The 144179-nt window shown below is 37.6% G+C and overlaps 2 protein-coding genes and 5 long non-coding RNA genes across 8 annotated transcripts; 5 read left to right on the forward strand and 2 right to left on the reverse strand.

Moving 5' to 3' along the window:
• Positions 1–5584: 5584 nt before the first annotated feature.
• Positions 5585–6974, forward strand: LOC311087729. The gene is made up of 3 exons (XR_014607357.1): positions 5585–5651; positions 5978–6034; positions 6399–6974. It is a non-coding gene; the product is annotated as an uncharacterized lncRNA (long non-coding RNA).
• Positions 6975–19348: 12374 nt separating this feature from the next.
• Positions 19349–35251, forward strand: LOC311086765. Of its 2 annotated transcripts, none has more exons than XR_014607113.1 (5): positions 19349–19690; positions 24752–25370; positions 25448–25509; positions 25675–31223; positions 33963–35251. It is a non-coding gene; the product is annotated as an uncharacterized lncRNA (long non-coding RNA). The 2 variants fall into 2 exon arrangements; XR_014607114.1 differs by having other exon boundaries at positions 25675–25957; positions 30985–35251.
• A 2318-nt stretch (positions 35252–37569) lies between these two features.
• LOC311086737 (uncharacterized protein) lies at positions 37570–74142 on the forward strand. Its single transcript, XM_084119766.1, has 4 exons — positions 37570–37953; positions 64825–64878; positions 69146–69243; positions 69558–74142. Exons 3-4 carry the CDS (start codon positions 69150–69152, stop codon positions 73310–73312), a joined length of 3849 nt encoding a protein of 1282 aa, XP_083975892.1. The 5' UTR covers positions 37570–37953; positions 64825–64878; positions 69146–69149; the 3' UTR covers positions 73313–74142.
• LOC311086767 lies at positions 40848–67961 on the reverse strand. The gene is made up of 3 exons (XR_014607116.1): positions 66307–67961; positions 65997–66030; positions 40848–41226 (listed from the first exon to the last, which is right to left on the reverse strand). It is a non-coding gene; the product is annotated as an uncharacterized lncRNA (long non-coding RNA).
• Positions 74143–89394: 15252 nt separating the features above from the next.
• Positions 89395–90951, forward strand: LOC311087265. The gene is made up of 2 exons (XR_014607198.1): positions 89395–89468; positions 90152–90951. It is a non-coding gene; the product is annotated as an uncharacterized lncRNA (long non-coding RNA).
• A 14317-nt stretch (positions 90952–105268) lies between these two features.
• Positions 105269–109701, reverse strand: LOC311087426. The gene is made up of 3 exons (XR_014607274.1): positions 109409–109701; positions 108508–108540; positions 105269–105376 (listed from the first exon to the last, which is right to left on the reverse strand). It is a non-coding gene; the product is annotated as an uncharacterized lncRNA (long non-coding RNA).
• Positions 109702–115670: 5969 nt separating this feature from the next.
• LOC311086295 (uncharacterized protein) lies at positions 115671–122858 on the forward strand. The gene is made up of 3 exons (XM_084119104.1): positions 115671–115955; positions 118055–118152; positions 118276–122858. Exons 2-3 carry the CDS (start codon positions 118059–118061, stop codon positions 122037–122039), a joined length of 3858 nt encoding a protein of 1285 aa, XP_083975230.1. The 5' UTR covers positions 115671–115955; positions 118055–118058; the 3' UTR covers positions 122040–122858.
• The last annotated feature ends 21321 nt before the right edge of the window (positions 122859–144179 follow it).

Here is a 144179-nt window from a genome sequence, read left to right on the forward strand (position 1 = left end):
GAAGAAAAGATTTATCTTGAACTCTGTCATGGAAATTATGTATAAACCATAACTTATTAATCAATTAAAAAGGAATTTATACCTGTATTACACTGTACCCACACTGGACCAGCAGTATGGAAAATGGATGATTTAGCTGGTCAGACGTGGGAAAACATTTGGCACGCGACTCACACAGTGCATTATGGGTATTCTCTAGAGTTGAGCGTACATCGGTTGTACACTCGTTAATGCGTTACATGTTGGGATTGAATGAGTGCACTGGATAACGTCCACTATGGTTTCGGACACCACTACAAATGGCTGTCCCCTCAAATTGTGCCCTATTTAAGGTTATAGGGGGCGATTTCGGACACAACCTAAGCCTACTTTTGTTTCGCTGTTTATGTTTATTTTATGAATAAAGTTATGTTTAACGTTTGCCGGTTCGCACCTCCTCCTTCCCTGAACTTGAACTTTTAACAGTAAAGAACTTTTCGTGGGTTGTGCCTCGGCACGGCATAGCACGGATGAATCCAAAGTTTTGAGGAGAGTTTGCAGCTGTCAGTCACTGTGCCGGTGTGGATACTGTCATTCGCAATCACAGATTCTACTTTTTGGAAGTATGACCAATATAAGAATTTCCACCGGAAAATGTCATCTGAACAAGTTAGTAACATCTACTTTTGTTCTGACCAACTAAGGGAAAAAAGCATTGCAGTAAATCGTGCTGATTAAATTTAACGATTGCTTATCATATCACGTCAAACCACTTTGTTCTCATATTGTTAACATTAACAACATCAGCATTGCGTGACTACATTTAACACCTTCTTTATGTGTACAGATGTGATGTAATGACGCAAAGACATGCTTGAATTTCCCGCGGAAATCCACCAGTACCACTGGAATTAAAAACATTATTACAAGCTAACTGTTATGAATCGAGCTACGGCAAGCAGATAGTTTTGAACACTGTATGGTTATGTACTTGCGCAAAAATTTATTTTGGATAATTTTTAACCCAAAAAAGTTACGGACTGCAGCTTTAAATTCACTTTAAAAGTGCTGAATTATACAGGTCTCTTTATTTGACAAATTAAAATAATGGGGAAACGCAGCGCAATTTTACTTGGTCAAAACAATCATACTAAATTACATTTGAGTGTTGAAAGTTATGTTGTAACATAATATATAATATATAACAATAATATATATATATATATATATATATATATATTATATAACAATTATTCATTTTCTGTTGATAAAGGTATCCAAACAGTTGCTCACCTGTCTAATAAAACACATTATATATTAAAGCATCTGTGGTGTTTCCATGGATTCTACAGAAATCGAGGGTACCGCAGATATGATGTCATTGACAGGCGACGCAATGACACGGGCCGTTACACTGGTTAAAATTACTGATTTTTCTGGATTAAAACATTACTGGAAACATTTGGGATAATGTAGGTAGCCTAAATAAGTCGACAAAATATATAACTCTTCTAGTGGTTTTTCGATATTTTAATGCAAAAATCTTACATATTGTGTCTTTAACAAGAAGTCTCCTCAGAAACTTTGGGAAATGTAGTTTTATTGTGTTCGTGTGCTAATTTCCCATGATCCCTCATACCAAGCCTGACAAAACACATGGCTAATAAGATGGAATTTAATGGAATAAAAAAACCAAAACATACAAGACTACACAAGTTTGAATGCTCAGCCAAGGTGTGTGTGTGTGCCTGAACGTGAGAGCACATTGTTCTGTTATGAGACTGTCATACGTGATTGGGAAATGTTCTTTATAAGGGATTGACATTGTAAAATTGATGACATGAATTTTGCAACTTTATTGTATCTTGATGTATTGAGCTGGTATTATATTTCTTCTGTACTTTTGTAGTTCTGTTCCTATAAGGTGGGGTTCAGCAGATTGGGGATGTGTTTCTGTGTAGTCATAGGGATTACTAAAATACCATGAATGTGTGTATGTACATGTATGAGTGTGTGTGTCAGCTCTGTTCCAGCTTGCTAATGTAATACTATTTTTACATGCATAAACCAGGACACATACACAGGACACTAAGAAGGCTCGACACAACATGAAACTTTGATCGAAGTATCACCAGGGGCTCTACACATGAACTTGAGCATTGAAAACATTGTTTGTGTACACAGAGTTTACTGAAAAGAAAGATTTTGAACAAGAGTCAGAGTCAGTTCATTCACATTCGGAATAGGCGAGCAGACATATAAATAGAGTGATCGACAGACTGAACAATAGATTGACCAATAGAATGATAGAGATTGAAAGATAGACGGAACGATAGATAGACAGAAAGCCAATAGTCTTTCAATGAGTCTAACAGAAGTGTGAGAATCCCTCCAGGTTTGTACATCCATTATGGACACTGAGCGCAATTCTGCACAATCTTCAGATAATTGTGTTTAAGCAATAACCTTCTTGAGTGTTTGGATACATCCTTGAATCCGTTATACACACACATACAGCCACACACACTTGATCAGACTTGTTTAAAGGGGCGTTTTTGTTCTTAGAAACATTCCTTTTTTGTAGAAACTGCTTTGTTTTGTTGGTAATTTGGCTGTTCCTAGAAGTAGATTTAAGCAAGCATACTGTACATACCTAAAGCTTGAGACATTCTCTTGTTCTGTTATTATTCTAGACGTCTTTAGAACATCCACTGTGATAATAAATGTGGTTCCAGTCTGGGCTCGCCATCATACAAAACACCATGTTTGTTTTTTTTATGAGATCATTTATGATATGCTTGGTGCTTTGATGTTCTGTCATTCAATTCAAACGTTCTGCCTTTATGAACGAGACTTGTTTTATTTTCTCAGGAAAGCTAAACCATTACCAAGAATCACTTTGAACGACAACGACATGCTGTTGTGACAATGACAATGTTCTCCGTTAACGTCCTAAAATTCCTAGAATATAGGCCATATCTGCATCACTTTGTACAATTAACCTGCGCTGACTCGTTCACAGGCACGGGATACACATAAAAGTGCTGATGGGTGCACAACAGATTTAACAGGACTCACAATCCCACTTACACTGTGTTTCTCAGATGTGTCTGACTGTCTGTCTGTCTGTCTATCTATCTATCTATCTGTAGACCATAGTTTGTGTTATATTGTATACAAACTATTCTCTAAAATGATTTATAGAATTGGCCCTGCAGTCACTCTGCAACTCAGAAACATTAGGCCAGAACACTATCATGTTGATATGTCTGCCCTCACATCCATTTCATATTTCATCAGTGTTTGTTGAGTAAGCAGAAAGCTCAGTAACAAAGAGAGGACAGCATGTTCTTGCTCAGACGCATCACACATTACCCTAATGGAAGCAATATGGGCTATAATGCAGCCTGTGAGTGTGTGTGTTTGAGAGGGAGAGGGAGAACGAATCACAAGGGTGTATCCTCACTATAATCCATAAGACACACACAGGGCTTTCTGTCTGACAGAGATATATGTAATATTTATATTTGTAAATCTGCTACTGACAGCATGGAGACACACCCTGTAAACATACTGTACACACACACACACACACACACACACACACACACAATTTCAAAACACAAAATACTATTTAATTTTTTACTCCTATTTCCTTATACTTAATTCAATGTCACTTGCTGTTTCTTTCTGAAATTTCTGAGTGAAAATTGAGGTTTTTTTTCAGTGCACGAGTCATCAACAAAATGAGAAACTAAAGCTCTAACATAACTATGTAACTATAGCTATGTAAACTAATGTCTTTACTTAATATTAATATTTTTCACTTTAAATATGTTAATAAATGTATTTAATTAATAATGTAATTGAATTATATAAAAATATAAATTAGCTTATTTTTATTTATTATTTTGATTAATGTTTTCCCCCCAGCATTTCCAAGTCTGACTGGTGGCTTTTCAGGACTCTAGCGTTTGGGGCTTGCTTTTTATTGTTCATATATTTATTATTTAATATACAAGGTATTAATTTATAATTGTTATTACTGTCGCTCCACTAATAATAATCTGTCATAAACTTATGATTCTATACCTTGTTGTTTATCAATTGTAATTTTGATTGTTTTTTTCTCTCTCAGTCATTTATATTTACAGATCAATGTTTGAGTATCAGTGTTTTACAATGGATTAATTGCATGCATTTCATTTGTAGCTTTAAGGTCTATTTTAGTGGAACTGGCGCCCTCTAGTGGGCCAAAGTCTATCAACGCTTCAACCTTTTTTTTTACCCTACAGTGGATGGAGAATGAGCACTACTAATTATTAGCCCAAATGAACTATGTGCAAAATACCGCAAATGTACATTATTTGCTAATACTAACTTTTAACATTAAGATCAGAGGTACCTTATCTTCTCAAAAAAACGACCCCCTTTATTCAATGTATCTTCGAAAAATGCATGGTTTCTCTCAAGGTGTTTTTTTTTCAGCCTAGGCTCATTTGAAAAACGTATCTGTGGCAACATTCTCAAAACGCAAAATAAGTTGCGTCGTGCACGTTTCGCTACAGTTTCAGTGACATGTCCAGTGAGTGGCGCTAAAAGCGTGTTAAGTTCTTTTCCGGAACAGATGAACGTGAATATGGCAACGTTAATTACCCATGAGTGGCGCTAAAAGATTATGCTCCATCACGTTTTAAAATAACGTACACCTACACTATACCCTAAACCTACCCGACAGTGTTAATATAAGCCAATGCGACAAAAAAAGTAATCGTAACCACAGCATTTTAGCTTGTCTTTGACCTCTTTTACCTTGACTCGTCTTTCACGGGGTTTGGCTACCAGAGATCTCCTCATAGGCCTGCAATTCTGAACCAGCTGAGCAACTGAGCAAGTAGTAGTTTACTTGGTCAGTGGACCGCAGGTCACTTTAAGGAGGAATCATCGTCATCTTGTGCCCATGTCGGAAGGTAACTAACACAGGAGCACGCTGCAGGGGACAGGGGTTGACCTGTAGGCAGGGGCGTAGCACCAAATGTTGGGCCCCGGTCACAGAACCAAGGGATGGGCCCCTCACAACACCAATATATATCAATATATCTTTGTGGGCCCCCTCTTCGCCAAGGGCCCCTGTGGCATAACTTTGTTTTGAGGGGTGGGTGGGGCAGGTGGGCGCGGGGGGGGGGGAGGGGGGGAGGGGTTGTAACACAATGCTATTATGATTTAGCATTGTGTTACAATGAATGCTCTGCTAGTTAACTGGAGATGTTTTATTTATTTGTATTAGTAGCCTACATTCGTGCCGCAAGATGTTTCAAAAGTGGTGGGGACAATATCGACCTTAGAAAATAGTGGTGACATGTTCCACCCGTCCCACCCGCAAATTACGCCTATGCCTGTTACTCAGTTCCACTATTACCCCCTGTCTGACGCCCCTGCCTGTAGGATACTGCGACAGACACTGGTCAGGTGTCTCCAGAGGGGCATCAGTGAGCGCTGAGGAACACTGAGGTCTCATTGGCTGATCTGTGACAGATCTGTCCAATCACAGCATTGCCACACCCACCTCAGCTCTCTATAAAAGTGTATTACTCTAGTACAGCTTGCACACAGCAGCTGTACCTGAGAACTGGACGGGCTACAAAAACTACTGAAGAATCTAGAAGAAATAGGTATGTTTTTTTACAGAGTTCTGCAAAATTGTTGTTTTTTTCACACAATTTTTTCAAATTTCTATTGCAACTTCCACAGAATGTGGTAACAGTGTAATATAATCAGTAAGTCATCAACAACAATCTTACCTTACAGGACAGTAATCCAAATATGAAAATATATGACAGGTTATGAAAATACATGAAAGTTGACATTTCCATTTAAATATAAATTAATCGTGTGTGTGCCTGTGAATTATACACACGTTTTCATTGTCAGATACTAAAGAATATTAAGCCTATAACCAGTTTATTTTGCGTAACACATGCATTAATGTCTCATAAAGGATACAGAAGACAGAAACTGAGAAAAACCTGAGTAAAGAAACGCTCATCAGTAAACGGTACACTTTATTTTTCTCCATTATGATAAATGCTTAGCAATAAGTGGTTTGATTATGGTGTGATTACAGATATAAATGACCAGATCTTTTAAAAAATTCTAGGTTTCCATGACCAAATTTCATAATCGTTACGGAATTGTCATCATAGTAAATATTTTACTCTCTCTCTCTCTCTCTCTCTCTCTCTCTCTCTCTCTCTCTCTCTCTCTCTCTCTCTCTCTCTCTCTCTCTCTCTCTCTCTCTCTCTCTCTCTCTCTCTCTCTCTCTCTCTCTCTCTCTCTCTCTCTCTCTCTCTCTCTCTCTCTCTCTCTCTCTCTCTCTCTCTCTCTCTCTCTCTCTCTCTCTCTCTCTCTCTCTCTAACAGATTTCCATCTTCAAAACTTTGAAAATGGGAAATGATAACTCTGGTGAAGATAGGGAACGTAGAAGAGCTGAAGAAGCAGAGCAGCAACGCATCAGAGCTGAAGAGGAAAAATCGAGAATGGAGGCAGAACTTCACAGACTAAAACAAGAAAGTAAATTAGAGAGATTGAGAGAGGAGAGAAAATCAGCAGAGCAGCGCAACAGAAGTGAAGAAGAAAAACGAAAACTCCAGGAACAATATGATAAAATAGAAAATGAGAGAAACATGCAGAGATTGAGAGAAGAAGAGAAGAAGAAAATCGACAAGGAGAACAGATCTAAAGAAGAAGAAGAAAGGAAAAGAATTCACATAGAGAAGCAAAATGCATAAAAAGGCAATACTAAAAAGGTGTGACTGTTAAACGGTTTTATTAATGGAAACTGTAAATCTATTCATACAGAAAGATCATCTAGATGCACATCACCTAACACAATTTGTGAAGATTTTATTTTTCTTCTTCCTTACGTCTACTGTAAAGCACTTTGTAAACATTTTGTTTTAAAAGATGCTATATAAATAAAGTTTTACATCTCTAAACATGAGTATGCATAACTTTTAAAAACAATGCTTATCCTTCTTATCTTTTGAATTGTGCAAGACCAGCATAAAACTATTAGTTTTCCATATATAGACTTTAGGGATTGATCCTAATACATACACATAGATCATAAAAAACTGTATGTTTTATTCTGCATTTGGTGAATGCAATTTATTTGCTGCTATTTAATGGCCGAATGACAATACAATCCATTCACTGTAAAAAATTTCTAACCCTCCCAAATCAAAAATTCCAAGTGACCGATAACATCTAAATTTTTCAATTGGCCCAAGTGAAATTCTTGTTGCAATAGTCTGTTAACATTGGCTCAATGAGAAATAATACGTCAAACTAATTGAAAAATTTAGATGTTATCGGTCACTTGAAATTTTTGACTTGGGGATGTAATTTTTTTTACAGTGTTTATGATTTTCTTTTCCCCAACCTCTTCCCTTATTTCACTGGAGAACACTAGAAGTATAGTATGCATTTCTTCATTTACTAGTCTTTAGCATTGAACATGATTATTGTAGTGAAGCAAGTAAAGTCTGCATTAGAAGCTTAGTAACTAGCCTGTAACTAATTCTGTACTTTATTTGTTTGCACCATAGTAGGTTGTAAGCTCTCCGTAAAGTAATGCATATTGGCATAATGGGATGTTTACCCTCAATGATCCAATAGCAGCCTTTAAATATGTGAGCAGAAGTTCTGTTGAATGTTGTGCATTTCAGTTTATCCTTCATTGTAACTTGTTTTACCTCATGCAACTATAGTAAAAACAAGTCTCTGTAAAAAGATAATACTACATAACAATGAATAAAATAATATGACTTTTATAAGTAATTAACATCCGGAAACTGTATTTGAAGATAATAATGTTCAATAAATAAATACTGATAAAAAAAAAGAAGAAAAAAAGAAAAAACATAAGAAATGATAGGCCTATTTATTTGTTATTACGGGTGGTTGCTGGCAGACAGATGAGGAAGACGTGTACAATCCAATACAAAGGTTTATTTACTAGAGATCCAACAGAAAGGCAAACAGAGAGCAAACTTTGGGACAAAAGTAGAAATAAAACGAGGATCAATATCAGTGTGGCGTTTTCAAGATGCCGAGAGCTCCACATCCGCGACAAACTTGGACTTGACAGAGTTTCACGAGTCACCACTTGACGAGACGCCGCTCTTGCATGTATGCCTACTTTATTTGACAGCTATTACATAGCTCAATGTTATAATATGATCAGAATGTTATTCTAATGTTGGTCTAGCTTACTGTCTCATACAGCCAACAAACGAACACATAGAATAAACTTTCAACACACTCAAATGCAATTTAGTATGATTGTGTAGACCAAGAGAAACAGCGCTGGGTTACCTCACAATTTTAATTTGTTACATAAACTGACCAGTATTAATTTAGCACTTGTGGTAACACAGTGAAATGTCCTCATTCCATTATATCTGCAGGACTTGCGTGTGGCGCTGATATCTGTCTCTCATTAGCAATCACGACCTGCTTCATACAGTCCAGGCACGTGCAGATGGGGCGTTGGGTGCTTGAGCACCTGCCCCTTTGCCCCTTGGTGCCCAAAGTGCCCTTTTGTCAAGGCAAAATTTCCTCTCCTTTTTTGTAATTAAAGGCCCTTTTGTGGATGTCTGCCCAATCTAACTATTAGAAAAATGAATGAATAATAATTTAGCCGTAAATAAAAATTACCCACATGATGACCTTTCACCTGACGAACTCATTCCGGACGATTCCTCACGCTGTGCATGCGCATTTTTTAATTTCGCGCGGCTGCGCGCACTACCAGAGGATATCTTTAACTCTGCGGCTGATGGTAAGTGGTGTTTCATTCTCAGCGAAGTGATTTTGATGTTTGTTTACTTATTATCATTATTATTTTACAAGAACGACGTGAAGAGAGCATGCAGATATGTTGTTAAATTGCTGTGTGTAAGAAGTAACGTTAGCTGAGGGAGAAAAGTTTCACGGGCGTCGAGGGGTCTGGTCTTTTTATATTAGAATAGAAGAATAGAATGAGGCATTTAGCGCTTTCATATGTGCTACTGTACACCCAAAGCGCTTTACAATCATATCAAGGGATCTCTCCTCAACCACCACCAGTGTGCAGCATCCACTTGGATGATGCGACGGTAGCCACAGTACAACGGCGCCAGTGCGCTCACCACACACCGGATATAGGAGAGAGGAGAGAGAGTGATAGAGCCAATTCAATGTAAGGGGATTATTAGGAGGCCATGATTGATAAGGGCCAATGGGTGGAATGTGGCCAGGACACCGGGGTTACACCCCTACTCTTTGCGAGAAATGCCATGGGATTTTTGACCACAGAGAGTCAGGACCTCGGTTTTACGTCTCATCATCCGAAGGACGGAAATATGTTATTTGACTAAAAACTATTATTCATACTTTAAACTATTATTATTATTACTACAGTATTTATTTAAAAAACGTAGAGTGCCTTAAAAATTATTATCACAACACTGGTAAGGCTTACCAGTTTCTTATGTTCTGTGTGCAGCCGCCTCTGTGAACATCTCCGCAGTCAGCCACCGCGCCATCTACGCTTAAAAACATTGCGCGTCTACACGAGGTTGCGTGGTAGGCTCAATGTGTATGCACTTGGTGTCGGCAGACTTTTTAAAAAATATTCATAATAAAATCAAATTGTTTTCTACAAACTCCACCAGATTCTTGTTTTACATCTCACATACTACCACTGTGGTGATTCTCATGTTGTTTTACTGTTTTATTTAATAATTAACTGCCAAAGTCCTATACTGTATACCTGGCATAGGCATAATTAATAAATTCATAAAGAATGCAAATCAAATTGTTTTCAACAAACTCCACCCGCTTCTTGTTCTACATCTCACAGACTACCACTGTGGTGATTCTCATGTTGTTTTACTGTTTTATTATTTAATAATTAACTGCCAAAGTCCTATACTGTATACCTGGCTATATAGCAATATTTAATAAATTCATACATTTTTTTAATCAAATTGTTTTCTACAAACTCCACCTGATTATTGTTCTACATCTCACAGACTACCACTGTGGTGATTCTCATGTTGTTTTACTGTTTTATTATTTAATAATTAACTGCCAAAGTCCTATACTGTATACCTGGCATATAGGCATAATTAATAAATTCATAAAAAATGCAAATCAAATTGTTTTCTACAAACTCCACCCGATTCTTGTTCTACATCTCACAGACTACCACTGTGGTGATTTTCATGTTGTTTTACTGTTTTATTATTTAATAATTAACTGCCAAATTCCTATACTGTATACCTGGCTATATAGCAATATTTAATAAATGCATAATTTTTTTAATCAAATTGTTTTCTACAAACTCCACCCGATTATTGTTCTACATCTCACAGACTACCACTGTGGTGATTTTCATGTTGTTTTACTGTTTTATTATTTAATAATTAACTGCCAAAGTCCTATACTGTATACCTGGCATATAGGCATAATTAATAAATTCATAAAAAATGCAAATCAAATTGTTTTCTACAAACTCCACCCGATTCTTGTTCTACATCTCACAGACTACCACTGTGGTGATTTTCATGTTGTTTTACCGTTTTATTATTTAATAATTAACTGCCAAAGTCCTATACTGTATACCTGGGTATATAGCAATATTTAACAAATTCATAAAAAATTGAAATCAAATTGTTTTCTACAAACTCCACCAGATTCTTGCGCTACATCTCACAGACTACCACTGTGGTGATTTTCATGTTGTTTTACTGTTTTATTATTTAATAATTAACTGCCAAAGTCCTATACTGTATACCTGGCTATATAGCAATATTTAATAAATTCATACATTTTTTTAATCAAATTGTTTTCTACAAACTCCACCCGATTCTTGTTCTACATCTCACAGACTACCACTGTGGTGATTCTCATGTTGATTTACTGTTTTATTATTTAATAATTAACTGCCAAAGTCCTATACTGTATACCTGGGTATATAACAATATTTAATAAATTCATAAAAAATTGAAATCAAACTGTTTTCTACAAACTCCACCAAATTCTTGTTCTACATCTCACAGACTACCACTGTGGTGATTCTCATGTTGTTTTACTGTTTTATTAGTTAATAATTAACTGCCAAAGTCCTATACTGTATACCTGGCATATAGGCATAATTAATAAATTCATAAAAAATGCAAATCAAATTGTTTTCTACAAACTCCACCAGATTCTTGTTCTACATCTCACAGACTACCACTGTGGTGATTCTCATGTTGTTTTACTGTTTTATTATTTAATAATTAACTGCTAAAGTCCTATACTGTATACCTGGCTATATAGCAATATTTAATAAATGCATAATTTTTTTAATCAAATTGTTTTCTACAAACTCCACCCGATTATTGTTCTACATCTCACAGACTACCACTGTGGTGATTCTCATGTTGTTTTACTGTTTTATTATTTAATAATTAACTGCCAAAGTCCTATACTGTATACCTGGCTATATAGCAATATTTAATAAATTCATAAAAAGTGCAAATCAAATTGTTTTCTACAAACTCCACCAGATTCTTGCGCTACATCTCACAGACTACCACTGTGGTGATTTTCATGTTGTTTTACTGTTTTATTATTTAATAATTAACTGCTAAAGTCCTATACTGTATACCTGGCTATATAGCAATATTTAATAAATTCATACATTTTTTTAATCAAATTGTTTTCTACAAACTCCACCCGATTATTGTTCTACATCTCACAGACTACCACTGTGGTGATTCTCATGTTGTTTTACTGTTTTATTATTTAATAATTAACTGCCAAAGTCCTATACTGTATACCTGGCTATATAGGCATAATTAATAAATTCATAAAAAATTGAAATCAAATTGTTTTCTACAAACTCCACCAGATTCTTGCGCTACATCTCACAGACTACCACTGTGGTGATTCTCATGTTGTTTTACTGTTTTATTATTTAATAATTAACTGCCAAAGTCCTATACTGTATACCTGGCTATATAGCAATATTTAATAAATTCATAAAAAGTGCAAATCAAATTGTTTTCTACAAACTCCACCAGATTCTTGCGCTACATCTCACAGACTACCACTGTGGTGATTCTCATGTTGTTTTACTGTTTTATTATTTAATAATTAACTGCCAAAGTCCTATACTGTATACCTGGCTATATAGCAATATTTAATAAATTCATAAAAAGTGCAAATCAAATTGTTTTCTACAAACTCCACCAGATTCTTGCGCTACATCTCACAGACTACCACTGTGGTGATTTTCATGTTGTTTTACTGTTTTATTATTTAATAATTAACTGCCAAAGTCCTATACTGTATACCTGGCTATATAGCAATATTTAATAAATTCATACATTTTTTTAATCAAATTGTTTTCTACAAACTCCACCCGATTCTTGTTCTACATCTCACAGACTACCACTGTGGTGATTCTCATGTTGATTTACTGTTTTATTATTTAATAATTAACTGCCAAAGTCCTATACTGTATACCTGGGTATATAACAATATTTAATAAATTCATAAAAAATTGAAATCAAACTGTTTTCTACAAACTCCACCAAATTCTTGTTCTACATCTCACAGACTACCACTGTGGTGATTCTCATGTTGTTTTACTGTTTTATTAGTTAATAATTAACTGCCAAAGTCCTATACTGTATACCTGGCATATAGGCATAATTAATAAATTCATAAAAAATGCAAATCAAATTGTTTTCTACAAACTCCACCAGATTCTTGTTCTACATCTCACAGACTACCACTGTGGTGATTCTCATGTTGTTTTACTGTTTTATTATTTAATAATTAACTGCTAAAGTCCTATACTGTATACCTGGCTATATAGCAATATTTAATAAATGCATAATTTTTTTAATCAAATTGTTTTCTACAAACTCCACCCGATTATTGTTCTACATCTCACAGACTACCACTGTGGTGATTCTCATGTTGTTTTACTGTTTTATTATTTAATAATTAACTGCCAAAGTCCTATACTGTATACCTGGCTATATAGCAATATTTAATAAATTCATAAAAAGTGCAAATCAAATTGTTTTCTACAAACTCCACCAGATTCTTGCGCTACATCTCACAGACTACCACTGTGGTGATTTTCATGTTGTTTTACTGTTTTATTATTTAATAATTAACTGCTAAAGTCCTATACTGTATACCTGGCTATATAGCAATATTTAATAAATTCATACATTTTTTTAATCAAATTGTTTTCTACAAACTCCACCCGATTATTGTTCTACATCTCACAGACTACCACTGTGGTGATTCTCATGTTGTTTTACTGTTTTATTATTTAATAATTAACTGCCAAAGTCCTATACTGTATACCTGGCTATATAGGCATAATTAATAAATTCATAAAAAATTGAAATCAAATTGTTTTCTACAAACTCCACCAGATTCTTGCGCTACATCTCACAGACTACCACTGTGGTGATTCTCATGTTGTTTTACTGTTTTATTATTTAATAATTAACTGCCAAAGTCCTATACTGTATACCTGGCTATATAGCAATATTTAATAAATTCATAAAAAGTGCAAATCAAATTGTTTTCTACAAACTCCACCAGATTCTTGCGCTACATCTCACAGACTACCACTGTGGTGATTTTCATGTTGTTTTACTGTTTTATTATTTAATAATTAACTGCTAAAGTCCTATACTGTATACCTGGCTATATAGCAATATTTAATAAATTCATACATTTTTTTAATCAAATTGTTTTCTACAAACTCCACCCGATTATTGTTCTACATCTCACAGACTACCACTGTGGTGATTCTCATGTTGTTTTACTGTTTTATTATTTAATAATTAACTGCCAAAGTCCTATACTGTATACCTGGCATATAGGCATAATTAATAAATTCATAAAAAATGCAAATCAAATTGTTTTCTACAAACTCCACCAGATTCTTGTTCTACATCTCACAGACTACCACTGTGGTGATTTTCATGTTGTTTTACCGTTTTATTATTTAATAATTAACTGCCAAATTCCTATACTGTATACCTGGCTATATAGCAATATTTAATAAATGCATAATTTTTTTTTATCAAATTGTTTTCTACAAACTCCACCAGATTCTTGTTCTACATCTCACAGACTACCACTGTGGTGATTCTCATGTTGTTTTACTGTTTTATTATTTAATAATTAACTGCCAAAGTCCTATACTGTATACCTGGCTATATAGCAATATTTAATAAATGCATCATTTTTTTAATCAAATTGTTTTCTACAAACTCCACCCGATTATTGTTCTACATCTCACAGACTACCACTGTGGTGATTCTCATGTTGTTTTACTGTTTTATTAGTTAATAATTAATTGCCAAAGTCCTATACTGTATACCTGGCATATAGCAATATTTAATAAATTCAATATTTAATAAATTCATAATTTTTTTTAATCTAATTGTTTTCTACAAACTCCACCAGATTCGTGTTCTACATCTCACAGACTACCACTGTGGTGATTCTCATGTTGTTTTACTGTTTTATTATTTAATAATTAACTGCCAAAGTCCTATACTGTATACCTGGCTATATAGCAATATTTAATAAATGCATCATTTTTTTAATCAAATTGTTTTCTACAAACTCCACCCGATTATTGTTCTACATCTCACAGACTACCACTGTGGTGATTCTCATGTTGTTTTACTGTTTTATTATTTAATAATTAACTGCCAAAGTCCTATACTGTATACCTGGCATATAGCAATATTTAATAAATTCATAATTTTTTTTAATCAAATTGTTTTCTACAAACTCCACCAGATTCGTGTTCTACATCTCACAGACTACCACTGTGGTGATTCTCATGTTGTTTTACTGTTTTATTATTTAATAATTAACTGCCAAAGTCCTATACTGTATACCTGGCATATAGGCATAATTAATAAATTCATAAAAAATGCAAATCAAATTGTTTTCTACAAACTCCACCCGATTCTTGTTCTACATCTCACAGACTACCACTGTGGTGATTCTCATGTTGTTTTACTGACAAATAGACAAATTTGTCGATTCTAATCCGTATTCTAACACTCAAAAGCCATCTCACACCCGTAGTTTAGATTCTTCTGGATCAAATGAGACATTCCACTTCTCTCTCCTTCAATCACAGGCTTTGTTTTCGACTAAAACAGTAAGAGAGCGCCTGACAGGCTGCGCGCGCTGTCAATCTCGCACCTGGGTTTTCGACTGGATAAAAGCCTGGATAAAGGCAACCACCTAAAGGCAGTGTCTAGTCAGGAAAGTTTTGATTGATGGGAGTATTAGCTTAGCCAACTAAAATCGATTGCAGTGATAGATAATTTATGCAAGCATATTCGTCAAATTCAAGTGCGCAATGTTTTCATTCAAATGTGCGCTTTCGCCACTCGCACGCGACTGTAAACACAAACATACACGCAATGTTTTGACACATGGAGCTTGCATAAATGCACAGATTTACTCCAAAGCATAGATCTGAGCATCACTATCATGGATCGTCGACTACAGAAGAGATTTTGAGGTGTTTTTGCAGAAGATGAAGAGCAGCAGCGACGAAGAGCAGCAGAAAGTAATAGGATAACGTTATTCATTATAATTGTCAGTATATTGCAATTTATTTGAGTAAAAACCACGTTTGTAATTACAAATGTTCTAAAACATTTATTTTTTTCTTTTTATATATTTTATACATTAGTTGGAAAACGATCACTTCTGGAATGTCTATACATGTAGTGAGAAATCACTGTTTTTACTATTAGAATTGTTCAAAATAAAGAGAATTTTGTTCAAATGTTGTGCTGAAATCGTTTTTTTCTTGTGTGGTTTGAAGGGCAGAACAGTTATGAATTGATATACATGTATGTAGTAGGCCTATGTAGTGTTTACTCCTTATGTCAAGTGGTTGGGTGCCAGGTGTCCATTTGGAGTCTCCAAATTACATTTTGGAAAGGACGCCTATACTTTCATGTAAATTTTACCTAGTTTCAAGTGTCTAGTTTAAAAAAAGATCAGAGTTATGAATGTGGACCATAGGGTTTAAGAGCTACAGACATTTGTATTTGGGTATATCATTTTCAGAAAATTCTCAAAAATAGGGGAGCTGGTTAAGAGGTTAATGTCTACAGTCCCTATTCGCACGGTATTAGTATACGGACTTTACATCGCGCGCCCATCCAACACTTCACTAGCTGAACGTGCTGAAAAGAAGATCGCGCTGCAGTATTTGCAATTTGCAATTCAAAAAATAACTTATTTAAAACCAATTTATTAGAGAAATATGTCATATATATATTATAGAATATTATATTATTGTATAAATAATATATATATATATATATATATATATATATATATATATATATATATATATATATATATATATATATATATATATATATATATATATATATATCTTCTTTTTCTTTTATTCTTTGTCCAGAGTGCGAATTACCCCACCATAATTGGGGGGGTACTGCTCCTTCACTTCTATGGCCATCATGGTCCACTACCCTATCAATCCCCACCGTGATCGGCAAGTGCAACATGTGTTGTGTGCAACACACAAGGTCTAAACATGCGACAAACTGATAATCAGTAGGCTACAGAATATCTCATTGTTATTATATATCCAAAAGGGAACTGTTTTGATCAACTCCCAAAAGTTAGAAGTTAAGTGCACTGAAATACCATTCTAATTACTAGTAAAAGTAATACTTTTTAATACTGTAATTCTGCCTATTTCATGAAATATTGATTTGGTTTATTTTTAGATTTCATAAGACCTGGAGGCAAGACCCAACCCTCTCATATACTGTATAAACAGAAACCAATTTTTCATTATAGTCTATGGTAGTCAGTGTCAAATCAACAGAATTACTTGGAGATATGTGAAACCTGAGCACTCTTTAATGTGATTAAGGAGCATACTATGAAAAACCATACTACCACAGAAGAACTACATTGCGGTAACACACAAGGATCCAATAACCTGTTAATGTCAGAACAAGCTGGGTATCATCAACACTACAGTATCCTACCAATGAGTCACATATACACACATGCACAAACACAGATACACTACTTCCAGACATTGTATTTACATTATATAGCACTATATTTCTAGACCTGTCCAAATCTGACATAAGTATGTTATGTATGGATGAGTATGTGTAAAAGGTGTATATTGTATTGTATATGTATTATGCTTGAAGTGCACTGAAAACTGAAATAGTAAACAGCTATGTATTCCAACAAACACTGTTGTAAAATATGCAGCAACGCGGGCTTGTTTTAAAATACTGACCACAGAGGTCGGGGTTTTGCCACAATGTAAAGCTTGATTTAAAGCTGCAGTAGGGAGCTTTTATAAAACGTTGACTTAGCCTGAAAATTCAAACAAGCACAGCTTACAGGTCACTCCCCCTCGCTCTCTGCTGCGCTACAGCCCTCCCTCCACAGCTCCTCCCCCACAACGGAGCCTGCCGTGAACGTGCAGGCTAGTAAACATGCAGGGCCGCCACCGATGACGGTGGATAAACAGTTATCGCACATTCACTGGTAGGGATGAAACATCAACAATATGCTTTACATTGACTATGGCCTGCCCATACTTTGACTACAAACTTGGTCCTCAAATCATTACGTATTTTGCAATGCATGTAATGTAACTTCATAACGTTGCATAAGTTATAAATAGCTAGGAAGATAATAATGGGAACGTTACAGTATCTAAGTAATTATTCTAGCGATGTGTAATGCTATTACATTATTTCAGCAATATGACAAGCCAGTGAATTAGCAGGTTTCTATTGTTGCTTTGCAGAGCGTGACATTTTATCTGTATGCTATGCGGCTAGAGTTTTGACAATGAGTCAACGGGCTCCGACGGGCTTCTTTATCATCATCGGTCTTTTTCCGTTTACCTGTCTTTGTTGTATGAGCAGGTGCCACTCGAGAAATTGGCAGTTTTGGTTGTTTGTCCGCCATTAACACAGCTGCGCGGCACACCGGCTATCTTGATTTTGAACGACGGTGTGTGCTGTGCGAGAGATGGGGGTGATCAGCGCGTACACAAGCATGATTGACACTGCTAAGACACTCCTCCTGGCTCTGATTGGTTGTTTCTTACCGGGAGCGGTGTATTTCTGCAAATGGCAATAGGACCACTGGGAGGAGCCTGGGGAGCTTGATTTTTTCACAGATTATCTGTCTCATATTCTACTGTCAGGACATAATGACAGTTTTAACAAATATGTAAAAAATACATTTTTACAGAAGTTACCAACTGCAGCTTTAAATAGAGAATTATCTTGCTACCTAACCTTGCTAACTAACCTTGGTAACCAACCAAGGTCCACTTTACTAGCCTCAGTGGGTAAGCAGGTAAGTAGCCGGTAATTCAATGTATGAAGACGTGACATGAGCTATGAAAGAACAAAACACGTTAATAAATTAAGGTTGTAAAATCAACGAGCTAGACGTCAGCTAGCAACTTACATTTAGTACATTTAGTATAGTACCCGCCAGTATCCCCTGTAATTCAAACTATGTCTTTGTCCATATCTACAACAAGCCTGCATGAAGAAGGTATTATAAATACCGAAACGTCGCGATAGGCTTGTTTTTCTATTCATTTTATTTGGTTTATTTCTTTTTATATCATTTTTACTCTTTCACATTTTGATTTCTTGAGATACTTGGGTCATTCTGTCCCTAGCCTTTACAGAAATATTACACTTAAAAACACTTTAGGGTTACAATTTCTTTACATTTTAAAATAAAACAATATGTTATTTGAACAATTACTCCTTCTTGAGCCATCAATGTGGAAATATTGGATTTGTATTAATTATATATTTTTCCAAGCACCACAGAAGTGCTCGTCCACACAGTCATGTACAGAGGGAAAATGCTTTATTTTGAGGTAAATAACAGGTTTTTACACCATTTAAAATACAATAATGTATACATAACTATCACATATATTATGTAAATGATATAAAAACAAAACAAAATGCAGAATAAAATTTATAAAATTTATAATGAAAGAAGTGGTCCCTTGGAGTTGTGTCACTGGTGTTACCGTTAAACAAAAATCTTATTTTGAAATAAAAATCACACTGATGACATCACTTGACTTCCTTCTTCCTCTTTCCTGAATATCTATGAAGAAAAGCCCATGCCATGGTAGTGTCACGGATCACAGAGGATGCAGACAAGGTTGGTAAGTTAAAGGTTTTATTTGCAGATAACGGAGATGCAGACAGATGGTGAGTAATAGTAACACAGAACAATGGTGATTGCTTATCTGGATTGGTAAAGTCTTTAGGTGGATGCAGGATGGACTGAAGGCTGAACAGGATGAACAGAAGGCTGACAACAATTGCAACAGGTAGTTATCCAGGTGAGTGATCGGGAGTCTGTGAGTCATGTATTGACAAGACCAGACACTGAGTGAAGGGAGACTGTGGGTTTTGTAGGGAGTGCTGGTAATGGGACACAGGTGACGGTGCTCAGTAATCAGGGGAGAGTGAACGGGTGACGTGATGACTGGGCGGAGAGAGAGAACGAGTGGGCGGAGGTGAAGGAGAGCGTGGTGGTGAAGATGGAATCCTGACAGGTAGATCCACTGTCTCTTTTCAGTTATCAGAAATCTTCTAATTTATCTCATGATTTCATATGAAGCTTTTAGTTGAAGTCACTGGTATGACCTACTTTATTGTTAGGAAATTGTAAAAAAAAAAACTAGAATACAAATGGATTAAACTACTTAATTTAGTTAGTATACCATGATTGACAACATGTGGTTTGATATCTTCTGATATCAAGTAAAATAAATTTATCATGAAAATTGTCACTGGTGACAATTGACTCCCATTTATAGATAAACTTTATTCAAAGCTATTCATTTAGATTATATGCCAAATGTAAAAATTTAGTCTCATCTACTTAATTATAGTTGAAGAATAATGATTTTTGGTATTATGCATGTCATTGGGGATTCATTGTGTCACTGGTGTTACTGTATTTTTTTTCTGTCACATTAAATACAATGTCACATGTTGACATCATAATTTTACATCCATTTAATTCTGCTACACTCAAAAGTTAAGATTTAAAGGATTGCATCATTACTTGATTTTAACTGGTTTTCAAATATTTTCATTGTCATAGCAAACACATGGTTGCGCAAACGAACTAACCTCATTCAAGCACACTTTTAACAAACCTGATTAAAATAAATAAAACATAATCTCCTTCTTTGTTGAATTATTATTATTTTACGGTAACTCTGACTACATGTGCTGAAAAACGTTGGAAATAATATTTCATAAAAACCTTTAATATTGCCAAAGAAGTAAGGTAACACCAGTGACAAAAAAATGGTACATGCCATCTTTAAAGGAGTCATAACCTCGTATTACCTTGGATACCCACGCTCTATTATAGTCTTTCAGGCCCTTCTAAAAAAGAAAAGTGGAAAAAAAATAAACACAGAGCTCCTCAGACCCTTATTTCTGAAGGCATTATTGTCTCGCGAGATCTGATGCGATATTTTGGCTGTCGTGGACAGTCATTTTAATAATGCAAATGAGGGGCGCGTTGATTGGTGGCAGGAAGGAGGGGGGTTGACACCGCAGGTAACGCTTTAGCATATCATTCCAAAATGACATCATGGCGCAAGTTGTGAATGAACCCGACCTGGCCGCGACCGGCTTCCCGGCCAGTGTATAAGTATGAGGCGCCGTTTAGGGCTTAAATCAAACTTCATTCACGCACACATATATGAAACACGCTTGCATACATATATACTAAGTAGTCACACATACATGTATATGAACTCTCCACGCACATACTCATATGAGACGCGAGCACACACACACAAACTCGCGCACATACTCATATAAGACGCGAGCACACACACACACACAAACTAGACGGCGCCTCATATATAAGCGTTAGGCAAATTAATATACAATAGCCGAATTCATGATGATCTCAGTCATTTGTTGTTTGCAAAGTAACGTTAGCAGCCATTCCCCATGTTTACCTCAAAGCTAATACTCCCGCTAGCATACAATAGCCGCATTAGCAGTTAGCTGCTGTTTGTTACACACAGTAGAGCAATAAAAACACATTCTTACCGTTTCAATTGCAGGCAAGTGTCTGATTGTTGAAAATGGCCCCTTTTTCCCGAGCTTCGATGCCAACTTCGCCTGATATTGCCTCAAATTTGTGAAGGATTCCGGCGTAAAATGTTTAGTTAGCACATACACCTAACGTTAAGCCAGTGGGAAGGGTTGTAGGAACCGCGTCATTAAAAATGAATTTAATCCACTGGTCCCTGACAGCTAGGTCCGTTCTTGGGAGAGAAAACACATTTACATTTTGATTCTGGCAGTCAACAACAGAGCAACTCAGTGTGCACTACGTTTCTGCATCTCTCTCGACTGAACTGAAAATGAGGGGGAGACGGGCGCCAGGGCGCACGTCCTGCGGCATACTCTGCGGTGTCCATATATGGTATATCCTGCCCCGTCATGACGTCAAGTCGGGGCTGAAATTAAAATCTCGTATTTGAGTGTGCGTGCACGCGCGCTGGTTTAAGAACCCTGGGGTAAACAAACGCTTCACTTTTAAATATCGGCTTCCCGGCCAGTGTATAATCGTTAGGTAATCATAACATACATTGATTCTCGTGGAAAAGTGAAAATTGCAGGTCATGACTCCTTTAAATAAATGCACAAAAAATACACAAAAATCATTAAGCTGTCATTTATGTGTATTCATAAAGTCAAAGGGTAATCTAATAATGTGGTGTAAGTTTAAATGTTAGAAAAAGAAATACATTTTAAGACATCTTGCCATACCAAAAGTGGGTGTTTCTGTAGAATGACCCATACAGGATGGACGTCTCTAGAGGCCGTGTGAGACAAAGAAATGCTCCACGATACAGACTACTATACTACCACAAAAAGCGTCCAAACTTTCCAAAAGAGCTTCCATGTTGCGCCAAAATGCTAAATTTGACGTTTCCATGACAACGGACTGAGTTGAGCTTCCGGGTCACGTCTTTACTGTAGTTTGTTTTCTCTTTTGCAGCACTTCATAGTTTTTATTGGAGAAAAACTATAATCGGATTGGAATAGGGCATATCGAGAGATTTTATTGTTAATATAGTTTTAATACAGACGTAAAATGGACTGTTAAAGGAGAACTCCGGTCAATTTTAACATTGAGCTCATTTTTTTGGTTGTTAAAAAAACCTGCATACCTGCATTTTCTTCCTGTTTTCGGTCGAAGTCCACAGTAGTTGATTGTCGAGTTCACGCGCATAGGTTATCACGCGCGTGAACTTGACAATCGACTACTGTGGACTTTACCCAATCATGGCTTATTGTCTTTAGCCCCTCCGAAACTAGTAGACAAAACTCACAAAATTTGGAGTTATCAAATCTGAGTACCTCATCCCAAGTGCGTAATCTGGGTGTGATGATCGATAACAGTCTGAAATTTGACAGGCAAATTGCCTCTGTAGTGGGCTCTAGCTTTTTCTATCTACGCTCTCTCTCTAAAATTAAATATTTTCTCTCTAACACCTCTTTAGAGGTCGCTGTCCATGCCTTCACAACATCGAGGCTGGACTACTGCAACTCTCTATATTATGGTGTTGCTAAGACTCAAATTTCACGCCTACAAGTCGTTCAAAACGCAGCAGCGAGATTCCTGAAGGGATGTAAAAAGTTTGAGCATGTTACACCCCTTCTGAGATCCCTACATTGGTTACCTGTTTTCAGCATAGAATTGAATATAAAATTCTATTACTGGTCTACAAATCACTAAATAATCTTGCACCATTATACCTGTCGGACCTACTTCACCTATATACCCCTAAGTGAGGGCTTAGATCGGAAAACAAATTCCTCCTTCAGATTCCCAGAACCCGCTTGAAAAACAGGGATAATAGAGCGTTTGAAGTGGCTGGCCCCACGCTGTGGAACAAACTCCCAATCCAAATCAAAATGGCTTCCACTTTATCTGAGTTTAAATCTGCTCTGAAAACTCATCTGTTTGATTCAGCTTTTAATATGTAATTGTCTTTTTGTATTTATTGATTACAAGTGATCATTGATTGTTTCATTGTGTATTTGATTGTAATTATTGTACAGCACTTTGGTCGGTTGTCAGCCAGTAGTAAATGTGCTCTATAAATAAACGGAACTTGAACTTGACTTCAACTGAAAACAGGAAGAAAATACAGGTATGTGCAGGGGGTAATCGAGCGCTCAATTTCCGTACCACCCCCGGCGGCCGACATCTGAGGCGTTTAAAGACTCCATTTGTCCATTGTTTATTTCTAAAGAAACACGACAATGTATAAAAGGCTCCATTACCTTGTATCTTACGTTATGGCCCCATAGAAGCAGTTTTTGTAAAAGTAGGCTAACAATTGTGTCATAACCACGCGACTCTCTGGAAATTACCGTAGAGACAGGAAGAGAAGCTCGCAGTCAATCGGGGGGACGTGGAGGCATAAAGTCAGATAAAGTCAAGGGAGAAGCCCATAGAGAGTCATGACGTTGCTCCTGCTCCTAGCTCATGGACAGCTCCTACTCACACTCTCCGTCTCTGCGAGATTCGGAAGGGAATGGTTCAGATTTCGCTTGGCACAGCTACTAGAAAACTTACCACTGTCAGGCAGGCTGCTCACGTCACATCCACGTTGTCAAGCTCAGTTTGAGTCTGCGCAGTACACTCAGCCATCAGGAAGTGAGTGCTTCTAATTTGCTTCACTTTCCTCCGTTGAAACCTATGGGGTCGCTGTGTCCAGTTTATATACTGTCTATGGGTATGTGCGCTGGCTGAATTAACAATTTTTATTCATATGTTTCACATCTACTGCAGTCAGATTCACCCGTGTTAACTATAAAGGAATCACTCACATTGACTGTGCACTTGTAATGACACATCAAGGATGTTAAGAGGCTAAAAGCAGGTTTAAATCTTGCCCCATTGAAGTCAACAGGGTGCAAATTTTAAAAAGAGGACAACACGGTGTAGGCAACACTGATTTTTGTCATTGTTCTCTGTACTGACAGCACTCCAAATTTACAAAAAATGAGCTCAATGTTAAAATTTACCGGAGTTCTCCTTTAAACGGCCCATAATGGTTATTACGTTCTTTAGGAAACGATAGGGTGACAAAAAAACAGCCCAAATCACAGACATCGGGATTCGCACGGGACTGGTATTATCAGAGGACCCCTGTGTTGGCCGAAATACAGTAACGTTAGCCTAGGTAATTTTCGGGGGAATTTTTACAGACATGGCAGATTCGCACAGGATAAAAATCACAGACGACCTCTGCGATTATTACAAATTACCGGAGGTCCCTATAGGTAATTCTAATCCTGTGTGTGCATGTGCGCACATTTTCAATGTGTCTTAGTGTTACCAATTTATTTTTGTGGTGGTTCTGCATTTTAGATTATTTTACAAATGATAAGAGAACAGTTTTTATAGTCTGTATGTATTCCTGTATATTGTATTCCTCTATGTGTGTGAGCATGATAATTTTGGATTGTGGATGTTTTTTTGCATTGTTGAAAGTGTGCCACTTTATTTCTGTCATGTGTTCAGCGTTGTTTCTGATTTTGATGATGAATTTTGTCACCACTAGGGCCGAGAACAACCACCACTCCGGAGGAGCTACACCAACGAGGCCAGACAACAACGTGATATAAAAGCTTAATTCTTTTTATTGAATGTAAAAAAAACTTTAAGGAAATGTCACTGACACATGACTCCTCATAGGGGCCGCTAGTTGAAATAGGTCAAAGGAGTCTTCAATGGAGGAAGACTCGGGCCAGCCGGCAGTTGGTCATCTTTTACAGAACAGCAGTGTGGGGGGGCAAAGGGCGTTAGCTTTCAGGTAAGTAGCAGCGGATGACTGGGTATCTCCGCTTGTAGGACCACAGTGGGGGGGATTGGACAGAGGACCAGGACCTTCCAATGAAGAGCAGCAGACAACAGTACGGGGTGGGCAGAGAACAATGACCGTCAGATAAGGCACAGCAGACAACAGTAGGTGGTGGGCAGGACACAAGGGACTACAGGTAGGTAGGGGCAGACAGTGGGCTCTCTTTTCACAGGACAGCATCAGATAACTGAGTGTCACCTTTCTTTCACAGGGCAGCGGGGATTGGACAGAGGACCAGGACCTTCCAATGAAGAGCAGCAGACGACAGTATGTGGTGGGCAGAGAACAATGACCGTCAGATAAGGCACAGCAGACAACAGTAGGTAGCGGCAAACAGTGGGCTTTCTCTTTTCACAGGACAACATCAGATAACGGAGTGTCACCTTTCTTTCACAGGGCAGCAGCAGGCGGAATGCAGGGGTAGATAGCGGGATCTCTCCATTCACAGAACAACATTGGTGAGTAGAGAATCCAGCAGTTAATAATTGAGTCTCCTCTTACCACAGAACAGTAATGGCAAAATGCAGCGGCGGATGACGGGATCTCTCTGTTCACAGAACAGCAATGGTGAGTACAGAATCCAGCAGTTAATTGTCAGTTAACTGAGTCTTCTCTTACCACAGGACAGCAATGGCAGAATACAGCGGCGGATAATAGGATCTCTCTGTTCACAGAACAGCAATGGTGAGTACAGAATCCAGCAGTTAATAACTTAAAGAGTCTTCTCTTACCGCAGGACAGCAATGGCAGATTGCAGATCTTCACGATGACACACAGAGCTGAACCTTTCTTTACCACAGCGGCATGAACTGGGCCACCTGTACAAAGCTTTACCCACAGCAGTTCAAATTATTTCCTGACACCCCACCGGGCTAGACGATCCCCGACAAAGATTTCAGAGTGCTGGTAGCGTTTAATTTTCCCATACTCGTGCATGCATCAAACCACTGTAAATCTTCACACGTGCTCACTTCAATCTTCAGACACTGCAATGACACACCACTTCACAGTGAAAAGCATACCTTCGCTCCATCTGGTCGGGGCTGGCCAATCCACCGTCATGATCTTCAAAAGGGGGACATCAGGTTTGACGAACGATCCGAAGATCGGGGCCCACTCGTTTCTCTCACGATAACAACCTGTATATCCAACAATGCTTTCACTCGTTCCGCTCTCCCAGTCCTACTGGCCAGTCTCTTATCCATTCTCGATCTCAATCGTGCCCCACGCCTCAACCGCACTTTATCCTTCCCGTCTCTGCTTCCGCTGCTGCCCCACCGCTTTTGCCTCTCTTGCTCTCGTGACTCACACTTTGATCGCGACCCCGTGCCTCTTCAAGCCGCCGCTTTTAAATCCCCCGTTGGAGACACACGCTCCAATGGCTGCTTGATTAGCCGCTGCAGCTGCCGCTTGTCAACGCGAACCGGCCTGGTGTCGCACCGGAAGTCTCCCCCCAGGGCAACTCGTTCCGCTCCCAAAGTTCCTTCTATGTCACCCGGTGACAATTTTGTCTATTTTGAGTCCAATGATAAATAAATATTTATTTATTTATAGAAATTTAAAAGATATCATAAATCCTCCAAAAACTGCACAAATGTTGAATAAAAACATTTATAAACAGAGTAAAATTATATTTGTAAAAAAAAAAAACTACTGTTCTGTTACAAAATTAAATGTTATTGTCTGGGGTCCAATAGACCCCAAAGACCACGAGTGTCACTATTTTTGTCACGCCTACATAAAAACAGATAACATTCCATTTTAATTTTAATTTTTTCTGTAGATGATTTTCTACATGATTACAGGAAAACATGTAATTACTGTTCTGCTGCACTGGAGTAGCTCTTAATGTGCTCTCTGCCATTAAATGAAATATAAATTGTGATAAAACAATAAAATAGTAAAATTAACAGAATAAGCTCACATAACATATTTTAAAAATACAAAATTAAGCAATTAAGCATTACTAAACAAAGTCAATTATTATGATTCTTTTAGTTCATACTTTTAGTTTCTCTACCTAATATTTTTTATAAAAATTATGAATGCAATAAAATAATTAGTATCATTAACACCAAAAATTAAAGTATTGGTATAATAATGTCATAATGTCGGAAATATCTAAAACATCTAAAATGTAGCTCACAGAGCAAGAGGTTGTGAATACAAATAATTAGTGAAATTAAATACAAGAAGCAAGGAAGCAAAAGTCACAAATAATGGACTGGAGCATAAGAGCAATACATTTTCTTTTTTTGCTGTAGACAAACGGATATAAAAGGAATGTCTAAAATTTGGCCCACAGGGACAGAACAAGATGATCTGAATGCAGTTTGGGAATGCAAAGAATTAGTGAAATGAAATTCAAGAAGCAAGGAAGCAAAAAAAACAAAACACAAATGACATACTGCAGGGGTGTTCAAACCCGGTCCTGGGGGTCCACTGTCCTGCAGAGTTTAGCTCCAACTTGCCTCAACACACCTGCCTGGAAGTTTCTAGTATGCCTTGTAAGAGCTTGATTAGCTGGTTCAGGTGTGTTTAATTGAGGTTGAAGCTGAACTCTGTAGGAAAGTGGTCCGCCAGGAGCAGGATTAGACACCCCTGACCTACTGGAACATAACAGCAATTCATTTTACAATCTAGGGCCAGTTGTTCAAATGTAAGCTGATCGGATTTTGGTTATCGGATTGGATCAAATCTTGAAAATGGGTTGTTCAAAAGGGAAAGAAGGAATCTGAAATCAGATTAGATCACGGAATCCAATCCTGGTTTTAATCTGGATCAAACCTTCAGTTTGTGTTGTTCACTGGCGGAGCTAGGGGGAGGCCAGGGGTGGCCGTGGCCACCCTTGGTCTAAGCTTGGCCACCCCTTTGGCCACCCCTCTCACAACTGCTGTTTCTGTCTCTTTTTTTATTGACAAAAATTGCGTTTTTTAAAACGCTGAACCGTCTCTTTAAGACCACAAAAAACATGAGACTTTTCAGACGCACACTCCGTGCCAGGCGCAAGTCAAACGAGTGCGAAAATGAACAAGTGCCGAATGAGCTTCAGCAGAACATCAGACAGTGATATGCACATAGTAAATATAGAGTCAATCTTTCTCAACTGGTGGGTTGCAAAACCGTTTTGAGGAAGTCGAATAGTGTGCAGTCAACAACAAACGTAATTCTCTTTTTTTCTGATGCTACTTTTATTTTAGAAGATGTGTGTGAAAGCTTGTGACACTTATGTCAGATGCTGAGAAAAGGATGTTGTCCTTATTCAGTTGGCTATCTTAGGTAAGATGAGATGTTGTCAGGCCAAATATCAGCAAAACTAACTTTTCTGTCATACGGCTGACAGCAGTTGTACTGTGCTTGCGGTACGCACATCACGCGCAAATGCGGTGTGCTGTAGCTGTAGTTGTCGTCAATTAACTCATGTAAGAATCAAAAAGGCGATTAAAGCTGTCAAAACTGCATGCATGTATTATGCGTCACGTGTCTGGATTAAAATATTCTGCTATGTGAGATCACAATATAAGGCACAAACTGATATGTAATGTTTTAATGTCCAAATAAATGTGAGCACTGTGCATTTGTACTAGACGATAGGAATTCATTTTGCGTGAATTTGTAAAGGACAAACAAAAATGGATAATTTTTAAATCCATAAAATAACTAATTTTACATTTTGGCAACATTACATTATGAAAAACATAACATTTTACATTATGTGCTGTTGACTTCCGCCTTGTTCACATTCTTGCACATGGGGATTCAAAAGAGAACTTTTGTTTTCCTTTTTAAATTCGGTATGATAGAACTGTTGCAATTATTTATTTTGACAACTAATATAGAAAGTTAAACTTTTTTATGACAAACTCAGAATTGGTTGAATAGTTCATTGATTATATCAAACGCATTGAAGGTTGAATAATCTTTGGACTACAGTATTTATCTGCATGTTATCTCATCCATGAAGATGCAACAATGTAGAACAAGCTATTGGAGATTTTGAGAACCTGAACCAAGCTAACTGAGCAAGTTTAACTTTAGCTATAGTGTGTGCCCTTTTATTACTATTTAATTCATTTATGAGGTGGTGGGTAGCCTAATAATAAAAAAATATAAAATTCACTCAGTATTCCATGATTCCTAATTCACTATCTCAATTACAATTAAGTACAAATTAACTTTATTCAGTTGTGTAGACACTAAAAACGTCCAATACATAAATAATTTATGATAAAATAATTAACATTTCTGTGCCACCCCAGACTGGTTGCTGGCCCTTGCCTGGCCACCCCTATGAAAAAATCCTGGCTCCGCCACTGGTGTTGTTCAAAAATTGTCAGTAGGATTTGGATAACTTTGATCCAAAAGAACAGGATTATCCTGATCCCAACAGGGGCTAGGATTTCAAGGTGGATTCCAGGAAGAAAATGTAGTAAAACTAAAATTGGTCAAAAATACAACATTTGTATCATGTAATATACACACACACACTTATATTTTTATTTTGCTTTTGATTAGCTTAACTGTTAAAGGTATAGCGGAGGATTTTCTTTTTCCGGGTGGGTAGTCTATACTATTGGTCCACCTAAGTGTCAATCATTCTGGTGATATGTTTACGTAAGGCCGTCGTACGTGCTCGTCCCTTAGTTTTCGCTTTCTGCGCATGCGCACTTTCAGGTGTTTATGTGTGGTGGTGAGCTATTTATTGGAGTTTAAGCCATTCATTGAAGCTCGCCGTTTCACCGGGTCCTTTGAAAATGTCTGAGGGTCGCAAGAGAAAAAGTTTGTACGAACTGTATGAGAAGAAGAGAAAGGCCTCAGAAGAGAGAAACAAGATCAGAGTGTTTTTGGGAGATTGTTTCACACGATGGCGTGCGCTGAAAACACAGGTTGGGCTTCCCACTGATGCTTCAGTTTCTACTCGACAGGTAAAGTTTGGCATGCTATTTGGAGAAAAAGTGCAAATCTTCTTTTGGAAAGTAATCTTGTATGAGCGATGCCGACAGCAACTTGTAAACAGAGCGTGCACGAGGAGAACCTCGCACACGTTTAACAGGCGTTCCCTCTCGGGAGCAGGTAGAGTGTTGCGCATGTGCATTTTTTCAAAAAGTGGAGAGGGCGGTTCTTATCTAAAATTCGGAAAGATCCTCCGCTATACCTTTAAAGTAATACATTAGAAGTAGACATTAGGCTACATTCTGTATTAAGCCTTTCGGTAGCCTACTGTAAAGTAAAAAAGAGATTCTGAATCCCCAAACAGCTGTAAAAATCAAACAAAAATATTGTATTTAATTCAAAGTGTTTTATCACTGTTTCTAAACTACATTGGCACAATCATAAGATATTAACCAGTCAATAGATCTTTGCAAGCGAACACAAAGTTTTTTTGGTGAACGCTATACAAACTTTTCTGAGAAAACGCAAAAGCATTGAAATATTTTATTTCCCTCTCTCATATTTTTTACATTACCATGTCCCTTTGGGGGCTCCGTAGAGCACCAGTAATCCAGATTTGGTAATCGGAAAAAGTTTACATCCAGATCAGGGTGATCCAATCCAATTTTGCTTTGAAAAACCGGCACAAAAGTAAGATGGATTACCTGATCCTGGATAGCAAAACATGGGATTTCCAAATCATTCTGATCCAGATTAAACTTTTTGAACAACTAGCCCCTAATGAAAATTAGATGTCTTCCGTACATTGTTCAAGAAGTAGACACACTGTCAGTTTAAATCTAGACTAAAAACACAACTCTTTAACCTGGCATACACATAGAACCTTATATATTTATTTTATTCAAATCAGTTAAATGATTGTTAGGTTGCATAAACTAGGCAGTTGGAACCAGGAACATTTCCTTTAAAACCTGATGTACTCATTACATCATAAGAAGAATGACATCTACGCTAATGTTAGTCTTTCTGTTTATTCCGAGGTTTACTGTAGTCAGCCAGATCTGGTCCGTATCCAAATCAGATGGTGGACCTGTGCCTAGACACGACCACAACGCATGATGCATGATGACTCCAACCTTCAACTAGATGGAACTGGATAAATATTCGGAATGTTCCGATCCACTTCTGACCTGTAATTCTGCCTGAATCATAATCATATACTGTTCGTTCGTTGGCCAGAGGAGAACTGGCCCCCCACCTGAGCATGCTTTCTCCGAAGGTTTTTTTTTTCTCCATTCTGTCACCTGATGGAATTTTGGTTCCTTGTCACTGTCGCCTTTGGTTTTTGGCTTGCTTAGTTGGGGACACTTAAAGGGGTCATGACATTGGTTTTTTCTTTTCTTTTATTATGTTCCCTTAGGTGCAATTATAGTATTACTATAGTTTTTTGGACAAAAAACGTTTAAAATTGAGTGATATATGACCTTTTCCCACCCTGTTTCTCATGCTCTGATTCAAACAGTCTGTTTTGGGGGTGTTTCCCCTTTAAGAGTTCAGTGTTAACACCCACTGTTATGATTGGATAACGTCAGTGCCTATGCATCAATTGTTAACGCCCCCTTTTCAAAACGTGCAGATTTTGCAGAGCTGTGTTTACCGTTACCATAGTAACAAGTGATGTGTGCGAGGCGATTGCAATGATGTTTGAGTCGAATCAGAGGAAACGAACCATCAACACAACTAAGAATGCATCAGCCCGTCCACATAGAAAGTGTGAAACTATTCAGTTTGACAGCCTACATCTTTTAATAGCCTACGGGGCATGAACACGACGGTCATGAAAACAATAAGTAGGCTAAACTAAGTAAAAACACGGTGATTATTCATAATGAATTAAACTGCAATTAACGTTTTTAAACCGTTTTAAAATGTATAAGTTTTAAGTTTTAAATAGCCTACATTACTTACAGTTTGCGTCGTCGTTGTTGAGCCCAGAATAGTCTACACGGCCTTATCTTATACAAAAGTTTTCTGGCAAAGCCAGCATCATACTGCGATTGTTCTCAACTGTCACTCATCCTTGAAATGTGGAGAACACGCTTAAATGAACACTGCCGTGACTGGGACGTCTGCAAAAAATAAACTGCATCCATCTTCCCCTGACGTCTGGATCTTTCAGCAGCGTATATTATTCAAACATGTTGTTTGTCCACAGCCAGGAACAGCACATCTGCGTGACATCGCAATCTTCTTGTAAACAGACGCACTCGCTGCACGTCGACTGAACACATGTGAAGCGCCTGACAGATGCGATGATGAAATGAGGCGTAGTTATCTTGCGCTTGAAGCGTAGTTGTCTACGCTGGAGGCGGTCATATGCAAACGACTGCTACGTCACTTCATACCATGGATCCAGAACGAGCTGTATTTAGAGCTTGATTAAATAAATTATTCGTTTATAATGGGGAGGACGTCTTAAGCTATGAAACTTGCAGGACGTTTTAATGGTACTAAGACCTCTTATATACCAAAAGATCAAGGCAAATTTGGTTTCTCATGTCACGACCCCTTTAATATTCAACAATATTATTGATCTAACTGCATTGACATCATTATATGAGAACTTAACTGAGCTGGACGATGATGGCATCACTGTTTTCTTCAGAGCAGCTATATACACTCACCTAAAGGATTATTAGGAACACCATACTAATACTGTGTTTGACCCCCTTTCGCCTTCAGAACTGCCTTAATTCTACGTGGCATTGATTCAACAAGGTGCTGAAAGCATTCTTTAGAAATGTTGGCCCATATTGATAGGATAGCATCTTGCAGTTGATGGAGATTTGTGGGATGCACATCCAGGGCACGAAGCTCCCATTCCACCACATCCCAAAGATGCTCTATTGGGTTGAGATCTGGTGACTGTGGGGGCCATTCTAGTACAGTGAACTCATTGTCATGTTCAAGAAACCAATTTGAAATGATTCAAGCTTTGTGACATGGTGCATTATCCTGCTGGAAGTAGCCATCAAAGGATGGGTACATGGTGGTCATAAAGGGATGGACATGGTCAAAAACAATGCTCAGGTAGGCCGTGGCATTTAAACGATGCCCAATTGGCGCTAAGTAAGGGGCCTAAAGTGTGCCAAAAAAACATCCCCCACACCATTACACCAGCACCACCAGCCTGCACAGTGGTAACAAGGCATGATGGATCCATGTTCTCATTCTGTTTACGCCAAATTCTGACTCTACCATCTGAATGTCTCAACAGAAATCGAGACTCATCAGACCAGGCAACATTTTTCCAGTCTTCAACTGTCCAATTTTGGTGAGCTTGTGCAAATTGTAGCCTCTTTTTCCTATTTGTAGTGGAGATGAGTGGTACCCGGTGCGGTCTTCTGCTGTTGTAGTCCATCTGCCTCAAGGTTGTGCATGTTGTGGCTTCACAAATGCTTTGCTGCATACCTCGGTTGTAACGAGTGGTTATTTCAGTGAAAGTTGCTCTTCTATCAGCTTGAATCAGTCGGCCCATTCTCCTCTGACCTCTAGCATCAACAAGGCATTTTCGGCCACAGGACTGCCGCATACTGGATGTTTTTCCCTTTTCACACCATTCTTTGTAAACCCTAGAAATGGTTGTGCGTGAAAATCCTAGTAACTGAGCAGATTATGAAATACTCAGACTGGCCCGTCTGGCCATGCCACGCTCAAAATGGCTTAAATCACCTTTCTTTCCCATTCTGACATTCAGTTTGGAGTTCAGGAGATTGTCTTGACCAGGACCACACCCCTAAATGCATTGAAGCAACTGCTATATGATTGGTTGATTAGATAATTGCATTAATGAGAAATTGAACAGGTGTTCCTAATAATCCTTTAGGTGAGTGTATTATTATTTTGGATGTTAATATGAAATCTTCTGCTAAATCCCTCAAATTGGAACCTCTTCTAAATAATTTACATGTCTCAAAGGTAACTGACAAAATTGAAATATCTATGGACGATCTTTTAGTTGCACGACTCCAGAACGACCACGCCAGAGAACTTCATAAAGCTAAGAAAACGGAGAAGAGGAAGAAGAAGGACCCATCTCCCACGGAACGAGCTGACCAATCAAAGCAAACAAATGCTGAGGATTCTCAGGCAGATGGAGAGATTGCATAAAAGATTACTTAGTATTGTTAGGGGAGTTATGTAAGAGAATCAGTTTAAATGTCCTAATTGTTAAATATCCTGTTTACAGGAGAGGCTCGAATCACTTGATGCGAGCTTGCCCTGTTTGTAGTTTAAATATCATTGCTTGCAAAAGAAGCTTGCAGTGCTAGAGGCATGTTGCAAGCTTGCTTTGCAACCACAGTGTTTGTGTTTTCCTTTGATCTCTCTGAATAGCCCTGTGAAACAAAAGGTGTTAAGGCTATGTCTGCTTTGTTGACCTTTTAACATGATTTAAGAAGAAAGAAAGAGGCCTCCTTACCACTGGCGGAGCTAGGGGGTGGCCGTGGTCTAAGCTTGGCCACCTCTCTCACCAGGGGCGTCGGACTGAGGGTAAAACCAGTACCGATTACCAGGGCTCCAAGGGGAGAGAGGGCCCTTGAAAAGTCTGGAATATATTTTATTTAGAACATGGGGGCCCATCAGGACTGCCTATACATAGGGCCCGGGATCTTGTGCCACGCCCCTGCCTCTCTCAACTGCTGTTTCTGTCTCTTTTTTATTGACAAAAATTGCGTTTTTTAAAACGCTGAACCATCTCTTAAAGACCACAAAAAACATGAGACTTTTCAGACGCACACTCCAACTTCACCTCAGTGCCAGGCGCAAGTCAAACGAGTGCGAAAATGAGCAAGTGCCGAATGAGCTTCAGCAGAACATCAGACAGTGATATGCACATAGTAAATATAGAGTCAATCTTTCTCAACTGGTGGGTTGCAAGACCGTTTTGAGGAAGTCGAATAGTGTGCAGTCAACAACAAACATTCTCTTTTTTTCTGATGCTACTTTTATTTTAGAAGATGTGTGTGAAAGCTTGTGACACTTATGTCAGATGCTGAGAAAGGGGTTGTACTGTGCTTGGGGTACGCACATCATGCGCAAATGCGGTGTGCTGTAGCTGTAGTTGTCGTCAATTAACTCATGTAAGAATCAAAAAGGCGATTAAAGCTGTCAAAACTGCATGCATGTATTATGCGTCACATGTGTCTGGATTAAAATATTCTGCTATGTGAGATCACAATATAAGGCACAAACTGATATGTAATGTTTTAATGTCCAAATAAATGTGAGCACTGTGCATTTGTACTAGACGATAGGCATTCATTTTGCGTTAATTTGTAAAGGACAAACAAAAATGGATAATTTTTAAATCCATAAAATAACTAATTTTACATTTTGGCAACATTACATTACGAAAAACATAACATTTTACATTATGTGCTGTTGACTTCCGCCTTGTTCACATTCTTGCACATGGGGATTTAAAAGAGAACTTTTGTTTTCCTTTTTAAATTCGGTATGATAGAACTGTTGCAATTATTTATTTTGACAACTAATATAGAAAGTTAAACTTTTTTTTGACAAACTCAGAATTGGTTGAATAGTTCATTGATTATATCAAACGCATTGAAGGTTGAATAATCTTTGGACTACAGTATTTATCTGCATGTTATCTCATCCATGAAGATGCAACAATGTAGAACAAGCTATTGGAGATTTTGAGAACCTGAACCAAGCTAACTGAGCAAGTTTAACTTTAGCTATAGTGTTTGCCCTTTTATTACTATTTAATTCATTTTAATATGAGGTGGTGGGTAATAATAAAAAAATATAAAATTCACTCCGTATTCCATGATTCCTAATTCACTATCTCAATTACAATTAAGTACAAATTAACTTTATTCAGTTGTGTAGACACTAAAACAGTCCAATACATAAATCATTTTTTATGATAAAATAATTTATATTTCTGTGCCACCCCAGACTGGTTGCTGGCCCTTGCCTGGCCACCCCTGAAAAAATCCTGTGATGAGGTGAGAAGCGGGCTGTGGTTTTAACACCTGCAGGTGGAGAAACAGTCAAAATGTAGGTTAAGCTTTTTAGCGTGGGTGCCATATGAGATATATACATGTTTATTGCAAAATAGCGGGCGTTGTCACGGTACCAAAATTTCAGTATTCGGTACCAATACCAGTAAAAATCCACGGTTCTCTGTACCAATTTCGGTACCAAAGCTTAATTTAGATTAAATTTACATATATTAAAGTGTATATCACAGTTACAAAGATGGAAACTGTAGTATTAAAAACACTTTACAATAAGAATCCATTTGTTAGATAACATTAGATAAAATGACCTAACAATAAACAATAGTTATATGGGCCGTGCAGAGACCTCTGGAGGGGCAGGTGCTCAAAGTATAAAAGGGGCACATGGAACAAGGCTTTCAATAGGGCTGTGCTCAAAATATTAATACAGCAATATATCAATACGGGTGATTCTGTATCGATACGGCAGCAAATGCATTGATGCAGTTTTGAAAAAGAAACAGAAGAAAAGTAAAAAAAAAAAAAAATTGCTGTGCACCTATTAATAACTCTGGGATTAGAAATTGAAGTGTCTTAAGTTGTCCCAACCTGATGGCTTTTTCTTCTGTTATACAGAATAATAAAGAACAGCTGTTATAGTAAACTGTGTAGGACAAAATCAACGTGGCCCATGTTTCGTACAGTACAGTATAGTTTTATTTAATGCCATGTCAGCATCTGTGGCTATTTTCATGGCAAAAACTGATTTACAAAAATACAAGTTACATTTATACAATGAAAATAAAAACAAGGCAAACAGAAACAAATACAGCAATTAAAACTTTACAAGAGTTTTAACATTAATGTGATACCTGTTCTGGTAAGTTCTTACTAAAGTCCTTAAGTGAGTTTGCTGCCTTGCTGTTGTTGTTGTTACTGCTGGAGTTGATCTGAGACTGTAGACATTAAAACAAATATATAGGAGATATATTAGCTGATTAAACATTTTTTATGTGACCATGACAAGATGCCCAAAACTGCATTCATATTTAATCTTAGAAGGGCTTTTTAAACCTGCTAAGAGTTATCCAGCCAAGAATAAGCCTAGAACTGCTTTTCTGACGGACTGATATTAATGACATAATGACGGCTTTTTATCTCTCATTTCCATAAATATATCTAGTAGTAAAGCTAATTCAAGGGCTAGAAATCAATTAATGATTCTATTATGAGCGCGCTTGCCCCGCGCCTACATTTGAAATGAGGAATCTGCACGCGCAAAAAACGCGCTATCTGAACGGCCCATTATGGCAACGTGACATTAGCCTAAACCAAAATATTTCCATGTGGCTCTTTCCTCCTTTCTTATCAACAAGTGGATTTACAGCCACCACATCAGCAGCACCGCCGGTCGCCATGTCTCAGAGCTTTTATGAAGAGGACGCAACTGCACGCGCTTCGGGCATGCACGCGCATCAACTAGCCTACGGGTTTGAGAAAATCTGGTAACGTGACGTTTAAAAATTTTTTTAGTAGGCTACCAACTTGGTACCGAAGTAGCCTACCAGGTCTTTGTCAACACTAGAACTGTGGAATATTTCAGGCCAGTTATTTCACCTTTCGAAGAATTGCTTCATTGTAAGGGACAGCCCTAAACGCTTAAGACGGCCCCAATCAAACCATATAAATGGTCTTGTTTTCCGTTGCTCGGGGCCGCACTTCGAGGTGAAGACCTATAGGCTACGTGATTCTGTTTGTTTGTTTTTTTTCCTTTTTGAATGTACTGTCTTTGTATTATTCTGAAAACAATTTTTGGTGATTCGAAAAACTTTTAAAAACAAGTGATTTTTTCTCAAGAAGTATCTTTACTTTGTTGTAGTTTAGATATTAATACTAAGTAAAAGCCCTGTGAAACGGACCCAGGACTGAACTGGATCGGACACCGCCGAGGACTCTGACGCCATTTATAGCATTAACCAGCAGGTAAGGACCATCTCTGATTGTGATATAGCCTAGGTTATTGGAATGTTGAAGGATTCAGACGTTACAGCGGTATAGAAACACAACAATATATATAGCCTACATTACAAAGTTTGGAGTCAGTAAGATTTTTTAAATGTTTTTAAAAGAAGTATCTTCTGCTCACCAAGGCTGCATTTATTTGATAAAAAAACTTACTGGGGTCAGTAAGAATTTTAATTTTATTTTGGGGGGAAAGAAATAAAATAAATCAATACTTTTATTCATCAAGGATGAGTTAAACTGATCAAACGTACAGTAAAGACATCTTGTTAGAAAATATTCAATTTTAAATAAATGCTGTTCTTTTGAACTTTCTATTCATCAAATAATTTTGAAAAAAAAATGTACACAACTGTTTTCAACATTGATAATAATAACGAATGTTTCTTGAGCATCAAATTATCATATTAAAATGATTTCTGAAGGATTATGTGACACTGCAGACTGGAGTAATGATGCTGAAAATTCAGCTTCGAGCACAGGAATAAATTACAGTTTAAAATGTATTAAAATAGAAAACAGTAATTTTAAATTGTCATAATATTTCACAATATTACTGTTTTTTTTATTGTTTTTTATCAGATAAATGCAGCCTTGTTGAGCAGAAGAGACTTCTTTTAAAAACATAAAAAAATTCTCACTGACCCCAAACTTTTGAATGGTAGTGTATGAAAGTGTAAACTGGAGACAGAACAGGAAAAAAAAACGTTTCTGTTTTTTTTTTTTTTTTTTTTTTGCACTACAAAGGCCTGTTTATTAAAGTGCCATACATTAGAAGTCAGAAGGCACGTAAGTTAAATTATGATTTGCTGTCGGGTCTAAACCATAGGAAAAAAAAGCTAACTATATTTATTGAATTGCATTGGATCATATTTTTTCCATTGCGATGCATTAAATCACATTGTGTTGAATCGAACTGAAATCGAACCACACCGTACATTGTAGGGGTGAATCGTATTGCATCGGTAGCTGATTCATATATGTATCTTTAAATGTAATGTATCGTTGGCTATATATATATATATATATATATATATATATATATATATATATATATATATATATATATATATATATATATATAGAGGCCTATTTTTTTTGCTGAAGACAAACGTTTATAAAAGGAATGTCTAAAATTCGGCCGACAGGGACATAACAAGATGATCTGAATGCAGTTTGGGAATGCAAAGAATTAGTGAAATGAAATTCAAAAAGCAAGGAAGCAAAAAAAACCACAAATGACATACTGCAGGGGTGTTCAAACCCGGTCCTGGGGGTCCACTGTCCTGCAGAGTTTAGCTCCAACTTGCCTCAACACACCTGCCTGGAAGTTTCTAGTATGCCTTGTAAGAGCTTGATTAGCTGGTTCAGGTGTGTTTAATTGGGGTTGAAGCTGAACTCAAAGTGGTCCGCCAGGAGCAGGATTAGACACCCCTGACGTACTGGAACATAACAGCAATTCATAACATGCAATGAGAGCTCTGATTGCATGTATTCCGGAACTTCAATTACGGCTTGAAAAAAAAAAAAAAATCCTGAAACAAAATGCAGGTAAAACTGAAGTGATTCTGTTTGGACCTGATGCTTTAAATGCCAGTAATTTTGGCCTTGGTTATCTAACCCAATGGGTCACCCCGTGTGCAAAAAACTTTCGGCTTTCGATTTGATTCCAGTCCAAAGTTTGATAAGCAGGTAAATTAAGTAATTAATTAAGTCATATTTTTCCGTCTTCGTTGCCTGTTAAAATCGTTTTTATGACACACACACACACCAAAGAAAAAACGTTGAAAAAGTAATCCAAGCATTAATCACTTCACTCTTAGATTATTGCAATTGATGGGAGAAAAACATATTTTTCAAATCTTTTGCACTCTCTTGCAAAACTGTTGCGTTCCTCCGATAAACTTTGCGTGCTCTCACAAAGATATTTGTGACCATTTAAAATATTATAAAATAATATGAAATATTCCCAGATAGCATGTAACCATTGAAACAATGTTGAGTCAGTGTTGATGCGTCAACGCTGATTACATTGAAATGACGTTAGAAAGTGATGTTGTTCTACCATCACTCTTGCACCCTCAGTTAATATTGAAATAATGTTCAGATTTCAACCACAAACCAAGTGTTAATATTGCTTCAACATTACAAAGTGATGTTGTTTCAATGTCACTTTTGCACCCTCGGTTAATATTGAAATAATGTTCAGATTTCAACCAAAAATCAACGGTAATAGTATTGATTCAACATTACAAAGTGATTTTATCATCAACATCACTTTTGCACCCTCGTTTAATGTTGAAACTGTTGAACAAAAAAATCAATAGTAATGCTACTGAATCAACATTACACTATGATTGATTCTACATCACCGATGCTGAATCAATACTGAAATGAACACAAATAATCAATGGTAATATTGAATCAACGTTACACTAAGATGTTGAATCTACATCACTGCTATTGAATCAACACTGAAATTAACTAAAATAAAGCGATGGTAATATTGTTGAATCAACGTTACACTATGATGTTGAATCTACATCACTGCTGTTGAATAAACTCTGAAATTAACTAAAATAAATCAATGGTAATATTGTTGAATCAATGTTACACTATTATGTTGAATCTACATCACTGCTGTTGAATCAACACTGACATTAACATAAATAATCTTTGGTAATATGGTTTGATCAATGTTACAATGTGATGTTGATTCTAAATACATTTTGTTGAAACACTGAAAATACAACTGAAAAGGAATGTCAACCAATGTTGCCATCTGATGTACTAAGTTAATGTTGAAACAACATTAATATTTCAACTACACTTCAATGATGCGTCAACAAATTCCTGACCAAACATTTGGCAAAAACCTTTTAAAATATAAATGACACATTTCCAGCAGTTGAGTTAATTTATTTTATTCAATCAATCGACAAAAATATAAAAGATCATTATTTAAAAAAGAAAGGGGGAGAAATAGGACAAAAGCATTTCAACCTTTAAAAATAAAATTGGCTTCAGAAGTCTGATTGAGCCTGATGAAGACCTGATGGTCGAAACGTTGCTTGAATAAACTCTTTTGGAGCAGTAATTTTCAGTGTGCAGACTTCACACTTCTTTATTTTGTTCAGAAGTCTGATGTCATAACTACAGGTGGTCCAACAGTTCAGGTTTTAAAAAATCTCTTACATCAGACTACTGCCTCTTTTCCTCTTGGTTCTCTGAAATCTGAAAAAGAAAGCATGATGTTACTCGAGAACAAGTCAATTCAGTTGCCACATTCAAGAATGTTAATAGATGTTACTCGAGAACAAGTCAATTCAGTTGCCACATTCAAGAATGTTAATATACTAAACACAATACGATTCACTTTTTTTAAAAAGTTGCTGAACACAAAATATTCTAACTATGATTAAAGTATCGTTAAATTCTGATTATTTCATTTATTTTTCTAAAATCGTTTAATGTTTCAATATCAAAAGAAATCACTATGGCAGGGGTGTCCGATTTTATCTCCAGCCTAAACACACCTGAAGCAGCTAATCAAGGTCATTAGGATCAATGGAAACTTCCAGGCAGGTGTTGGAGCTAAACTCATGATTTCATGAAGAGGAACAAACACCTATTAGCTATAGCCATTAACAAACTCTCAGTTAATTTTCTGTGAAACTACATAGCATTCAAGTAACAAGTTTATCTTGTAGAATAAAAGAACTTAGGTTTTTTCAATGAAAATTTCTTTAAAGGGATGGTTCAGCCCGAAATGAAAATTCTGTCATCATTTACTCACCCTCAAGTTGTTCCAAACCTGTATGAGTTTCTTTCTTCTGTTGAACACAAAAGAAGATATTTTAAAGAATGTTGGTAACCAGAAAGTTGACGGTGGCCATTGATTTCCATAGTAGAAAATAAATACTATGGTTTGGAACAACTTGAGGATGAATAACAGGTTTGGAACAACTTGAGGATGAGTAAATAATGACAGAATTTTCATTTTGGGCTGAACTATCCATTTAAAGCTGCAGATTCACCTTATGTAGTATGGAAGGCATTTTCTGCCAAATTTAAATAAATTAAATGATTAAAATGAAAATTAAAACCAGATTAACGATTTCATTACAGAAAACAGTACGCAAAATATGTGACAAAATTGAAAATGAAATTAAATGATTTCATTTTCACAGCATTATCCCTGTCAAATTGAAAAATAAAATGCAATTGGTGATTTCACATTTCATTTTCACTACAGTCTCAAGGCAAGACTGCCAATATTAAAATGAAAAGCCAAACGTGAAAAAGAAACTACAAATACAGTTTTTAAATCCGTGTATCATTCGTTCAGTCGTTTTTTTATTTAATATTGAAAGTAGAAAAATGAGAAATCCCAAAAAACGAAAAACAAGAATTCAGCTTTAGTTTTCGTTTTTCGTTCTGAGGTAGCAAAATTAATAAACAGCTTGATATTCGATTTCTACACATGGGCGGGAATGAAACGCCCCTTTCCTCTGATTTGTCAGCCGAAGATCAAACTGTCCCGTCATCGGTTCTTCCTCAGTTCTGCACTGCAGAATAAGAGTCCTCCGTTGTGCTGATTCTTAACGCTTTTATTGCAACTTTTTAATATTTTTTCCATCAACCAGACTAACGAATGGCTCGACACAACCCGTACTGGGGAATAGACTAGACAGGGCTTTCTTCTTTGTATACCAGAGTTCTCAAGTGCCAGGGGTTTGCTATTTTCCAAACTGTAAAGTCACGTTTTTTTTATTTATTTTATCATGAACCACGCTGTGTTTTATTCCTAAGTGACTATATAATGCATTTTACTTAAAATAATCTAAATGTTGACTTTCAAAAGTAGGCGCGTCAGAAGGCTATTCACTCTATTTTGGTCCATTTTTGGTGTGCGCCAGAAAGATGTTCAAGGAGTCTGAGACGCAGCGCATCGTGTTGTTTTCTTTATTTTTTAAAGGTCATTTGTAGTCATGTTGAATGTACACAAATAAAAATATAAATTTTACTGCTTCGAATGACAGTATTAGTATTAAAAGACAGAATATTAAGTTATTTCTCCTGCTGAGCAACAAATCCAAGTGATGGCGCTGGCGCATTGCTCGCTCACACAACATCTAGGCTATTATCAGTTCACTTCTGGCATTGCTAACTTGACATCGCAGCCTATTCATTATTAAAATAAAACACAGTCAACCAAATATATAAAAAATATTCTGCTTAATTTAATTGGTCTTTTGTACAATATAAAGGCTGTGCTGCACAGTCCTACTTGCTGTTATTCCAAACTCATTTCCCTTGCTGTGAAGATGATGATTTAGCATATACGTGTATATTGGGACTCGACTGAAGTACGAAGCCTTCTTTACATTACTAGTTAGCATCCAAATGTTACATTGCAAATATGGAAACCTTGGACCGAATGAGAGATGCGCGAAACCAATGTCCGTACAGTTTCAGTTTCAATAAAGGACATAATAGGCTATTATTATAAGTTATTAGGTTAGGCTATATTTTTATTATACGGACTACTTATTTTTCATTCTTGTTGTTTTCTGAATACCATTCATTTAAGGATTTGACAGGCTACAGTAAGGGGAAGTATAATACGCATAGACATATGTTATTAATAGTGTTTATAATGTTAATGTTGTATTTTATTTACGGTCTTTTACACTATTTCTGAATAGGCTAATAATACAATGCGTTTGTTTCCCTCTCAACATGACCGTGCGCTGGGGCTTATTCAGATACAGCACTAGCCTAGAGTACCTTATTGCTTTTTATAAAACTCAAAGCACATCTTTGAGATATAAATTAATACATTTCAGAAGAGTATGTATTTTAATATCTCTGTTGTTCTCTGTTCTCCGGTTGTTAGATAGTCAGACAGTTCATGCGTTTACGTTAAAATAGGCCTATTATATAGCCTAGTCAATGCATTATTCTTTTCTTTGTGTATTAGTGTTAAAAATATTTAATTTACAACTAATTATATTGATTTATATCTTCATTTATTATTAAAAAAATAAAATAATTACTGGGTGAGGCGACCATGGTAGCCGTCACAGCCGTCATTTACCCTGCATACCCAGCTGATGCAAAGCGTAGGTGAATTTATATCTACACAGAAGAAAGCCCTGTCTAGTCTATTCCCCAGTACGGGTTGTGTCGAACCATTCGTTAGTCTGGTTGTTTGATGAAAAAAAGATTAAATGTAGCCTAGTTGCAATAAACGCGTTAAGAATCTGCACAACGGAGGACTCTTATTCTGCAGTGCAGAACTGAGGAAAAACATTCTCTGGGAAAATCTTCGGCTGACAAATCAGAGGAAAGGGGCGTTTCATTCCCGCCCATGTGTAGAAATCGAATATTCAAGCTGTTTATTATTTTTTCTACCTCAGAACGAAAAACGAAAAATCAAGCTGAATTCTTGTTTTTTCGTTTTTTTGGAAAAAATGAAAAATCGAAAAAGGAACTGTTTTCTCATTTTTATACTTTCAATATTAAATAAAAAACGACTGAACGAATGATACACGGATTTTTTTTTACAATGCTCTTTAGTAACGCTCACGCAATAATAGTGACACAATTCAAATTCAAATGTAAATTTTCGTTTTCATTTTAATTCCTCTTTTATTTCACAGTTTTCATTTTCGTTTTCATTTTCAAAGACAACCTGCATGCAAATTCTATGTTAATGAGTGGGTGTGGCTTATTCTAGTAACGGCGCTGAGACACGCCTTCTGTAAAGCCAAGTCATCGACGTCCCGTGTGCATGAGTTGAATGTGTGAAACAAAATGATTTAAATGTGATTATATTGTAATCGAGACGACGAGATATGGCGAAATCTGTTAGTGAGCTTTTGCGGGAAGCTGCCGCGGCATTAGAACATGGAAATAACCAGCCTGACCATGTTATGATGTTGGACTCAGCCTAGACCAGGGGTGTCCAAACTCAGTCCTGGAGGGCCACTGTCCTGCAGAGTTTAGCTCCAACCCCAATTAAACACACCTGAACCAGATAATCAAGGTCTGATTATCTGGTTCAGGTGTGTTTAATTGGGGATGGAGCTAAACTCTGCAGGACAGTGGCCCTCCAGGACTGAGTTTGGACACCCCTGGCCTAGACCATAATCGACGATGAGGTTCATTCATGTATTAGGCTGTTTTGGAAATTCAACTATTTGGGTGTACAGAAGTCTTAGTAACAAAAATTATAGCCAGACATTAATACCCACTGGCTTTAACCGAGAACCTCGACCAATGTTTCATATTCGCTCCGTGCCTTACAACGCCCTTCAGCCGTGACTTATTCAGATACAGCACTAGCCTAGAGTAGCCTATTGCTTTTACAAAACGGTTACCACGCAATACAAATATTAATCCCGAAACGTATGTATCTATGCAACTTTCATGAAGTAAAATTAATTACTAAAAGCCAATTCCTTCCACTGGAGAAAAAAAAAATAGTCCCTGACCATAAAGCAACAGAAGAAGTTACATTATTTCTCCATTAGAAGGAGACAAAGACTGTCTTAATGAGTGAGTCAGTCTGTCAGTAGAGAAGACTATTAAAATGACTCAAACTTATGATCACGGAGAAGACGCACCTGACATGACTATAGGCACGGACAACCCCTATTAACTGTTAAATGTACACTGTAAAAAAAAATCCTAATTTTACAGAGAAAAACTCTAAATTTTAGTATTTTTTTAGAGTATTTTTCTGTTATTTTAAATTATATTCAAAACTCTGTAAAATTACAAAGGATATCTGTAAATTAATTAATTGACTGACTGTTAATTTAAGGATTATATCAGTAATTACAAATTATAGTGATTCTTATTTTTTTCACAGGACAATTACTGTATTATTTATACAGTATTTTTCTGTTTTTTAAAATTATATTCAAAACTCTGTAAAATTACAAACAATATCTGTAAATTAATTAATTGACTGTTAATTTAAGGATTATATCATTAATTACAAATTACAGTGATTCTTATTTTTTTCACATGACAATTACTGTATTATTTATACAGTATTTTTCTGTTTTTTCTTAAATTACATACAAAGTAATGTAAAATTACAATCAAATTGTGTAATTAAATTTGTAGCTCATTATATTAAAGGTTTATATCCATACTAACAATTTAACATATTTCCTTGTCATTTTAAAGTAAATGTTATTAGTTTTAGATTGAAGTGTATTTTTACATTTAAACTCTGTAATTCTGGATACAAGCAAACTGCACAATTATTGTTAAATTGACCTTGCTGGTCAGACAGCAGACCAACAGGGTTCATGGTGGAACATATGGTGCGTTTAGGTCCTCCTGGGAAGTTTATATTCATGAGGTTTTACTATTTATTGTTTTATGTTTTAAATGAATTTATGAAGCCACTGTATCATTACATATTATATTGTTATATTATAATGCTCATTTTGTGCAGGCATTAGCTTACTTTATTGTAAATAGAAAAGCCTGACAATGTCACTGCTACAGTATAAGTATTGTGGTATTCCTCAATGTTTCTCACTGACACACCATCTTGAGACAAAACAATGGCACTGACATATTTTAAGATAAGTCAGTGCAAGTTGCTTTCAGGTAAAACAGCTGAAATGTGCATTTTAGTCTGGGACTACAGGCTTAAGCCTTGCTTGTGAAACCCGGGTATGTTGCAACTTGTATAGAATTATGCCAATGTTAGCAAAGTGTTGTGTTGGACAGAGGATTTACCCTAAACCAACAGGTTGTGTACCAGTGCCATACAGGGTGAAAAGCAAGACATTATTAGGCATAAGAGTGTTTCTAAAGGAAAGGTCAATAATTTGTTAAAGTGCAAAAGGGTCATTATGGGTCACATGGATGTAATAATGTCACCCAGAGTATACCAATCCATTAGTTTTTCATATAGATCTACATACATAATTTTATATGAATACATAAGCAGTGTTTGCTCTGTTTAATATATCATCTGTTTGCTCTGTTAAATTGCTGTTTAGCAGAGCAGTGGTAAATATGTTATATAATTTTTAATCATACACTGCAATGAAAACGCCATTTAACCAATTGAATAAATATAACAGCCAGCCTACAAATACAGCTAAATAAATAGCACGTGTATATTTTTTCATAATCTTTCTTTTAAAAAAAAACGCGTCATCTTTTCCTGTAATTGCAATATTACCACACTATTGGCTGTCTCTCCGAGTTGTTTTGAGCATGATTGGTTATTCAGACTGTCATCCAGGAATCTGGCCAATGACAACTATGCGCGCCTTTTACAGGTCAAGTTTTAATGAATACGTCTGTTGGAGTGTGGACAGTGGGTGTGTGCTGCTGCTCGCTCGGGATCTTCAGTACTAGCATACGTCGGTTCTGTGGCAAATATTGTTTAAAACATGGATTATTTTACATCGGACTGGTAAATTACTATTTTGAGCGAGTTGCGGGATGTAAATGAAGAACAAACAAGGAATATGGACAACGCATTAACAACGAGGTAACGTAAATAACTTTTTATTTTATAAAAACAATTCTGCTACATCAAAATATAGTGTGTTAAATTGAGAATCTAAACGCGGTTAGAGCTATATCGATATTAGTACATGTTTCAATGTATTAATTCCTGATCCAGGAATTTTGGGAATAAATATGATCCAGCCACATGATCTTCAGATGCGGTGAGTATTGTTATATTAAAATAAATAGAGACTGAACATGTAACGTTAAACTCTGCTCAAAGGCACACTGGTTCAAACCCCCCAGACAATATTTTATCTATCTTCTTGAGTTCACAGGCCTAGCTGACCCAAAAATTAATGTCCTTTCAAAATTAAAGTATTTTCAATCCTGTATGACTTATGTGAAACACAAGAATGTTGGGAATAAAACAACATTGGAACCCATTGTATGGGAAAAAAAAACAGTGAAGGCATTTCTCAAGATATCTTAATTAAGGTTCCACAAAAGAAATTCATACAGTTTTGGAACAACATGGAGTAAATAAAGAGAGAACTCTATTTTTTGGATGAGCTGTTCTTTTAATGACATGTTCCCAGGGTCCTTTGCTAAATTAACCTTGGTTTTTATCATAGTAAAAGTTTATAAACCATGTTTTTATGGTGGATTGATTACAATACTTTATTACCATTTGGTTAATATAGCAAAACTCTGGTTAATGTTAGTAAGGGTTCTCCAGATTTATATAACACTTAAGGAACACATTAAAAAATGGTCCTATGTCACCCTGATCAATAGTCTGTTAACACACATGTAATAATTAACACACTTTTAAAAATTATTATTATTGTTTTTAAAATATTTTTTAGATCAAGCATTGGAACAATGTTTACGGAGCGCCAACAGCACCAACAGAGAAACAAGGCCATCATTCAGTAGTATCCACTGCAGTATATAAAACAAAAAAAGTTATCTCTTTTTTTTCTCCCTTGTGCCATCCCAGATGTATATCTGACTTTCTTTCCACAGAGATTTTTTGAAAAATGATCCATTTTGATTTATTGTAAGTCAATATAATGCAAGTGCATGCTCCAGAAACTACATGCAGCCTACAAACAGCCTACTGTGTTGTTCACACAGGAAGTTTTCTGCACTATCATATGAGCTTTACAATGCTCTTGGATTATTTTCAGGATGTGTGTTTGGACTTTTTTGACCTTAAGCATTTTGTTGTCTATTCACTTGCATTATTCGACACACGAACACAAGAGATGGATAATTTTTCTAAAAAAAATTCTAAAATTTGTGTTCATCTGAAGAAAGAAAATCATATACCTTTCGGATGGCATAAGGGAGAGTAAATGAGGGGAGAATCCCCTTCCACAAATGCATTAGCAAAGGGTACATGCGATGGTAAATTAACTTAAGTAATTTTATTTTATAGTAATTTTATTTTATATTTATGGTAATGTGACCTAGGATAGCAAGTCCCAGTGATTCATTTTAAAACTAGATATGGTGGAAGAATTCAATTTAACAGAATAATTTGAGTTGTTTGTTTGGGTTTGCTATATTACACACATTTTCATCATACATTTGATAGAAAGTTCCATAGGTAAAACTATTAATAGATACGTTAAATGTAACTACCTGCAGGGTTCAAAGAAAAGACGTCAAGAACACACAAACTTAGGAACTTTACACAACAACGATGTACTAAAAACAGAAAAGTTTTTCTTTGTACAGATGACAACGTTATTAAAATGATTCCCGTTTCTCACAGATCGGCGAAAACGTCTAAATCGCTGTTTTATCCATGCCACAAAGTAACTGGTGATGTCACTCTGTAAAGAAAGACTACGCCTGTGCACATTCGCATTCACACACGCATACCTATAGACTAAACACATAATACGCATATGCATGCCTTTACCGTTTTCACAGATTCACATTTCAGTAGTTTAGACCGAGACGATTTTAGTTGGAAACTGAGTCGTGTAAACGGCCCCTTACTAAGCATATTAAAAACCCCAGGGCATAGGGATGCTCACTTTTGATTGGAATTTGCCCACTGTCATGCAGATTATAGCTCAAACCCTAATTAAACTGACCTGAACCAGCTAATCAAGATCCCCAGGATAACCAGAAACAGTTTGGAGCTACACTCTGCAGGACACTGGCCCTCCAGGAGTTTGGCACACATGAACTGAAGGGATAGTTCACAGTCAGGCAAACAAGAAAATTCTCCCAAATAATTTACTCACCCTCATGTTGTTCCTAACCTTTATGCATTTTTTGGTTGCCAACATTCTTCAAAAATATCTAATTTTAATGCTTGACAAAAGAGAGACATTTCAGGTTTGAAAAGACATGATGGTGAGTAAATGATGACAGAATTTTCATATTTCGGTGAACTATCTCAAGTAGGGCCTACTTTAATAATCTCACACAATGAGAATTTTTTTTTTTTTAACACATATCATATATTTAATTCCCTGGAGAATGAGAGAAAGACCATCATTACCCATATCACAGCAGTCTGAAAACACCTCCAGTTAATACAAATATTGTTGGTTTTATTTTGTAATACAAATTGGCATTTTTAGGCGTTTACCTTGCAATGATACCTCTGGAAAAGAATGTCCATTGTTGTGAATCTACATGTTCCTTCTTTTGGTGATGCACATTTTTCAATCGGACATAAGTTTTAGATACCAGACAAATCAGAAGACAAACAGACAATTTAAATAAAAATGTATTAAGCTTGTTTAAAGGAAACAAAAATAATTGAAATCATTTTGAGAGAATCATAGTGTGTCCTTTTTTTTCTTCTTCCCAGATGCACCAAGCTGATTTCTGTCAGTTTGCTGGATTGCTGTTTATTTGCTGTATCTGTCACTTCTGGTACACTTTTGTTGTATGTTTTGATTTAACTTATTAATAAACTTGTATAGTAAGGATTCTGAATGTAAAGTAGACCATATAATATTTAATATCAGAACTATGTGACCCCAGGGGTCTGAATAATTCCATTTTATTTAGATTACAAGTTTACATTGTTTAAATACTATTAAATTATATGTAAACAAGTGCTGCAAATTAAAGTTTGAGATGATTTTAATCAGTTTTATACAGTTTTTTTACAGACTTATTTTGTCTTCTAAAATAAAACTGTTTTATTACATTCTTGAGCATGTCTTGACAATTTATTGAATGTGTTTGATCGTTATAATTTAGGAAAGGTCTGTTAAATAACAGTGTTTCTCAGTAGAACTTTTAGTGCCGTCACTTTATTAAAGGTGTTTGATTGTAATAATTTAGGAAATACCTGTAAAATAACAGTGTTTCTCAGTAGAACTTTTAGTGCCGTCACTTTATTAAAGGTGTTTGATTGTAATAATTTAGGAAAGGTCTGTTAAATAACAGTGTTTCTCAGTAGAACTTTTAGTGCCGTCACTTTATTAAAGGTGTTTGATTGTAATAATTTAGGAAATACCTGTAAAATAACAGTGTTTCTCAGTAGAACTTTTAGTGCCGTCATTTTATTAAAGGTGTTTGGTCATTATAATATTGGAAAAATCCATAAAATAAAAGTTTTACACTGTAAAAAAAAAATCGTAAAATAACGGTAAAAAGTCTGGCAGCAAAGTTGCCAACCTCTTACCGTAAAATTAAGGTAAAATATCTTAATTCAAACAAGGAAAAATTCTGTAAATTTATAGGTTTTGCACTTTATTGGAATTAAGATATTTTACTTTAATTTTACGGTAAGTGGTTGGCAACTTTGCTGCCAGACTTTTTACCGTTATTTTACGGGTTTTTTTTTTTACAGTGTAGGCTACAAGATATCACACCGGACATTCAAACGGATTTTTTATTATGAATATAGGACTGACCTGAAGGAAATATCTAGCCTACTGTAAATGCAGGTACACTCGCTTTCTCGATCTCATCCAGAAGTTATGTAAATGAAAATCAGTATTGTGATTTTTTTTTTTTGTACACAAACTTAAAATAACCAAAAGACACGTAACAGACAGCGGACAGATACAGACTAGTGCTGTATCTGAATAAGTCACGGCTGATGGGCGTTGTTAGGCACGACGCAAATTTGAAACATTGGCCGAGGTCCTCGGTTAAAGCTAGCGGGTATTAATGTCTGGCTATAATTGTTGTACCTTTGTACACTCAAATAGTTGAATTTCCAAAACAGCCTAATACATGAATGAACCTCATCGAAGATTATGGTCTAGTCTGAGTCTAACATCATAACTAACATGGTCAGGCTGACATGTTAATGCTGCGGCAGCTTCCCGCAAAAGCTCACTAACAGATTTCGCCATATCTCGTCGTCTGGATTACACATATAATATAATCACGTGCCTCTAGCGCCGTTACTAGAATAAGCCACACCCACTCATTAACATAGAATTTGCATGCAGGTTGTCTTTGAAAATGAAAACGAAAATGAAAACTGTGAAATAAAAGAGGAATTAAAATGAAAACGAAAATTTACATTTGAATTTGAATTGTGTCACTATTATTGCGTGAGCGTTACTAAAGAGCATTGTAAAAACTGTATTTGTAGTTTCTTTTTCACGTTTGGCTTTTCATTTTAATATTGGCAGTCTTGCCTCGAGACTGTAGTGAAAATGAAATGTGAAATCACCAATTGCATTTTATTTTTCAATTTGACAGGGATAATGCTGTGAAAATGAAATCATTTAATTTCATTTTCAATTTTGTCACATATTTTGCGTACTGTTTTCTGTAATGAAATCGTTAATCTGGTTTTAATTTTAATTTTAATCATTTAATTTATTTATTTAAATTTGGCAGAAAATGCCTTCCATAATGTAGACCTTAATCTCTTTAAATATCATAAAATAGCCATGTCAGTCACTTCTTAATAAACACAAGATGTTTTTTGTTATTGTGTTTCAGTGGAAACAAGCTAAACTGATTGGAAATCAGTTGCATTTCTCAAATTTAATACAGATTCAGGAAAATGAATGATTACCCGATTAAGCAGTGATAAGGCACAGGATATCATCAAGTCCCAGGTCAGGTGATTATGCTGTCGACAACAACTCGGTGTATAATCAATGTCAGCATTATCAGGAGGGGGGTGCTTTTTTTTAATTGTCCATCTTCGTCGGCCTTCATTCCTACTAAAGGAGCAATGTGCTCTGCATGCAAGCACTGATGGATGCAAGACATGGGCTATGTTTGCAGTGTAACTTTCTTGCTTATGTTCATGTCTCCTGCACTTCAAGAAATGTGTTAAATGACATTAGAACTTTATTCAGGAAATTCGTAATAAACTTTACTAAAGCAATGTGCATTTTTTAAGTATGTAGATGCACCATTGTTTGAAACTGTGCTAGAGAAGTCATGTAAGTATGTCAGGTGCTTCAACAAACAAGACTTCTGTATAGGATGCACCTATGTTTTCTCTCTAATGAGAAAGCATTAGACTACTGAGAAGTGCGCATGCAAAACCAAAATGGGCGTTTACCAATAAGTGGCCAATTTCAAACTACAATAAATGTTTTTCAACCATTTTTCAACAGACTTGCTAAACCACCCCACCCCTAAACCAAGCCCCCAATGGATTAGAGCAAATCAGGTAAAGCGGTTGAAAATGCCCATTGTGGTTTGAAAACGCCCCACTGATAGAGAAACACCCACTAGTGTTCTGCAGAGATACATGCCTGAATGATCTTGTGCTCATCAACTACAAATCACTGTTAGTTCAATGTACTGTCTCCACCCATGTGTGCTGTTGGCTTTAATCAAAATTTCAATGCTGATCCAACACACTTTAAACACTGAAATGTCAATCTCAACCAAAATTATGGTTTGGATCAAAACTCAACATTGTATCAATGTTCCCATGCTATCTGTGCGATTTTTTTTAAACACTTTACTTACTTTGAAAATTAATGTATGTTAGTAGATTTAGTAACAATAAATAAAATGCAAGTAAAAAGCATGCTAAAAACAGAAATACATTATATGCACCATTGTTTGAAACTCTGAGAGTTCATGCATGTCAGACACACAAGACTTCCGTATAGGATGCACCTTGTGTTTTCTCTCTAATAAGGAAGCATCAATTAACTACTGAGAAGCCCAAATGCAAAACCAAAATGGGCGTATACCAATTAGTGCCAATTTTCAAACTACAATTGGTGTTTTTCAACCATTTTTCAAAAGACTTGCTAAAATCGTGAGGGCCCACCCCTAAACCAAACCCCCAGTGTATTAGAGCAAATGTGGTAACACCATTGAAAGTGCCCATCATGAACTGAAATGCCTCACTGATTGGGAAACACCTAGTAGTGTTTTGCACAGATACATGCCTGCAAGATATTGTGCTCATAAATTAAGACTCACTGTTAGTTCAATGTCACTGTCTTCTTCACCCATGTGTGCTGTTCACTTTCATCAACATATTAATGCTGATCCAACACACTTTAAACATTGAAATTTTGATGTCAACCAAAATGATGGTTTGGATTAAAACTCAATATTGAATCAATGTTACCATGCTGTCTGGGTTGTGCCATACATTAGAAGTCAGAAGGCACTTAAGTTAATTTATGATTTACTGTCTGTCTAAACCATAGGAAAAAATGGTTATTGTTAAAAAAAGAAGAAAAGTTATTGTTATTGGTTATGCACGTGCCATACGAGGATGGGAAGTTCAAATCATTTTACTGACTCTCTTTGATCTCGTTCATCAAAATGAAAGAATCTTTTATCGAGCCATTTCGTTCATCTATGGGGCTTTAAATGTTATACTTTTAACAGGCAAATTCCCCGAACACATCCACCTACGCAATCTTGATTATATTCTGAATTAAGAAATCATTATAATTCAGTCAAAAATAATTTACAAGGAACATAATTACTTTACCTTCACAGTCTTTCATTCATCTGTCACGTGACAGACGCAATGAATGGATCGTTCATGAACGACAGATATATAACAGCTACTACAGTGTATGCACTATTTGCTTTATGCAAGCACTATATAGGATAAATCACTATACCGGATTTACCCTAGCCTACTATACTTTATTGACCCGAATTGATAGGTCAAACAGCAAACATCCACTAACAAATATAAATAGCCTAGGCTGTCTTTGAGTTCACATGAACAACGGTTAAATTATTCGTCGGGCTACAGAAGAATAGCCTACCATAATTCCTCCGTTCAATTGAGATAGGTCTGACTGCAGAACCGCAGAACCATACGTCATAGCAGTGTGAGGACGACAGCGCCAGCCTGACAGTCTGGAGCCGGAAGTGGGCGCAGCAAGGCATTTAAACGATTTAATTGAAAATGTTATATCTCAAATATGATAAAATATAAGAATTATGTTTTGTCCTATTAACAAAATACAATAAACTACTATTAACAAATGTTAATCGTTTTTAAAAAGTTAAAATTATACTTTATCCATTTGTTTTGTTGAGTCAAATGATTAACAATATAAATTGAACAAAGCTTGAAACAAAAAAAAGAATGATATGAAAACAAAGGTTGAGCGTTTGAACATTTTTTTTTTAATTGCTCCAAATAAATAATAGTTATTAAATAAAAATACAAAATCGAACTAAATAATAAATAAGTTATACATAATAAAATAAAATCAAAGAAAATAAATCTTATAAAAGTTATGCAGGCACACATTTAACAATAATTCTCAAGTGAAAAATAAATCAAATAAATAAAAACTCCATACAAATGTAAAATATAAATACAGAAATATATAATTGTTTGTGTTTTGTTAGCTTAAGTTTCAGTGTGGATTGTTTGTGTAACCTTTAGACGTTAATGAAGATAATTTAATATTTTGTCTAAATCATGCAGAAAACCATCTAATTCCAAAGGGATTACTATTAAATATGTGTACCTTGAAATGCAATGCAAGTCGCTTTGGATAAAAGCATCTGCCAAATGGATAAATGTAAAATAATATCTATTGCCTCTGTATATTAAAAAATAACTCCAGATGTTCATACCTCCACGAACAACAGCCTTTTTAAAGTGGATTTTAATGTGATTATTCAATTTGTCCCGTTCTGTCTGTTTAAAAATACTGCTATCACAAAAAGGGCAGTGAACATTTCTGCAACATGTTGTGCATTGCTCCAAAGGTGTTAGCGCTGAACCTCTCTAAATTATGTGCTTCTGTAGGTGAAATAAAATACAATTAATGCAATTCTCATGGTCAGAAAATGTAACAAATGCTATAAAATGCAACGCTTAACAACAAATTAAATCACAAACCATAAATATGTAACCTAACAAAGTGATACAATCCAACTGTAAAATAACAATACATGATCAAGTGCCAACATCACAATTCTCACTTAACTTAGTCACATTTATTAAGTCAAGTCACCTTTATTTATATAGCACTTTTTACAATACAGATTGTTTCAAAGCAGCTTTACACGGATCATAGGAAAATAATGCAACAAAGTTTGTCTCGGCAGATCTAGAACAAAATAGTGTCATAATCCATCTTAAGTAGGTTCACTGTTGATTCATTTCTGTTGTAAAAAAGTTATTCATTCAGTTAACGTTAATTAATCTATATAACGTTACGTTAGCCATTCAGGAGAAAACTGTAATGTTATCATCCAGCTCAGTTCATTCTCATATAATGGTGTCAATGACAGATCAATAGTAGCCTATTGTTGAATATTAACTTACAAAATACTTAGAGCCGTTTTGTATAAGCGTAACGTTAAGTATGTTGTATCCAACAAAGATATAACTTATTTTTAGCTTCTTCTCTTCTTTTTCTTGTTCTATGTGTTAAACATGAACTCCGTCCACTTCCGGCATCAGACTTTGACCCCTCCCACTTCCGGCATCAGACTGTCAGGCTGGAGCTGTCATCCTCACACTGTTATGACGTATGGTTCTGCGGTTCTGCAGTTGGTTATTATTGGTTCAATTAGGTCTAACATCGAGAGTCACGTAGACCTATAACAACCCAGCCACAGCACATTTTGGGAATAACATGCCTTACCTTAACACAGAATGGATTTCAAGTACTTCGCGCGCAGATCAATGGCCTCGTTTATATTTTTTTCGACGAATCTGTGAGTTAACATGAGTGGAATTTGCACTGCAGCGCCACCACACCTTGATGCTCATGACAAGAATAGCATGCATAGATATCTTTATTGAAGTGAATTACCGGTAGGTTTAAATCGCCGTCCTGCATGAATGAATGATATTTTTGCTATTTTAATAATCCACGATAATCAGGAACTGATTGGGGATCAGTTTTTAACTGATTAAAACTGAAATCGCACGTCAAAATAACACATTGTCAATATTTTTTGAGACACCCCAAAATTTCACAAATCACGTTTTCAGGGGAGCCCATGTCTTATTAAGGGGAGCCGAGCTCCCCCTAGCTCCCCGTAGTTCGCACCCTGCCTGGAGTTCCACTGTCCTGTAGAGTTTAGCTCCAACTTGCCTCAACACACCTGCCTGGAAGTTTCTAGTATGCCTTGTAAGAGCTTGATTAGCTGGTTCAGGTGTGTTTAATTGGGGTTGAAGCTGAAGTCTGTAGGAAAGTGGTCCGCCAGGAGCAGGATTAGACACCCCTGACGTGTACTGGAACATAACAGCAATTCATAACATGCAATGAGAGCTCTGATTGCATGTGTTCCGGAACTTCAATTACGGCTTGAAAAAAAAAAATCCTGAAACAAAATGCAGGTAAAACTGAAGTGATTCTGTTTGGACCTGATGCTTTAAATGCCAGTCATTTTGACCTTGGTTATCTAACCCAATGGGTCACCCCGTGTGCAAAAAACTCAGGCTTTCGATTTGATTCCAGTCCAAAGTTTGATAAGCAGGTAAATTAAGTCATTAGTTAAGTCATATTTTTTCCATCTTCGTTGCCTGTTAAAATCGTTTATATCACAAAAAAAAAAAAAAAAACTTGAAAAAGTAATTCAAGCATTAATCACTTCACTCTTCGATTATTGCAATTGAAACTTTTGCGCTCTCTCGCAAAACTGTTGCGTTCCCCCGATAAACATTGCGTGCTCTCACAAAGATATTTCCGTTCCCTAGAAAAACTGTTGTGAGCTTGGAACACTTTTCTTTTTATATTTGAGTCCAAGTTCAAACTCTGACACGCTCCATTGTTAACATACAGAGCTGTCTGAAACACTGCCAGCAGAACATTAAACAGGAAAAGTCTGTCCAAGCTCACAACAGGTTTTGCAAGAGAACGTAAATATATTTTGCCATCCCAAAATTATTCCACCACCATGTCCCTAGGGGCTCATTAATTCCAAATTTTAACTTTGGTTTTTCAAACATTACATAATCTTGCACCGGTCTCACTGAGTTGGTGCATCCACACAGATAATTACAACCATTCAGATCGGGACATTTAAGAATGCTGTCCATCCCTAGGTCCAGACTGAAGCACTGTGGTGATCGAGCATTTGCTATTGCCCAAGCTCCCTAGCCATTAGAACTTGCTTTGTACTTCACTCACGTTCCAATATTGAAGGGAAAAATTATCCTCTTCACATGCGCAAAAATGTGCTTGGAAACATCACAGTTGAGCGGTGATTACTGTGAATAGTATGAATTGTACTACTATTTAAACAGAGCAGTGTAATTTTTATATGTTAGGTTGACTATTTCATTATTATATTTTATTAAGGCTATAATGAACAGACTACGATGTCAATATTGCTATGCTGGAATGTGTGTGTGTGTGGCGCGGGCGCGATTGAACAGTGGACACATAAAAATATACTCCGTCATTTTGTTCATACAGGGCATCATTCAAACTGCAAAGTGTTAACTTATATTTGTGTACAGTCGAAATAAAACACAACATTGTGCTTTTGTAAAATAAATTGAAGCAATCTGCCCCCGAAATGGCGCTAATTTTAAAATTAAACTAAAATGCTCACGGCTGCACGGGCATTCATAACGGTGCGCGTCCACGGCGAGGAACGGGCAGAACAGAGTCAACGTTTTTTAGTTCAGTCCTTCTTCCATAGGAATTCATTGAAAACGCTCGCTCTGCTCTGCACCATTATCCATGTCAGTGTGGACGAACATATTTTACTTTCGTTAGCGATTCAAAAGCCCCCAGCGGCGTAACACGTTGATTAACCGGTGTTAAAATATTCTCACTGTCACATACCTAGTATATTTTTATATAGATACAATAGGCCTACCTGATTTTGAACACAAGAGGGCAGTATAGCACTATGAATGACATAATTTATTTATTTTTTGGACTAAAAAAACATTCTGGATGTTTTTAAACTTAAACAATATTAAATTGAAAAAATAAATAAATAAAATGGGTTTAGTTCTGATATTTATATAATTTTATATAGAAATAAATGGTGTATAATTACATTTTGGTTTATAATTACAAGATATGAGGCTTTTAGTGTTTCCTTTTTTGACATTAATTTAATCCCTCGCCATAGCAAAACCGTTTGAGATATTTATTATCTGTTTATTTAGCATCTTTAATGTATTTTCATCATGTTGAAAAAGTTTGGTGGGAATCAAATAAACCACTTAAGAGGAGTGGGTAAAAATTCAGAGGCTGATTTTGCAAAGACATCCAAAATATCTGACTTCCTGTTGCTCTGACCTAATGACTGTAAATTAGAAAATTGTCCGGCTCGATGAGCCCAATATGTGTACTGATTTTTGTGACTGTACATAAAATTAACCCGCCCACTTTTGTCAAAAGCATTTCGAAAGTGACACACTTCCTGCTGCCAGTTGGTGGCGCTATAACTTTGACTAACAATAGTTACATACAAGTGATCGGCCTCTTACCACGAACACACTGCTGAAGTTTCATCAAGATCAGTTAATGTATGCAGAAGTTATAACACTTAGTTTTTTATCTTTTCTCGCCATAAATTCGTTTCCTCGCCATGGCCAAACCGTTCGAGATATAAAAAATCCGTCCGCAATTTAGCATCCTCAATGTCTTTACTTCATGCTGACCGAGTTTGGTGGCAATTGAAAGAATTGCCTAGGAGGATTATTTCAAATTCCAGAGCAAGCGTTCTCCAAACAACCCATAATAGCCGACTTCCTGTTGGGCTGGCGTAAAACTTGACCAGGGAAAGTTGTTCGGCCCGATGAGATCTATACATGTACTGAGTTTCATATTAATTCATGCAAGCGTGTTTGATCTATGGACCAAGTTTTCAGACACCGTTCAAGGGTGAAAAATCCCCCCCACCCCTCACACACACAGAGACAGAGAGAGAGAGAATTCTCCAGAAAAATCCACATTCAAACCAAAATATCTTGCGTCCTGTTGGTCGGAGCTAATGACTGTAAAATAGAAAGTTGTTCGGCTTGATGAGAACAATATACATACCATGTATTGTTGCTGTAGATGAATCTAACCCCCACTTTGGTCAAAAGGTGGCGCTACTGAGCCATTCCACCACGCCCGTTTCTGAAACTTTGCACATGTCTACTGGCTAATAAATGTGATGTGCATGTCGAGTTTCAGCATGATAAGAGTCTTAAAAGCATCAAAAAAAAAAATTAAAGTTTGATGCGTTGCCATGGCAACATTATCTAAGATATCAAAAATCCTTTCATAGGTCTACATCTGCCGTGTGTCTACATTATACACATTAAGTTTGAAGCAAATCGGGTAAAAATAAGAGAGTGATTTCAAAGCATTTTGAAAGTGACAAACTTCCTGCTTCCAGTTGGTGGCGCTATAACTTTGACTAACAATAGTAACATCCATGTGATCGGCCTCTTACAACGAACACACTGCGGAAGTTTCATCAAGATCAGTTAATGTATGCAGAAGTTATAACACACTTCCTGTGACCCATTATTCGCCATAAATTTGTTTCCTCGCCACGGCCAAACCGTACGAGATTTCAAAAATCTGTTCGCAAGAATTCATCCTCAATGTCTTGACTTCATTCACACCGAGTTTGGTGGCGATCGGATGAATTCCCTAGGAGGAGTATTTCACATTCCATTGTATGCGTTTTCCAAACAACATATAATAACCGACTTCCTGTTGGGCTTTTGTAAAACTTAGAGCACGAAAGTTGTTCGGCCCGATGAGATGTATATGTGTACTGAGTTTCATATTATTACATGCAAGCGTGTTTGATTTATGGACCAAGTTTTCGGACACCATTCCAGGGGGCGCTGTCGAGCCCCCCTGCCACGCCTGGGTACCAGTTTCAGTCCGACCTGATGTGTGTGCAAAATTTAAAGAGTTTTTGAACATGTTAAGGGCCCCAAAAGTGGCAAAAAGGCAAAAAAATAAATAAATATATAGCTGCAAGCAGCGATTGCGGGCCCAAGCCGGTGGCGCCCTCCATCACTGCTTGCAATATATATATACACACACTTATTAAAAAAAAAAAAAAAAAAAAAAAAATATATATATATATATATATATATATATATATATATATATATATATATATATATATATATATATATATATATATGAATATTCTTTTTCCCCCCCTATTTTTTGTATGTACTTTTGTACTTCACTAGCTTTGTACATCACTCACGTTCCAATATTGAAGGGAAAAATTATCCTCTTCACATGCGCAAAAATGTGCTTGGAAACATCACAGTTGAGCGGTGATTACTGTGAATAGTATGATTGTACTACTGACTATTTAAATAGAGCAGTGCAATTTTTATATGTTAGGCTGACTATTTTATTATTATTAGGGCCCAAGCCCTGAAAGGGTGAAGGCCCTATTGTTTCTGGAAGGATTTTTTTTTCTCCCTTTTTTTGTTGCCTTTTTTGCCACTTTTGGGGCCCTTAACATGCTCAAAAACTCTTGAAATTTTGCACACACATCAGAACCTGCGGCCATCAGGGCCGGACTGAAGCTGGTACCCGGGCGTGGCAGGGGGGCTCGACAGCGCCCCCTGGAATGGTCAGCGCCCCTCTGCACACATTAACTGATCTTGATGAAACTTAAGCAGTGTGTTCGTGGTAAGAGGCCGATCAGATGGATGTAACTATTGTGAGCCAAAGTTATAAAGCCACCAAATGGTAGCAGGAAGTGTGTCACTTTCAAAATGCTTTTGACAAAAGTGGGGGGGTTACTTTTACCCAGAGTTACGAAAATCAGTTCGTATATTGGTCTCATCGAGCCGGACAACTTTCTAATTTACAGTCATTAGCTCCGAGCAACAGGAAGTCAGATATTTTGGTTTGAATGTAGATTTTTTTGGATATTTCAGAGTTTTTAGCTGCTACTCCTAAGTGGTTTATTTTATTCACACCAAACTTTTTCAACATGATGAAAATACATTTTAGATGCTAAATTATGAACGGATATTAAATATCTCAAACGGTTTTGCTATGGCGAGGGATTAAAAGAATGTCAAATAAGGAAACACTAAAAGCCTCATATCTTCTAAAAATGTAATTGTACGCCATTTATTTCTATATAAAAGTATACAAATATCACAACTAAACCCATTTTATTCTTTTTTTCGAAAATAATTTTATTTTAATTCTAATTTTATTCTAAGTTTAAAAACAGTATTAGTAAAAAAATAAAATAAAAATCAAGTCATACATAGGGCTATACTGCCCTCTTGTGTTCAAAATCAGGTAGGCCTATTGTATATATATAAAAATATACTAGGTATGTGACAGTGAGAATATTTTACCACCGGGTTAATCGACGTGTGACACTGCTGGGGACTTTTGAATCGCTAACTTAAAAACAAAAGTAAAATATGTTCGTCCGCACTGACATTGATAATGGTGATAAACTTTGATAAACTTTGATAAAGCAGACCAAGCATTTTCAATGAATTCCTATGGAAGTAGGAATTAACTAAAAAAACGTCCGCTCTTCTCTGCTCGTTCCTCGCTGTGGACGCGCACCGTTATGAATGCCCGTGCAGCCGTGAGCATTTTAGTTTAATTTTAAAATTAGCGCCATTTCGGGGGCGGATTGCTTGAATTTATTTTACAAAAGCACAATGTTGTGTTTTATTGCGACTGTACACAAATATAAGTTAACACTTTGTTGTTTGAATGATGTCCTGTATGAACAAAATGCCACACACACACACACATTCCAGCATTGCAATCTTGACATCGCAGCCTGTTCATTATAGCCCTAATAAAATATAATAATAAAATAGTCAACCTAACATATAAAAATTACACTGCTCTGTTTAAATAGTCAGTAGTACAATTTTTACCATTCACGGTAAGCACTGCTCCACTGGGATGTTTCCAAGCACATTTTTGCGCGTGTGAAGAGGATGATTTTTTCCGTCAATATTGGAACACAAGTGAAGGACAAAGCCTATAATAAAGAATAGTTTAACACCCAAATACATCACAAATTTTGATTGAACATTTTGATTCTAATGAGAGGGTTACGTGAGCCCAACACTGCTTACTTTCTTTTTTATTTTTACATTAAATTTAAAGGATTTGTTGTGGAATATTTTGAGTGTAAAATCAGAATAAGGTAATGAGGTTTCTGTATTTTATATTTATATATATATATAAATATAGCTGCGAGCAGCGATGAAGGGCCAAAGCCGGCGGCACCGCCACCCCGGTGCCTTTAGTTTTGCTATGGCGAGGGATTAAAGTAATGTCAAAAAAGAAAACACTAAAAGCGTCATATCTTCTAAAAATGTAATTATACACCATTTATTTCTATATAAAATTATACAAATATCAGAACTAACCCCATTTTATTCTTTTTTTTTCAATTTAATAATTGTTTAAGTTTAAAAACATCCAGAATGTTTTTTTGTAGTCCAAAAAATATATATATATATGTCATTCATAGTGCTATACTGCCCTCAATATACTAGGTATGTGACGGTGAGAATATTTTAACACCGGTTAATTAACGTGTGACGCGGCTGGGGGCTTTTGAATCGCTAACTTAAAAACGAAAGTAAAATATGTTCGTCCGCAGTGACAGGGATAATGGTGCAGAGCAGAGCGAGCGTTTTCAATGAATTCCTATGGAAGTAGGAATGAACTAAAAAACGTTGACTCTGTTCTGCCCGTTCCTCGCCGTGGACGTGCACCGTTATGAATGCCCGTGCAGCCGTGAGCATTTTAGTTTAATTTTAAAATTAGCGCCATTTCAGGGGCAGATTGCTTGAATTTATTTTACAAAAGCACAATATTGTGTTTTATTTCGTAGTAATGCCAGATTAAAATGAATCACTATAGATCAATTGGCTTGCAAAAGATTTGAAGCTGCTTTCTGATCGTCATAGTCCCTATGAAGTGTTTACTGATTCCCATTCACTGAGCACAAGATATCTGTTGAAGTTCACTTCACATGACAAGTTGGTTCATTCAGAATAGCACAGATGAAATTCAATAGGGCATATTAGAAAAGTTTAGTATATACATATGATAACATAAAATAATTCCCTAGACAGCTACATAGTGTCGGCCCAGATCCGGCCCACATCCACATGTATTAGATGATCTGGGTAGACACTATGTTGCTGTCTGGATTTAAACTTTGCACTTAAAATGGTGGAATACACTGTGAAATCCACTTCCCAGGGCACTTACGGTTGAATGGAAAGCACCTTGAAATTGTTTGCGATTCGGTTTGATACATTTTAGACAGTTCACTCACATTCTGAATCAGTTGCAGTGATTTCTCATTCTCACACCAAAATAGTAACGGATACTTTATAAGACAAAAAACAAAAAGGCCTGGTTTCACAGACAAGGCTTAGATTAAGCCAGGATTAGGCCTTAGTTCAACTAGGACATTTAAGTAGCTTTTATAAACATACCTTTGAAAAAGTACAACAGCTTTAAAGGGGTGGTATAATGCCCCTTTTTACAATATGTAAAATAAGTCTCTGTTGTCCCCAGATTGTGTATGTGAAGTTTTAGCTCAAAATAAGTTTTAGCTTGTTTATAAGCACCAACAAGCAACACGTCAGAGTACACGCATTACTTGCAAGACTACGTCAACACAATTCTATTTTCTAGGCTTGTACTTGCCATTTGCCGAATCACACTGTTGCAAGGTGTGGCCTTACTTAACTCTATAAAGACCACAGTGCTCAGTTCACAATGATCAGGGTCTGAAACTCAGGCAGAAATAGACACATCATTCTGAAATAATATACTGGAAAAGAAAAAGTATGAAACTCAATTGGTATTTAATATTTATTATTAAATTATGCCATCTCTGAAATTCTGTGCTGCTTCACACTGTGATATATGTTCTCCATTGACTTCATTATTTTAATGATTCATTTTGTTATTTTTGCAGGTGGTAACAAAAATTCAGAGTGCAACAGGAACAGGTGACAAAAAATCCATCACGGTATGTGGGTGTTTGTTGAAGTTCAGACACCGTTTCTTAGAACAGAAAACTTGCAACTTTTGCTTTTTGTTACATGAAGTTGAATCTAGAAACTTTTAACCATGCACTCAATTACATTTACTCATTTTAAATTCTCTTTATGTATAGAATTTATTGTCTTACACTTCTCCAGACCTTCAATATTAAAATATGAAGATGTGTTTAAAACTATCCAAACAAAGACTGATAAAAGGGAAATAAATTATTTTTAAAAAATTACAAAGTTCAACAAGGAGAGGAGCTCACACATAATAGTTATTTCTTACAGTTATTTCTTACATAAAACAATAATCAGTATCATAGTTACAGACAATAACGCACCTGATTCTATTTATATTAGGGCTGTTAAAATTAACATGTTAAATTCATATTTTTCCGTTTAAGTTCTCTTTCGCACTTGAATGGACACTCGAATTTCTTGAACGCACTTGAATTTCTCGAAGTGACAACAGCCAAATAAACCTGCTGCCTGTGATTAATGTCAATCAAAAAACAAAAGAAAAAGAGAAAATCCCTCATTGCTCTTTACTGAATAACATTTGTAGCTTTAATAAGAATTAATCTTATTCTGTTTATAGTTTATACAATTTATAGTTTATGTAAAGTTTGTTTTATGTTCACTTAATTTAAAAGTTGTTATATTTTTAAAAGCCTGTTTAATTCTAAAAAGTATTGCTTTTAATTACTGTTATGTTTAATGTCATATTTAAAATATACAGTCTTTACATTGGTTCTACATTAATTTGGAGATACAATGTGAATTTATTATATTATGCGTCAAAAATGTGTGTTAATTAGTTTTTTTTTAAAGATAAAAATACCATAAAAATAGAGCATAGAGCTCCTTTACTTGTTGAACTTTGATATGTTTTTGAGATTACGCACCAAAGCAATTTTTATCTTCTAATTCCTTCACTATTTGGCGCAGGCGTTTTACAGCTTTTTGGCTGTTTTTGCTTTTCTTTATTTAAAAATCACGCCTTTCCCACAGTTGTGGCATCATTTCCACCACACTGAAGAGTCTGGCCCTAATATACAGTAATAAATTAAAAATAAAAGAACTGTCATAATTCACTCACCCTTTATGTAGTTCCAAACCTGCATGACTTCCATCTGCAGAAAACAAAAGTCAAATGAAATGACAAAAAATAGGAAATATTTTGAAATTCAAACCTCAAACAACAAATCCAATATAAAAGCAAAACAGTAACAATAAATCCATTGAAAACAATATTTGCCAATTCAAATATAATTCATAGATATACTGTATATTTTATATAGGCCTATACAGTACTGTGCAAAAGTCTTAAGCATGTTAAAGCAACAACATGGAACTTTTCAACCTTCATAATATATTTCCAAGATCCTTGTGATGGTACATCGACTTACAATAGGTTGAATGACACGTCTGCCAGAGCCTGACGGGGTCTGTATCGCTTTTACTGGCACTATGTAACTTCAGGGTTCGGGTAGTGACCAGAGCACAAAAAGAACTACAAAATTCGACTGCTTTACGACGTCACTTCCCCCACCACTTCGTCAAATTTGGACGTGAGCGGCCAACCAGCGTTTGTTTTCGGCTTTCGTGCGTATGTTTTTGTCATGGGGGCTGTTTATGCCACTTCATGCGTTTTCTCAGATCTGATAGCTATCCGATCGTGAAAAGACCAGGTGTAAATGCCCTCCGAAATGCATTCGAGACGGATTTGAATCCGATCCCTCAAACCACTTCAGGAGATCTGAGACGCATTCCAGACGAAACTGGACAAGTGTAAATGCATATAGTTGTTGAAAGAAACCAAATTGTACTTCTTCCAAAAAATACTAAAAAAATAATAAATAAAAACGTGTGAGAGCGTGTTATAGGCTATATGTTATATCCAGATATGACGACGCGCTGGAACACGCATCACCACAGATGAGCAACTGCATCAAGCCAACGTGCAAACTATCGCAAATCAAAGTGAAAGCAGAGAATGTCTAATATGGCGAGAAGTTTCACTCTCACTACACTTCCGGCTTCTGAACTGGTTGCAGTTCCACTCTGATTCCATATGAGGGCGCTCACAGGACGAGTGCAGAATGAATGGAGGTCAATGGAGCTATACCAATAAAAATCCACTTTTCTCAGGATATAATTTTTTGTTTAGTAATTTGAATGTTGTATTCGAAAGGAGATGCAAAGAAATTACACATTGCTGGGTGTTAGATTTTTTAGAGTCACTTATTTGCTTTAAAAAGTCTTTCAAAATGTCAATGACGTCAGAATGCTGACGTCATTAGCAGAATGCTAGCGTGTTATGGGCAACAACAACTCAACCTGTAAGAAATCAAAACGACATAAGTACTCGTTCATTCAACTTTCGACCTAAAACCCATGTTGAACTTGCAAAATCTACAATCAGATCTGAGATTTCTCAACGGCAATCGGGTGAAAGAGACAAATTTAGCCGTCTAGCCCCATAGACTCCCATTCATTTTGCACTCATGGCGAGCGCCCCCAGTGGAACTCTGGTGGTACTACAACCAAAATTCGGTACAATAGGGCTTAATAGGGAGTGGGCAGGCTCTCCGTAGACGGGCTCTGGTGAAAGTAAGTCACAGACGCTTAACACACAATCTTCATCATTAAAAGTAAAGAAACAAAATGATCTTACCAGGCTTACTGCTCTCTCTTATTGCGGTCTTTGATTTTGAAATTTTAGCTGATGATCTATAAAATGCAGCTCATATCTGTTGCTTTCGGTGACGTGCACTCTGCATATAGCGCGAGAATTGAAGATCGGATTTAAATCCGTTTCGCAAAAATACATTTATGTGACCAGGTGTAAATGTAATCGTTTTGATAAATCAGATAGATATGCCTCACAAATTAGTTTGCCAGCTGAACAGGTGTTGTGAGGTGTATTTATCACGTAGTCCTGAGGGATATCAGACGATGCTGTTGACGTTGATTCCTGCGATTATCATGAGAACAGCTTTCAATATCTCACATAATTATCAGGACATAAATAAGCCTAACGTAGAGGTTGTAAATAGTATAAACGAGCACAATTTGCAAACTACTGTATTATGATAAATTGCAATAATCATGTCTAATGACATCATAACGGCCAATGTTATGAAATAATGCGACTTACATTTAACTTAATTGATGTTATCTGGCATTTTGTAATGTTTACATTCCAATAAAAACAACAGAAATTAAATTATACAGTAGGCCTAGACTATAGACTATTTACTTGTGATTTAGCTGCAATCATGTAATAACGTTATAATATAGGCTTATATATTTACGACAGTGCAAGTACTCCACAGCGACTCTAGGGGTCGCTGTTTGACAAAAACACAAATTCTACTTAGTGTGGCTTTAATAAAGCCACCTGAAAAACTATGCGCAAGTGTACCTGGACAAAAGCCGTTTTAAACGCAAAGGGTCGTTACACCATTGATTTGAATTAGTTAATAGAAGTTAAATCATAAATAAATTCAATTTGTGATTAAATTTTTTAAAGCATTCTCACTTTACAGCATTTTAACACAAGGGCCAGTACTTTTCCCAGTACTGTAGCTTTGCAAGAAGGTTTCTTCAAGCATCTTGGAGACGAACAGTTCTTCTGGATTTAGTTTGTCTCAGTTTTTTCTGTTTCTTCATGTAATCACAGACAGACTCGATGATGGTGAGATCAGATCATCCTGGCTGTTGTCAGATTCCTTGTGCATACAGAAATCTCACTGGATTATTACAATTAATGGCAAAAATAATGTTTGTAAATGTAAACTGATACTTCCTACTGACACACTACAGCAAAAGATATAAATTACTGACGGGGGGGGGGCACTGAGAAATTTTTCAGAATACCTTTTTATGTTCAAAAGAAGAAAGTCATATTTACAACAACATGAGGGTGAGTAAAAAATGACAGAATTTTCATTTTTATGTGAAATGTTAAAGTGTACCCCCTTAAAGCACAAGTGGCCCCTGCCCGGACCCCCCAGCTACCATGATCTAGAACCGCCACTGGAAAAATGGTCTAATAAATTTGTTAAGCACTGTATATGTGTGTATATATATATATATATTGTATATATGTATATATTTCTTATTCCTCATGCCATATTGCAAAATAAATGATCAAGTGGCTGTTCATATTACATGACTGTCATTTCCATTCATTCTTTTTTTTTTTAAATCACTCACTAAAAGCTTCTTTTTTTTTACTTTTAGAAAGATGTCTGACTCTGAGACCATCGAACTGGCTTGTCTTGGCCGGCCTTTTCAATTAGGAATGCTTTATGACTGCCGAAGGGATCTCCTTATTCCAGGTAAAAAAAAAAATAAAGATTTCAGAGATCATTTCAGTTAGCATAAATAATCAGAAGATACATTTTTTGTGTGATTCATCTGCTATGACAAAGTAAAACTATGCTTTGTCAAAGTTTCAGCATTTATGTTAATATTGTAACAATATTATTATTATTACTTAAAATATTAATATGACCATATTATAGTAAAGAGAAAACAGAAACATGTTTTCCTAAAGGTACACCAGAATATATGTCCATTAAAGCAAACAAAAATGAATTAATTGGTCTCCGGTGGCTTAATATATATATATTATTTATGTATTATTTTTAAGGAATAACTCTCTGGGACGCTCAGATGCTGCAGAAGAATATTAATGTGCGTCCACAGCCAAACACTGACTTCAAAATCATTGCCTCAGATTCAAGTGAAGACAAAGTAGAAGCTTTGAATGTTTCTGCATCTCTTGAAGCCAGTTTTCTGGGTGGATTAGTTAGTGTGAAAGGGTCAGCTAGCTATTTAAATGACAAGAAGAAGTCCAAACATCAATCTCGAGTCACCTTACAGTATCGGACAACTTCACGTTTTGAGCAGTTGACCATGGAGCATCTTGGAGCAGGGAACATAAAGCATAGCAATGTATTTCAGGAGGGCTCGGCCACACATGTTGTTACGGCTCTATTGTATGGAGCTCAAGCATTCTTTATTTTTGACCGTGAAGTTTCATCCAATGAAAATCATCAAGAGATACATGGAGACCTGCATGCAACAATCAAAAACATACCTTCAATATCAATTGAAGGTGAAGCATCTTTGAAAATGAATGAATCGGAAAAAGAGAAAATGAACAAATTCAGCTGCACTTTTCATGGAGATTTTGCTCTGGAAAACAATCCAGTTTCCTATGTAGATGCCATCAAGGTGTACTCAGAGCTGCCAAAACTGTTGGGAGAACATGGAGAGAATGCTGTGCCCATGACCGTATGGCTTTACCCTCTGAAAAAACTAGATTCAACAGCTGCTCAGTTAGTCAGGGAGATCAGTGTAAGCCTAGTACGACGTGCCCAACGGATCATGGATGAACTGGATAATTGTGACATTCAATTTCAAGACCTGATGAGGGACAATGTCGCCATTCAATTCCCTGAAATCACAGCTAAGATCATAAAATGTAAAGACCTCTGCTCAGAGTACAAAATAGTTTTTCAAAAACATCTCTGCAGACTTCTTCCATCCATAAGGGGTGGAGGAAAAGAAGAACAAGAACTTGTTGATGCTCTTAATGACAAAGAAAGATCCCCGTTTCAGGGTGCTCTGGTACACAAGTATCTCAATGAGCGAGAGCGAGAAATGAATGTCATTAGATCTTACCTCGAAATCATGCAAGAAGTTCCTGTTCTTTCATCCAGCAATGACTTGGACAAGGTTGTCTTGAAAGCATCCAATGACTATGTGATAGCCTTTGCACTTTCATCCTTAAATGAAAACGACCCATACCTTTTAGACTTAGAGAATTACCTAAAAAAACAATGTAACAATGTAACTTTGTCTTCAAAGAAGACAGAGAAATGGTTTTCCTCAGGAAATGTAACTACACTGACCAGGGAAAACATACAGTCCTTCCTAGATTTCAAAGAAGCCAATAAAGGAAGAAAGAACATTGAATTCTGCATTGCATCAATCCCGGATGAACTCAACACTGCCTCTTCAATTCATGTTTATGAAAGGGGGAGACTCATAAGCTCACAGTACGAGCTCCCCTCAAAACCCCCAAAACCAGTCTTCTTGAGTGCTGAGCATGACTGCATACATCTGCAAATCAAACCTCCTGTCCACGGTGTTAGTTGTGTGAACTCGTACTGCATTTCATATCAGTCTGTGCAGACCTCTGAATGGACAGATGTGTTTACTGATGGGGTTTCTGATCAAGTCACAGTCAAGCAGTTACAACCACATAAAGAATATCGTTTCAACTGTAAGGCAGTGTGTCGTCCAGGAGTAAGTCTGACTAGTGACACAACATCATTCTTCAAGACTCTTCCATGTGCTCCTCCTGGAGCACCTATAGTGAAACGAGTAGAATCTGAGTCTGTAACTGTAGCCTGGGATGTTCCTACATCTGTGGGTGAAGATGTTCTGGTCACTGGATACGTGTTGGAATTCAGAGAATGTACAAAGGATCAGGAAAGTGAAAAGCCATGGAAGTCTGTGAAATCTACAAACAGGGAGTGCACTCTTCAGGGACTGAAAGAAGACACAGATTACGCAATCCGAGTTTTTGCCAACTGTGGAAATGATGGAGAGAGTCTCTCCAGCCCTGAAACTGTGTTTTCAGCCAGTTTTAAGGGGAAACAATCAAATAAGGATGGGAGCGGGTCGTTCTTGAATCAATCTTCACGAATAAAAAAGGGCAATCCATCAATACATACACTGACATTACACAAAAAAATGGCAGAGACTGTTAGTTTTAATCAATATGTCTTCGGAAGAAAGGTTGAGGATGTGAAAAACAAAGTTATCCTTCTTTTGGGACCAACGGGTGCAGGAAAAACCACACTGGTTAATGTGATGGTCAATTACATACTGGGCGTAAAGTGGCAGGATGCATATCGCTTCAAACTAATCAATGAAGTGACCAATCGCTCACAGGCTGAGAGTCAGACATATAATGTCTCATCTTTTGAGCTGTACAATCAGCCTGGCTTTAAAATTCCCTATTCCCTCACAATCGTAGATACACCCGGATTTGGGGATACAAGAGGGATCGCACATGATAAACTGATTACACAGCAGGTCAAAAGCTTTCTTTGTAGCCCTTTGGGAATCGATCACATTGATGCCGTCTGCTTTGTTGTCCAGGCCTCTCTTGCCCGCCTGAGTGCCAATCAGAAGTACATCTTTGACTCAATCCTGTCCATTTTTGGCAAAGACATTGCAGAAAACATCATCATTTTGGTGACATTTGCAGACAGTAAAGACATCCCAGTTCTAGAAGCCATCAAAGCAGCAGATCTGCCCTGTCAAAAGAATACAAAGGGACAACCCACCCATTTCAGTTTCAACAATTCAGCTGTGTATGCAGAAAAAAAAGAAGAGCCTACAACCTCTGACAATGATTCAGATGATAATGATGAAGATGATAATGATGAAGATGATAAACTGACCAAACTTGTCTGGAACAAAACCTTTAAACAGATGAAGGCTTTTTTCAAGGCATTGGGGGCCATTGAAAGTAAAGATCTGACGATGACTATAAAGGTCTTGGAGGAACGAGAGCGCCTTGAGAAAGCAATGAAAAGTCTGACCCCTCAAATAACTGCAGGTCTCTCTAAAATGAGTGAGATAAAAAAATTCAAACAAAGTTTGGAAAATGAGAGTGGGAACATGGAACAAAATGAGGATTTTGAGCAAGATGTAGAGGTCATGAAAGCAATCAGAACCCCTGTAAACTGTTTTACCATGAATTGCAACAACTGCTTCTTCACATGTCACTCCAACTGTTTCCTCCCTGCAGAAGATTCTCTGCAAACTTGTGCAGTGATGGAGGATGGACACTGCATTATCTGCCCTGGAAACTGCCCTTACTCTCGTCATTCTAGGGAAAATTTCATGTGGAAGTATGAAACAAAAATAGAGAAAAAAACTATTAAAGAGCTGAAAGAAAACTTCATGAAGGCAAAAGATAAGTTTATGGACTCTAAGCAAATGCTTGATGCACTTGAAAAGGACCTCCATGGAATTGAGGAAAAACTAAGGAAGTTGATCAAACTGTCCTCTGATTGCCTAAGAAGACTGGATGAAATTGCATTGAATCCAAAATCTCTCTCCACAGCCGAATATCTCGAAATCCTGATCAAAACTGAGAAAGAAGAGAAAAGTCCTGGCTTTGAGGACCGGGTTGTTGGACTCGAGAAAATGAAACAAGAAAGTCTTATTCTGGAAAAGATTGCTAAAGGAGAAAATTTGCTTGAAACAGAGCGCCGCATTATGGAGGAGAGAGAGAAGCGAATGCAAACTGTTGCCCTGAAAATGATGAAAATTAAGGAAGCTTTTAGTGCCTTTCAGTCACAGAGCAAAGAAAACATCTGATCAAAAGGATGGAAGTGCTTCCCTTGAGGGACAGGAGATGTCCTAACCAAAATAAAAGGCTGAATAGTTCAAAAAGATTTAGGAAAATTGAAAATTTGCTTAACAAGATGTTACTTAAACATCAATGCTTCTTTCACATGTAAATCAATAATCATTTACCATCAAGAATACTGAATTTAAGAGTTATTTTATGCTTTTAATATTTGTGTTTTCAACAATGATGCAATGTCAAATTTCTCATGAATCCACAACAATCATGTACTGTAGCTCAACTGGTAGAGCATAGTGCTAGCAACACAGTAATAATGGCTCCAGAGAATGCATGAAATTAGTGTAGTATTTTTTCTTCTTTTTTTTCATTTTTTATAGCTGAAATGCTATATAAATTGCATTGCTTAAAGTGGATAAAAACTTCTGAAAAAAGTATAAATGTAAAAAAAAAAAATCTTGTGAAATCATGCAAAAAAATTTGATATTGTAAAATACTATGAAATACTATAAAAACAATGTATGGTTTCAAGCACTTCCTTTATGTTTTCAAGAAATTATGAGTTTTAAGAAATTATAAGTTGTATTAGTATGGCATAAAACATTTTTAAATTAAGAAATATGGATTTTTCAAACGGTAGAGCTTATACTGTATTGCCGCAATGCGCATGTGAAATTTTCCCAATTCCCTGACAATTTACTACTGTTCAAAAGTTATCAGCAATTGTATTATAATTAATTCTACTTATGGGTTTTAAAATGATAATTATTTTTATTAGTAATAATATTGTTTTAAAAAAAAGTAATTTTCTCAACTCTGTGAATTAATAAAAAGATCTTAACTGTTTAACTTAATTGTCAATTCATGATTTTACTTTTTTAAACCTTTGTGAAGTTTAAATCAGTTTGAAGCCTGTTTTGCAAAATCCAGGTCCTGAACACGGACTGCGACTTGTAAACAATGTCCAAAATTATTGCCATTACGCATTATGACTGTCTGTCATTCATGTTAATCAAACAACAAAAGACAACGAGAAGATCACTTAAGCTTTAACAAAGATTAATAATATTTAATTTATACAGCCAAGACTATAGTTTTATTTAACATTTGATTTCCTGAACAATTCATGTACATCAAACTTTTTTTATTGCAATAATAATTCCAGAAAAACGAAATATTGCAATGTAGTGCAGTAAAAACAAGTATGAAAAATAAAAATAGACTACAACCTTTACAACTCTGTATGTCAGATTGACAGGTAATGATATTCTGTAGCCTACCATCCATGGTGAATTAATTAAATACATAATTATTATAAGAAAAGAAAAAATAAATTAATAAAAGGTAGCCTGGCTCCGCCCTCCTACGTACTTCCGCTCAATTTTCATTTTCCTTCAGTACGTCGTCTGGGTTTGCGGTATATTCGTGGGTTTTCTCCATAGATATCATATATAAACGCTAGATGTCTTATGGCGCAGTCACTTCCGGCATCACCGTTCGGCCATCTTGTCACAGGCAGGCTTGATGTAAGGTGAGTGATCAGCACGCACACAAATCCTCTTATCTCGCTGAAATCTTGATGGATTTACAAACGGTTTGGTTTCTTACAAACGTTATTAACGTGGCTATAATTCCGAATGCTTGAACATGTATGTTATAATTATTCTTATGTATGCAGTGTCATAATTACATCTCTGATGTTTATAACAAACCAAACCGTTTGAAAATCGGTAGAAAATTGAGCAAGTTATGGTTATTTAAAAGTACATGCACCATTAAACGAGTGAGCGAGGTGTCTGTGGCAAGATGGCCGCCACGTGCGGACGTCGACCTCCATTGGCCAGCAGCGCGCACGATACATCTAGCCTTTATTATATGATATCTATGGTTTTCTCAGGCCAATTTTTACCGGTCCAATCAGCGAACAGAGGGAGTGGCTGAGAACGATGACGTTGAGGTCGTGCGCTAGTTTTGAGTTGAAGTTTCGTCACGACCAAACGTTAGCGATTGGTTATGGCAGATCCAGAGTGGCTCTGGGCAGATCCAATGGGGAGTACAAAAGAAATGTACGAGAGTCTGGTAGGACCAGGCCAGAGCCATAGAGAGAAAGAGTTGCGACAATCCCATACTATAGACCTCCGTTGTAAAAAATGGCGGCGCTTTTAACCGCCTTTCTCTCTATGGCTCTGGACCAGGCTAAATAAAAGGTACAAGAACTAGAAAAAGAACATCAGAAATATGCAGAGACCTAAAATACATTGGATTGAGAAGTCAAAATAATAAAAAGCTTCAGGAGGTAGTAAGTCAGTTTGACCTCTCACAGTTAATTCAGGGTCCCAGCAAAGTTACCTCATCATCTCAAACTCAAATTGATTTAATATTTAGGAACAAATCAGAAAGAATAACTATCAAAAAGTAAGAAAATTAACAAAACATAGGTTTTTATATCAACAAGAGAAAGAGATTTTCTAAACATTATACCAAAAAGATTTCTAAAGAGAAATTGAAAAAAATAAACTGGAATGAGATTCTGTCCACAGGTGATCTAGATCAGTGGTTCCCAAACCTGTCCTGGAGGACCCCCAACACTGCACGTTTTCTTTGTCTCCCTAATCAAACACACCTGATTCAACTCATCAGCTCATTAACCCATGTGATAATGAGCTGATGAGTTGAATCTGGTGTGTTTGATTAGGGAGACAAAGAAAACGTGCAGTGTTGGGGGTCCTTCAGGACAGGTTTGGGAACCACTGATCTAGATGATGCTTCTGAGTGTCTAATGGCCAGATTAAAAAGGTTCAAGGTGAATTCAGTAGCAATGTTAGATTTTCTTGAAAGAAGCAGAATTTACCTTGGTTAAATGAACAGCTATAAAAGTTAATGAAACAGAGGGACCATGCCTTGAAGATAGCGCTCAAATCTGGGTTAGCTCATGACAGAAGGACATTTCAGTGTTTACATAATAAAGTTTTAAAGAAATTGAGAAAAGCAAAATTCTACATCTACCTCATAAATGATGCTAAGGGGAATAGTACACAAGTCTTACAGTAAAAGAAAACCGTAACAAAGGAAATAAAGATATTGAATTACAAGTTCAGGTAAATTTAATTCAAGATAAGCATCAAATTGAGTGCATTTAATATATTTTTTTATAGATTCAGATAAAGATTTAACATAAGGTTTTAGTGCAAAAAGTAAGGATATTGTATCACCAAATCCTAATTATCTTGTCTTTAATATTTCTGAAGTATCTGAGTTTAATATAATAAAAAATTGGGTCAGCGTAAGAGTTCTAGGGCTAAAGCGGTTTTGATTGTGATTCTATGTTAAAAAGTGTACAGCTGTTATTAGCACACCCATTATTCATTTGGTTAATTTGTCAATAAAACAATGTTATTTTCCAAATGCTTAGAAGTCAGCAGTAATAGCACTTATATTTAAGACTATTGATCCTACTAATGTAACCAATTATAGACCTATTAGTATTCTTCCAGTGGTTTCCAAAGTAATTGAAAAGTAATTAAAATCTTGGTCATTTTCCACTACATCCTATGCAGTTTTGATTTAGGGCGCATCATTCTACAGAGACAGCAAACTGTTACTTTGTTGAACAAATTAAATCCAGTCTTGACAGGGGAGTTGTTGTTGGTGCAGTCTTCCCTTGATTTTAAATGGCTTTTGATACTGTTAATCATAATGTACTTTTATCTAAATTGTTTAACTTTTCTATTAACACATTAACATGGATGGAATCAAATTTAATTTAAGGAGACAATGTACAAAAATGAATGATATATGCTTATCCTTCCTTGACTGTACTATTGGAGTCCGACAGGGATCAATTCTCATTTAGTCTCTATATTAATGGTCTATGTCCAGAGGTCCAGGTTCAGATGTATGCAGATGATACAGTTATCTGTACATGCTAAGACAAAAGAACAGGCTGCTATCAAACTTACTGCTGCATTGAACAAAGTCTCAGTTTGGTTAACTCGCTCTCATCTTACTCTTAATGTGAGTACAACTGTGGGAATGTATTTTTCTATTAAAAGAACTGATGAGTATCGACCAGATATTTCAGTAAAGGAGAAGCAATAAATAATGTTGAGCATTTTAAATACTTGGGTATGATTATAGATTCTAATTTACATTTTAAGAAACAAAAAAAGGTTTCTAGAGGTGTTAGAGCAAGCTTAATGATTGTTTTGAATATTAGACATCAGTCACCTTTGGCTGCTAAACTTTTTACGCACATAATGATTCTTCTGCATTTATCTTATTGTGCTACAAGCTGGTCTCAAACAAGTGTAACAACATTAAAACCATTATACTCTTTATAAACAAGCTGTGAAAGTTTTGGACAAAAAAAAAGTTATCATGGAACGACCTAAGGGTGAGTAATTAATGACAGAAATTTCATTTTTGGGTGAACTAACCTTTTAAGTTATGATCAAGACTTCTCAAAAAAAGACAGAAATGGTTTTCCTCAGGAGATGTAACTACTCTGACCAGGGAAACCATTCAGGCCTCCCTAGATTTCAAAGAATATCTGCATTGCATCAATACCTGATTAACTCAGGATTTCCTCTTAAATTCATGTTTATGAAAGGGGGAGACTCATAAGCTCAGTACAAACTCCCTTTTCCCCCTCAATGAAATGTATTACCTCAAGCACACCGGCAGATGGCGACAAACTACTATCAGAAAGTTAGAAATCCAAACCAGCACCAGTTCACATACTGAGCAAATTCCAAACAGCATTACGAGCCCTTGAAGAACTCTGTAGAATCGTGACTCAAAGGGTTGTTGCACACAAAACTGTGCATCTGAAATAACGTTAGTGAGGGTATGATGGTAACTGCAAATTTGCCATTTATGATTACATGATCGTGCATCTAGACTATTTTAAACACAGCAGTGAGATTTAAACCCATTTAAATAATCATTACATATTTTTTTTTTTTTTTTTTTTTACCAAATGGCATGTGAAGAATTGAAATAAACAGTCAAAAAAGGCGACATTTGGCCAAACACTTTTGTTTGCTACAGTCTTAACAGTTATAGCTAAGTATAATGGGGAACATAATTATTTGATCCCCTGCTGATTTTGTAAGTTTGCCCACTTACAAAGAAATGAAGGGTCTATACATTTTATGGTAGGTATATTTTTACGTATAGAGACAGAATATAAACCAAAAAATCCAGACAAAACACATTATATAAAGGTTATAAATTGATTTGCATTTCAGTAAGTGTTAAGGTAAGACGTTTCTTGTAGTTGGTCACCAGGTTTGCACACATTTCAAGGGGGATTTTGGTCCACTCCTCTTTACAGATACTCTCAAAATACTCAAAAATAAATAAAAATAAAATAAATGTGTGTGTCATTGTCACGCTGAAAGACCCCATCCACAAGCCATCTTCAGTGTTCTGGCTGAAGGAAGGAGGTTCTCGTACAAGATTTGACGGTACATGGCCCCATCCATCGGCCCCTCAATACAGTGAAGTCATCCAGAAAACAGCCCAAAAGCATGATGTTTCCACCTCAGTGCTTGACTGTAGGGATGGTGTTCTTGGGGTCTATAGTCAACATTTCTCTCCCTCCAAACACGGCGAGTTGAGTTGATGCCAAATAGCTCAATTTTGGTCTCATTTGACCACAGCACTTTCTCCAAAACCTTCTCTGAATCATTAGAAGAAGTGAGCAAACTTACAAAATCAGCAGGGGATCAAATAATTATTTTCCCCACTGTATCTATCTGTAGACCATCTGGTTGGTGTTATATTGTATACAAACTAAAAAAAATGTTTTTTATTTTTTTATTTCCTGACTGTTCTGCTTTTTCAAAGTAGTTCTGCTAGGTTCAATGTTTCGTTTCGTAACAGATTTCTTCTCATAATATCATATCATATCATAATATCATACATTCTTTGTTGAAATGTTGCTGACATGTCAACTATGAAGAATTCAAATATTCAAACTGAAGAAATTCCCGCCTGGTGCAACAGTCTCTTCTGAGCACGAATGGAGCAGCATAGTGATACAGTAATGAAACACTCTCTGGCTACATCTACATTAATCCAGACACATTTGAAAACATTGCTTTAATTTTAAGATGTTCTCAGACCACACTATCTTTCCAGCATTTTCAAAAAGTTTCACGATCTCTTTCACACAAAACTCTTAATTCATCTTCCTGTGCATGCTATAAAATGTAATAAAAGCTGATAGTGATGATACAGAGAGACGGGAAATAGCTATGTTCTCTTTTATAGGTTCACTACGCAGTGGGAACGCCCTCTGATTGTGCCGATTGTCTGAAGCCCTTATAGAATGACGCCATTTTATTGGCTGATGGCGCGGGTGCCGCCCCGACCCTCTTACGTCGTCACATTATACAGGCGCGCGCGCCATCTGCTCCTCAGATTTCTCTGCCTTCACGAAGCGGCCATTTCATGCCCTTCGCTCTCGGTTTTTCTGAGCCCGAAAATTTCGGATTTACAACTGCTTCGTCGTCTTCTGCACTTCAGCGACTGGAATAAGTGGAACTCTGTTCTCCTTATGGTGAAGTGCAATGGAATACCCAAACACTTAACACACTTACTGTGAGGGTCGTTGCTCGCAATGAAGCGAGCACATGGCGGAGAGCAATGACCCTCACAGTAAGTGTGTTAAGTGTTTGGGTTTTTCGCATGCACATGAGGCAGTTTTAGGATTGTCTAAAAGTAAATTCTGTGACAATCTGCTTCTCAAAACCCTCCGCTCTAGGCTCGCGGTTTTTGAGAAGGAGTCATTCGTTTCCCCCCGTCGTGCTCCCGAGACCGCCGAGGCCTCTCGAGAATCCGCGACCTGGGGTTCGGATGTAGAGTTCGAGGATTTGGAGCATGAGCAAACGGGCCTTGCCCTTTCTCTCCCTCCCTCTCCCGAGCATGCACGTGGCATGCCAGTCGAGTTTGCGCGTGATTATTTATGCCCCAGCCCGGGAGCACGTGAGACGGTTTCTTTCGGGCTGGAAGACGTAATTTATACTGCAGCTTTCGACTCCAAGGATTTCGGGCTGCTTTAACCGACGACGTTATCCCACCCAGCGGCCAGGAAACGCGGCCTACTGTGGCTTACACGGAACTTATGGACGGAACTTTCGCGCTAAGGAGATGCTCGCTATCGACTGGCCTGACGAGCCCTGCGAGTCACAGTCGTCTAAACTCGACGAGAGATTTCTTAGTGGCTCTATGCCAGAGCGAAGAAAGCTGCCCTTTTACAGTGATCTGCATCACGAGATTTCCAGATCCTGGAAGCAGCCTTTCTCCGCTCGTCTGACAAATGCAGGTTGGCTGACTTCACCAACCTCGTGGGTTCTGTGGAGCAGGATTATTCCGCCATTCCAGCGGTCGAGGACACGTTAGCTAATCACCTCGCTCCATCATCTGTGCCGACATGGAAGCCCCTCCTTTCTTCTAAAGCGTGTAGGACTACTTCCTCCCTTATCGGGAAATCCTACATGGCAGTTGGTCAGGCAAGCATGGCCCTACACACTATGGCCATTCTTCAGGCCTACCAGGCGGATGTCCTGAAGGAAATGGACGAGGGAAATGGAGTGACTCCTGAAGCTGTCAAAGAGCTTCGTAAAGCCACGGATCTGGCCCTAAGAGCCACCAAGCACACCGCACGCGCTGTAGGCCGTTCTATGGAGGGTGCCGCTGCCGCGGAGCGCCATCTATGGCTTAATCTCACGGAGATCCATGACAAAGAGAAAGTTTTTCTCCTAGACGCCCCTATTTCACATTCTGGTCTGTTTGGGGAGGCGGTCAACACGGTGGTTGAGAAATTCCGAGCTGCTAAGTCTCAGTCGGCTGCGTTTAAGCAATTTATGCCTAGGAGGGTTAGGGAGTCTTCCAACCCCTTCCCCTTCTCAACCCAGAGAACGCCCCTCTTATAGAGCGGAGTTCCCTACTAGGAGGAGTGACCTGGCTCATTTCCCACCAACCACGGTTTGGGGAGCCCGCGGTTGCCCGTTTCCCCGCCAGCAACCTCACAGACGTCTTCAGCTGAAGCGGTCCAACAAACCGGCCGCTCCAGCTACCTCGAGCCATTCCTGACCCTCTGGTCAGAAAAAGGAGAGCTCCTCTCCATCTACGAGGTTGGGACAGACCGCGCAAGCGTTTCTGCCCGCCTCTAACCCGCTCTCCTTTTCCTACCCTGTCACCTTCGCCACCCAGCGTGTTTCGAAGTACAGTCCCTATTTTACCATTTTTCACTCAGTCCAGCGCGGGAGGAAGGAGAAGCATTTTGCTCTCTCCCCTCACCCCCGACACACTTTATACTTGCCGATCGCATCCTTGGAGGCACATTTAGTTTTCCTCAGGAGCAGTCAGACCCAGTCACTCTGATCCAGGCAGTGGTACCTCCCATCACGTGTCAGGACACCAGGTGCTCTCCTCCACGGCCAACCACGCCACCCCACGGGAATCAGTGCGACACCCTGACTATACTAGACCTCCACCGACTAAATTTCTCCCTTTACAAAGGGAAATTCAAGATGTTGACGCTGAAAGCTATCATATCTCAAATTCGGTTGGGAGATTGGTTCGTGACAGTAGACCTCAAGGCAGCCGCGGCGCTACCATTGGGCCTGGGCCCACCCATTTTAGGTCCGGGCCCACCCATTTTCTACTATGGTTTTGTAAGTTTCTTCATTCAGATCTATTTGCGATCCATTCCATTCTAAACAAACAACGCAGTTTACATGCTTCGTCCTTGTTACATTATTCATTAAGATAATAATTAATAAATGCACGCATAATTATTAGGGCTGTGTATCACCAACAATGTCACGATACGATACGCATCACGATACTAAAGCCACGATACGATACGTATCACGATATGGATCAATTTGGAATTTCAGAGTTTAGTAACAGTAATATATGTTTATTGTATAACCAGTGTTATAACAGTTGTGATCACTGAAAAACTATTTAGTTTTTGTCATAAAAAAAACAAAGAGTTAAATAAAAAATAAAATAAAAACCTTGTCACAAAAAAGCTTAAAATGGCTCTTCCTTCAGTAGCGCAAATAAATACAATAGAATAAAGATAGCCATCCAATAAAGAGAAAACTTTTTGAATAGGTCTAGCACTAGTATTCAGAAATAGGCTACTAGAAACTGAATAAAGTAATCAAATGCAAAATAACACTGGGTAGTATTTTAGTCCTGACTAAATTAAATACATAGGCTATTAATCCAAATTCTTCAAATTAAAACTATCTTTTGTTGTTTTGACAACAATATTAATGACAGACACATTATGGCTTCTGTCGCTTTAAGACCTAGTGCACGGATCCTGATTTCATTATACTGTCCCATCATGCGTTTTATGCTAAAGACATAACCGACTGTGTTTAGAGGATACTCAACAAGACCGAAATGTTTGACATAATTTTGCGTGTTTTTGTTTGTTAAAGTGATATAATCCGCGAAAAATAACTTTTGTTACTCGCGAGCTGTTTGTGAGCGCGTCGAGTATAAACGCCTCGTCCGTTTGGGGAGGTGCGCGTGCAGGCAGCGGAGACTCGCGCTGTGGAGCCAGGCGGCAGTACAAACAAGGCTTCACGCTCTTTGTGAAAAGTTTTAAAATGACTGATCTGATTGTATAGTCTGTTCGGATTAATTTACTCATACAATCTACATGCTAAAGTGCAGGAATGATTAAAATTATGCGCAATACCCGCGCTGAAATTCGAGCCCTGAATTGGCAACATAAGCACAACAGTATCGATACGGAAGCTGCTGTATCGATACGCGCATCGTCAGGAGTTCATGACGATGTATCGTTGTATCGATATTCTGAGCACAGCCCTAATAATTATCAGTGAACTTGATAAATGTTGCAGATATGTTTTACATGCATGCACAAACAAATATCTTTCAACTTATGTGTGCAAAATTCAGAATAAAATGAATGTGCAGCAATTTGTACAAATAGAGAGTCTGTAGGCCTACTGTGTTGTTGCCATTAAATAAGCGCATTTAGTTTCATATTTGTTAAAATATTATAATGTTATTTTTTCATCTATGTTGATTATGAAAAGTGAACCGCACGAGTAAGATAGGATGAGCAATATCGAGAGACATGGAGCGGGTCAGACGTGATTTTGACCACTTAATTAAGTTTTGTTTTGCAGAAAGACTTTTTTTAAAGTGAATTTCGTTTTGTATAAATTGTATCTTATTTTTAATTTTTTTTTTTTATCAACCAATTGCCTGGATTTAATAAATAAAAATATTTAAATATAGCAGACAACACAATCATAGAGGCGCCGGCGCGGTCACTTGCATTGCTCGTGAACAGGAGCGCATCTCATCCTAACTTATGCCTCACAGACATGAAATATATCTTAAGAAAGCTTGAAATGTCTTTTTAACAATTTAAAACGAAAAGAAATAGGCTACTCTCTGGTTATGTAATCCATGATGTGCATTTCTCTCTATAGGCGCGTTCACTACTACGGAGATGGCGATCGTCAACTTCATCTTTACAGCTGTTGTTGCTGTTAATAAACTAAAAATAATAGGCCTATAATTTTATTAAACAATAAATTAAATGAAATTGTAATTGTATTAAAAAAGCAACAAAAAATTCCTGTTGAATTTTTTTTTAACCTATGCTAATTACGCATTAAATTCAGGTAGGCTACTGAGTCGCTGTCCTCAGTGCCGCAGAAAAGCGCTGAAACGGAGATGAAGGGGAACCTGTTTTTTTTTTTTTTTTTTGGCTTATTTTAACTGGCCCATCCAGTTTTCTGGGGGCCCACCTACAATCAAAATCCTGGCGCCGCTAGTGCCTCAAGGATGCCTATTTTCACATCCAGGTCGTATGGCGACACAGGAAGTTCCTCAGGTTCGCCTTTGGAGAAAGAGCGTACCAGTACAGGGTCCTCCCCTTTGGCCTCGCTCTAGCACCGAGGACATTCACGAAGTGTATGGATGCTGCTCTGGCCCCGTTGCAGCTCCAGGGCATCCGTATTCTTAATTACCTGGACGATTGGCTCCTTTTAGCCCACTCCAGGGAGTTAGTGACTCACCACAGGGACATTGTCCTTCGTCATATTCAGTCTCTCGGTTTGAGGTTAAATACGGAGAAGAGCATTCTTACCCCAGCTCAACACACAGCTTTCTTGGGGGTACACATGGATTCCGTTCTTATGCAGGCCCACTTGGCTCCTGCGTGGATTTCCAGTTTGGTGACATGTTTGGCCCGCTTCACGCTAGGCCATCATGTTTCTGTGGGCACTTGCCGCAGGCTTCTGGACCTCATGGCCGCAGCCTCCCTTGTGCTACCCCTAGATCTGCTCCACATGAGACCTTTTCTGTGGTGGATGAAGCTCTCAGGGGCTCGGCCCACGGGTCCAACCCTTCGCCTGAAGGTGTCGCGCAGTTTCTTCCGCGCCCTGTCAATTTGGCGGGACCCCCTCTTCCTTCTGAAAGGGGTCAGCATGGGTGCGGTATTCCGTCGCCAGATGATTATGACGGATGCCTCTCTGACCAGCTGGGGAGCGGTTTTCGAAGGCAGACCAGCATGTGGGATCTGGACTGGCAAGACCCTCTCTTGGCACATGAACAGCTTGGAGCTGAGAGCCGTCTTTCTGGCTCTGCATCACTTTCTCCCTTTTCTCAAAGGACACCATGTCATTGTCAGAACAGACAATATGGCGGTAGTGTCCCATGTAAACCAGCAGGGGGGTTCACAGTCGTGCACCCTGGACAGGCATGCGCGTCACCTCCTCCTGTGGTCTCAGGACAAGTTCCTCTCACTGAGGGCAGTCAATGTCCCTGGGATCCTGAACCTCACAGCGGATTTTCTGTCGAGGCAGAAGCTCAGGTCGGGGAAATGGATGTTGAACCGCCGAACAGTAGCCCTGATTTGGGACGTGTTCGGGAAAACAGAAGTGGACCTCTTTGCATCACAGGAGTCGTCCCAATGCCCGCTTTGGTTCTCCCTGAGCCCCCCAGCACCATTGGAGATAGATGCATTCGCCCACTCATGGCCGATGCGGAAACTTTATGCATTCCCGCCCGTCAAGTTGATCCAGGCGGTTCCGTCCAGAGTGAGGGAGAGCGGAGCCCGTCTCCTACTTATAGCCCCATTCTGGCCGTCCCAGCTGTGGTTCTCGGAGCTGGTTCCTCTTCTGGAATTCCCCCCCCCCCTGGGAGATTCCGGTCAGGGAGGATCTACTATCCCAGCTTCAGGGCAGGATATGGCATCCTCGCACTGACATTTGGAAGCTACGCGTATGGCCCATCAGAGGCCGCAAGCTTTGAGCTTTGGTCTTCTTGCTGACGTCCAGGAGACCATTGCGAGTGCGAGAGCCCTTTCCACGAGAAGGCTGTATTCCTCTAAGTGGAGGGTTTTTGAGTCATGGTGTTCAGCACACGCTAGGGACCCAGTCAGCTGCCCAGTGGGCTCAGTGCTTGAATTCCTACAGGAGAAGTTTGCTTCTGGAGCGGCCACTACCACTCTGAGAGTATACGTTGCTGCTATTGCCGCTCATAGAGAGTCGGATGAGATCCCCCTGGGTAAACTGAGGTTAGTCTCAGCATTTATGCGTGGGGTTAGGCGCCTGAAACCAGCACGCTCCCTTGGAATTCCCCCTTGGGACCTGTCGGTCGTCCTGGAGGGCTTAACGGAGGCTCCCTTTGAGTTCTTGGAGTCAGCTCCGGAGTGGATCCTGACTCTCAAGGTTACTCTTTTGCAGACATGTTCATATTCAGAGAACATAACATAGGTTACATCAGTAACAAGAGACGTTTTCTCAGAACAAAAAAAAAACATCTGCATGGAAGGAAGGCCAAAACATTAAAAAAAAATGTATCTGGATTTTTCAAAAGTATCTGGATTAGTGTAGACATAGCCCCTGTCGCATACACACTACCACTCACTCATAACATATTAACATATATTAACATATTTACATAACACAATCATAACTCACTCACAACTCTTGCATACACACGTTCTCTCTTGCAAATTCCCTCCACAAACATGCGATGTGCCAATTTCCACTATTCTGATATTTTTACTTTTCAATTATTAAGAGTTATATAGTAGGCTAGAGTCTGTTTCTTTAAGTTGTTTGTTGCTTGTTTGACATATGCCTTTTCAAGATAAAACCCAAGAGATCGAAAGTGGAGAAGAGCACTTCAAGAAAGCAGCTGACGGTCAGTCAGTCACAGCATGTGTGTGAAACTACGCTCCTGGGGGCCACTGTCCTGCAAAGTGTAGCTCCAACCAGCTCCAAAACACCTGCCTGGAAGTTTCTAGCAATCCTGAAGATATTGATTAGCTGGTTCAGGTGTGTTTAATTAGTTTCAGGAGGGCCACTGTCCTACAGAGTTTGGCTTCAACCCTAAGTTTGACTCGTGTTTGAAAGGTTCTTTCACTCTGAAGCAAAATGACAGACTATGAATAGAAGGCATACAATAGAGAACATTCTTCAGAAGAGAGTCCAATCTCCATCCATCCACTTAATAATTGTTTAATTATTATTCAACTGTGTATGTTTTTTTTGTAACAAATTGTTGTATTGTTATAATTAAATATACTGCTGCAATTATTTTTAAACCATAGTTTTAAAACTGTTATACTGTTTTTATTAAATAAAAACTAATAAACAGTATTTTGCAATTAAGAGGCTGGTTATTTGTATATAGCAGTGTTTAACCTTATTTATAGAAAATGTTATTGTCTTTATGCAAGTAATATGATCCTTCATTAAACAATAAAAAGCTAAAGATTTTATGTAAAATTACAGTTATAAACTTTATTACTTTATTGAAAATTACTGTATTTTTACGAGATGTTTATGTTCCGTTATTTTCTAGGGGTGGGGGGTGGGGGGTGTTCCTGGCACCCCAGCTGCCAGAAAATTACAGTTTATTTTTTTTTTTTTTACAGGATTTTTTTTTACAGTCTTGTTCTCTATAATTGTTTACAGAATTGGCCCTGCAGTCACTGTGCCACTCAGAAACATTAGGTCAGTACACTATAATGTTGATATGTCTGCCTTTGCTTTGCCTGACAGAGATATGTAATATTAATATTTGTAAATCTGCTACTGACAGCATGTAGACCCACCCTGTAAACATACTGTATACACACACACACTTTCAAAATACAAAACACCTTTTCATTTTTTAATTCAAAATTTCATTAAACTTAATTCAATGTCACTTGCTGTTTCTTTTTTCAGTGCATGAAAGCTCTAACATAACTATGTCTTTCCTTGATATTCATATTTTTTTCTCTAAATTCAGTAAATGTCTTTCAGCCTATACTACTACAAATAATCTGTCATATACTTATGTTTCTATTCCTTGTTTATTAATTGTAATGTTGATTAATGTTTTTTTTCTTTCTCTCAGTCATTTAACTAGCAGACCGAGAATGCTTCAAAATCAATGTTTGGGTCTCAATGTTTTAGAATTTAAGAATTGCATGCATCTCATGTGGTAGAAATCAATTGAGTTTTCAGTGGAACTGGTGCCCTTTAGTGGCCCAAAGTCTTTCAACGCTTCAACCTTTTTAAAGCATGACCCTGTAGTAGCTGGAGAATTAGCACTAGACTAATATTTGGCCAAAATCAACTAAGTGGAAAATACCGCAAATCAAATGCACAGTGGTTTCAAATTATTCATTAACTAATACTAACTTTAAACATTAAGATCAGAGGAACCTACACGTCTAAAAAAAAAAAAAAAAACTGTCCACTCCATTCAATGTATCTTAGAAAAATGCACTACCTGAGCCTGGTTTCTCCCATAGACAGTAAAAGAAATGGACACAGCGACCCCATTGGATTCAACCATAGGATTCAACGGAGAAAAGTGAAGTCAATTAGAAGTACTCACTTCCTGATGGCTGAGCGTAGTGCGCAGACTCAAACTGAGCTTGATGACGTAGATGTGACGTGAGCAACCCGTCTGTCTTCTAGTAGCTGTGCCAAGAGAAATCTGAATCATTCCCTTCTGAATCTTGCAGAGACGGAGAGTGTGAGTAGGAGGTGTCCATGAGCTTGGAGCAGGAGAAACTTTTGCTAAGTATTCTGATTAATTACTTTGTCATTTTGCCTCCACGTCCCCCCGATTGCCTGCAAGCTTCTCCTCCTGTCCATACGGTAATTTCTCTACTGTGCGACAGAGAGTCGCGTGGTTATGACGCAATCATTAGCCTATTTCTACCTGGCCATAACGTAAGATACAAGGTGAGCCTTTTATACATTTTCGTGTTTCTTTAGAAATAAATAATGGACAAATCATGGAGTCTTTAAACGCCTCAGATGTAAAGTTATTTGCTGTCAAAGTGACGCCATAATCAATGGCGGCGGCCGGGAAAGCTTCAATGTTTTCCGAAACACTGCCCCCCTGGTTTCTTACAAGGTTTTTCTTTCCTTCTCCATTTCTGCCACCAGATGGAGTTTGGTTCTTTCTTTGCCACTGTCGCCTTTGGCTTGCTTAGTTGGGAAACTTTATATTCAGCAGTATCTGACATTATTGGATGAGAACTGAATTGACGATGTTGACATCACTGTTTTCTGCAGAGCTGATTATAGCTGAATTAAACTCACTCCATGATGAACCAAACTGAATCAACACTGAACGGATTTCAGCTGAATAACAACACTATTGTCTTTTTTAGAATTGAATTCAATTTGCATCATTGATCATTATTTTCCTGTTTATCCCTGTAAAGCTGCTTTGAAACAATCTGCATTGTGTAATGCTCTAAATAAAAAGAAGACTTGACTTGATTACACTTATGACTTATTAATGTGAATCTGAAACAACAAAATATGAGTGCTTGACATACAAGTGAAAGATTGAGGCAATTTTTTTTATATTTTTATTAACAGACCTAAAATAAAAACCAAATAACATTCTCTTGTTCATCTTGTTGGTAATGTAAAATAAGACACCTGTCATGTTCTTCACAACACTGCAGTCTCATTGGCTGATCCGTGACAGATCTGTCCAATCACAGCATTGCCACACCCACCTCAACCCCCTATAAAACTGTAGTACTCTAGTATAGTTTATACACAGCAGCTGTACCTGAGAACTGGACGGGATAAGACACAAAAACTACTGAAGAATCTAGAAAAAATATAGGTATGTTGTTTACAGAGTTCTGCAATTATTATTATTATTATTTTTTTCACATTTAGAACTTATGCTCTAATAGATTTTTTTTTATAATAGATTTTATTATACGATTTGCAAGTTATAGTACAAAGAAGCCCAACATGCTATTTTATAGACTTTCTCTGTTCTGAAAATATGAAAAAAAATTTTTTTTTCGTATGCATCAATCTGACAATGAAAACTCAAACATTGCTAAATCTAATTATAATAGATGTTGCAATGCAAAAAAAACATGCTGCAGAGACAATCTCAGATTATACGCTCACTTTCACAAGAGACGTGGAACAGTAAAATGTGCACAAATGAAATGTCTTAAATGCAGTTTTGTTTCTTGTGTTAACGTATAACAATTCTACTGACCACAATAAAATGTACGCCTGTGAGTGCAAGATAAAAACTTAAAGTTTTAAATACATTCAATATTTCTACAAAAAACAAATACAATTTAGGTTTAAGTGGAATTTTTAAATTAAGAAAATCTATGCAGTAGTTTCCATGACAAAGTTTCTGTGAATCTTGACCAAATTTCATAATCTTTACTGAATTGTCATCATAGTGACACCCCTTACATACAGCATATTAACAGGACATTTGTGATGAATTTACTTTGTAGATTTCTAATTCTTTAATAGACTAATCTTGCATAACAGATTTCCATCTTCAAAACTTTGAAAATGGGAAATGATAACTCTGGTGAAGATAGGGAACGTAGAAGAGCTGAAGAAGCAGAGCAGCAACGCATCAGAGCTGAAGAGGAAAAATCGAGAATGGCGGCAGAACTTCAAAGACTAAGACAAGAAAGTGAATTAGAGAGATTGAGAGAGGAGAGAAAAGCAGCGGAGGAGCGCAACAGAAGTGAAGAAGAAAAACGAAAACTCCAGGAACAATATGATAAAATAGAAAATGAGAGAAACATGCAGAGATTGAAAGAAGAAGAGAAGAAGAAAATCGACAAGGAGAACAGATGTAAAGAAGAAGAAGAAAGGAAAAGAATTCACGTAGAGAAGCAAAATGCAAAAGACGACAGTAAAAAGATCTGATGGCTATGGGGTTTTTGTTTTACAATTGCTAACAAGCTTTTACCAATACTTAAAGTACTTTTTCTAAACTCTTAACACAGTAACACAGCTACATCACAATTGGCCAAATAGTTAATTTTCTGGCCAAAACAACCTTTTTTTGCTAAATACAAACTCGACTCACTAGCACAGGTTTTCTATCCAACATGAACATATTGTCAATCATTGCAGAACAACTGTCAAAATACTAACAATTGTTGGCATTGTGAAAACTGCATTACTTGTCATGTTTAAGTTCTACCTGCAGACAATATGTAATCCATTGTTTTTTTTACCATTGTTATCCATTGTTTCCTTTTACTGTAAGCCATTCTATATTGTTGGTAGAGTGTTGAATGTGTGCAATCTAAAAGTAAATGAGCATTACTTTATAGAGTGTACAGTAAAAAGAAAAGAAAAGAAAGCGTCCCCTACCAAGTACTTCAGTTGAAATCTCTTTCTGGGGGAGGTGTGTTTTACTGAAATTAAAAAATGAAATTGATGCCATTTGGAAACCTTTTTTACCAACAGAATAAAAAAAAGTGTAAAAGGTAATTGTGACTTTTTATCTCAGAATTGTGATATAAACTACACTCTCAGAAAATAAAGTACATAATTGTACCTTTAGGGGTACAATGGCTTGTCACTGGGGCTGCAGTGCACCCTCAAGGGTACAATATTGCACCTTAACCTTTAAATGAAACGGTACATATATGTACCTTTTAATTCTTTTTGACCCTCAAAAAGGTACATATATGTACCTTGAGGTCCAATAATAAGCCCTATGGGGTACGTTAGTGTAGATTGTACCTTGGGGGACAGAAATGGACTCCTACTGTACCGCTATTTCTGACAGTGTAGAGAGAGAAAAAAAGTCAGAATTGTGAGATAAAAAGTCACAATTACCTTTTTTATTTTCTATTCCATGGCAGAAATAAGCTTTTATAGTGTTAGGGGGAAAAACAAAGATGCAGTCCAGCACACACTCTTCCTCCACTCCTCTACCTCTTCTTCTCCCTCTTCCTGATCCAACTACTCCTCTTCCTCCATCAACTATTTCTCTCCCTCACCCAGACATGTCTCTCTCTGCTCCTCTGTGTTGTTCCGCATCCACACTGAACAAAACCAACTCAAAGAGTCCTATTTCACTGTGTATGTCCAACACCTGACTATGCCTCCAGCTGAGATAGGAATCAGCTATTTCTCAATATTTCAGTTATCTCTTACCTAAAAATGCTTATCAGTTGTTTCAATTTTTTATATATATATTTTTTCAGTACTTTTGAGCTGATGCTGTTGCAGAAGTAGAGGTTTTAAAATATATTTAAAGTTTGGAACATTAGGTCTTCATTTCTGTCATGCTGTATTTAAGCATTTGTAAAAAAGACCAGAAAGATCCATGATTTTGGTATTTGGTATTAAAAAGAAAATTAAAGTATTTTAAGAAACATGTTAATTGACTGTATTGTGTGAAAACAACATGAATTGTGTTACTAGCATAGTTACAACAGACGGATGTCGTAATAATTGAGTTTAGAGTTTTGAAAATGTGACTACAGATTGGACAAAAGGATGTTAGCAATTGAAAAAACTGTAATGGGAATATATATATATTTTTTAATCTCTATTCATCATACCGAAAGATCATCTAGATGCACATCACCTAAAACATTTTGTGAAGATTTTATTTTTCTTCTTCCATAAGTCTACTGTAAAGCACTTTTTAAACACAATGTTTTAAAAGATGCTATAAAAAATAAAGTTTTACATCTTAAAGTTTTACATAAATCATAAAAGACAGTAGTCACGTTTTATTATAGGTGGTGAATGCAATTTATTTGCTGCTATTCAATGACAATACAATCCCTTTCAGATTGTCTTTTCCACAACCTCTTACGTCATTACACTGGAAGTATAGTAAGCACTTGGTATTAAATACTAAAATCTTTAGCATTGAAAATGATTGTTTTTGTGAAGCAAATAAGTCCCCATTAGAAGCTTATAAACTACTAGTTAGTTTGTAACTAATTCTGTACTTTATTTGGTTGCACTGTTGTAGGTTGTAAGCTTTCTATAAAGTAATGCGTAGTTGCATAATATGACATTCACCCTCAATTATCCAATAGCAGCCTTTAAATATGTGAGCAGAAGTTGTGTTGAAATGCTGTGCATTTCAGTTTATCCTTCATTTTTCTTCTAACTTATTTTACCTCACGCAACTATGGTTAAAATATTTTGTACAATATTATTATAAAATATTCATCAATATTATTGATCTGCCTGCATTGACACCATTACATGAGAGCTGAACTGAGCTGGACGATGCAATCACTGTTTTCTCCAGAGCGGCTGTTTAGATAAATTAACTAAAAACTAAAACTATCACTGAACTTACTTAAGCTGGTGTTAGAGAATGCAGACACAGGAGAGAAAGATGGAAGTTTAACAGGAAGTTTATTGATAACAACAAAGGGAGAGCATGATGGTAGGATACGGTGGATGACGAGGCAGATGAACAAAGGTGGGAATGGTAGCCTACCCGGTAACTTTACCAGTAATAACAATATTAATTTAGTTCTGCTTAACGGTTCCTGAACGCTGTAACTAACAGCTGCCCAGCCATCAACACAGCCGCGTGTGATTTGTTTACGAGCTGGTCTATATCTGTATTCTAAGAGTTATTATTACTTGTATGGATCTCATCTCGTTAATAACTTGACAGCACTTAAATGTGTATTCTTACAAGTTAAAGAACAAATGTTTGTGCAATTCATTTTTTTCACCTTTTATGAAGCAAAAAAAAAAAAAAAACTGGCTGGTAAAAAGTCACTTGGATTTAAAAATCCACCCGCCACAGTGGCTGGTGGTCAAAAAAAGTTAACTTCAGGCCCTGTATATATATATATATATATATATATATATATATATATATATATATATATACACACACACGAGAATACTTTATATATACAGTGCAATGCATAAGTGAATACACCCATGCTAAAGTTGACTAAAAAGAGGAATAAAAAATCATATTTTGGAAATTGAACTTAATGCCTTAATTTAAAAAATTAGGAAAAATCCAACCTTTAAGAACACCAATTTTCTTTGTGAATGAATAATGTATCGTAAATAAATAAATGTTCTTCCTTAAAATACATGGTGCATAAGTGAGTACACCCCTATGTTAAATTCCCATAGAGGCAGGCAGATTTTTATTTTTAAGTATTTAAAAAAAAAAAAATTTAGGATACTATGCATCCTGATAAAGTTCCCTTGGCCTTTGGAATTAAAATAGCCCCACATCATCACATAGCTTTCACCATACCTAGAGATTGGCATGGGGTACTTTCCATAAGATCATCTCTCAATGCAAATCAAACTAGCTTTTAGGCTAACTGAAATAAAATCATGCCAATCTCTAGGTATGGTGAAGGCTATGTGATGATATGGGGCTATTTTTAAGTATTTTTTATTCCTCTTTTTAGTCAACTTTAGCATGGGTGTATTCACTTATGCATTGCACTGTATATATATATATATATATATATATATATATATATATATATATATATATATATATATATATATATACACAGTGAGGAAAATAAGTATTTGAACACCCTGCTATTTTGCAAGTTCTCCCACTTGGAAATCATGCAGGGCTCTGAAATTGTCATCGTAGGTGCATGTCCACTGTGAGAGACATAATCTAAAAAAAAAAATCCACAAATCACAATATATGATTTTTTAACTATTTATTTGTATGATACAGCTGCAAATAAGTATTTGAACACCTGTCTATCAGCTAGAATTCTGACCCTCAAAGACCTGTTAGTCTGCCTTTAAAATGTCCACCTCCACTCAGGGCCGTGCACAGACATTTTGAGGGGCAGTGGCTTAAACCAAAAAAGGGGGCACTATAAGGAGTTTGAATGAGGCAGTATCATCTTAATACAGAAAATTAAAAACAACTCTTTTATATGGGCAATAAGATTACAATTAGGATTTAGTGCAAAATCAAGTTATGTTGTTATAATTACTCTTCCAATTAAATAATTCAATGTCCATGCCAGTTTAACTGTCTGATGCTCAGTGGGCTCTCACTCTCTGAGCTGCCTCATCCTATGGAAGTAGTATAGACATTTAATTTAATATTATACACTTAAAGTATAAATTGAAATGATATACAGGTTACAACAGTTATAAAGTCACACCAGGGTAAAATGTGCATTTGACTTAATTCTCTTTTATACCACTCAATGGCACAAATTCTGCTCAGCACTTTTTTTCATAAACGCTTTTGATGATGGACTTGGAAATTTGGCTGATCATTGACTTGATCAAAGTTGATTCTGTGCTAATTTAATCTACTATTTTATATATATTTTTTAATGTTTTAGACTTATGTAGCAATTTAAATACAAAGATCTCAAGAATCTTGTTTCTGTATTTTTAAAATGAAAATTATGACAGATAGCCTATATTTATTGAACAAACATTTATTATTTAATTTATCAAAATAACTCCAAAATTGTTATAAACTTTACTAAAGTGATTGGTTTGAACAAGTATCAACTTAGACATTATTAAAAGCATATTAATTTAGCTTAAGTATTTTTTATCAATACTGTGTGTCTTACCATGCTGGTTTTACCCCGTGTGTACCTCCTTGCCACCTCATACATTAATAAGATTTTTAAACAAACCACCTTTCTGATTTATTTTCACACAAAATCTGTTGCTCCATAAATTTTCAAACATATATTGTTCTGCAATCATACACTGGGAGTAGTGAAAACTAGAATTCTTGTTCAATCAAATAATTTAACCTGATCTAATCTAATATAAATAACACTAATAAATAAATCACGAATAAATAAATAACATTTTCTGTTGTTTGCAGATTTTGTAGACAAAAAAACAATGCCTTCACAAAATTAAAAGAACAGAGTGAGAAAGAGCAAAGACAAAGCCTATTCAACATGGCAAAAATTGAATCAAAGTTCTAGAAAGCCAGAGGGTAAATCATTATGTATAGAATATTTAGCAGACAGTTTTTCACACTTTAACTCCTGTAAATATATTTCCCATTATAATCAGTTGCCTTAGTTGATATAGTATCTATCTATAACATACATCATATTTATAATATTTTAATGAGACCATATTAACATTATACATAATAAAAAGGTAATATATACTATATATTATCTAAATGTGTTCTAATCTAAATGAATAGTACCTTAGTATAGTAGGTTACAAGGTGGCTAACGGCACAAAACACATTTGCTTCTCTTCCAAGAACATGGATGTTGCACGAGTTGTAACTTGTTAGCACTATTTGAAGACCAGGAGCAAAACATTTTGCGACAGAAATACAAAAACATATATTACCAAAATACTAATTTTGTGGATCGACTACTGTCTGTAATGTGGATTGTAATTTGTAATCGACCTGTGAATGGGACGAAATTCTATTCTGAAACTGTCGTCGGAGAGCGGGCACATGCTTGTCTGCGAGTGACGCTGCGGAGCGAGCAGGAAAACACGGAACGGATTAGCGGAATCAGTGGATCTTTAGCGGAGCGATAACAGAACGTTTTTATGGGAATCTTCTGGAGGGTTAGGGAGGGGGGCGAGAGGGGCACCTCAGCTGATGAGGGCAGAAGGGCAGTGGCTCTAGCCACCGGGCCACCCCCCTGTGCACGGCCCTGCCTCCACTCCATTTATTATCCTAAATTAGATGCACCTGTTTGAGGTCGTTAGCTGCATAAAGACACCTGTCCACCCCATACAATCAGTAAGAATCCAACTACTAACATGGCCAAGACCAAAGAGCTGTCCAAAGACACTAGAGACAAAATTGTACACCTCCACAAGGTTGGAAAGGGCTACGGGGAAATTGCCAAGCAGCTTGGTGAAAAAAGGTCCACTGTTGGAGCAATCATTAGAAAATGGAAGAAGCTAAACATGACTGTCAATCTCCCTCGGACTGGGGCTCCATGCAAGATCTCACCTCGTGGGGTCTCAATGATCCTAAGAAAGGTGAGAAATCAGCCCAGAACTACACGGGAGGAGCTGGTCAATGACCTGAAAAGAGCTGGAACCACCGTTTCCAAGGTTACTGTTGGTAATACACTAAGACAGGGGTGGGCAAACTTTTTGGCTCAAGGGCCACACTGGGTTTTAAAAATTTGACAGAGGGCCGGCCCAGTAGCAGATTATGAAGCACGATCTCATGAAAGTGCGTATCTATACCACAAATTTTATTTCTCGTGCCATTTATATGCCAAAAATGTTTTTGTTTTTTTTGCGTGCATGCTACACACTGTAAACCCCTTGGTTAGGATTAGGGGTGTGGAGTGCGTGCCTATTACACGCCATAAAGTGCATATCATATGCACGCGAAAACATATTATGCACTACAAATACAATTCGTGGTATTCGCACTTTCATAAGATCGGGCTGAGCAAACAGACAACGTTGTGGCAATGTCTGTGCGAAATTCAACAACTGAGAGACGACATTCTGACAATACATTTTTTTATGCTAGATATCCCCCATTTAGCATGTTATGTTTTGATGTTAATTTTTAAAGATGTTAGATAATTATAGCCTATATATTTTAAATATTGTTTATCCTTATTATTATTTAATGGCCTAACAGTAAATTAGAAACAAAACATCTGCAAGTGTACACTTAGAAGAGTCAAAATTACAGGTTACGTTAATTCAGCTTTATTAAAACTGAATGGCAATTTGCACTTCCAAAAGTCATACATTTGTGGAAATAAACGAATATACAAATTTATTTTAAGAATAATAAAATAAAACATAAAAGGTAAAGGCAGATCAGAACATTTAATGAAAAAAAAACGGGTTCTGTAAGTTACATGGCACACAGGGGAGCGTAGTCGAAAGCCGGACGATAAAGGTCGGTAAACGGAATCAGTCAGGATACATCCACAAATCCAGAGGAGCAAAGAAACTAAATAGCAGACAAATCAAAGGAAAAACTAAGGTGTGCAAGCGGTTACCAAACATTTTTTTTTTCTCATTGAGTTTCCAAAAAAGGAATAAACATTAACGTGCAACAAGTCTATGCGCTTAAGTTGCTGTCTGTTTGGTTTCCATGGTGACGCGTCATTGCTTGTTAAGTGACACACCGCAGCCACAACAGCGCTGAATGAATGATGATCTGCTTTTATGTCATTTTTCCTTTTTTACATTTGTTAGCTATGGCATGCAATATCTGATATTCCGATTGTCAAATATATGCAACGCAATATATATATATAACGCAAAGTATTGCAAGAAAAAAGGCAAAATTAATGCGATCTTAAGACAATTTTTTTAAATACTCGGCGGGCCGGATTAAACAGCCTAACGGGCCGCATGTGGCCCGCGGGCCGTAGTTTGCCCACCCCTGCACTAAGACGTCATGGTTTGAAATCATGCATGGCACGGAAGGTTCCCCTGCTTAAACCAGCACATGTCAAGGCCCGTCTTAAGTTTGCCAATGACCATTTGGATGATCCAGAGGAGTCATGGAAAAAAAGTCATGTGGTCAGATGAGACCAAAATAGAACTTTTTGGTCATAATTCCACTAAACGTGTTTGGAGGAAGAAGAATGATGAGTACCATCCCAAGAACACCATCCCCACTGTGAAGCATGGGGGTGGTAGCATCATGCCTTGGGGGTGTTTTTCTGCACATGGGACAGGGCGACTGCACTGTATTAAGGAGAGGATGACCGGGGCCATGTATTGCGAGATTTTGGGGAACAACCTCCTTCCCTCAGTTAGAGCATTGAAGATGGGTCGAGGCTGGGTCTTCCAACATGACAATGACCCGAAGCACACAGCCAGGATAATCAAGGAGTGGCTCTGTAAGAAGCATATCAAGGTTCTGGCGTGGCCTAGCCAGTCTCCAGACCTAAACCCAATAGAGAATCTTTGGAGGGAGCTCAAACTCCGTGTTTCTCAGCGACAGCCCAGAAACCTGACTGATCTAGAGAAGATCTGTGTGGAGGAGTGGGCCAAAATCCCTCCTGCAGTGTGTGCAAACCTGGTGAAAAACTACAGGAAATGTTTGACCTCTGTAATTGCAAACAAAGGCTACTGTACCAAATATTAACATTGATTTTCTCAGGTGTTCAAATACTTATTTGCAGCAGTATCATACAAATAAATAGTTAAAAAATCATACATTGTGATTTCTGGATTTTTTTTTTTAGATTATGTCTCTCACAGTGGACATGCACCTACGATGACAATTTCAGACCCCTCCATGATTTCTAAGTGGGAGAACTTGCAAAATAGCAGGGTGTTCAAATACTTATTTTCCTCACTGTATATATATATATATATATATATATATTCTTCAGATAAATCCCCAGAAATTGTATATATTAAAGATCATCTACATGCTTTACATGTACAGATGACGATGACACAGAAATGAGAAATGTTAATGTGACAGACAAGGTTGAGATTTTTATGGAACATCTTGTAGTTCAACATCTCCGGAGGGACTACACAAGGAGAGTTCGCAAGGTGGAGAAGGAGAGAAAGGCGCTTGCAAAGATCTTCCGCTAAGGCAAGGCAAGGCTGAAAAATGAAATACATTTATGGCTAAAAATTCAATAGATTTCCCAAATGATGACGTGTTTGATTCACAAGACAAGCTTGAATTACTTAAAGCATAATTAAGGCTTGACATGCAAACTTAAAGTGTTATGTGTGTGGTTTCACAATGCTTAGGTTGTTGAGGCCATATGCATTTTTGAAAGAAACTGTGAACATCTTTTGCTTCAGACAGAAAAAATGTGTGAAGCACGGGTTTGAGGTCTCAACAACATTGAGGGGAAAAATGTACCAAATAAGCTATTTGCTGCATAAAATAGGTGTGAAAAAGACAATAGATATTTGAACATGTGCTTTTTGCAAGTGTATGTTAAATAAGGACTAGGATAAGTCCAAAGTTTTACCTTATAAGGGAAAGGCTGCTATAATGACAGCCAATAGCTTAAAGGGTTAGTTCACCCAAAAATGAAAATTCTGTCAGTAATTAGTCACTCTCATGTTGTTCCAACCCCGTAAAACTTTCGTTCATCTTCAGATCACAAATTAAGATATTTTTGATGAAATCTGAGAGCTGGCTCACTCCTTTATTGGCTGCAAGGTAATCGATATGCCATCCCAGAAAAGTTAGTAAAGACATTGTTAAAATAGTCCTAGTGACTACAGTGGCTCAGCCTTAAGGTTATCAAGCGACGAGAATACTTTTCCTGACTTTAAAAGTTAATGACGTTGTGTCATTAACTTTTCCTGATACTTGAAAACCCTGACTTTATTCAACTATTAATTTTCTTCAGTGTGGGCCTCTGAGTGAGTTCACTAGTGTAACAGCGCAGCGCTTCTGGGTTGTACGTCAGAACTTAGAAGCACTGCTGTTACACTACGTGAACTCACTCAGAGGCCCACACAGAAGAAAATTAATAGTTGAATAAAGTCGTTATTTTTTTTCGCACAATAAGTATTCTCGTCGCTTGAGGGTGAGTAATTACTGACAGAATTTTCATTTATGGGTGAACTAACCTTTTAATGGCAGATAGTATAAAAAGCTTTGTGTGTTTTTTCTTGGGACACAAATCGGGTGAAGACTTGTACGAGTTTGTTATTTTTGCCTTTGTATTATTCTGAATATTTTTAAATAAAACAAAATCATGTTGTGGTGATTCGTAAAACTTTTTAAACAAGTCTCAGAGCAATGTTTAGGCAAGGGCGCCATGTTGTATTTCTATACCGCTGTAACTTCATTACCATAATCGGCTGCAATCAAATATTGCCCTTATCTGTATTAAAGATTCCAGATGTTGATTCAGGGTCCTCTAACCAGCTCAATCTTGGATTCTAATGTACTGGCAATTTTTTGCCAATATTAATTTATTAATATTTCGTATAAAATTACAAAAATTATGAAATATTGATAGGGAAAAATTGCTCTGAGACTTGTTTAAAAAAAATATACAAATCACAGCAACATGATTTCGTTTTATTTAAAAAATATTCTGAATACAAAGACAAAAATTCCAAAGGCAAAAACATCAAACTCGTATAAGTCTTCACCCGATTTGCGGCCCCGAAAAAAAAACACACAAAGTTTTTTATATTTTATATCCTAGAGGTCTGCATGGGCTGTAAACTGAAGCCCGCACCCGAAATCATTTAACCCGACATGACCATTTCGGTTATATTTTAAGCCCGACCCGAACCCGAGGTCCGTTTCTCACAGTAAAAGCCTTATCTTTTTTTTTTTGGAAGATGCTGTATTTTATGATTGCTTGCAACGATAATTAAACAAATACATGTACAGACACCGTTTCACCGAGGCACAGCACACCCCTTGGCAGTCAGCAACACACAAGAAAAACTTAAGCTTAAGTTACTAGTTACAATCAAAACTTTGATGTGGTTGAACAGGTGAAACAGTGACAAATTCCTCTGGAACTCAAACAATAAACTTCAAAACAAAGTTTGTGCAGTGTAGCACAACTATTTACACAAATATATGCTTCTCAGTACAAGTTATGAATGAAGAGAACAGCATCGACAGTTGATGGTTTCAGCGCCGTCCTCCTCTGATTGCGGCAGTGTTGTGACTGAAATAGTGCGTGCGGGAGCAAATGCGCAAAACAGTTTTGTAAAATTAGATGCACCTGTTTGAGGTCGTTAGCTGCATAAAGACACCTGTCCACCCCATACAATCAGTAAGAATCCAACTACTAACATGGCCAAGACCAAAGAGCTGTCCAAAGACACTAGAGACAAAATTGTATACCTCCACAAGGTTGGAAAGGGCTACGGGGAAATTGCCAAGCAGCTTGGTGAAAAAAGGTCCACTGTTGGAGCAATCATTAGAAAATGGAAGAAGCTAAACATGACTGTCAATCTCCCTCGGACTGGGGCTCCATGCAAGATCTCACCTCGTGGGGTCTCAATGATCCTAAGAAAGGTGAGAAATCAGCCCAGAACTACACGGGAGGAGCTGGTCAATGACCTGAAAAGAGCTGGGACCACCATTTCCAAGGTTACTGTTGGTAATACACTAAGACGTCGTGGTTTGAAATCATGCATGGCACGGAAGGTTCCCCTGCTTAAACCAGCACATGTCAAGGCCCGTCTTAAGTTTGCCAATGACCATTTGGATGATCCAGAGGAGTCATGGGAGAAAGTCATGTGGTCAGATGAGACCAAAATAGAACTTTTTGGTCATAATTCCACTAAAACGTGTTTGGAGGAAGAAGAATGATGAGTACCATCCCAAGAACACCATCCCTACTGTGAAGCATGGGGGTGGTAGCATCATGCTTTGGGGGTGTTTTTCTGCACATGGGACAGGGCAACTGCACTGTATTAAGGAGAGGATGACCGGGGCCATGTATTGCGAGATTTTGGGGAACAACCTCCTTCCCTCAGTTAGAGCATTGAAGATGGGTCGAGGCTGGGTCTTCCAACATGACAATGACCCGAAGCACACAGCCAGGATAACCAAGGAGTGGCTCTGTAAGAAGCATATCAAGGTTCTGGCGTGGCCTAGCCAGTCTCCAGACCTAAACCCAATAGAGAATCTTTGGAGGGAGCTCAAACTCCGTGTTTCTCAGCGACAGCCCAGAAACCTGACTGATCTAGAGAAGATCTGTGTGGAGGAGTGGGCCAAAATCCCTCCTGCAGTGTGTGCAAACCTGGTGAAAAACTACAGGAAACGTTTGACCTTTGTAATTGCAAACAAAGGCTACTGTACCAAATATTAACATTGATTTTCTCAGGTGTTCAAATACTTATTTGCAGCTGTATCATACAAATAAATAGTTAAAAAATCATACATTGTGATTTCTGGATTTTTTTTTTTAGATTATGTCTCTCACAGTGGACATGCACCTACGATGGCAATTTCAGACCCCTCCATGATTTCTAAGTGGGAGAACTTGCAAAATAGCAGGGTGTTCAAATACTTATTTTCCTCACTGTATATATATATATATATATATATATATATATATATATATATATATATATATTCTTCAGATAAATCCCCAGAAATGGTATATATTAAAGATCATCTACATGCTTTACATGTACAGATGACGATGACACAGAAATGAGAAATGTTAATGTGACAGACAAGGTTGAGATTTTTATGGAACATCTTGTAGTTCAACATCTCTGGAGGGACTACACAAGGAGAGTTCGCAAGGCGGAGAAGGAGAGAAAGGCGCTTGCAAAGATCTTCCGCTAAGGCAAGGCAAGGCTGAAAAATTAAATACATTTATGGCTAAAAATTCAATAGATTTCCCGAATGATGACGTGTTTGATTCGCAAGACAAGCTTGAATTACTTAAAGCATAATTAAGGCTTGACATGCAAACTTAAAGTGTTATGTGTGTGGTTTCACAATGCTTAGGTTGTTGAGGCCATATGCATTTTTGAAAGAAACTGTGAACATCTTTTGCTTCAGACAGAAAAAATGTGTGAAGCACGGGTTTGAGGTCTCAACAACATTGAGGGGAAAAATGTACCAAATAAGCTATTTGCTGCATAAAATAGGTGTGAAAAAGACAATAGATATTTGAACATGTGCTTTTTGCAAGTGTATGTTAAATAAGGACTAGGATAAGTCCAAAGTTTTACCTTATAAGGGAAAGGCTGCTATAATGACAGCCAATAGCTTAAAGGGTTAGTTCACCCAAAAATGAAAATTCTGTCAGTAATTAGTCACCCTCATGTTGTTCCAACCCCGTAAAACTTTCGTTCATCTTCAATCACAAATTAAGATATTTTTGATGAAATCTGAGAGCTGGCTCACTCCTTTATTGGCTGCAAGGTAATCGATATGCCATCCCAGAAAAGTTAGTAAAGACATTGTTAAAATAGTTCTAGTGACTACAGTGGCTCAGCCTTAAGGTTATCAAGCAACGAGAATACTTTTCCTGACTTTAAAAGTTAATGACGTTATGTTGTATTTCTATACCGCTGTAACTTCACCATAATCGGCTGCAGTCAAATATTGCCCTTAAAGATTCCAGATGTTGATTCAGGGTCCTCTAACCAGCTCAATCTTGGATTCTAATGTACTGGCAATTTTTTGCCAATATTAATTTATTAATATTTCGTATAAAATTACAAAAATTATGAAATATTGATAGGGAAAAATTGCTCTGAGACTTGTTTAAAAAAAAAAATACAAATCACAACAACATGATTTCGTTTTATTTAAAAAATATTCTGAATACAAAGACAAAAATTCCAAAGGCAAAAACATCAAACTCGTATAAGTCTTCACCCGATTTGCGGCCCCGAAAAAAAAACACACAAAGTTTTTTATATTTTATATCCTAGAGGTCTGCATGGGCTGTAAACTGAAGCCCGCACCCGAAATCATTTAACCCGACATGACCATTTCGGTTATATTTTAAGCCCGACCCGAACCCGAGGTCCGTTTCTCACAGTAAAAGCCTTATCTTTTTTTTTTTGGAAGATGCTGTATTTTATGATTGCTTGCAACGATAATTAAACAAATACATGTACAGACACCGTTTCACCGAGGCACAGCACACCCCTTGGCAGTCAGCAACACACAAGAAAAAACTTAAGCTTAAGTTACTAGTTACAATCAAAACTTTGATGTGGTTGAACAGGTGAAACAGTGACAAATTCCTCTGGAACTCAAACAATAAACTTCAAAACAAAGTTCGTGCAGTGTAGCACAACTATTTACACAAATATATGCTTCTCAGTACAAGTTATGAATGAAGAGAACAGCATCGACAGTTGATGGTTTCAGCGCCGTCCTCCTCTGATTGCGGCAGTGTTGTGACTGAAATAGTGCGTGCGGGAGCAAATGCGCAAAACAGTTTTGTAAAATTATATATGATAAAATAAAAATAATTCATATATCATTTTACAGAAGTGTTTTACGCATGTGCTCCCGCGCGCACTATTTCGGTCACAACACAACAATCAGATGAGGACTGCGGCGCTGAAACTGCGCATGTACTTTCTCTCTTGCCCAGCAAGCAATTTTGCGTCTAATAGACGTCTAATAGCCGTCAAAACACAGCCCAGACGTCTAGGCTAAAACGAGGCTAATTTTGGGCTGTCAGTGAAAATCTAATAGACGTCTAAACATAGCCCAAGAATAGACAGCTATTGGATGACTACATATATACGTCTAATAGACGTCTAACCATAGCCCAAGAATAGACAATTAGACAGCTGTTGAATGACTATATTTATACGTCTAATAGACGTCTAATCATAGCCCAAGAATAGACTAGTCATCAATTAGACAGCTATTAAACGACTACATATATACGTCTAATATGGGTCTAGGCTAAAACAAGGCTGATTTTGGGCTGTCAGTGAAAATCTAATAGATGTCTAACCATAGCCCAAGAATAGACCTGTCATCAATTACACTACATATAGGCCTACATGTAATAGACAACAAAATGAGGCATAAGGATTCTTTTCACTCAAATATAACAGGTTCTCATAAATGAAAATCCATCCAAACTAATTGAATATAAAGGGTTTATTTAGAACAATTATATTAACAACTTAGACAACATTCAAACATAAAAATGAACAAATAAAATATTAGAAAATATACAAAGAAATTTAAGAATTAATTGTTAGCTTTATATCCATAACCACCACCCCCTGCTCTCCCTGGTGCTTGTTTAAAATGCCCAGAAATTGCATTTTTTATTTCCCATTCAGTCGCCGAAGGAAAGTTGGTCATCACTGCGTCTGCCAAATGAGAAAAAGAAAAATATTATTGCTCAAGAAAAGCATTGTTGACAATCATTTTTAACTAATTACAGTCATTCACTTTTGCTAGGATGCACACTAGAGCTGGCCAATATAGAGTTAACAGAATATAGATTGAGACTATATAATTTATATCAATATAGACGATAATTTATATCAATATTATTAATAAATTAATATCAATAATTGAAAAATTTTACCTGCATAATGGTGATGCACTAATTATATATATATATATATATATATATATATATAAGTATATATATATATATACACACAGGGCTCTACAGTGCGCCCATTTCACTCGCACATGCGAGTAAATATTTCGGCGTGCGAACGTGAAAAAATATTTGGGCACACTCGTGCGAGTGACACAGCATTTTTCTATAGAAACAGCTGCAAATACATCATCATGAGGAGGGGCAGAGTAGGACACTATATTACCGGGAGATCAGTTATTTAGGCCTAAATCTTCAGTAGCTAGTCTGTAGCCTCATAAAAAAAAACTACAGTGCCCACACACGAACTATTTTAGGGCCCTATAATTTCCGCGATCACGGAATCGCGGAGTTGGCAAATTAACGCGGAATCTAGTGTCAACGCGGAATTTTACATCTGTTTTTGTGTGGGAGAAAAATGTATGTCTGAGCTCTGAGGAAAATCGCATACTACTGAAAGAATGAGCAGAGAGAGAGGCCCGGTCGCGCGCGCGTCTTCAAACTGTCTTGCTCTCTCTCACTCCCTCGCGCTTATTAATCTAAATCAATTGAGAATTGACACAATGGTAAAAGATCGGAAGAACGAGGTTTCACGTGGAGCATTCGGATATTTTTTTTCCTGAATTAGGCTACCGCTGTGTGTGAATTGTGCAAAAAAAAACAAAAAAACAACCTTTTTTACCTTTCCTTCTCTGAAAAGCGTTCCGCCCATTCAGCTGAACAGTTGAAAATGTCTTAATTTTCTGTCATTTTACCTGAAAGTCGCGGGAGTTTTGAGGTCTGGCGGCGGACTGTATTCCTGGGGGACTGGATCGAGAGTCTCTTCCTGTAGGATGCTGATCAGCGATGTGAATAAAAAATGTGTTTTTTTTTAGCTCATAAACTAAATAAGAACAGTTGAAAATGTCTTAATTTTCTGTCATTTTACCTGAAAGTCGCGGGAGTTTTGAGGTCTGGCGGCGGACTGTATTCCTGGGGGACTGGATCGAGAGTCTCTTCCTGTAGGATGCTGATCAGCGATGTGAATAGATGATAACAACCTACTGCACCTGCTAGGAGGCACAGTAGGGACCTACTGGCCCATAAGAATGGACCGATAACCACTGATAATGTCCATTCAATCGGGTGATAACATCCGAAGCGGGTGCAGCTGACATAAAAAACACTTTCAATAAACTAAACAAATCCTATCCAATGATGAAATGTTTTCTGTGTTGACAAATCTTGTGCGATGTCCTAAAACTGCCGGGATAATCACACAACGTCTGCTAATGATACGTCCGATTCGCGAACTAATGACTCCTTTAAACTGATTCACTATAATGAATGGTTAAAACAACTGATCTGTCCAACACTGAATCGGTTCGGTGTATAACAAAATCGGTAACACTTTACAATAAGGTTCCATTTATTAAACTCTAGTTAACTAGATCAGTTAACATTAACTATTAATAAACTGCACTTCTACAGCATTTATTAATCTTTATTAATGTTAATTTCACCGTTTAGTAGCCTACATTATTTAAATGAAAAGTTGTATTTGTTAACATTAGTTAGCTTAATGCACTGTGTGAAGTAACATTAAAATTACAGGGTTAGGGTTGACTAAGATTAACAAAGATTAATAAATACAGTAACAAATGTATTGCTCGTGGTTCATGTTAGTTAGCCTAATACATTCATTCACTAATGTAAACAAACCAAACCACATTTAACATCTCTTAAAATGAGAATTTTGTTTGTTACCTCAATAAATTTAGGGTCATTCCTATTTTATTTGTGTACATTTTAATCATTAACATTAAAAACACTCTTTTTACGACTAAAATTACAGTAAAGGGTAAAAAAAAAACTGAATTCCCAAAAATTAAAACGGAAAAAAATGAATTTGCAAAAATTAAAACGGAAAAACGGCATTTGGGTGGAAAAAAAACGGAATTTGGGAAAAAATAAAACGGATTTTATAGGGCCCTACTAATTCGGATCAGCACAGAGGGTCCCTCCCTGGAACTGTTTGATCCTACAAAATGTGCTGAAAATTGGCTGTCTGCTGGAAAGAGGTCAAGGCGACCAGGCTACAAAGCTTGGCCAAGTGACTCAGACATGATCTTCAATTCAGATAAAATGTGAAACATACATAAGGCCTACATACAATGATAAATGAAATCTACATGACGATAAAGTAGAATTAAATGAAAATCTTTTGTTTGAAAGTTTTGGTCTGATGTTCTTAACCTTAAAATGAGCATTGTAAATGTAATTGTTGAATAATTCTAATAATAAAACTATAATGATAAACTTATACAACAAAAATGACTGTGCCCCCAAATATTTGTCTGTGCTCCTAAATTTTTTTATTTAGGCGCACCAGTGCTCCTTGTTCAAAAAGTAAGTGTAGAGCCCTGACATACATATATTTTAGGGGTGTAACGATACACGTATTGAACCATTCTGTACGAGGCTTTCGGTTCGATTTCAGTACGGATTTTTAAACAAAACTGTTCGTTAGACAATTTTTCCTGCTGACCAAAATTTTTTAATTACAAATGTAGGCACATCAAAAAGCGCGCTCAAATGTAAGAGAAATCATGACAAATCGTGACAACAATCGTGCTCTTTCAGGTAGTAAACATATAGACCTGCATTATATGACTGACTGACAGACAAGAACAGTTTGACCTAAAAATATCAAAATTGAAACTACTGCAGAAACAAAGACACCTGCATCTTGGATGCCCTTAAGGTAAGCTAAAACATACCAAAATTTCAAAGTGAACTATCCATATAAATCATTCTTTATCACTTACTCATATAACTCTAATGAACATAAAAATATATTATACTTAATAGGGGTAGTTCACTTAAAAAAAAATCATATAAGCATTTACTCACTTTCACTTGGTTCCAAACCTGTATGGCTTTCTTCTGTTGAACACACACAAAAAATATATATTTTGAAGAATGTTGGTAACAAGACATTTAATGGTAGTCATTGACAAGTGTTCTGTATATTCAATTGCTGTACTTTGTTGACTGATTGCTGGATAATTTGCAATAAACAGTGTCTTTAAATCAAATAAAGTGGATTACATCACTCCAGTTCTGAGGTTTTTACACTGGCTATCTGTCTGTCAAAGAATTCATATCAAAATACTATAGCTGGTTATTAAATTAATAAACATTTTAAGGCCAAAGTAAATTTATAATCTGATGCATTATGAACCATCCAGAGCAGACCTCTCAGGTCATCTACAGTAGCCAGCTACTTTTATATCCCCAAAGTCAAAACAAAACATGGAGAAGCAGCATTCAGTTTTTATGCACCATATATCTAAAACAAATTCACTGAAAACTTAATGTATGCTGCATATTTTAATTATTTTAAGACTTTACTGTTTGCCACTATTATTAATCAGAAAGGAAAAATATGTTTTTATAATTTCTTTTCATGTTGCACTATGTTGCTGTTAAGTTTTATGTAAAGTATACTTTGAAAATTTGCATTAAATCAAAAACTATTATTTCTTACTCTAATCTAAAAACAAAAATATATTGGTATCTTTAATAATAATAAAAAATATTATTGATAAGTTTCATAGTTTCATGCTTACCACCTTGAATTTAGATACATTTTAGATTAAGGGCACACAGTTGCAATAACACGTGCAGGTAACGTTAACTTGTTGGAGAAAAATAGTACTCTGCAATGGTAATGTTAAAATGTCACGGTTTCTACACATTATAACAACTAACTTTAAACAATGAACATAACAAAAATAACACGCATACTTACAAGATCGAAGTAGAAATTTGAAGGTTTTCAGAGTGTTGCTCGCCCGTTGCTCTCTGACAGCTGCCTCGTGTAAAATAAAATTGAAAATAGCGGAAATGTGTATCGCGAGATCTGGCTAAAGTGATCTAGTCGCGCAATGCCAGTAGTCCCAGTAGTCATGTCTCAGTAGTGTTTCGATTGTGCCATCTAGCGGTTGAGAAATGCAATTGCATTTTATTTAATTGGAAATAATAGACAGTCATATCGTAGATTGTGTATGAATGTTATGTTTATGTGTGACAGCAAACATTAAGCTGTGTGAGCGAAAACATTTTTAAGACTAATATTCTTATACTATATCGTTGGTCTGAATCAGGGCTATAGCCAAACCGTACGTAGACCAGATTGCCTTGATTTCGCCAGGTGGGCTAAAGCAGACCGCATATAGCCCGTCCAATTCGGAGCTAAATCGTGACTACAGATCGACCATGTCGTGAAATGACACATTGAACCTTGTAGATATCATTACCAATGCGAACATTATGGAATATCAAACATTTCATGCACTGCCTGGCAAAAACTACAATTAATCAGTTTTGACTAAAAGTGGGCTACAATAGCCGGGTCTGAATACGAGCTAAATCGTGGCTACGCACAGCCTACACATAGGCCTATTACATGTAAAATAAAGCAAACCAAACAACTTGTAATCACAGTTGACTTTGCTTACATGATGGAATATCATACATCTCACAAGTTATTTTGGAAAAAAATACATTTATCCAGATTAAATGTTATTTGGGCTAAAAGTGGGTTACACATAGCCGGACTATATCGGGTCTATATTTAACCGAGACGTTGAAATGACGGCTATTGCTTGCTGGGTGTGTGCTCTAATTTACGGTCACAACACAGTAAGCAGGTAAGCACACAGCACGCAAACTACATGTAGAGCCTATATAGTTCCCTTTCGTAAGGGAACTCTCGCTGCATCGTACACAACGCTTTGGGGAATGCCTTTGGCATGATGCATCTGAAGTCTGTAGTGGAACTACTCCAATCTTGATTGGTGCTGTGTCTTTCGTCACTCGTGACGTTGCATGTGACAGTGATCCGGAAGCTATAAAAGGACATCGGAACATAGCCGCGTCAGCTTTCTGTCTTCAGCAAGCGTTCTGTGTGACTGTATCATCTTATTTGGTGTTGTCTGTTTATCTCAATAATATATATGGCGAATATAGAGAAACGACTCAGGCGGTGTGCATCCCCTTGCTCACGCTATTTGAGCGAGGATGACACGCACTCGTTCTGTGTTGTTTGTCTAGGAGTGGAGCATGCACGGGCAGTGCTCGAGGGCGCTGTCTGTGCAAACTGTTTTCAGTAATCTATTAAAAAGCTCAGCTCCCGTTTTATTTGAGCCTGTTCGATCAATTAGAACAGGCTCGCGTTCCCAGTGCATCAGGTCCCGCGTCTGTTGAGGCAGCGCACCGCTTGTATGCATGGGATTCGCACGTGGGGCTGGCATATAATACTGAGACGGTTGCGACCCTTTCTCTGTGTTTATTAACCAGCTCCACTGGTCTCGTGCACGGTTCAGAAGCCCGTGCTGCGCCTTCTTCCGACCGCGTTAAAGACACGGCATTTGATTTATTTGGCTCCGAGGAGTTAGATATTATCAACACCGAATCACGTGGACAGGGGGATTTGCCACCCCATATTCCCATTACTGAGAAGTTGCTGGAGGTTGTAACCAGGGCAGTGGCTAAATTAAATGTTGAATGGCTATTTAATAAGCAGGAAGCGACTAAGAAAAATAAAATGGGCGCTTCCTGCAGACCCAGTCACAATCTTCGTGTCAGAGCCTTCCCTTTTTCACTGATCTCCATACTGAGGTATCGAGATCATCTCAATTATTTTCCCCCCATGTATATATTTACTCATCCATTAGGGAATCTAATGAGAAAGGTAATGAGGTGATGCCTCGGGTTGAGGAATATTTTGCGAAATATTTTCTCCCCGACATTGCGTCACCCCTGATAGCTCAGACACTTCCCTCCAAATCTCGTACATCAAATTTGTTAGGGAAAGCATATATGGTGGTGGGTCGAGCCGGTGCATGCCTACACACGATGGGGTTATTTACAGGCATACCAGGCTGACCTTTTCAAAGAGGTGGATGATAACTGGGAGGTCTCACTCGACGGTATTACTGAATTTCGTAGAGTGGCTGACTTGTCTCTCCGTATTATTAAAGAGAAGGCCCGTGTCATTGGCCGTTCTATGGCAGCACTAGTCGTCTCAGAGAGACATTTATGGCTAAATCACTTGGGGATCGGGGAGAAGGACAGGGCCTTCCTTCTCGATGCCCCCCTTTCGCCTTCTGGCCTCTTTGGCGACGCGGCAAGAACCGTTGTCGAGAGGCTTCAGGAGGCAGGTTAGGCCTTGTTTTGGATCTTAAGGTACTGGATCAACCTCCGAGGGGGTTCAGATTCAAGATACCGACTATCAGTCAGACCAGCTCCGAGGACTGGTCTGTCGTGATAGATCCACAAGCTCCTTAACTCATCGTTCCCTTTTAACCCCATCACAGGAAGTTTCCGAGATCCGCTTTTGGGGGAAAAGCGCATCGGTTCCGGACTCTTCCAGTCAGCCTTATTCCTTCGCACCTTCACTAAATGTATGGACGTGGCCCTTGCTCCATTGAGACTTCAGGGGGTCCGTATCTTAAATTATATATATGACTGGCTAATTTTGTCTCAGTCGAAAGAACTAGCAATTCAACATCGAGATGTTGTTTTGCGTCATCTGAGGTGCTTGGGGTTGAGACTCAATGTGAACAAAAGTTCCTTAACTCCTCTTCAGAGGACTACGTTTCTGGGAGTAGAGTGGGACTCAGTCACGATGCGGGCACAATTGTCTCCTGCTCGTATAAATACTATCTTAAACACAATGAAGAGTATTAGGTTAGACCAGGCCATCACTGTCAAACACTTTCAAAGAGTTTTGGGTCTTATGGCTGCAGCTTCCACAGTAGTGCCTTTTGGTCTGCTCCATATGAGGGCCTTTCAGTGGTGGCTCAGGACCAAGGGGTTTTCTCCTCTGGGAAACCCCTTTTGCATGGTCAGAGTTACGCGCAGATGCCTTCGTTCTCTCGTCATGTGGAAGAAACCATGGTTCCTGTCTCAAGGCCCGGTTCTGGGAGCACCATGTCAGAGGAAGACTTTGACTACGGATGCATCCCTCACGGGCTGGGGTGCGGTTATGGAGGGCCGTTACACCCGAGGTACTTGGAAGGACCATCATCTCTTATTAAACGCTTGGAGATGTTGGCTGTATTTTTTGCCCTGAGGCACTTCCTTGTGGACCTCAGAGGCCATCATGTTCTTGTTAGGACAGACAATATGTCGGTGGTCTCTTATATCAACCGCCAAGGAGGTTTGAGATCTTGACCTCTTTGTAGACTGGTGCATCAGATTCTTCTTTGGTCCCAGGATAAATTTCTCTCTGTTAGATCTATTTATATTCCTGGGGTTGATAATTTGGGAGCAGACATCCTGTCGAGGCAGGGGCTGAGGCCCGGGGAATGGCGGCTCCACCCTGAAGTGGTTGAGCTTATATGGAGAGAGTTTGGCCGGGCGGAGGTTGACCTGTTTGCTTCTCATGAGAACTCTCATTGCCCGCTCTGGTATTCTCTCTCACATCCAGCTCCTTTGGGCTTGGATTCCATGGTACAGATGTGGCCGAGGTCATGTCTGTACGCTTTTCCCCCGATCGCTCTGCTCTGCTCCCTGGGGTTCTAGAAAGGGTCAGGAGGAACGGTGTGAGATTACTCCTTGTAGCTCTGTACTGGCCGGCCCAAATTTGATTTTCGGACCGTATTAGTCTCTTGGAGAGTCCTCCATGGTAAATCCCTATTAGAAGAGATCTTCTCAGGCCGGTGGTACAATATTTCATCCACGGCCGGAGTTATGGAGACTATGAGTCTGGCCCCTGAGGGGGACCAACCCATAAATAGGTTGCCCTTTCCACTGAGGTGGTCAGGTCATCCACTCTAGAACCCCACTCTACTAGGAACTAAAAATGTAAAGTTAGGGACGGCATTGAACCTAGTTAATCACTGCCCACTGGCTTCAGTACTGGTGTTCCATCCTGTTCTCTAACGGGATCTCCCGTTCATGCTTAGGGCCTCTGTGGCGGCCTCGGTGCCCTCCGCAAGCCTCTAAGGGTGGGCATGTAGGGACATTCCCACTAAAACTCCATGTTCCTGTAGATTGGAGGATGAATCCTGTCATCCAGCCTATTGGCATCAGGCTGATGGGTTATCCTTGGCACCCGTCATGTCCTGTGGGTGAAATACATGAGTATATATAAGAATCTATTGAGTCTGCTTCCTGCTCGTCTTACTCCCTGGAAGAGTGGTGGTGCTGCTCCCTCTTACTTGCTAGCGTTTTTGCCACGGTACTGAGGTGCCTGTAGGCAATATCATGATTCTTCAGGTATTCCATCCTCCATCGCATGTGTCGGATGGTCAAGGTCTTAGCCTTGGAGGTTCCTATGTTAGGCCTTGGGCTGGGAGGAGTCAATCCATCTAGTGATGTATCAAGGGTTAGGAGCTATTCCCCTTTATCAATTAGACAGTTGGTTATCTGCAGAAACCACTCATATCTGAAGTAAAAGGTGCGCTTTTGCCTTCACTTCTTATCTAATACTTTCTACTGTCTGGGGTTCCCATCCATGAGGTCAGTCGAGCCTCCGGCTCCAGACCTCCCCTTCTTACACCAAATCTTATGACAAGCTAGTTGGATCTGCCCTCTACTCATTTCTATCGTCCGTGAGCGTGCAAGATGCTTTCAGACTGATCTCATGAAATGGCGTATGTATGACACGCCAATTCGTATTTCCATTTTTGCCGTGCTATCAACACGCATAATCGCTTTTCAGCGTGTTTATCAACACCGTTGACTTAACGTTACATTACTGTATATCTAAATATATGACCTACCCCAACCCCGTCCCTAAACCTACCCGTCACTGGGGTTAATACCATTTATGAGTCTTCCCCTACCATCCTAGGAAAAAAAATATCGCTCCCCAGATGTAGATATACATTTTGCTTCGTTTCGCTCGGACATTTAACGGCGTACACATACACGCGGAATCACTCTGACATTTAACGGCGTAGACATACACGCGGAAGATGACGGTTCGTTTCGGCGTGGACATACACGCGGATAGCTCAAAATGCGTATAGATAGCACGCCACTTGACTTGAAAGTGGCGTGTATGTTTACGCAAAGTCATGATGTCATGTTGGATGCTTTACACCAGGGCGTATTTCTCTCAGTGTGGCGGCATGGGTATTCGTTCCCCAAAGCGTTGAGTACGATGCAGCGGGAGTTCCCTTATGAAAGGGAACGCCTCAGGTTACTATTGTAACCCTCGTTCCCTGAGTAGGGAATGAGACACTGCATCCCTTGGCAAACTTTGGACTTATCCTAGTCCTTATTTAACATACGCTTGCAAAAAGCACATATTCAAATATCTATTTTCTTTTTCACACCTATTTTTTGCAGCACATACATAATAGCTTATTTGGTACATTTTTCCTCTCAAAGTTGTTGAGACCTCAAACCTGTGTCTCACACATTTTCTCTGTCTGCAGCAAAAGATGTTCACAGTTTCTTTTAAAAATGCATATGGCCTCAACAACCTAAGCATTGTGAAACCACACATACTGTACCCACACACATAACATTTGTAACGATGTCCCTAAGTTTTTTTTATTTGGGGTATTATTGTATCTAGTGAAAATGTAATTCTATTAGGAATTTTGGTTCTTATGCATAAATGGGATAAGATGAGAAAACCTAAAAAACAATGTAAAGAATGTTACGAAAACATTTAGGGTCATTGTTACAAGTGTTATGAGTGTGGGTGTGTGTGGTTTCACAATGCTTAGGTTGTTAAGGCCTTATGCATTTTTGAAAGAAACTGTGAACATCTTTTGCTTCAGACAGAGAAAATGTGTGAGACACAGGTTTGAGGTCTCAACAACTTCGAGGGGAAAAATGTACCAAATAAGCTATTATGTATGTACTGCATAAAATAGGTGTGAAAAAGAAAATAGATATTTGAATATGTGCTTTTTGCAAGCGTATGGTAAATAAGGACTAGGATAAGTCCAAAGTTTTACCTTATAAGGGAAAGGCTGTAATGACAGCCCATAGCTTAAAGGCGGCCTATAACAAGGATAGTATAAAAAGCTTTGTGTGTGTTTTTTCTCGGGGCCGCAAATCGGGTGAAGACTTATACAAGTTTGTTATTTTTGCCTTTGGAATTTTTGTCTTTGAATTATTCTGAATATTTTTAAATGAAACGAAATCATGTTGTGGTGATTCGTAAAACTTTTTAAACAAGTCTCAGAGCATTTTTTCCCTATTAATATTTCATAAAACTCGTAATGAAATATTAATATTGGCAAACACCCAGTGCATTAGAATCCAAGATTGAGCTGGTTAGAGGCACCGCCGAGGACCCTGAATCAACATCTGACATCTTTAATCTACAGGTAAGGGCAATATTTGATTGCAGCAGATTATGGTAATGTGTTAGAATGATTTGGAGGTTACAGGGGTATAGAAATACAACAATATGTAAAATTTGGATTTATTATTCAATCAAAAACCTGTCATCCAGCCATCTCCTCCCCTCCTCTTTCATCCTCACCCTTTTCGCCCAAAATGTGTTTTAGGTGGACAGGTCAATACAGTACAAAGAACATCAAAAAATATGTAGGATTTTGGAAAATAACAATGTACTTTCTGTTAACCAAATGCTTTTTAATCTTCGCTATTGCTTCAATCCAACTGGGGTGCGTTTCCCGTAACGACGTAACTCGCTGCTTCACTACCATAGTACGATATATTGTTGAAGAAATGAGCTAGTCACGACTGTTTCCCGAAACCATATTGTCGCAAAGTGGTCCTTCAACCACGTTTGTTAATGCCACGGGCACAACCTAACGCTTTTTGACCTTCTCAGTTTGTATAAATGTTTACGTAGGGTTCTGCGTGTTTATTTTTTCCCACATTAATTTCCCACGTCTAGTACAATTATGTGGTTTTGTTTTATTAATACAGTGTATACTTTTTTCTTGATATACCCCGAAAGAATGGAAGTGAAATGTGACAACAAGTCCAATAGGTGGGATACATTGTAACATGACCAGACAGCTTAAAATCTGATCTAATAAAAAAAATATATAAAAGTCAAACTAAAATATTTTCTCAATAAAATACAATTATTAACTTTTTAATTTAAAATAATGGCATTTTTTAAAAATTAAAAATAAAATCATTTTTGAGTTTGACAATGACCACACTGGAAAACAAAGCTACAATATAGTTCAAAACATAATAATAATTAATAATTTCTGAACATTGACTCTCAGTCTTTATTCACCTTTTTCTCATTTTTTCTCAGTAGAATTAATAAAAGTATAGAATATAATAGCTTAGTTCTAATAGAGGCGCATTGTAACACAGTGTTACAACATGCCCCCACCTGCACAACTGGGATTTAAACCTTGCTAGTGTCTTCTGCTAGTTAGCAAAACATTAAAGAACCATACCAACTGTTAAATAACATATTCGAGATTAAAATGATATCAGATTTGTCTAATTTTAAATAAACACCAATAATAGAGATGAAAAATTAACATAAGTAAGAAATTTACTTTTGCCATGGTTAAATAAATGTTCAATGATATCTTCCAAAGATTTCAGAATTTTGGCGCAATGTTTTCTCTAGTGTTGATATGGCAGCTAACACTAAAAAAACACTAAGTTTCATCATGCTAACATGTGTGGAAGCTAACAAGTGTATTACAACTAGCCCCGCGTTAGTTTATGCCCTGCTCTCCCCTATATATAGGTGGCACTGTTATGAAACTGCTCAGTTAACCTCTCAGAGCATCATCATAACAACACTTACTCATTGTCTTGCAACACCAATGCGTTGGTAAAATGTAGAATTTTACATCAAAACAATGCCTGAGAAACAATATGGTCAGACCTAAGGAATCCAAAAGTTGTGTTTTAGAGCACATTTTTAAACTGTTATAACGATAAGATTAAGATTTCTCGACCAGTAAGCAGCACTGCTCCCAAACTGCTCAGATACCCTCAGGTTCATAAAGATTAGTTATGGTTATTATTTATTGGTAAACTGACCAAAGGATTAATCAAATATTAAAAATAAATAAATAAACAATAGATTAACTGGAAAAATAATTGTTAAATTATACGATTAAATGTTTGCAACAAAAACCATTGTGAACAGGTTGGGAAAGGTGTTGGAACACCAAAATCTTATTTCATGATACGATTAATAAAAAAAAAATTTAAATGTCATTTTATAATTACAATACAGATATTTGATTTTATCTTTGTTATTTAAAATTAGTTGAGCGACTGAAAAAAAATCATTAGTTACAGCACTAAATATATTAAAGCTGTCAGCACTGTCTCAAGATAATTTTACCCATATTTGAAGATGGCCCAATGAATGCTGTTTTGTTGCTAATGCAATATTTTTTTCAGTCATATGTTGTATATCTTTTTATTTAACATTTACAAAAAAAATTATAATCCAAGACTTTTTCACTAGAAAGATGTCTGACTCTGAAACCATTGAACTGGCTTGTCTTGGGCGACCTTTTCAGTTGGGAATGCTTTATGACTGCCGAAGAGATGTCCTCATTCCAGGTAATAAAAAGCACATGAACACACTGGGGAGGAAACAATCTAAATGGTATAATTCATTACTGTGTTAGATTTTATGCTTTACCTTTGGGGTAACTAATTATTAACATATAAAATGTTCCCAAGGAATAACTCTTTGGAATGCTGAGATGCTGCAGAAGAATATTAATGTGCGTCCACAGCCAAACACTGACTTCAAAATCATTGCCTCAGATTCAAGTGAAGACAAAGTAGAAGCTTTGAATGTTTCTGCATCTCTTGAAGCCAGTTTTCTGAGTGGATTAGTGAGTGTGAAAGGGTCAGCTAGCTATTTAAATGACAAGAAGAAGTCCAAACATCAATCTCGAGTCACCTTACAGTATCGGTCAACGGCACGTTTTGAGCAGTTAACTATGGAGCATCTTGGAACAGGGAACATAAAGCATAGCAATGTATTTCAGGAGGGCTCGGCCACACATGTTGTTACGGCTCTATTGTATGGAGCTCAAGCGTTCTTTATTTTTGACCGTGAAGTTTCATCCAATGAAAATCATCAAGAGATACATGGAGACCTGCATGCAACAATCAAAAACATACCTTCAATATCAATTGAAGGTGAAGCATCTTTGAAAATTAATGAATCGGAAAAAGAGAAAATGAACAAATTCAGCTGCACTTTTCATGGAGATTTTGCTCTGGAAAACAATCCAGTTTCCTATGTAGACGCCATCAAGGTGTACTCAGAGCTGCCAAAACTGTTGGGAGAACATGGAGAGAATGCTGTGCCCATGACCGTATGGCTTTACCCTCTGAAAAAACTAGATTCAACAGCTGCTCAGTTAGTCAGGGAGATCAGTGTAAGCCTAGTACGACGTGCCCAACGGATCATGGATGAACTGGATAATTGTGACATTCAGTGTCAAGATCTGATGAGGGACAATGTTGCCATTCAATTCCCTGAAATCAAAACTAAAATCAGAAAATTTAAGGACCTCTGCTCAGAGTACAAAATAGTTTTTCAAAAACATCTCTGCAGGCTTCTTCCATCCATAAGGGGTGGAGGAAAAGAAGAACAAGAACTTGTTGATGCTCTTAATGACAAAGAAAGATCCCCGTTTCAGGGTGCTCTGGTACACAAGTATCTCAATGAGCGAGAGCGAGAGATGAATGTCATTAGATCTTACCTCGAAATCATGAAAGAAGTCCCTGTTCTTTCATCTAGCAATGACTTGGACAAGGTTGTCTTGAAAGCATCCAATAACTATGTGATAGCTTTTGCACTTTCATCCTTAAATGAAAAGGAACTGTACTTTTCAGACCTGGAGAATTACCTGAAAAAACAATCGCGTAACAATGGAGAGCAAGTGAGTTATGATCCAGACTCCTCAAAAAAGACAGAAAAATGGTTTTCCTCAGGAAATGTAACTACACTGACCAGGGAAAACATACAGTCCTTCCTGGATTTCAAAGAAGCCAATAAAGGAAGAAAGAACATTGAATTCTGCATTGCATCAATCCCGGATGAACTCAACACTGCCTCTTCAATTCATGTTTATGAAAGGGGGAGACTCATAAGCTCACAGTACGAGCTCCCCTCAAAACCCCCAAAACCAGTCTTCTTGAGTGCTGAGCATGACTGCATACATCTGCAAATCAAACCTCCTGTCCACGGTGTTAGTTCTGTGAACTCGTACTGTATTTCATATCAGTCTGTGCAGAGCTCTGAATGGACAGATGTGTTTACTGATGGGGTTTCTGATCAAGTCACAGTCAAGCAGTTACAACCACATAGAGAATATCGTTTCAACTGTAAGGCGGTGTGTCGTCCAGGAGTAAGTCTGACTAGTGACACAACATCATTCTTCAGGACTCGTCCATGTGCTCCTCCTGGAGCACCTATAGTGAAACGAGTAGAATCTGAGTCTGGAACTGTAGCCTGGGATGTTCCTACATCTGTGGGTGAGGATGTTCTGGTCACTGGATACATGTTGGAATTCAGAGAATGCACGAAGGATCAGGAAAGTGAAAAGCCATGGAAGTCTGTGAAATCTACAAACAGGGAGAGCACTCTTCAGGGACTGAAAGAAGACACAGATTACACAATCCGAGTTTTTGCAAACTGTGGAAATGATGGAGAGAGTCTCTCCAGCCCTGAAACTGTGTTTTCAGCCAGTTTTAAGGAGAAACAATCAAATAAGGATGGGAGCGGGTTGTTCTTGAATCAATCTTCACGAATAAAAAAGGGCAATCCATCAATACATACACTGACATTACACAAAAAAATGGCAGAAACTGTTAGTTTTAATCAGTATGTCTTCGGAAGAAAGGTTGAGGATGTGAAAAACAAAGTTATCCTTCTTTTGGGACCAACGGGTGCAGGAAAAACCACACTGGTTAATGTGATGGTCAATTACATACTGGGCGTAAAGTGGCAGGATTCATATCGCTTCAAACTAATCAATGAAGTGACCAATCGCTCACAGGCTGAGAGTCAGACATATAATGTCTCATCTTTTGAGCTGTACAATCAGCCTGGCTTTCAAATTCCCTATTCCCTCACAATCGTAGATACACCCGGATTTGGGGATACAAGAGGGATTGCACATGATAAACTGATTACAGAGCAGGTCAAAAGCTTTCTTTGTAGCCCTTTGGGAATTGATCACATTGATGCCGTTTGCTTTGTTGTCCAGGCCTCTCTTGCCCGCCTGAGTGCCAATCAGAGATACATCTTTGACTCCATCCTGTCCATTTTTGGCAAAGACATTGCAGAGAACATCATAATTTTGGTGACATTTGCAGACAGTAAAAACATCCCAGTTCTTGAAGCCATCAAAGCAGCAGATCTGCCCTGTCAAAAGAATACAAAGGGACAACCCACCCATTTCAGTTTCAACAATTCAGCTCTGTATGCAGACAAAAAAGTAGAAGAGCCTACAACCTCTGACAATGATTCAGATGATAATGATGAAGATGATAAACTGACCAAGCTTGTCTGGGACAAAACCTTTAAACAGATGAAGGCTTTTTTCAAGGCATTGGGGGCCATTGAAAGTAAAGATCTGAAGATGACTATAAAGGTCTTAGAGGAACGAGAGCGCCTTGAGAAAGCCATGAAAAGTCTGACCCCTCAAATAACTGCAGGTCTCTCTAAAATGAGTGAAATAAAAAACTTCAAACAATGTTTGGAAAATGAGAGTGACAGCATGAAGCAAAATGAGGATTTTGAGCAAGATGTAGAGGTGATGAAAGCAATCAGAACCCCTGTAAACTGTTTTACCATGAATTGCAACAACTGCTTCTTCACATGTCACTCCAACTGTTTCCTCCCTGCAGAAGATTCTGTGCAAACTTGTGCAGTGATGGAGGGTGGCAACTGCATTATCTGCTCTGAAAACTGCCCTTACTCTGCTCATTCTAAGGAAAATTTCATCTGGACGTATGAAACAAAAATAGAGAAAAAAACTATTAAAGAGCTGAAAGACAACTTCATGAAGGCAAAAGGAAAGTTTATGGACTCTAAGCAAATGCTTGATGCACTTGAAGAGCAACTCCATGGAATTGAGGAAAAACTAAGGAAGTTGATCAAACTGTCCTCTGATTGCCTAAGAAGACTGGATGAAATTGCATTGAATCCAAAATCTCTTTCCACAGCCGATTATCTCGAAATCCTGATCAAAACTGAGAAAGAGGAGAAAAGTCCTGGCTTTGAGGACCGGGTTGTTGGACTCGAGAAAATGAAACAAGAAACTCTTATTCTGGAAAAGATTGCTAAAGGAGAAAATTTGCTCGAAACAGAGCGCCGCATTATGGAGGAGAGAGAGAAGCGAATGCAAACTGTTGCCCTGAAAATGATGAAAATTAAGGAAGCTTTTAGTGCCTTTCAGTCACAGAGCAAAGAAAACATCTGATCAAAAGGATGGAAGTGCTTCCCTTGAGGGACAGGATATGTCCTAAACAAAATAAAAGGCTGATTACTGTAGTTCAAAAAGATTTAGGAAAATTGAAAATTTGACATCAATAACAAACATCAATGCTTCTTTCACGTATAAATCAATAATCATTTAACATAAAGAATACCGAATTTAAGAGTTATTTCATGCTTTTAATATTTGTGTTTTCAACAATGATGCAATGTCAAATTTCTCAAGAATCCACAACAATCATGAACTGTAGCTCAACTGGTAGAGCATAGTGCTAGCAACACAGTAATAATGGCTCCAGAGAATGCATGAAATTAGCAGGGTTTTTTTTTTTCCAGTTTTTTATAGCTTAAATGCTATTTAAATCGCATTGCTTAAATTGGATAAAAGCTTCTGAAATTTTTTTTGTGTTTAGTCTTGTGAAATCATGCAAACATTGTGATATTGTAAAATACTATGAAATACTATAAAAACAATGTATGGTTTCAAGCACTTCCTTTATGTTTTCAAGAAATTATGAGTTTTAAGAAACTTTGTTGTATTAGTTGTATTAGTATGGCATAAAATATTTTGAAATTAAGAAATATGGATTTTCTTATGGTAGAGCTTATACTGTATTGCCACAATGCGCATGTGAAATTTTCCCAATTCCCTGACAATTTACTACTGTTCAAAAGTTATCAGCAATTGTATTATAATTAATTCTACTTATGGATTTTAAAATGATCATGATTATTTTTATTAGTAGTAATATTGTTTTTTAAAAAGTAATTTTCTCAACTCTGTGAATTAATAAAAAGATCTTAACTGTTTAACTTAATTGTCAATTCATGATTTTACTTTTTAAAATCTTTGTGAAGTTTACATTTTTCTGAAGCCTGTTTTGCAAAATCCAGGTCCTGAACATGGACTGCGACTTGTAAACAATGTCCTCAATTATTGCCATTACGCATTATGACTGTCTGTCATTCGTGTTAATCAAACAACAAAAGACAATAAGATCACTTTTGTAGCTTTAACAAAGATTAGTAATATTTAACTTATACAGCCAAGACTATAGTGTTATTTAACATTTGATTTCCTGAACAATTCATGTACATCAATCTTTTTTTATTGCAATATATAATTCCAGAAAAACGAAATATTGCAATGTAGTGCAGTAAAAACAAGTATGAAAAATAAAAATAGACTATGGCACAACCTTTACAACTCTGTATGTCAGATTGACAGGTAATGATATTCTGTAGCCTACCCTCCATTGTGAATTAATTAAATACATAATTATTATAAGAAAAGAAAAAATAAATCTAATAAAAGGTAGCCTGGCTCCGCCCTCCTACGTACTTCTGCTCAATTTTCATTTTCCTTCAGTACGTCGTCTGGGTTTGCGGTATATTCGTGGGTTTTCTCAGGCCAATTTTTACCGGTCCAATCAGCGAACAGAGGGAGTGGCTGAGAACGATGACGTTGAGGTCGTGCGCTAGTTTGAGTTGAAGTTTCGTCACGACCAAATGTTAGCGATTGGTTATAGCAGATCCAGAGTGGCTCTGGGCAGATCCAATGGGGAGTACAAAAGAAATGTACGAGAGTCTGGTGGGACCAGGCTAAATAAAAGTTACACTGACATAAGAATTAGAAAAAGAACATCAGAAATATGCAAAGACCTAAAATACCTTGTGATATGAAATGTTAATATTATGGGCATTATAAGTTAATAATTTTTGTTATAGGGGTTCAGCTGGCAAAAACTTTTTTGGGAATACTCGGCCCATGACAGTCACAGTACAATAAAATACAACAGCTTTTTATACTAAAACTTGAAGAAATTCACACAGTATAATGCCAAGACACATGTTAAAGAGTCAGGCAGCAGCACTCCTCTCATAAACATATACAGCGCACAGGCCTCAATACATTTATTAAATTCTGGACCTAATTTCAATGATGATCAACAGCCCGTTTGAGTTAGCAGACGACAAGGTCATTTCAAACTGTGTGCTCATAACAAGATTAAGGAGTGCAATTTTCATCTGTTTAAAACAACAAACCATGCAAAAGTTTTAGGGGATCCACACTCAAGCCCAAAGGATTACTTGTTATGGGACATTTAAATATCAGAAGCGTTGCTTCAAAAACGGAACAACTGGTTACGAACTTACAACAGCCGGTACTTACAAACTCGACCTTTAATTTGCTTTGCTTTTCGGAAATGTGGTTGACAGAATCATCACGAACACTGCATACTCGTCCCGGGATATAAAGTCTTCAGAAAGGATCGAAAATTTTGAAAAGGTGGTGGACTACTAATGTATGTGAAGGACAGCATAAAATGAAAGGAAATTGAATTTAATACATTTAATATAGAATGCATTGCTGTAACAATTGTTTTATCCCCATGCATGGCATTTAATGTATATAGGCCTCCCTCATTAAGTAGTATGTTTTATGATCATCTAATAATTTTTTAAAGGGTTTTATAGAAATGAGTTAATTCTGTTTGGGGACTTTAATGTAAATTGGATTGAGAAGTCAAATAATAAAAAGCTTCAGGAGGTAGTAAGTCTGTTTGACCTCTCACAGTTAATTCAGGGTCCCAGCAAAGTTACCTCATCATCTCAAACTCAAACTGATTTAATATTTAGGAACAAATCAGAAAGAATAACTATCAAAAAGTCAAAAAGTAAGAAAATTAACAAAACATAGGTTTTTATATCAACAAGAGAAAGACATTTTCTAAACATTATACCAAAAAGATTTCTAAAGAGAAATTGAAAAAAATAAACTGGAATGAGATTCTGTCCACAGGTGATCTAGATGATGCTTCTGGGTGTCTAATGGCCAGATTAAAAAGGTTCAAGGTGAATTCAGTAGCAATGTTACATTTTCTTGAAAGAAGCAGAATTTACCTTGGTTAAATGAACAGCTATAAAAGTTAATGAAACAGAGGGACCATGCCTTGAAGATAGCCCTCAAATCTGGGTTAGCTCATGACAGAAGGACATTTCAGTGTTTACATAATAAAGTTTTAAAGAAATTGAGAAAAGAGAAATTCTACATCAACCTCATAAATGATGCTAAGGGGAATAGTACACAAGTCTTACAGTAAAAGAAAACCGTAACAAAGGAGATAAAGATATTGAATTACAAGCTCAGGGAAATTTAATTCAAGATAAGCATCAAATTGAGTGTATTTAATATATTTTTTTCTAGATTCAGATAAAGATTTAACATAAGGTTTTAGTGCAAAAGGTAAGGATATTGTATCACCAAATCCTAATTCTCTTGTCTTTAATATTTCTGAAGTATCTGAGTCTAATATAATACAAAATTGGGTCAGCGTAAGAGTTCTAGGGCTAAAGATGTTTTTGATTGTGATTCTATGTTAAAAAGTGTACAACTGTTATTAGCACACCCATTATTCATTTGGTTAATTTGTCAATAAAATAATGTTATTTTCCAAATGCTTAGAAGTCAGCAGTAATAGCACTTATATTTAAGACTATTGATCCTACTAATGTAACCAATTATAGACCTATTAGTATTCTTCCAGTGGTTTCCAAAGTAATTGAAAAGGTAATTAAAATCTTGGTCATTTTCCACTACATCCTATGCAGTTTTGATTTAGGGCGCATCATTCTACAGAGACAGCAAACTGTTACTTTGTTGAACATATTAAATCCAGTCTTGACAGGGGAGTTGTTGTTGGTGCGGTCTTCCTTGATTTTAAATGGATTTTGATACTGTTAATCATAATACTTACTTTATTCTAAATTGTTTAACTTTTCTGTTAACACATTAACATGGATGGAATCATATTTAAATTTAAGGAGACAATGTACAAAAATGAATGATATATGCTTATCCTTCCTTGACTGTACTATTGGAGTCCGACAGGGATCAATACTTATTTAGTCTAATTTTATGCTAAGACAAAAGAACAAGCTGCTATCAAACTTACTGCTGCATTGAACAAAGTCTCAGTTTGGTTAACGTGCTCTCGTCTTACTCTTAATGTGAGTACAACTGTGGGAATGTATTTTTCTATTAAAAGAACTGAGGAGCATTGACCATTTCAGTAAAGGAGAAGAAATAAATAATGTTTAGCTTTTTAATTACTTGGGTATGATTATAGATTCTAATACATTTTAAGAAACAAAAAAAGGTTTCTAGAGGTGTTAGAGCAAGCTTAATGATTTTTTAAATATTAGGCATCAGTTACCTTTGGCTGCTGCTAAACTATTTAAGCACATAATGATTCTTCTGCATTTATCTTATTGTGCTACAAGCTGGTCTCAAACAAGTGTAACAACATTAAAACCATTATAACCTTCATAAACAAGCTGTGAAAGTTTTGGACAAAAAAAAAACAAAACAAAAAACAAGGAGTTATCATCATTGTACTATTATCAAAAATTGAAGTGTGCTATTTTGAAACAAGTAATTTTGTACCAAGTATATTTTAGTGGTAATTAAATTGTAGTAAATCATAACTTTAAGTGTAGTGTACTTTTGTGTACTAAATTGTAACAACTTCAAGCATACTTTAAGTATATGCCTGTGTACTGTGTAGGGACTAATAACATGCTTGATTAGTGATATTAAAAGAGTTGTATAGTAGAGTCTGTTTCTTTAAGTTGTTTGTTGCTTGTTTGACATATGCCTTTTCAAGATAAAACCCAAGAGATCGAACGTGGAGAAGAGCACTTCAAGAAAGCAGCTGACGGTCAGTCAGTCACAGCATGTGTGTCAAACTACACTCCTGGGGGCCACTGTCCTGCAAAGTGTAGCTCCAACCAGCTCCAAAACACCTGCCTGGAAGTTTCTAGCAATCCTGAAGACATTGATTAGGTGGTTCAGGTGTGTTTAATTAGTTCCTGGAGGGCCACTGTCCTACAGAGTGTGGCTTCAACCCTAAGTTTGACTCATGTGTTCGAAAGGTTCTTTCACTCTGAACCAAAATGACAGACTATGAATAGAAGGCATACAATAGAGAACATTCTTCAGAAGAGAGTCCAATCTCCCTCCATCCACTTAATAACTGTTTAATTATTATTCAACTATGTATGTTTGTTTTTTTTGTAACAAATTGTTGTATTGTTATAATTAAATATACTGCTGCAATTGTTTTTAAACCATAGTTTTAAAACTGTTATACTGTTTTTATTAAATAAAAACTAATAAACAGTATTTTGCAATTAAGAGGCTGGTTATTTGTATATAGCAGTGTTTAACCTTATTTATAGAAAATGTTATTGTCTTTATGCAAGTAAATATGATCCTTCATTAAACAATAAAAAGCTAAAGAAAAAAACAAGATTTTATGTAAAATTACAGTTATAAACTGTATTTTAGTAAAGGAAAATTACTGTATTTTTACGAGATGTTTATTTTCCATTATTTTCCATTTTTTTTCTGGCACCCCAGCTGCCAGAAAATTACCGGGGGTTTTTTGTTCTCTAAAATGGTTTACAGAATTGGCCCTGCAGTCACTGTGTCACTCAGAAACATTAGGTCAGAACACTATAATGTTGATTTGTCGGCCTTTACTTTGCCTGACAGAGATATAATATTAATATTTGTAAATCTGCTACTGACAGCATACTGTATACACACACACACTTTCAAAATACAAAACACCATTTCATTTTTTACTTCAAAATTTCATTAAACTTAATTCAATGTCACTTGCTGTTTCTTTTTTCAGTGCACGAAAGCTCTAACATAACTATGTCTTTCCTTGATATTCATATTTTTTTCACTCTCAATATGTTAGTAAATGTCTTTTTGCCTATACTACTACTACTACTACAAATAATCTGTCATATACTTATGTTTCTATTCCTTGTTTATTAATTGTAATGTTGATTAATGTTTTTTTTCTCTCTCAGTCATTTAACTAGCAGACCGAGAATGTTTCATAATCAATGTTTGGGTCTCAGTGTTTTAGAATTTAAGAATTGCATGCATCTCATGTGGTAGAAATCAATCGAGTTTTCAGTGGAACTGGCGCCCTCTAGTGGCCCAAAGTCTTTCAACGCTTCAACCTTTTTAAAGAATGACCCTGTAGTAGCTGGAGAATTAGCACTATACTAATATTTGGCCAAAATCAACTAAGTGGAAAATACCGCAAATGCACAGTAGTTTCAAATTATTCATAAACTAATACTAACTTTTAACATTAATGTAACTCTGGTGGCAAGGTTCTTAACAAATCATGCATGGTATGGTTGAATCTCTCACATTGAGAGTTCCCCTGTGGATGATATGGGGTGGTACGGCTTTTTCCTATACCATAGACCAAGGATACTCAACAGGAGGCCCGCGGGCCGCATCCGGCCCATTGGCATTAATTTTATGGCCCGCGTCATGCAAAAGATGAACGCACTTTTTTTTATAATTTGAGCTTTAAAGTTGTGCGAATATTAGACAGTGTGATCTTTATCTATGTATATTGCGGACGGTCGATAATCCGTTGGTCGATTAATAAAAAAATAACATTCATCATCGTCATTGTGATGTGTGTGGAATGTTTAGCGAGACTTTATATAGCTACTTGATATCTCCGAAATGTACATTAACTTGCTAAGCGCAACAATAGCAAAACAAGCAGTAAAACTGTCAGGCAACTTGTGTGTGCGGCACGCTATGCATAGCTCGTGCATTCAGAGCTATTTTTTACAGTCTATAATTCAGAGATGCGCACTTTCACAGCTGATTCGGGTGACGTTAGAGCTGATCCGCGCATCTCTACTGCAAGTGTGTAATTGGCCGATCGATCCTCTTAAAGGAGTCATGACCTGTAATTTTCACTTTTCCACGAGAATCAATGTATGTTATGATTGCCTAACGATTATACACTGGCCGGGAAGCCGCTATTTAAAAGTGAAGCATTTGTTTACCCCTGGGTTCGTAAACCAGCCCACGTGCACTCAAATACGAGATTTTAATTTCTGCCCCGACTTGACGTCAAGACGGGGCAGGATATACCATATATGGACACCGCAGACCTATGCTGCAGGAAGCCCGCCCTGCCCCTCTCCCCCTCATATTCAGTCGCGAAAGATGCAGAAACGTAGTGCACACGTGAGTTGCTCTGTTGTTGACGGCCAGAATCAACATGTAAATGTGTTTTCTCTCCCAAGAACGGACCAAGCTGTCAGGGACCAGTGGATTAAATTCATATTTAATGACGCGGTTCCTACAACTCATTAGGTAAACAGACAAGAAAATGATACAGCTATATTTTTATAGAATTGTATATTATATAACTATGACAACATATAATTGTATTGATTTTTTTATAGAATAGATAAGGATAGATAAATAAAACAAACAATCAAGTAATAATAAACAAAGAAAAAGATCACGTTACATGTCTGTAGAAGAAAAATATTGAATGTCTAAAAAACCACAACGTGAAACAAGGCAAAAACACCACATGATAGCAAACGTTGATCTCAATAACCACTGTAAGCTGATAAAAAAAAAGTAGACTACATATACGTTAATTTAATCTACATTAAATAAAAGGTATAATGTATGTCTCAGTCAAAATGATTGTCTTTACCATTCAGAGACATCTTGATGTAGACGTCCTTCCATCGACTCTACATCTTCCCTTTCCAGCTCAGGTTCAGAGTCTGGCTCATACATGTACGGTTGAATCCCATAGGTCGCGGCCAGGTCGGCTTCATTCACAACTTGCGCCATGATGTCATTTTGGAATGATATGCTAAAGTTACCTGCGGTGTCAACCCCCCTCCTTCCTGCCACCAATCAACGCGCCCCTCATTTGCATTATTAAAATGACCGTCCACGACAGCCAAAATATCGCATCAGATCTCGCGAGACAATTATGCCTTCAGAAATAAGGGTCAGAGGAGCTCTGTGTTTATTTTTTTTCCACTTTTCTTTTTTAGAAGGGCCTGAAAGACTATAATAGAGCGTGGGTATCCAAGGTAATACTAGGTTATGACTCCTTTAACAGCATAAAAAACAAAACTTATTTTCAAATTGTCAATGGGTTATAAACAGTAGCAAAAAGCGCTCCCATTAAAATTACGAGCTGTCAATACGTCAATGAGTTCGCGAAACTCTTGCAAAACCTCCAGTTATAACCGGCAGTTTTGTTCGGAATGGGGCACGGCTCGCATGAAAAACTGATCAAAGCTGCTTTTGAGCGAATTCTGACAAACTTAAAAGTTAGATGTAGCATACTAGGATAATAGTTGGCCTAGTATTAGTATACTAATAATAATAGCCTTATAAATTTGTAAAGCGACCCTGTATAATGTCATCTAAAGAAAACATATAATAAATAATTGAACATTTGATGTAGGCTAATTGCCTATATATATTATAGGCCTAATCAATAATAAATATTTAAATATAAAGATAATATATGAAGAGCTCTTTTCCAAAACACGATAAACGCCATTTTTAAAGAAAGGTTTGTGCTTTCTGTTTGAGGTCTCTGTGAAAGTTTGAGTCTTTTAGTGCCGCTCACGTCCGTAATGGAGAACTGTCATGTAACATTGTGTTTTCCTCATAAATGCAAACACGAAAAATAAAAGACAAAAGACTTTTTAAAAAATACAAACAAAAAAAGATTTGGATTTTTTTGGGGGGAAAAAAGGATGGATTTATAGCGTTTTGAAAAGAAAAAAAAATAACTCGAATATGAACTTTTTTTTTTTTTTGCTTAATATTAATAATTAATATTGCTAGAAAACTGTTAATCCACTTTTTGTTCCATATTTTTTATTTTCATGTTCAGTATTAGCCTACTTTAAATAGGGCAAAGACTAGCAAGACTTGCCTAGCAAGGTTTTTTAATACTCTGAGTATGAAATCTCTTTTTTTTTTTTGCATTAATATAGCAAGACAAGGAAGTATTGTTGCGCTCAGATGAAGGCTAGTTGTAAATACAGGTGCGTGAAAACCAATAAAATGTAGAAGAGACTGTAGAAGGTTCGCACTCTGAAAAAACTAGACAAAGTCTTTAACAAAAAGAATCAATTATTTTAATAGAGCAAGAGCAGACGTTTCAGCCATCCAGCTTTTCTCAATGCTCATAATGAATCAACAACAGACATGCAGTCAATTAATACCCAATAGTTAATCAGGAAACAATTAACAGGTGCAGAGGGAGGGGCTGTTAATTTGGGGAGGGGACACTTTTTGTAGACTTGTTGAACGTGATGTTGAGCAGCTTTTTAGCAATCCTCATCCTCACAATGGCATGAACAATTTGACATTTTCTGAAAGACAGGCCCTTGACAAACTTTGCAAAGATAGAAACATTGTGGTAAAGCCAGCTGATAAGGGAGGTGGTCTAGTAATTATGCCTAAAACCCTGTACGATCAGGAGGTTTTTAGACAACTACAAGACCTGACTTACTATAGAGCTTTGCCCACTGATCCTACCAGTAGATTTCAAAAGGAAATAGAACTATTCCTTCAGCAAGCTCACTCCTCCTCTCTTATCTCTGAACGAGAATTTCAATATTTGTTCAATCGTACCCCAACTAGACCAGCTTTCTATATTTTGCCTAAGGTTCATAAAAATCTATCTAATCCACCAGGTCGCCCAATTGTTGCAGGTAATAATAGTCTTACTGAACCTCTTTCTAATTTTGTAGACTTCATTCTTAGACCTTTGGTTACTTTGCTCCCAAGCTATCTTAAGGACACATCTGATTTCCTTAAATGTCTGTCTCAGATTGGTCATCTAAGTCAGGGTGTTTTGCTTGCTACTATGGATGTAACCTCTTTATATACAAACATTCCTCATACTGATGGTTTGACTGCCTTGAAGTATTTTCTTGATCTTCGAACTAATGATGATGGTCTACCTACTAAATTCATTGTAGATATGTCTGAATTAGTGCTCACTAAAAACTATTTCTTATTTGAACATCAATATTACCTTCAGATCAGTGGCACAGCTATGGGTGCCACTATGGCCCCTGACTATGCCAATCTATATCTTGGTTTTTTGGAAGAACAGTATGTGTTCAATAATAATCCTTTTCTGGAGAAGATAATATTGTTCAAGAGATACATTGACGACTGTTTTGTGATTTTTCATGGCTCATTATCTGAATTTGAACTGTTTGTCTTATACATGAATTGCTTAAGATCTTCTATTAAGTACACCTATACAGCAAGTGCCACTAGTGTGAACTTTTTAGATACCTGTATTTCTGTTATTGATGGACATATTGTTTCTTCTTTATATAGGAAAGACACAGAGAAAAATAGCCTACTTCATGCCACAAGTGCTCACCCAACATCCCTGAAACGTGGTCTGCCTTTCAGTCAGTTCACCAGATTGCATCGTATCTGCTCTGACAAAAATGATTTTGAGGTAAAAGCAAGACTTCTATATAGAGATTTCAACTCGAGGGGATATCCCAACAGTTGGCTTGATACAGCACTAAACAAAGTACGTGCCTCTGGTACACATTCGTCTAATTTGGTCCCCAAACAAAATGAGAATCGCTGCATTCTAAAACTGACCCATAGTCCTTTGAGCAGAGAAATTACAAACATTGTTAATTCTCATTGGCATATAATTAAAAGTGATTATCAATTGAATGAACTTTTTCAAAATTTGCCTCTTTGTGTCTTTTCTAGAAGCTCAAACCTTAGAGATAGGTTGGTTCATGCTGATATTGCCACGCCTCCCTCTGGTACTCTTTCTAATGCCCAGGGTAATTTTCCATGCAAAAGTTGCACTTCCTGTTCACATTACCTTAAACTCCAGTCTTTCACACATCCGCACACACGTAAGATATATAAAATCAAGCAACTGATTACATGTAAATCTACCCACGTGGTGTACATTTTGATTTGCCCTTGCCCATTGTTGTATGTAGGCAAAACTATCAGGGCTTTACGAACGAGAATTTTGGAACATTTGAGTGCAATCAGAAGATGTGATGCAACTTCGTCTGTTTCTCAACATTTTCAATTAGCTAAGCATGCAATTTCTGACCTGAAATTTCTGGGCATCGAAAGAGTTTTGCCTAAAAGGAGAGGTGGTGATGTAGATAAAAAACTGTTACAGAGAGAATCTTTTTGGATTTATGAACTTAACAGCCTTTTCCCGAAAGGGATGAATGAAGAGATAAACTATTCATGTTTCCTGTAAATGTTTTTATTCTTTTTTAGAGATAAATATTGTTAACTTTTCTATTAAAAGAATTGTGTTTCTATTTGTTCTCTGGGTCTGGGCTAAAGCCCCTCCCTCTGCACCTGTTAATTGTTTCCTGATTAACTATTGGGTATTAATTGACTGCATGTCTGTTGTTGATTCATTATGAGCATTGAGAAAAGCTGGATGGCTGAAACGTCTGCTCTTGCTCTATTAAAATAATTGATTCTTTTTGTTAAAGACTTTGTCTAGTTTTTTCAGAGTGCGAACCTTCTACAGTCTCTTCTACATTAATATAGCAAGAAAATTATTATCCAAATTAAAAATTTTATTTTATGTTCAGTATTACTTTAAATAGAACAAAGACTAGCAAGACTTACCTAGCAAGATAGGTAATAAACTGAATTTCTATATAAGTAAAAACTGTAAATATTGTCATAAATAAAGTTTTACGATGCAAGTTGTAATTTGTGGCCCTTCGCATTTAATATGGTTTAAATGTGGCTCCCTTGGCATCTGAACTTGAGTACCCCCTACCATAGACTTTGCAAAGCTCCTTGATCACGTTGGCCTCAAAACACCTGCCCTGGTCCAAGTGCACGCGAGCCGGACAGCCGTAATAAACAAATCAGTGCTTAAGCAGCGCTTTTGCTGTTGTGTTTGCAGTCTGATTCTTTGTAGGAACAGCAACTGTGAATCTGGTGAACATATTGGTAAGAACAAGCACGTTTTCATACCCTCCAGAAGACTGCTCAAGCTGCGTATAATCCATGGCTAGCCTCTAATGGAGCTGAAACATTACTGCAGGTCATAGGAGCTCGAAGCCTGGGAAAAACATCTTTGGCTAGTGTACATCTCTTGCACTGCTTGATCCAGCATGGAACATCTGCAGACATTGTAGGCCAGTAATAACTTCTGCTCATCCGAGTTACTGTACTTCTCTCTCCAAAATGACCTCCGTGTTCATGTTGTCCCTCATACACTTCACGCTGTAAAGCAGGGAACGACAACTGGCGGCCCGCGGGCCAAAACTGGCCCGCCAGCAATATTTTCTGGCCCGCCGGATTATTTTGGAAGTCCTAAATGCTGCACAAAACTCTTCCACTACTTGAGAAAAGCCGTAGTCGCGCGGCGATTTCACCGCCGCATACTGTGTGAAACACCCATAGGGAATCATGCGGCACGGGATTACATTTTAAAGTATAACTGTGCGTTCACACCGGACGTGAATAACGCGTCAAATTCGCGCCTGCCGCGTCTAGTTATACGCTTGACCACTTTGTGTCCATTCGCGCGTCAAAAGACGGTAGCGGTCGGAACTCTGGTGTACTTTGGACGGAGCGGTCTGACTGAAAATAGCCCACTCCCGACATCTTTTGACAGCGTATCCGCACTTAATTCTGACCACCTGTACACCTAGCTCTGAGGAGCTGTTTGGTTCTGAAACCATTGTCAGTCAACAACATTATTTTTTTGCAAGGATGTTTGAAATAGTTCGGCAGAAAATAGCCTACTTTATTTGTCAGTAGGGCAATATGATTTTCGTTTATGTTGCTTAGAAATTTGAGTGATAGGCTTTGTCCTATTTAATTTATGTTAGGCTATTTATATTTCATAATTTTTTTCTGTGGCATTTTTTTTCTCTGCTGACAGTACAATGTTAAAATAGCCTAATTGACACGAACACAATTTTTGTATAGCATTTATTATAGGCTACTTAATCTCATTCTTTCCGTTAGAGACATCTGAATGTGAGATTATGGAAACGAGATCTAAATTTTGCGGACCGTCAGGTCGGGAAATAAAGCGGGTGAACACAGAGTGTATTTTAAGCGGTTGCTGAATAGAACCTTGTGGGAGCGGGACGGAAAAAAAAACAGTCCCGCGCAGACCTCCTTAAACCTCAGGTGTGTATGTGTGTGTCCAGAATAAATAATAATAATAAACAAGGAATAAGGGAATGTAAGCGAATGAGGTATGATTGCTATTCACACCTTTATTAAAATGGCTGTAATCTGTTACCACAATAGTACTTGATCTGTTTAAAATGATTTCCTTGATATATGCCTAAGGTGTTAAATTAAAAATTAAAAATCAAAATTAAAATTTGTCTAATCCAGTAATTAATTTTTTCTATTTTTGATCGGAGCACAATCAGAAAATCAGAAAACCCGTCGTTATTCGTTTTTTCATTTTAGTTCAGGAAATAAATAATGGAAAAACAAGTCGTTTTTCATCTTGTTATTTTTGGTTTTAATTTGAAAAAACGATTGAACGAATGATCCACGGATGGTGACGGACCCATCATATTCTGCGATTATAGGCCTATATAAGAGTATTTAATTTGTATCCATAGGCCTACTCTGTGTAGCTGGCCCGCCATCTACTGGCTAAAAAAAATATTGGCCCGCGGCCAAAGTTACTTGACGACCCCTGCTGTAAAGGCTCAGGAACAACCATCTGCCAGATCTCCTCTCCATCCCTCGGGTCCAAGATGTGTCTGAACAGCACTCCCTGACGTAGCTTAAGACGGTCAAATTCTTTGGCAAGCTTCTTCAGTTTTGGCTCCATATCACTGTGATCCATTCTACTTGGTCTCTTGTTCTCAGATACTGCTTTATAAATGGGGCCGATCACAGGATCGTTCCTCTGTTGCTTTCTTATCTCGCTCCAACTATACCCATTTATTTCTCCTCTTATTGATGCCTGCACCACAGCTTTACCGTCAGGTTGCTCTTGGTCGATCCTTTTGCCTGGCCACAAGCATGCTCTCACTTCATCAGCTCCTAGCCGAATAAAATCCTTCCCATCATCATCCTTCTCTGGTTCCTCCTTGGAGGGAATCCTTGACAGGGCATCGGCATTCGTGTTGTGTCGGCCAGGTTTGTAGCATACTTCAAAGTCGTACTTGGCCAACTGCGCTACCCAGCGCTGCTCAACTGCGCCAAGATTAGCTGAGTGGTTATGGTCAGTAATCACCGTAAACTTTGAATACATAAGGTATTCCCTAAATTTTTCAGTGATCGCCCACTTTAATGCAAGCAGCTCCAACTTGAACACACTATAGTTTTTGTCATTCTTTTCTGAACCTCTTAGCCCTCTGCTTGCATATGCCACAACACGCTCAATCCCTTCCTGTTTCTGGCTGAGGACTGCTCCCAGTCCATGAAGACTTCCATGGGTTCACTGAAGTCGGTATATGCCAGAACTGGTGGTGACGTCAAGCACCCTTTCAACTCATCCAATGCGGACTGACATTCTTGGCTCCAAGTAAACATTCCTGGGTTCTTGCTTGTCTTTCCTCCACTTACCAGTGCATGCAGTGGTTTGGCAATTTGAGCAAACCTTGGGACAAATCTTCGGTAATAGCTCATAAAACCAAGCACTTGCCTGACCTCTCTCACATTTTTAGGAACTGGCCACATATCCAGGGCTTTAACTTTCTCATCATTCACTTTTATGCCCTCTGCAGAGATCTGGTGTCCTAAAAACTTTACTTCGGGCTTCAGACCATATTGTCTTAGCCGGTTAAAGACAAGTTCTAACCTCTCACAGTGGCTTTCAAAATCTCTACAGAAGATAATGACATCATCTAGATAGACAAGAAGTATGTCAAAAGCCAAGTCACCAAGCACCATACCCATAAGGCGCTGAAAGGTGGCCGGAGCGTTGCACAGCCCGAACAGCATCCTGGTCCATTCAAACAGCCCAAATGGAGTGGTGATGGCTGTCTTCTCCTGATCCTTCTCACTCACAGCCACCTGGAAATAGCCATCAGTCAAATCCAGTGTAGAGAACAGCTTGGCGTTCCCCAACGTATCCAAGGACTCGTCCACCTGTGGAAGCGGATATGCATCCTCATACGTTACTTCGTTCAGCTTTCGATAATCGCAGCAGAAACGCACACTGCCATCTTTCTTCATAACAATAACTGCGGGTGATGCCCAGGGGCTACTGCTTTCTTTAAGAACTCCCTGGGACACCAGACCCTGGACATGCCTTTTGACCTCTTGGAATATCTGCGGTAGTACTCTACGATGTCGCTGCTTTATTGGTGGCGCTTCACCTGTCGGAATATTGTGCACCACAGCCGTGGTGTAGCCATAATCTTGGTCATCCTTGGAGAAAACGTCTCTGTGCTTTGATAGCAACTCAATGAGCCTTTCACATTGTTCTGGTGCGAGTCCTTCATAGTTCACTTCAACAGGAACTGGTAGCGGCGTGAGTGAGTTTTTATCAGCTTGAACTTTGTCTTGCACCAACTCTTTGACATGAAGTACTCAATCATCTTCCTCAAATTCAAGCACGTCCTTTGTGATTACTTCCTTTGGCTTATAAACAGAAGCAACTCTGGATCTGGGAACAAGTCTAACAGCCTTTCCACTCAAGTTCACTACACGCACAGGGACCTTTCCATCCTCTGTTTTAGCAAGAACGTGAGCCACTAAGAGTCCGTTTGGCAAACTTGCTCCAGCGACTGGCTCAACTAGCACATGACTATTCACCCTAGGTGACACTCCACAGCGGCCTTCTAGCACCTTCTCACAGCGAGAAGGAATAGTGACAGCCTGTCTTCCAGCAATCTTGACATACCCAATCCTTCCATCAGACCCTAGATGTCCTGCTTCTTTCTCAATTTTAGCAAGCAATCTCCGGACCTGGGCTTCATCTCGCCTATTATACTTGTCAATCTTCTCCATCCCCTCAGCTGAGATAAACAAGGACTGAACTTCACTGAGTACATTCATCCCGATGATCCCAGAAACCCCTTTCATTTCCTTCACATCAGGACTTGTGTCAGTCAGAACGAATACACTTTCCAGGAAATACTTTTCCCAGACATTCTACATCAGCCTGCAAGCATCCCAAGACAGGAATGTCCAGTCCATTGGCCGCTGTCAGCTTAACCCAGCACGCAGAGGACAACTTCAGCTTTTGCTCCCCAAAGTACTGTTTGAAGTGTGACTCAGAGATGGTGGACACCTCTGACCCTGTATCTAAGAGGCACTTGGTTTTGACACCTGCTATCTTCACCTCAATGGCCAAGCAATCCCCAAAAGCACTGTCCTTCAGTTTTTTAGCAGTCTCGTCAGCCAACCATTCCGCTGTGTGACATCTAATCAGTGAGGGCCCAGGGTTTTTCTGCACTGCACCTCCTGAATCTTTTTCTGTAATTTCACTGTACACTGTGGTGGGGCTGGTCCCCTTCCAGACTTGCCACCTTGTGGACAATAGCGACTGGTGTGTCCAGGTTCACCACACGAATAACAAATATAACGGCCTTCACTGTCTTTTAACGGCTGTTTCTTTGGACGGCTCTGCGGTGATCTATTTCTTTCTTTTGCATGAACAACTTGATATAATTCTACTTGACGAGCAGCTATTTTCTGGATCGCCTCATGCAGTTTCTCTAAAGACAGAGTGGAGGGAGCATCCTGTGCTGCAGCAGCATTCACTACCCCTCTGGCACGGGTACTGGGCCTGGCATTACTAGAAGGCTGTGCTTCCTCCTCTTCTGACGCTTGCATCAACTCCACGAAACTCAATTCTGGCTCAGCCTTAATTCTGCGCTTCATCTCTCGACGCAAGAAGTCATCTTTTAGGCCTAACACCAGTTGCTCTTTCAGAACATTCTCAGCATCTGCCACTCTAGCTGGCTCTCGGCGCTGAACACGATTAGCCTAAGTCTTTCCCTAAGGTCATAAGCATAGGAGTGTATTGTTTCTCCTGCATTCTGAGCACGGTCATAGAAGTCTTTCAGCCTTGTACCAATGGGCACTTTATCCCCATAGGTGTCAAGGAGAACGGGGAAGATGTTGTCAACAGACTCCTCTTTCCCATCCATCATGAACTTCACTGTGGCTTTGGCCTCATCCTTTAGGTGCTGTTTCACCAACTCAATGTGGTCCTCAGTGGGAACTCTCATGACCTGAAATGCAGACTTTATCGATGCCACCCATTCTTCAATACTCAGCTCTCCTGGTTTTGACACGCAACCACTGAAATCAGGGAGCTTCCGGTCTCGAGGGATATAAATGGCAGCTGGGGTCGTTTGTGCTGAGGTTTGGCTCTCAATTACCACCTTGGCTAAGGATAGGGCTTCTCTCTGCTCTGCCCTGGCTTGGTCAAGTGCCCCTGCCTGCTCAGCAAACCTCCTCTGCATCACTGCCATCTCTCTTTTTAGTTCCTCCAGCTCAGACATCTTCTTAATAGACAAAAACTACTTATGGGCCTGGAGACGTGTGACTACTTAAATGTGCCTAATTCGATCCTGTTCGTGACGCCACTTTTGTAACGGGGTATTTAGCCCGCCGTGTGGGGAAATGGATTATGGCTGCTCTGGAAGTTTGGACAACGAAAGGATCTTGGGTCCTCGCTCCCCAAATGCTTTAGCTCGTTACACGCTAATGTGTGTATGTGGTTTCTTACTTTATTGTGTGAGAAATCTAAAGATTGACAAGGGTAGGCTTCAGGTACGATAATGTCACACGGTGGCTTCCTGAAGAGAAATTGCATATGTTAGATCACAGTGTGTTATGCTCCTCCCTCCCCAGATCTAATAGGGCTTGGGCGTCGTTACGTCATACTTGGCGTGGCGGCCATGTTGATGGCCTCATGAATGTAAACATACAGCAAGTCGAACGAGGAGAAGCAGAGTTGGGAGAAAGAAAAGAAAGAAAAAAGATGTTAAAATCCCAAAAAGGATGTGGAATTTACCGGGATACGTTAAATAGGGAAACCAGGGACCAGTATGTGGACAAATTTTCCTGTAAAATATCCCGTATTTTAATAACTTACTCTCATAACATTAATGTTAGCCCTTCCATCGGACCTGTCAGTCTCTGTACTGTTGTCCTGTTGCTACCCCCTTGCCCTTCCAGCGAAACAGATGTTTTCAAAGCATCGTTTTGCTTACTTGAAGGCAACCTTAGCGTGATATTGGCCTTTTTAAGATAACAGCGTGGTTGTTGTGAGAGCACGATTTCACGCCAATCTGTAAGCAAAGTCACGTTAGACCTAGCTTCACAACTCGCTTAGTTAATGCTGCAGTTTTGTCTGTCAGCAGAGGGATAGCAACAGAAAGATGAATGTTGAAATTTAAATTTTTCGGGATATTTTATAGGAAAATACTAAAATGGGAAGACTGCGGGAAGAGAGCTCAAATTCGTGAGAAACCCGGAAAAAACGGGAGGGTTGACAGCTACTAACTACACTTTTTTGCCGATTTTGTTCACATAACGTTACTGGTCCCTGGCTTACCTATTTAACGTATCCCCGTAAATTCCACATCCTTTTCGGGACTTTAATATCTTTTTTCTTTCTTTTCTTTCTCCCAACTCTGCTTCTCCTCGTTCGACTTGCTGTATGTTTACATTCGCAAGGCCATCAACATGGCCGCCACACCAAGTATGACGTCACGACGCCCAAGCCCTAGCCTATAAAGTAAGTGAGACTTCCCCACTCCCTAGCCGCTCTCAATGAAAAGATACACTGTAAATAAGTGCAAAAACAATTAAAACAGAATTTATTCTTTTAGATTTCTTTTTTTTATGATTGGTTATGTCTTCTGTTTAAATAAGGAATAAAATAAAATAAAATAATTTACAGTCTTTGTGTTGTCTTTTGAATTCACACCAACACTTTCAACACTGAAGTTGAAAAACTCTTTTCACTTGTGGTATAACAAATCCCTTATGGAACTTCAAAATGAGATCATTTTCAATGTGTCAATTTGTATACCCACAAATTATCACCTTTTTCAAAAGATCACCTTCAAACAATCACATTTGAAAACAACAAACAAACATACCATCAAAACTCACATCTGAATAAGCACTTTTAAATGTGTACTCACAGTTCACCGTTTATCAGTTCAGTCACTGAAAAATAAAGGAAAATACCAGTTCGTAGAACGATGAATTAGAGTGCGTTGTCTGGACGTGGGGTGCGTTGCAATAAACTGACGATCCCGTATTGAAGTGTGCAAGTTCAAAAATACACTCAACTTACACTCAACCGTTTCACAGATAAACTGTCTCAAAAAGAAATCAACTTGCAGATGAATCAAACTGAGATGTCACTTGAATGGCAGGGTACCGACAATCTTCACTCTTTAATCAGCGGAAAAGTTATGTCTCTTCATTAAGTGCGTACTGCATACTAGCTGCTACAGCGATCTCAATCTCATGTGCTCTGACTCGTGCGGGAAACTCAACAGTCCCATTGATATGGAGTGAAAACAGTCTCAAAACCTTCCACAAATGCACGCGAGAGATCCACATGCGTGCGCAGCAATCCACAAATGCACGCGAGAGATCCACATGTGCGCGCAGCAATCCACAAATGCACGCGAGAGATCCACATGTGTGCGCAGCAATCCACAAATGCACGCGAGAGATCCACATGTGTGCAAAGCAATCCACAAATGCACGGCGAGAGATCCACATGTGCGCGCAGCAATCCACAAATGCACGCGAGAGATCCACACACGCAAAGCAATCCACAAATGCACGCGAGAGATCCACACACGCAAAGCAATCCACAAATGCACGCGAGAGATTCACACACACAAAGCAATCCACAAATGCACGCGAGAGATTATCTCTCTCACACACACACACACAGCGATCCACGAATGCACGCGAGAGATCCACACACACACACACACAGCGATCCACACACAATCGTGCATTATTGTCCTTACTCGCATTGCTTTGCACACAACACAATTCACAACTTTGCTTTATCTGTACCTGTAATTTCAGAGTCTTTTGCATTGGTGTTCTGCCTTAAAAATGCCCCTGAATATGCGCTTTTGTATCTGTGGAATCTTTTGAGACTGTCGTTCCGCGGCCCTGATTCACAAATGCACACAAGCCTATCTGTCTCATAGACTGTGATCTGTCCCCATTACCTGCAAAGATGCTATATGGTGTCTTCCTCCAGAGGGCGCTAACCGGCCTTCGAGCTGAATCTCCCAAAGGGCTGGATTCATTTCGTTTTCGGACTTAGCGAGACAACTGAAGTCTAAACATTTTTCACTAAATATCATATACATACATGCAAAGGTAGAGTAAAACCAAACCCCTTTTTTATTCTTCAACGTGAAATCAGAATAGGCTATGTAACCTGTTAAGAAAACCATACCCCACAGATAACAGGAAAGCTTTAAAGCATTTCTGTAACTGTTGGCAAACTACAAGGCTGTACGTTTTCTTTTGTTTATATAATTGTAGTTCTGAATGTACTTTGTGTAATGTAATAACCCCTCCCCTCACACACATATACAGTGAGGAAAATAAGTATTTGAACACCCTGCTATTTTGCAAGTTCTCCCACTTACAAATCATGGAGGGGTCTGAAATTGTCATCGTAGGTGCATGTCCACTGTGAGAGACATAATCTAAAAAAAAAAAATCCAGAAATCACAATGTATGATTTTTTAACTATTTATTTGTATGATACAGCTGCAAATAAGTATTTACACACCTGAGAAAATCAATGTTAATATTTGGTACAGTAGCATTTGTTTGCAATTACAGAGGTCAAACGTTTCCTGTAGTTTTTCACCAGGTTTGCACACACTGCAGGAGGGATTTTGGCCCACTCCTCCACACAGATCTTCTCTAGATCAGTCAGGTTTCTGGGCTGTCGCTGAGAAACACGGAGTTTGAGCTCCATCCAAAGATTCTCTATTGGGTTTAGGTCTGGAGACTGGCTAGGCCACGCCAGAACCTTGATATGCTTCTTACAGAGCCACTCCTTGGTTATCCTGGCTGTGTGGACAAATGAAGATATTTTGAAGAATGTCAGAAACCAGACGGTTAACGGAACCCATTAAATTCCATAGTAGAAAAAAAAATAATACTATGCAAGTCAATGGCTACTGTCAACTGTCTGGTTTCTGACATTCTTCAAAATATCTTCATTTGTGTTCAGCTGAAGAAAGAAACTCATACAGGTTTGAAACAACTTAAGGATGAGTAAACGGTGACAGAACTTTCATTTTTTGGGTGAACTATTCCTGTTTTCGCAGATTGAAAAAACATGTTTGGCAATTAATGAACCATTCAATTTAAAGTGGTTTTTGTGTTGTGGTTGCAGCCAAATAAATATTGCCTTGAATTGAGTATATCATCCAGTCTCATTATTTAGTTGGTTGAAATAATATACTTTTCCCCCATTTTTATTATATAACTCTTAATAAACTTTGATTTTTTTTTGCTAAAGCTTTATAGTAAATGAACAGATCAAAAAAAGATGAACAACTGGTTCATCTGATTCAGCACAAAAGGAGCAACTGACGCAAATCTCACTTTCCAACTTTTCCATGTAATGGTTTGCATAAGAATTGTTTACTTGAGGGTAATACTTGTGGATTCTTTTGAAAGAAATATTTTACTTTGTTGGTTAAATTATGTGGAAGCATTCATCCATTCTTTAAAAATAAGGAAAGCAAAACATACAGGTAATTGCTGAAAATATATTAATTTCCATTTAATATATGTGTGTGAGGGGAGGGGTTATTACATTACACAAAGTACATTCAGAACTACAATTATATAAACAAAAGAAAACGTACAGCCTTGTAGTTTGCCAACAGTTACAGAAATACTTTAAAGCTTTCCTGTTATCTGTGGGGTATGGTTTTCTTAACAGGTTACATAGCCTATTCTGATTTCACGTTGAAGAATAAAAAAGGGGTTTGGTTTTACTCTACCTTTGCATGTATGTATATGATATTTAGTGAAAAATGTTTAGACTTCAGTTGTCTCGCTAAGTCCGAAAACGAAATGAATCCAGCCCTTTGGGAGATTCAGCTCGAAGGCCGGTTAGCGCCCTCTGGAGGAAGACACCATATAGCATCTTTGCAGGTAATGGGGACAGATCACAGTCTATGAGACAGATAGGCTTGTGTGCATTTGTGAATCAGGGCCGCGGAACGACAGTCTCAAAAGATTCCACAGATA

Source organism: Abramis brama (assembly GCF_963993115.1).
Source record: "Abramis brama genome assembly, chromosome: 7".
NCBI classification, from domain to species: Eukaryota; Metazoa; Chordata; class Actinopteri; order Cypriniformes; family Leuciscidae; genus Abramis; species Abramis brama.

Coding starts and splice junctions, on each gene's coding strand:
- LOC311086295 (XM_084119104.1), top strand. CDS start 118,059: ATGTCTGACTCTGAAACCATTGAACTGGCTTGTCTTGGGCGACCTTTT. Junction 118,153..118,275: donor AAGAGATGTCCTCATTCCAG/GTAATAAAAAGC, acceptor AATGTTCCCAAG/GAATAACTCTTTGGAATGCT.
- LOC311086737 (XM_084119766.1), top strand. CDS start 69,150: ATGTCTGACTCTGAGACCATCGAACTGGCTTGTCTTGGCCGGCCTTTT. Junction 69,244..69,557: donor AAGGGATCTCCTTATTCCAG/GTAAAAAAAAAA, acceptor ATTATTTTTAAG/GAATAACTCTCTGGGACGCT.